Source organism: Chenopodium quinoa, unplaced genomic scaffold, assembly GCF_001683475.1.
Source record: "Chenopodium quinoa cultivar QQ74 unplaced genomic scaffold, ASM168347v1, whole genome shotgun sequence".
Taxonomy (NCBI): Eukaryota; Viridiplantae; Streptophyta; class Magnoliopsida; order Caryophyllales; family Amaranthaceae; genus Chenopodium; species Chenopodium quinoa.
In genome coordinates, this window is record NW_018742810.1 from 888,883 (window position 1) to 1,026,113 (window position 137,231).

A 137,231-nucleotide genomic window follows, 5' to 3' on the forward strand; every position below is an offset into this window, starting at 1 on the left:
TTGGATCACTTACAAAAAAGATGACTCTTCTGTAAGTGGTTGGGTATTCATGTTTGGAGGAGGTGCCATCTCATGGTCTTCCAAAAAACAAACTTGCATCGCTGATTCCACTATGGCAGCAGAGTTTATAGCTCTTGCTTCAGCTAGTAAGGAAGCTGAGTGGTTGAGGAATCTCATGATAGAGTTGTCTTTATTGTCAAAGCCAATGCCACCAGTGGCAATCCATTGTGATTCCAATTCGGTGTTGATAAAGGCTTATAGTCAAGTGTACAATGGTAAGTCTCGCCATATTTCACTAAGGCATAGCCTAGTGAAAGAGCTTATCCATGATGGGGTCATAAGTCTTGACTATGTTCCAACAAAGTTGAATTTGGCGGATTGCTTTACAAAGGCAATGCCAAGACATTCCATCATATTTGCTATGAATGGAATGGGGTTATGTCCAAAAACACAAATCTGTGAAACCCAATCTAACGCTTGAAGAAACATCAAGTCTTAGATTCAATGTGGTTGAATTGCATTTTTTGTTGTTTGTTAGCAATATTTGATGACCCATATTGCTATGGTACTTGTGATGTGTAAGGTAGCGTCATTTAAAGTTCTCAAAGGTTTAGAGTTGAGAAGCTCTAAATGTAAGTGTCTTGTCACAAGGACACATTTACGTATATGAGAACCTACCTATATAAGTTCGAAGTTTAGCCGCTTCAAGAAGTCTAGTTGGACATATAGACTTTGATGAACTTATGAAAGATACGGACACATGGCTGTTTAAAGGTGTCAAGTGATGATTAATTCGATTTGTCTTGTGTGTACTTCAACTTTGAATGGTTGGATATATCCGTGTGATTCAATCCGTATGGAAATCATGGGATATGATCATCGTTAAGTGTGTTGTACTAGGTGTCAATTCAATCCGAAGGGACATTGACATTGATGCATGAGATGTGGTTTAATTGTAAGAACTGGAGAATGTTTTAAGTAACACTCTAAATGGGGGAGGATTGTTGGAAGATTTAGAGTGTTGATGGTTGCGCGCTCGCGAACCATGAGAAGCGCCCGCACTGAGGTCGCGCCTAAACCGCGGACCTCTCTGGAATCTGAAGGTTTGGAAGAAGAAAGTTGGCGCGCCCGCGCGTCCAAGTGGCGCGCCCGCGCTTGGGTCGCGCCTAAACCGCGCCCCCTTCTGCCTTCCTCAGTGAATTTCGGAAGTACAGGAGAGGAGCGCCCGCTCCATTCTGAGGCGCGCCCGCGCCTGCCAGTTTTTCGCGAAATTCTGACGGTTAAGTCTTTAATAAAAGGCTTGTTTTTTTTGGATTCGATATATGAACAGAATTATTCTTCTTCTCTCCCTAAGTATTCTTCATAATTCCTCACAAACTTCTCGCAAACTTTTGTGAGAAATCTCTTCCAATTAATCCTTCTTAGTGTTTTGATCATCTTTCATCGATTCTTAGTGCAAAGAACGTTGGGCTGACTTTTGTATCTCAAAGAGTATTTCCGGATCAAACCCAAGCACCATTGTGGGGGAAATTAAACTCTTTAGGAATGTATTCATACGCCTAAGTCAGTGTATCAAGGATTGAGACTCAAGTGGTCACCGATTTCTCATGTTCATGTTGATTGTTAAAGCTTGGAGTAGAGGCAAGTACATTATCTTTCACAACTAGTGTTTTTCATTGTATTTTCTGTAATTCTTTAGTAATTTGGTGTTTGGTTGTAATACATTGAATTGTATTTGGATTTTTGTATAATTCATTATCAATTATACATAGTTAGGTTTTGTTCCCACAATTGTTAAAGTAGTTCTTGTTCTAGAATTACTTGTAAACCTAACACACCAGTCCAAACCTCCCCCACGCCAACCACCCACCCTGTCTAGCCACCACCAACAACCCAACCCAAATAAAAAAAAAATCAATTCGAAAAATAAAAACTGAAAAAATGAAATCGATTCATACAAATCGGAAAAATACAAATCGATTCGAAAAATACAAATCGAAAAAATACAAATTGAGATCCGAAAAAAATACAAATAAAAAAATGAAATCAAATAAAACAACTATGTATACATTTAAATTATCTTTTGAAATTAGTAAAGATCCAAAAAAAAATTAAAAAAAAACCTAGATCTTGATGTCGGTCGTTGCTGCTGGTTCTCGGTTATGTTGGTCGTTGCTGTGGGTGTTGGTGCCGTTGCTATGGGTGTTGGTGTCGTTGATGTTGTTGCGCCGTTGTTGATGCCGTGGAGAAGGGAAAGAGAAGGAAGGAATGAAGGAGATAAGGAGAGAGAAAGAAAAAGGGGGAAATCCGGAAAGAGAAGGAGATAAGAAGAAGGAGAAGGGGAAGGAGAAGGGAGATAAGGAGTGGGAAAGAGAAAAGGGGAAAGACAGAGAAGGAAGGAAGGAGATAAGGAGAGAAAAAGAAAAAGGGGAAAGAAGAAGGAGTTAAGGGTTTCAAACTTTCAATGTTTAAAGATTTTTTTTCTTTAAATAAGGTTCCGACGGAATATTCCGTCGGAAACTTAATTTTCCGACGGATTTTAATTCTGTCGGAAAATTAATGTTTCGACGCAATATTCCGTCGGAAATTTTATTTCCGTCAGAATATACATTTTCCAACGAATAATTCCGTCGGAATGCCCATATATTCCGACGGATTTGTATTCCGCAGGAATTCCGTCGGAAATTTCCGACGGAATATAAATCCGCCGGAATTTATAGCATTTCCGGCGGAATTTTGTGTCCGTCGGAATCTGGCCTTTTTCTTGTAGTGTCAATTGATGCAGGTAGTACTCCACATAGAAGAAGGATTCAAGATTCAAGGATTTTATTATTTTGTTGTTCATTATTGTTGCTTTTTTATTTTTTATTTTTTATTTTTTATAAATAAATTGTAAAATAACAATTTATTTGATGAATATATATATATATATATATATATATATATATATATATATATATATATATATATATATATATATGTATATGTGTGTGTGTGTGTGTGATTAATGTATATTACGATTTTGGTGATGTTCATTGTCTGCTGATTGTTAAGTGAAAAATTGCAATTTTTTGTTATTTTTTGAAGGCATAATGGGCACTGGTTAACCAGTGCCAATTGTAGTTAAAACCAAAAAATAAAAAGCGCGACACTTAGTTTTAGCACCGGTTTGGCGCTAATTCTTAGTTTTCCTACTGGTTTTGAACCGGTGCGAAAATTTTTTCTTTTTAGCATCCTTCAAATCCGGACCGGTTCAAAACCGGTGCGAAAGAGGGGTTTTGAACCGGTGCGGATTTACATTTTTCGCCTAGTGCACTGAGAAAATTAAGGATTACAATGTTACCAAAGAGAATTTCCCAAAATTAAAGGCAAATAACAATTTAACATTAATAAAGGCAAAAAAAAAAACAATTAATATTAATTAAGATTGAAAATTTTAATTTCAAAAACCGAAGACCGGACTAAGTAAGCTAGAACTGAAGTGAAAAAATCGGCCCAAAATTCGAACCGGACTGCTTTGGACCGATTTTAGACTTTTTTAAAAAACAAAATTCTAAATTTTTAATAATTTCATAGAAAACTCGAAAAAAGTAAAGAAAAAAACTATATTTAAACGTAATAGAAACTGAACTTCCGCCCAGAAATTCCGGAAGTCCAGGGGAACTTCCGGAAATTTCAGGCGGAAACCCCACTTCCGCCTGAAATTTCCGGAAGTTCCTCTTGACTTCCGGAATTTTTGGGCGGATGTACCCTTGTCCAGATTTTTTTTTTTTTCAAAATTCAAAAATTTAAAACCAAAAAAAAAAAACTTAGGCCGCCGCTAACGCCGCCACCACGACCACCAAACGTCAACCTAATTCTCCGTCGATCTGCCATTGTCGGATTCAACGATTTGCTTGTGTTTGAGTAACCTTCAACTATTTTGTTTTTTAAAAAAAAAAAAATCTGATTTTTTTTTTTTAAATTTCTGATTTTTTTGGGAGGTTTTAGAGAGAGAAAGTGTCAAAGAGTGATTTTGTGAGATGGGAAATGTCTCGTAAAGCCCTAACTTAGTTTATCGAGTATTTATATACGGAGGGCAATTTAGGAAATTCATGTAAAAAATGTGAACGTCACCTAGTAAAATGCGAACGACGTTTAACAACACCCAAGGCCCATCTATAATTAAATTAAGCTTATTACTCGTACTTTAAACAATTTCAAATGACAGAGAATGAGATCTACGTACTATGAGTAATGACTAATTGGTAAATGTTACAGTACAACCTAACATCTAGAGATTCTAGACCAAAATTGCAGGAAAATTCCCTCTTAAGTAACAAAAATGATGTGATGACACACAAGAATCTGATTTCTAATCTAGCTGCTTTTGAAACTGGTATTGATGATAGGAGGGAAAACTTGTTATAGAAATGTAATGAACTAGCCATGATGATGACTACCTGATTTAAGAAGCCTGCAGCCATACTGAACATGGAGCAGGTAATGTAGTAATGATCTGCAACTTTGCAATCAAGCAAGATCCCGTTCGTCTTTTATTCCTCAGATATCTTGAAAAACGTATACCATAGGATCATATTGTTGATGCCATCCATTCTAGGATCAGTCTCGAATTCAGGATCAATGTATAAGAAGACCTGTAAATTTTGATTGGCACTACTTATTATATCGACAATTGAATAACAGATTCTTAGAACTCAAATAAATTATGAACTGTTACTACTTACAGGCATGTCAACCTGCTCCCCAGGAAGAAGTCGCTGCTCCTCAAAGCAAAAGCACTGTATTTTGCTGAAGTACACCGCTGCCTATAAGAAGCAAATCCATTTAAATCTTGAAGGCAAATTAAAATAATTGGAAGTAACAAAATGTCTGTTAAAATCAAAAGAACGAGGAAAATTGTAATGCAAAAGTCACTAAAAGCCTATTGGGTACATACAGCATGCTCGAATGATAAAGGTCTTACAGAAATTTAAGGGTTTAGATTCTGTATTCGGAGTATTAAACATGCATTGGTTGCTTATGATTTTTATTAAAGATGTCATGACATTCAAGTTCCAATCAATAAGTTCATTCATTGTGTTTTTCTTTTTCAACTAATTAAAAATTGTGACCTAAAGTATGATGATGCCAAACTCAGCATTAGCTGTTAGCTACAGACAGAGAATTCATGGAGACTTCAGATCTTTCAAATATATGGCAGAGTAGCAGGTGTACTTGTGATCAGTTGGAGGATAATGTCAATAATGCTATATTATTATAACCAAGGTTTAACTTCAAAAACTTAATTAAGTAAAAGAAAAGGTAACATTATTAGAAACTCTTACCTTCATGGGCGTAACATTATATGTGGATACACCAACAATTGGAGTTGAACTTTTATTTTCAGCAGTATAAAATGCCAAAGCACTTTCTGTCTTTCTCCTGGTTTAACCCTCACCTGCAGAGAAAGTAAAAATTAGTGAAAAGTTACATGTTGATAGAGTATATTGCAACCACAATTTAATGTAAAGGCTTTATAGAAATGGATACCTCTCTTTGAGTAGGAGTAAATTTCCACTGCATCCCATCAGCAACATCGGCATTAAATTGAACCATAATTTCTCTGTAACAAAAGAACTTCAAAACTTTCAAGCAACTGACAGAGAAACAAGAAAAGAAAACGTGGACAAGGGAATGGGGAGGGGGTTGAAAATAAAAAATTGGACATGGATCCAACTTGCTAGCTACTTGGTACTAAGTACTCCGTAAGTTATAACTGAATTTTACACATATTCACGGCAAGCAATTATCATTGAACCCACACCACGTTTAATCAACAATAAATAGCAATAAATCCAAGGAGATTAAGAAACAGAAATCTTGAGAGAGAAAACTCTTCAAGTCCAAGGCTCAATATTTTCTCAGCTCATCAAAGTCCAGTTATATCATACTTCACCGTTCATACGGAAGCAACATTAGACTAACTTAATTCCTCATTAAAACTATATATACTGGTCCTGCATAATAAAAATTGAAGGTCAAATTTGCACATAAAAGAGCTACAACAGCTAGCAAGTTGGCTCCATATGAACCACTTTAGGCTATCACCCATTCCTTAATTCCATTAGTGCTCATATTCAGCCACTAGTTACCACTGCTTAGCTAAGAATTGATACGTGTCAGAGAGAAACTGCTAATTAATGCCATTTTAGCTTCAAATCGAATGAAAAAGCCAAAGATATTTCATCATTTAGATATCTCAAAATCTTCACAAGTTTTTTGATCTAATGATTTAGCATGTTAGTAAATATTCTTTGATTTTCTATGTAATGTTCTTACCAAGGATAACAATTAATTAAACTGCATAGATAGTTGAAATCACAAGACTTTTTGATGGAGAAAGTGCAATCACACAATTGTTAACCTTTATATTCCCTTCCTAACCATCCATATGCATGCTTGCCTTCAAGATGGAATTTCAAAGGGAATCACCAGGCCAATAACCCACCCACCCACTCCTCGGGCAGAAAACCCTTCTCTGTAACTCTACAGATGGCATTTCTCAACATACAATTTAGGGATACAAAACCTTCATATTTAGCGCATACAATTGAAAATGCAAAACCTTGAACATTCATATTATAACCTTCACCATTCCTTATAACATTTAAATAAGATGCAGAGAAGAATCAATGTATGTACAGCTATGAGAAACCAGACCTTTTAGTGACAGTACCATCTTCTGAATGCCTCGCAATCTTTTCTTCTACAGTCTGCAGAAAGTGCACAGAATTAGTTATACTCATTATTCCAAAAGTAATGGAGATACTCAGGAGCAAAGGCAACTAATTTCTACATACGATTACCAGGGATGACTTTAGCCAATTTTTCAAATATAATGGCACTACCCTCCCTCTTCACTGTTGCATTACTGCATAAATTTAGCTAGTGATCTCTTCCCAAAAAAAAGAAAAAATAAAAAAAAAGTGGGGGGTCACTCATGCCAGTATAAACTTTTTAAGAGCTGGAATCATCACTATACAACAAAGTGACAAACCCACAATAATTATAATACCAAGTATAAGACTTGATGCAACATAACAGTCACAATGTTCGAACACATTATTACAAATTTTTCGTGCTTGACTAAATCAATCCCAAGTCACCCTCCTTCACATTGCAAGATTTATTGAACAACGAAAGCTTGAAATGAGTTGCTGATCATCACAAAATAACCACTTGACATAGAACAGTAAGCAAAATTTATACCGGTTGTTCTTCAAACAACATACAAGTGTATAGAGGCATATTGATGAAGAACTTATATAAGTTAATATAACAGTTTTTTTTTTTTTTCCTGAACACTCCAAAATAGTATGCGCGACTAGTATTCCCCAAACCATACATCAATAATTCAATACAAAATCAATGAAAAAGTATCACCTCACGACGTTGAACGGTACCACCATAACCAGTAGCTTCGCAAAATCTCCTATACAAGGGGACAACAGCATATGAGCATCCCACCATTCCAAACACCAAAGCAGTCAAATAATACAACATCTTTCGGGATTTCTTCTCTTGAACAACATTATAGGATGCAAAATTACGCCTCGGCTCGAACATAATGGGATAATATCTTTGAACAATATGAACATTTCTAACAGAAAATTGACAATTCCTGGTAATTGGTCATGAATTATATCTAAATCCTCGCCTAATCTCATAACTACTTGGTCCAATTGATTGAAATAATTTCCTACACCAAAATCAAAAAAAAAAAAAAAAAAAAAAATAATAATAATAATAATAATATTGAATTTAGCTTGCAGAAATCAAAAACAAAGTAAAAATTAGCTAACACTTACTGGAATTGAGAAATGGGGGATTGTGAATTGTGGTTGAGTACATGAGGCAAAATTCTTCTAGGTAGCAGGTGAAATGACATGGTTGATTAATTCTGCAAGATTTTCCCTCTTATATTCAATCTCCTGAAAACTTGGATATAATATAATTTCAAATATTAACTTTTTCATAATTTTTACTCTTATACTCCTTCCTTTTCATAATATAGTGCTTGTTTGGAGCTCTTTCCCAAATTAATGTTACGAATAACCGCAATTCCCAAATTGCAGCCAAAGTTTTAAGAATTCCCAAAGTACCGTCCACGTCACCGGTTCAGGGGGAAGAAATTTTAAATCCGGTCTACAGCAAAACCGCTACCTGAAGTAGCGGTTTTTACTAATAAACCGCTACTTCAAGTAGCGGTTTTTTTTAAATAATCCGCTACTTCAGGTAGCGGTTTTTGTTTAATAAACCGCTACTTCAAGTAGCGGTATTCTAGCAGGTATAATTTCGCGGTTTCACTTTCCTCTTTCAATTTCGTCTTTTCACCAAAATCCCATCCACGCCTTCCACCAAAATCATACCTCCTTTAACGGAAGTCGGCGCAGCCAAGGAATCCACCGACGCCGCCGGAGCATTCCTCAGCAACGAAGGCCGCCGCTGTTGACGCCGAGGGTTCGACTTTAGTGGTCGGCTTCGCTAATTTCAGAAGAAACGTGTTGTTGTTCTTGTTTGTGGTAAGTGCCCTAATTATTTTTTGTATTCAATTATTGGATTTGTTGTTGTTATTGAGTTTCAGAATTGTATGTATGTGTTGTTGTTGTTGGTTTTGGTTGTTTGTGATAAACGTAGGGCTCCTTTTACTTTCTTCTTCCCTTAGTGTAAAAAGAGTGAGGTATTATTGTGTTTATAACATATCATGAGCTTTGATTTACTTACCTTACATATAACCCTTGTAGATTTATTAATGGTTTCGATCACATTACTCAGTTTAGGTTGCTATAATTGCTGATTTTGAAAGTGAAAATAGAGCTTCTATACACAAAGTACATGTAGTCATGACTTATGCCCATGTTGAGCTTCAAGAGGTATTAAGACCTTCATAGCTCAGTTAGGTTGCTATAATTGTGTAGTTTGCTTGCTTGATGTTAGGACATTGCCACACTGTTAATGAATTTTTGCAATCTAATATCTTTGATTAATAATGGTCTTTTCTAGAATGAAACATGGAGGTTCCGAACTACCCTCTATATTGCTATTGGGGTGGAGAAATTGTCCACAAAGATAGCGATATAACGTATAGGGGTGGGAATCAAAAATTTGTTTTTGGACATGCTGCGATGACATATTCACAAGTTCTGAACAAGCTATACGAAGAATTGAGTGTTGATCCTAGAGGTGTGGAGTTGAAGGTGGTTATGCGTTATCCTATGGCTGGGGCATATGTTGCAATTCCGTTAAATGACGACAACGCTCTTAGAGCTATGTGGATTGCTGTGACTCAGAGGTCTTCTGTTGCAATGCAATTGTTCATTGAACAAGTTCCAAAGGAGCCAGTTGTGCAAACTAACACTGGTTCCTTTCCGGGGATGGATTTTTTTGGTAGTGTGGATCAACTGTTTTCCACTGGTCATCAAAGTGTGGGCATAGGGTCATTCACAAGAATGCTTGTTGATCCACATTATGTCAATGACCATCTGTTACAGTTTAGGTCTCCGGCCTCATCGCCTAATGTTGGAACCTCAACAAGCACACAACCACAAGGCATTCTTGATTCTCTTGACCCAAACAATGTTGATGTATTTGGCAATGCAGAGATTAATGACACTGATGAAGATGATGATGAAGAGGTAATTGAAGCTCGTGATAAGGCAATTAAAGGAAGCGCCCCCACTTTAGACTTCAATGAAGTGGCGCAAGTTGATCCTCGTTTGAATAACTCATGGATGTCTTGGTTAGGAAATGAGACATATAACAATGGGGGAGAATTTGAGGTTGGACAACAGTTTGACTCATTGCAACAACTGAAAGATGTTGTGAAATCTTACTCCATAGCTAGAAATCAAACAATTCGAGTTGTGGAGGCAGAGCCAGAGAAATATGTTGTTGAGTGCAAGAGGAAAGAACAATGTAGTTGTTCGTGGAGGCTTAGAGGAGTGAAAGATCCAACACTCTCTACGTTTAAAATTGTGAGGTACAACGACCCTCATGCAAGTAACTGTGTTGGTGACATCGACTCGGGAGATCATAAGCTACTCACTTCCGAGTTCGTTTGCAATGCTCTTCTAGCTGTCATTCGCGTTGATCCTTCATTGAAAATCAAGACAATGGTGCAACTTGTGAAAGAGAAATTTGATGGATTCCAAATAACCTACAAGAGAGCATGGCTAGTGAAACAAAAGGCAATAAAACTCATTTATGGGGATTGGGAGGGTTCATATGAACAGTTGCCTAAGTACATGCAAGCTCTCAAGGAATCAAATCCTGGAACTGTTGTTGAGTGGAGGTTGTTAGAGAGTAAGGTTCCTGGAACACATGTTTTTCAACGAGTCTTTTGGGCATTCAAGCCATGTATTGATGGATTCCGTCACTGCAGACCCCTTATCACCATTGATGGCACTCATTTATATGGCAAATACAAAGGCACTCTACTTATTGCTATGGGAACGGATGCCAATTTTCAACTATTCCCCCTCTCTTTTGCGGTTGTCGAAGGAGAGAACAATGATAGCTGGTCTTGGTTCATGGCTTGTATTCGTGCTCGAGTTACAGATAGGAAAGGGCTATGTGTGATATCTGACAGACATGCTGGTATTTTAGCAGCAATGGAAGAAGTTGGAAGTGGTTGGGAGGAGCCCAATGCCTACCACAAGTACTGTACACGACACTTGGCTTCTAATGTGAACTCAAAATTTAAAAGTGTCGTCATAAAGAACCTCTTTGGCAAAGCAGCTACTGCAAGGCAGAAGAAGAAGTTTGATTACTACATCAACAAAATTGGTGACTTGAATGTAGAGGCCCGTAGGTACTTGATGGAAATTCCGTACAGTAAGTGGTCCATTCATCATGATGGTGGTTTCAGGTTTGGTGTGAAGACTACAAACATGTTGGAAGTTTTCAACGGAGTCTTAAAGGGGGCTCGATGTCTCCCGATAACCGCTTTAGTGCAAATGACCTTTTTTCGAGTTAACTCCTATTTTGCAACTAAAAGAAGTTGGAGTAAAAGAAGACTTGAAGAGGGCCATGAGTTATCGGAAAAGGCTATGAAGACAATAGAAGCCAACATGGAGAAAGCCACGCACCATGAGGTTATTGCTTTTGACTATGATGCCATCGGGTTGTATCAGGTTAGGACCGGTCGTGGAAGGAGAAAAGCTGGTAAAGGTGGTAACTCCCACACTGTGAATCTGTTGAGCAAGACATGTACTTGTGAGAAATTGAGAATATACAAGCTCCCATGCTCTCATGTCCTAGCAGTTTGTCGTCATCGAAGCCTATCACATGCAGACTTTGTGGATTCTTTTTTCATGACCGCCGAATATAGGCGTTCATACGCGAAGTGTTTCGCACCAGTTCCTGATCCTTGCCACTGGTCAGCTTACAATGGGCCTACTACTATGGCCAACCCAGATTTGAAAAGAGGCTCAGGCCGACGGTCCACTAGAATTCGAAATGAAATGGATGAGCGTCCCTATCGTGTGAAGAAGGCATGCAGTGTTTGTCGGCGACTTGGGCATAACAAGAAGACATGTCCTACTCTTATTGGTGGTGTTGGATCATCTGGGTAACATGATTATTTATATATTCTTGTTTAATATTTATGTTTTTTCTCGAACGCTTAACATTAATTCAATTTTATGTTATCGTGTAGGTCCCATGGAGCCGGTGATTCGTCCAGGCCCAGTTGATCCATCTGTTCTACGGTTGCAGACTTCCCATAGGAGCCACGATGTTTGGAGTGGCATAGCTGATAGAGTTCTCTTAGTTAGGGAGCATATGGTCAGCGTGGGACGTGAGTGGAGGGTAGAGGGCGGAGTACTAGAGTATGTTAGGCTTTCTCGGTTTTACGGTGTACATAGGATTTTGGGAGGAGGGTTTTTGCTTGATCGATCTCTTCTTACGGCGTTTGTTGAGAGGTGGAGGCAGGAGACACATACTTTTCACGTAGTGGTAGGTGAGGCCACCATAACTTTACAGGATGTCGCCGTCCTGTTAGGTCTGAGAGTGCACGGCCCTCCTGTCATTGGACCTCCATTTGAGGGATGGCATGACCTAGTTGAGGAGTTGCTGGGAGTTCGACCTGGCCATGATGATAACGATAAGCCGTTTCTGGAGGGATCTACTTTGAAGTTGACGTGGCTCAGACGTCACTTCTCACAGATGCCAGAGGGAGCTGATGACTTGACAGTTCAGCACCATAGCCGTGCTTAAATTCTCACTCTCATGGGATCTATTCTATTCGCCGACAAGAGTGGCGATGCTGTGTCACTCTACTACTTGTCGTTCCTTCGAGACTGGGAGACAGCTTCGACCTACAGCTGGGGGAGTGCGACTCTTGGTTTTTTGTACCGGCAGCTATGTCGAGCATGTCAGCGAGATTCGAGACAGATTGGAGGCCCACTCATCCTACTACAGTTGTGGTCGTGGGAGCATATTACTATTGGCCGACCATACATTAGGAGGCCTTGAGATCCGCCACAGGAGGACCCTGAGGATGAGGATGAGGATGACATTTTGGGGACTCAGCATTAGCGAGGTGTTGACCCTTTGGCGTGCAGGTACAGTGTTTGCTTCAAGTTCATGTTCTTACAGTTCTATCTTTCAAGAATTATTATTAACGAGTCTTTACAGGTGGTTACTGACGAGGGTTAAATCGGTCGCTACAATCTAACTCTCAATCAAACAATACTTATACGAACACCCTATAACCAAGTACAATGGCAAATAAAGGTTCGGTCCACGAGGAACGAGAGTAATTGCAAATCAATCTTAAACCTAAGCTAGTTCGAAATCAATGGAAAATGGTGTTCTAAAATACTACTAATAAGATGGAATAAATCAATAAACTAAGACACTAGGGAGAACGGGAATCCGCCTAACCATTGGTAACTAAGCAACAAGGAATCACAGAGACAAACGGGATATGCAAAGACTATAAGTCTGATCAATATCATGTGATAGGAAGACAACGGGCAATACTAAGCTTGGATTTCTCATGCACTTAACATTACTCGATACATAACCAAACCACATTCAATAATGAAATACTCAATTCACAATCTCTTGTTCAAATCAAGAATATCATGCAATCAAATTCAAGATTCTAGGTTAGCTACTCCTATTATAATGAATTAACATGCAATCGCATATAATCAATTTAATCACAATCCGTTTATCAAAATCAATCCTCAATTACATAGATTACCTAGGCCGGGTTTCATCCCGAAACCCTAGCTAGGAGACTACTCACACATATTCATAATCAAAGCAATAATGAATTCCAAAAGCATAGTAGATATAAACATGAATTCTGATTAAGGAATAATAAAGCTTGATTAATAAACAAGAATGAATAATACCAATTGTATTGATGCGAATCAATGGAAAAGTTCAGAACTTTGATATCCGTCGTCAATGAATAATACAAAGAATCTTCACAAATCTTGCTTCAAATCAATCCAAGAAAACTAAAATCGATAGAATAATCTCTAAGAAAACTAATGAATATCTAAAACTAAGAACGTTCTCCAATAACTCTCTACAAAGGCTCTCAAAAACTATCTCTAAAAACTCTCCCTTAACCCTTACAATCGGGCTATATATATATGTTTTAAATCGGAAAGTAAATCGCAGGCTGCCCTTCGTGAATCGGCACGGCCGTGCTGGAAGTGGCACGGCCGTGCAAGCATGGCAGTAGCTGATCCCAATATCTTCAATTATGGCACGGCCGTGCTGAATTTGGCACGGCCGTGCTAATGCCTGGCACGGCCGTGCTGAATCTGGCACTGGCACGGGCATGGAAATTGGCTTGGCATGGCCGTGCTAATGCCTGGCACGGCCATGCTAAAAGTGGCACGGCCGTGCAGCATAGGCAGGAAGGTTGCAGACACTTTGGTCTTCTTAAAACAGTCACAACTTCTTATCCAGAGCTCTGTTTGAGGCGTGAAATATATCTTTGGAAAGCTCTTCAAGTCTACTTTCCAATGCAATTAGAATCACTCCATTATCATTTGTATACCGAAAGTTGTGAGCAAAATAGTGAACAGGTGTCATATTTGTGAACTGTTCTGCCTTGCCTGCTACTTAACTTGCCTTTCAAGGCCTTGAGAACCGCAGCAAAGCCTTAGCTTGGTGGACTAGGATCGATAATAGCCTGATTACGCACCAATGGTTCGGGACTCGACATAACTTGGTCAACTATACCTGTTAACACACCAAAAACAGACCGAAACCCGTGAAGCACGTAATATGAAGGAAACAAGTGTAACAAGGCAATAAACGACCAAAACGGGCCTAAATACATCCAAAATCACCCATTTATATGCCTTAAAGCGCGCCCTAATGTGCGCTTGTCAGTTACGTGTCCATCTATCGTGTGCGCATACTGCTTCTGGACTACCATACTACAGAGATGCGTTTGACCATCAGCGCGAGGACCAGGTACAATCGGTGTTTCTTTTTTTTTAGTGCATTGTTTTTCTTCCATTATGTTAGTCATATACATGTTGACATACTTGTTTTGGGAATTAGATGATTTGACAGCCATATGCTGAGGCGGTGATGGATCGACTTCCGAAGATTTGTCGCTCAGACATGCACATTTGGCGTACACGGGCACCTCTGATATGCTTTGACGTCGTTGAGTTCCACCTCCCAGACCGAGTCCTTCGTCAGTTCGGGTTAGACCAGCCGATCCCACAGGATGTAGACACGGACGTTGCTCTACACAGGAAGGATCGAAGGGGACAGCGTAATTGGGAGATTCGGCATTCGGACCATGTACACGAGTGGAGTCGACGAGAGGCATTAGTCGTCCAGGGATACCCGTTCACTAGGACTTCTTCCCCGGCCATGACAGAGTAAATGGCTTGGTACCGTCGCATCACGAGATTGGTCATTACTCCACCTTCGCAGGAGCACCCCCCAAGTCATTACCAGCCAGCTACCTCTGACCTCCTGCTTGTATGAACTTCACTTTATTTCAATCTAGTTCTTACGTTTTTGATTTCATTTTACTAACATTAAAACTACACTTCAATGTAGGCACATGCATTTGCTGATTTGCACGTCCAGCTATCGGGAGCTACTGAGACCATCTCCCACTTGCCACCAGAGACGGCTATACCATTTGCCATACAGACGATGCAGGGTTTTACATCATTTTGTGGGCAAACCTTGTCTAGGGTGGGGCAGTCACACCTTATTCAGCTGCCTTGACCGTCCACGTCCTCATCTTCTACTGTGCACACTAGGCCGATCAGACCACCACCTCATCGTGGAGGCCATTCAGCACGTGCCTTCCGTCCACCGACTCACATTCGCCCTCTCTTGCATGAACCTCCTCCTTCTCAGCATACTATCATGACATCTCCTCCACTGGTGCATCGCCAGTATCAGAGAAACCAACGGCGTAGCAACACTACGTCTGGGGTTGGAGTTGGCCTGGATGACATTCCAGAGGAGACAGCTGCATCATCTTCATCGTCACCTCATGGGAAGAAGCAACGCCCGAGCTAAGTGTATATTTTGGAACTAAACTAATTTTTTTGTAAATGCTTAGAATTGGATTTTGTTATATTTAATCAATTGAAAAATATTCGACTTTGCAATTTCGACTTCCTTAGATCTTCATAAACTTGTTATTTGTGGTGGTTGTGTTGAAAATATGCTATATATCTCATGTTTTACAGGTACACAACTTGCAGGTTTTTTTTTGAATGATTATGTAAGTTTGAAAAAAAAACCAGTCCAGGGTAAACCGCTACTTGAAGTAGCGGTTTTAAACTAAGAAACCGCTACTTGAAGTGGCGGTTTATTGCAAAGAAACCGCTACTTGAAGTAGCGGTTTACCCTAGACCGGAAAAAAAAAAACCGATTTTTTAACCAGTGCTTACTTGGACGGTAGAATGGGAAAATAAAAAGAAGAGGCTGTAGTTTGGGAATTGCGGTAATTCTTGACATTAATTTGGGAAAGAGCTCGCTTGTTTGTGTTTTTTCACGATATTTAAGAAATAGGAGGAAAAAGTGGATGAACTACATTAATAAAAGGGAAAAGTAAGTTAGAGAGAGAAAGTGGAAAAAAGTACAAGGTATCTGCAAAATTCAAGATTAATTTTGGAAATACAATGAATAAAGTTAAGAAAATGAGAGTATAATGGTCTTTACATACTATCCAAAAATAGAAACAAGAACAACATTTTAGATCTCCAAATAGGAAAACAGGAACTATATTATGGGATAGAGGGATATAATTATGGATATTTAACACATAAAATGTGTTATACAATGCGTAATTTCATCCTTATTGCAATATTTGTAAAATAGAGAAAGTATCAATTGCAACACATAGTAATATACGGAGTAGTATTCTGTTTGGCATGGGTAGGAGAGAAGGTTGTTTGGTCACTTTGGAGTGGTGTAGGTTAGGTTAGGTACATGTCGTGTATGATTAGACTGTGCAATGTGTGTTGGGTTGTTGTTACTTGTACCGTTAAATGTTGTTGTTGACTTGTTGGTATGTAAAGCGGCTTTTATTGTGTTTTTTTGGTAATGGGCTAGCAGTTGCAAGCTTGTGTAACTTAGTACTTATTATTTGAATTGAAATTTAATTAGCTTTGTTGGTTTAGTTTCCAAATTTGATTATTGCTAAACTTCAGTTGTGTCAATTATTGTAGTAAAAAATGTCCCTCTAGGGTTTTCTCTTAGGAGGGTTTTCTTTCTAGCCTTTGCTAGGTTTTGCTCCGATCTCGAAGTTTGTTTAATCATCACTTTCAGTTTAATTACTTTTGCTTAATCAGTAGTATTGATACCCTGCTTCTTCGTGTCAATGGCTCGAACTGGAGAGAAGGAAAGCGCTGCTCTTGATCTCAATATAGAACCGTCAGGCATTGATTGGGTGGATGGAGGGGGCGAAGATGAAGAGGCTCAGATTGAATTAGCAGTAGTAGGAAGAATTCACACGTCTCGAAACGTTAATTCGAATGCCCTAATTACCACTCTAAAAAAATTGTGAAACCCTAAGCATGGCTGTGAAGCCAATGTTATAGGAGAAAAAACTTTCTTTTTCCAATTTCATCACTGGAAAGATAAACATTATGTCATGGAGTCACAACCTTGGCACTTTGATCATCACATCATGATATTAGACGATGCAACAGGTAACATGAAACCTTCTGAAATTCCTCTGCATTTTGTGCCGTTTTGGATACGTGTCTATGATTTGCCTTTTAGAGGTAGAAGTAATGAAGAGAATGCCAGGAGGATAGGGGATAAAATTTTTGGTTTGTATATCACGATGGATAAATCTGATGTGATTGGGATTAACAAATCCTTAAGGATTAGAGTCAAGATTGATGTTAATAAACCCTTAAAGAAATCTGTGGAAATAAGAACAGGGAGGGGAGTGTTGGAGGTTCCGATCAAGTATGAAAGACTCCCCGTATTTTGCTATATTTGTGGTATGCTAGGTCACGGTGAGAAGGATTGTGAAGAGAGTGTGTTGCACTGAAAATTCAGCGAGAAGCTTAGGGTTGCCACTCCATGGAAAGCAACAAAAAATGAAAATTATGACGATGCAGGGGACCTAAGCAAGGCTGTGAGAAAACTCTTTATCACAAAGCCACCAAATCAGAACCTTGACACTGGAAAGGGGTATGCTGTGAAGAGTGTAACCACTGCCCAGAGAGACATATTGCAAGATATTGAGGCCATGAATGATCGGGCAGATGCTCATGACAACCAGCGGTTGATAGCTGTTGATGGGATAGAGGATAATGCAACTGAGGGGACAGAGGAGAGGACCTTGGCTCGGGAGGATACTGGGATAGAGGAGAAGATTACTACTACTGCTCCTGATACCAAAGTATGTATCACAATCGCTGTGCAAGAATGATAAAGCAGAAAAAAGGGGGGGTATGAGACAGTGGAAAAGAGTTAGCAGGGATGATGGTGGTGAGAATAAGAAGGAAGGCACACGAGTAGAAATGGGAAAACGAATAAGGGAAGATGCAGGGGAAATGGAGGAAGACAGTCACGTTGGGAAAAAGATCATTTACACAAAATACTTGAATGGTGTGGGGCCAATGGCGGAGGTTGGAATTGACCAACCCCGCCTCACCCAATGAGTATCCTTGCATGGAACTGTCGGGGAATGGGCAACCCCCGAGCAGTTCGGAGACTCCAAAAATGGAGTCAAAAATTCAGCCCAGATATTCTCTTCATAGCTGAGACTATGGTTGAGAATACCATTGTAGAAAACATCAAGGGGGTATTGGGATTCCACGGTGATTTTGGGGTCTCAAGCAATGGTCGTTCAGGGGGTTATTGGAGGGAAAAGGTGGATTTTAGGCTAACATCCTTCTCTCAACATCACATATGTGGTGATATCTGGAGCGAAGGAATTTTGAAGTGGAGGTTCGCTGGAATTTATGGTTGGGCAAGAACGAAAGAAAAAGCTCATACCTGGAGACTTATTCGCCAGTTATGCGAGGAAGAAATTCCAATCTTGCTGGGAGGGGACTTTAATGAACTGTTAGCTTATGACGAGAGGGAAGGTGGAGCTCTTGGGGAGAGGAAGGAGATGGAGAATTTTAGGGGGTAGTTTCTGATTGTGAACTGCGAGACTTGGGATATAGAGGTGCTTGGTACACTTGGGAACGGGGTAGAAATCCGGAAACAAGGGTTCGTGAAAGATTGGATAGGTTTCTTGGCTCGGTTTCTTGGTGTGAGATGTTTAAAGAAGCTTGTGTAGACCACATTATACGCATCAAATCTGACCATGCCCCTATTCTACTCCACTACAATGATTTCACAACAAAAAAGAAGAAGAAAAAGAAAAAAGGTTTCAAATTTGAGACCTTTTGGCTCACAGACGAGGCTTGTGAAGAAATTGTCAAAGATGCGTGGGAGGGGAATGAAAATTCGGACATAATGGGCAAGGTGACTGTGGTGGGAAGAAGGTTGCAAATGTGGAGTGATGAACATTACAACAAGCTGGGTAAGCAGATAGCAGATACCGAGTATGCTCTTCAAAAGGCACAAGAAAGGCCGAGCAATGAAGAGAGTTGTAAAACTTGCATTGAGCTTGAGCAGAAGTTAGAAGAGTTAGAAGGAAAATATGAGTCATATTGGCACATAAGATCGAGAGTTGCGGAGGTAAGGGAAGGGGACAAAAACACGAGATATTTCCACCACAAAGCCTCTCAACGTCAAAGAAAGAATACTATAAGTGGTCTTTGGGACGGGAATGGTATCTGGAGAGAAGATGAGGAGGAGATAGCCACCATCGTCAGCGACTACTTTGAAGATATTTTTACATCTTCGAAGCCAACAAATGCTGCCTTTGACCACGTGCTCACCAAAGTACGAGCTGTAATTTCACAGGCCATGAATGACAGACTCACGAGACCATATACGAAGGAAGATGTTCAGTTGGCTCTTAAGCAAATGCACCCTAGCAAAGCCCCGGGTCCGGACGGTATGCATGCTATTTTTATCAACGTTTTTGGCATATAGTTGGTGATGACGTTGCAAATTTTGTTGTTGGTATTCTAAATGGGAATTCTTTGCCGGAAAGAGTCAATAAAACCAACATAGCCCTAATCCCGAAAATTAAAGAACCCAAATTTGCAGTGGATTTCCGCCCTATTAGCCTCTGTAATGTACTGTATAAACTTGTCTTAAAATGTCTAGTGATTAGGTTGAAAGATGTGTTAAAAGAGATTATTTCTGAAAATCAGAGTGCCTTTGTTCCGAGTCGTTTGATTACTGATAATGCTCTTATTGCTTTAGAATGTTTCCATTCTATGAAGAAGAGAAGTAAGGGGCGAAAGGGCCATATCGCTATGAAGCTAGACATGAGCAAGGCTTATGATCGGGTTGAATGGGGTTTTTTACGGCAACTATTGTTAAAAATGGGTTTTGATGGGAGATGGGTCAACTTGGTAATGCGGCTCGTAACATCGGTAAAATATTCCTTTGTAATTAATGGGGAGGTGTGTGGAGTGGTGTCCCCTACTAGAGGTTTACGGCAAGGTCACCCTCTTTCTCCTTACTTATTCATTATTGTGGCTGACACTTTTTCTCATATGATTCAGAGTAAGGCAGAAAAAGGGGATATTCATGGTGTGAAGGCTAGCAGAAAGGGTCCGGAAATTTCTCATCTTCTCTTTGCAGATGACAGTTTACTCTTTACTAGAGCTACCCGACAGGAATGCTCAAACATTGTTGATATTCTCAACCAGTACGAAGCAGCATCAGGGCAAAAAATTAACTACGAAAAGTCGGAAGTATCTTTTAGCAGAGGGGTGAAAACTGAGCAAAAAACAGAGATTTTGGGGATTCTGAATATGAAACAGGTAGATTGCCATGATAAATACCTAGGCATTCCGAATATCCTGGGGAGATCGAAAAGAGGAATTTTTAAAGCGGTTCTTGATAGGGTGTGGAAAAAATTGCAGGGTTGGAAGGAAAAGATGCTATCCCAAGCTGGGAAAGAAATTCTTTTGAAGTCCTTAATCCAAGCGATTCCTACCTACCTTATGGGTGTGTACAAATTTCCCATAGAGGTGGTGAGAAAGATTCATTCAGCTATGGCTAACTTTTGGTGGGGCCAAAGTGAGGATCGAAAGCGCATACATTGGAAGAGTTGGGACTCAATGTGTACTCTTAAATGTTTAGGAGGCATGGGGTTCCGAGATTTAGAAGTTTTCAATGTGGCCCTTCTAGGTAGACAAGCATGGAGAGTGTTGACAAACACCACCTCACTTCTTAGCCGAGTGTTGAAGGCTAAATACTATAACAATTCGGACTTCCTTGGCGCTTAAATTATCTGGGACATGGTGGTAGCTTCTCATGGAGAAGTATATGGGGTTCGAAAGCCTTGGTGAAAGAAGGTATGCTTTGGCGAGTTGGGAATGGAAGCAGTATTAATATATGGGTGGACCCATGGCTCTGTGATGATAGTAGCAGGTTTGCTACTAGTGATCCTTCGTTGGAAGTAACCAAGGTCAGCGATCTCATAACTTTTTAGCATATGGTATGGGATTACGACTTGATACAAAAACATTTCAATGAAAGAGATGTTAAAAGCATCTTAGCAATCCCACTAAGTTCAAGAATTCCCACCGATGAATTAACATGGGCATTTTCGAAGAATGGCATGTACACTGTCAAAACAGCCTACATGCTCGGTAAAGGGTGTAATCTAGATGATTTTCACCAGGCTTGGGTTGAGATATGGAAGGCAAACGTATTCCCGAAGGCTCGAAATTTTCTGTTGAGACTATGCACAAACACAATCCCGGTCCGTGGACTCTTGAAGCATCGACATTTGGTTGAGGAAGATTGGTGCCCTTGGTGTGCTCGTGAGGCTGAAACTTGGAAGCATGCTTTCTTTAAATGTGAGCGAATTAGTGAACTGTGGGCTAATTTGGGCTGTGCTTAAATGGTGAAAGATGTGGACTCACTAGAAGTTTGCGAGATTATCGAAAGCTGGAAAAACCTGGAGAAGAATGTCATGCACCGTGGCATATACTTATTGTGGGGTATTTGGCAAGATAGAAACAGGAAGGTTTTTCAAGGGAAGGATACACCTACTGACGTGCTTGCAGCTCGTGTGTTGAGATGGGAAGGGGAAAGCTCGGAGATGATTAATGTTGCTAGCAGAGCTGCCACAGCTAATACCTGTCGAAGCCCGAATAGATGGGTTCCCCCCCGAAGGGACCATTAAAATCAATCGGATGCCTCAATTTCGAATGATGGCTGGGTGGGATCAGGTGTGGTTGCCAGAGATAATGTAGGGATTGTTTTGTTTGCGGCCACGAAGAGGATCAAAGCTTGGTGGACTATTGAAGTTGCTTAGGCGAAAGCTGTTGCTTGGGCTCTGAGTCTAGGCGCGAAGTATGGGTACAACAATGATATCCTCGAAACGGATTGCCAAACTGTGTTCACAAGGCTCTCGAAGGAGGCAAGCTACAGTACTGAAATGGATTTGGTCTTAGGCGATGCCATGGCTTTGAGCTCTTCGTATGGTACACTCCAATGGAGCCACGTGAAGAGGGATGGAAATGTAGTGGCACACACCCTTGCTAATTTTATTCCTTTTGATCTTGAGCAAATTTGGGAAAATCATGTTCCCCCAAATATAGCCCTGTATGTACTCATGGATGCTTTGGCTAATTAATAAATTCCGTTACTCCCCGTCAAAAAAAAAAAAAAATTATTGCAGTTGTCGCCGCTGCTTTGTTATTGTTGTATCACTGCCTAAAAAGGAGTACACTTTTTGTTTTTCAATACTTTTTATGTGTTTATTCTAGCAAGCTGTTTGGGGACCATTACCGATAACATTCAATTCATGCACTAGTGATCATGTGCCTTATAATAAAAATGATCAACAAAATTTCAAGGGTGCTGCTATTGTTTTTGAGTTATGATTCTCATTCACTTACAAAAAGATATGATTATGCTAATTGAGATTTTTTTTTTTATGTTGCTCCATATCATATTTCATTAATTTTACGAAATATTACAAATTACATGAATATATTATCAATCCGTTAAAAGATGAAAAAAATATATAAAATATTACGAAATATTTTTATGAAATTGGATAAAATTAAAATATGAAATGCGATCAAATTGACAGTGGGATTTCAAAAAAATAAATAAATAAATAAATTTGCATGCGATGAAACTTCTTACAAAATTTATAGTTGAGAGAAAATTGGGCGAGTGTTGTAAAGAACAGTTAACAACTGAATTGATGCGTCGTTTGCAGTGTATAAAGGTGAAAAGACTAGAGTGTAGTAAATTGAAATGAAGCGATGTTGTGAAGTATTCAGGGTACTTTATAGGTATCGCGCGTAATACATCCCTTTTTATTTTTCTTTTTTAGAACTCATTTTAAATTTAACTAGTAGTTGCGTATACCTTAAATATGAAATTTTTAGGGGGCCAGAAATAGCCAAATTTTTTTAAGAAAATTGGTTGTATTTGACCATCTCTATTTAATTAGCACATGTTTTTATTTTCGATTAAATTATATTGTTTGAATGCAGTGCGTTCTCTTTTGGTAGGTTTTGTAGGGTATAAATATGAGTTTAATTTTGGTTTGTTGATGAAAAATCATATGGTGTGGCAAGAGCTTTTAGTTCTTCAAATACAAGCAGATGGAAATTATCCCTCAAAGTACAACAAATTGTTAGATTGTCTCTCCGAAAAAGTCTATACATTTTAACAATATACATGATAGAGATTTCACATTGCACTGATAAAGATCTATTCAACCATGGTAGATTCACAAATTTGATGAACGAATCCATCATTTAATTTAAATTGCTACTCTGTATGTATTTGTTTAACTTCATATTCCATTTGTATTCGTATACCGAACTGTTAATGAATTGAATTTACTTGTGAAAAAATATCTTTTTAATTTGCTTAAAAATCAGGGGAAAAGTCTAAATTGTCCCCAAATGTTAAAAAAAGAATCAGCGAACCCACCGGCCACCTCTTCTCTTTCTTTCTCCTCAACTTCGACACCATTCCCAACTTCTCGATCGATCAACCTAGGGTTTTAACTTTGATCAAATCCCAATTTCTAGCTTCAAATTCCAATCAAATGAACTAGGGTTTCTAAAATTGACACAAAAATGGTGGCAAATCAGCAAGAACAAATCAGCAATTACTTCCTTGAGCAAGCGAAACTGAGCGCATCTTCAAGCGAAGAACTCGACAATGAAAACGAATCAATTCCGATGGAATTGAACACCATTAACAGTTCCGGCGGATTCTTGGTGGTTTCGACTGATAAACTATCGGTTGAATATACAGGTGTTAATTTGCACGGCCACGATGTCGGTGTTATTCAAGCGAATCACCCTGCTCCGGTGAAACGACTCATGTATTACTTCGAAATGAAGGTGATTAACGCTGGTGCTAAAGGTCAGATTGCTATTGGTTTCACTACTGATAGCTTCAAGATGCGCCGACAACCTGGGTTTGTTTCTTGGATTCTTTTTCTTTGTTTTCAATTGCAGTGGAGTTTTTATGAATTAGTGTTTGATAATTGAAGAATTAGTCGGAAATGTTATCGGTGTTTAGGATCATTGTTGGCATTTGTTAATCGTATTGTTAGTCGGAAATGTTATCGAAAATGATAATTGCATTGGAGTTCTTAAGAATTGGTATTTGATCGTTGTTGTTTATTGTTTGTTGTTATATTAGCCGTATACATAGAGAATATGTTCAACTCGAATGTGCACTTTTTAGTGTATGATGTATTGTCTCTTGATATCTGATACAGGTGGTGGTAATTATTGTGGTTGTATGATTTGGGGTAGTATCGTAAGTAATTGTTGTGTTTGAAATGTACAAACTTTGGAGGAATCTATCATGATCATTCTTTGCTCGTTATTATTCTATTTTTGATTGCGGTAGACGGGTTTTTGGCATAATAATGGAACTAATTTTAGGATTGGGAACTGAAATTGATTTGCATATGTATTAATGACGTGCAGTTGCGTTAAGCGTGATTGGCTATGGACTCAATGGTCCATTTATCGTGTATGATGTATCATACCTCGATATGTGAGATGGTCATGGTGGTATTTTGGATGAGTGTGGTGTTTTTAAAGTGTGAAGTTTGGGAGAAACATATCATGATATATAGAGTTTTGCTTACTTGCTGGGAATCTATTGTAGCCTTTGTAGGGGTGTGGAAGACCGGTTTTTGGTACATTAGGGAAGTTATTTGTAGGGTTGGGAAGTAAATTGATTAGCCTATGTTTATAGTGATGTGCAATTTATTACTATAAAGTAGAATTTGTTTGTTAAATGTGATGGAGACGAGCCAGTGGTACTGTATTAGGATCTTCTCAACTTGTTAGTGGTACTGTAATTAGGATCTCCTTAACCTGTTAGTGCTACTGTAATCAGGATCTTCTTGTTTTGTTTTGTTTTGTTTTGTTTTGTTGTGGGAAACTGTCAATTATTAACATTATGTTTGGATAAGAAGGTTTGGAGAGAAAGGAACGGAAGGGAAGGGAATGTGATGGATACATTTTCCCTTTTTTCAATAGGACTCATAGGAGAGATTTGGAAGAAAAGTGGAAGGTCACTTTTACCCTCCCCTCCCTCACTTTTCCCTCTTTTTTCCCTTCCTTTCCCGTCTTTTCAATATTGCTATCCAAACTCAGTGCAAGAGACTTCAACAAGCTTTCATTGTTTCTTCTCTAAAGAGAAACTTGTTACTTGTGTAATGTGTGGATTTCTTTTGGATCCTCTGATGTTTTTATAGCATTTCCTGAATTTTTAAATTTTATTTTCATCGTACACTAATCAGATTCGTATGATTTGATAATTTTTTGTCTTGCTATTCCATCAATTTCTCAAAATGAAGAATTTTGTATTCTTTTACCAAAAAATTCTTCATTGTGTACGAAAGTGATCAAATTTGTTTTTGCTGATGAGGATTCTTAGAATATACGAACTATAAGTTTTACATACTTTGAAATATTTTAGCTCTGATAATTGGTCAACATTAAGGATTTACATGCTTCTAGCTAGTAGCATTTTGTAGCTCAACTTTTTTTTGAAGCCACATGTGTAGCTGAACCTTATTTCGAAACTAATTCAAAACAGTGTGAGCTTCCTTAGTGCTCACTTGCACATCTATGTATGCTCATTATCTTTTGAAACATACCTTCACAAGACCACTTACTTCACTTCAAAACCTCACTGAATGAACATGATGTTTGCTTGATGTTTTTTTTTTTTTTTTTTTTTTTGAAAGAGATAGTGAAATAATGGTAAATGTGAAGTTACTTGCATTTGGATTTTGTTTTTGTTTTTGTTTTTGCTTACTGAGTTTGATAGCTTTGACTGCAAGGCTTTACTTTGTATCCCCCAACCCCCCCCCCCCACTCTCTCTCCTTTATCCCCTACTTGGTCATTAAAGAGTTGGTTTAGCAGTATCTTATCTATTGTTTTCCTCACTTTTATTGACAGGTGGGAAGCAAACAGCTATGGTTATCATGGAGATGATGGATTGCTGTATCGTGGTCATGGAAAAGGAGAGACGTTTGGCCCTAGCTTCACTACTGGTGATACAGTTGGTGGAGGGATCAATTATGCTTCTCAAGAAGTCTTTTTTACGTAAGACTGCTACTACTTTGTACAGCATTAGAATGAAAGTAGAAGTTCCATCTCAATGAAGTTTGCAAGTAGTTTTATTAATTGGAGTTGTAAGCAATTGTTTTCTGCCTGTTTGTAAATGTATTTTTTGGTTTTAGTTCCTTGTCATTGGTTTCAGCTTTTTTTAAGTACCTGGTGCTAACGGATATTTACTATGTTGAATTTCCAGCAAAAATGGGATCGTTGTGGGAACAGTGTACAAAGATGTGAAGAGTCAACTGTTTCCTACGGTAGCTGTTCACAGCCAACGTGAAGAGTATGTTTGCATCTCAACCATTCACCTTCATTTATGAGCTTGGAATTAAATGATATAAGAATAGTAGATCTAGTTATAATTCGATTTTTACTTTATTTAAATATTTGTTTTTTATGTGTGGGTGTTGTGGGGGGGGGGGTGTTGGAAATGGGGCTTGGGACCTCTATCCTGGTGATTTAAAAATTTGCTCCTCAATACAGAAACACAAAAAATTGTTACTTTAAGTCCAGAAATGGCCATTGACTTCAGTGTCTGGTGACCTGAAATTTTGCTCTACCATAATATGCTGAAGTTGGAGTTTTGTTTGTCTGTTGTGATTGATCATATGCTGATATAGTGACAGTGGACTTATAGCTCTCTTCTACCATCGCTTTTTTGCTAGTACAAAGCAGATATTCAATGCCTGACCTCTGTTGCCAAAGCATAGATATTCAATGCATGTGATCGTTTTCTATTCCTTTTGTCATGTCCTGTCCTGCCTTTCTATTTTTAATTTTTTTTTTTAAATTCCATGCAACCATGCCTGTTCTGTTCTCTTAGGACCAGCAAGTTAGCAGTTCATGCAAATTCTAAACTAGTGTATGACTGTATATATATATGGATATTATGTTACTTCTATATATTATGATATAACTATTTTTTGTGGGGGGTGGTTTAGGGCGGAGTTAGAAAACTGAACTGTGGAAATTTTGAGTTCTGATAATGGAGTGCATGACAATATTAATTTTTTCAAACTGTGCAGGGTTACTGTGAACTTTGGGAAAGAACCTTTTCTCTTTGATATCAAGGCAAGTCTTCTCTGACGTTATTTTTTATACTCCGTAATGTTTCTCTTACTGGATTCAGTTATTGTGCACATGCTTATTAGTTTCCCTTTAAATTTTAAATCTAAAGAATGTCTAGACTGTGCCAGAGATGGCTACTCAGTAATTTAGCTTTCTCACTTGACCTTTTCCAAAAACCTTTATTTTGTTACTTGAAATAGATTGATTACTTTTTTTTATCCTTATTTTTGTAATATAATATTATAGATTACTATTTTTGTAATATAATATAATATAAAATAGATTGATGCTTTGGACTTCTTGTTAGTGTTTGTACATATGATGCTCCCCATATGAACACATAAAAATCTTCATCTGTATGTCTGTTCTTTGTAGCCTTTCTGTACATTATAATTTTTTACTCATTTGTATTCCATTCATTAGGCTTATGAAGCACAGGAAAGGTTGAAGCAGCAAAGCATGATCGAAAAGATATCTCTGCCGCAGAATGTTAGTTATGGGTAAGTTATTGATTTTATTCAAGGAACTGTCATAAACAGAATCTTTGTTAAGCATGTTGTGTTTGGCTTTGACTAGCTATAGCCTTTTTAAAATAGAAAATACATAAATTCTGTAAGTGCTTGTATGATGTATGGCTTACTGCTTATCTGATGACTGTCTTTTGTGTCATATTGTATGGCTTCTGCAAAGCTTTAGTGAGATAGATCAGTCCCGCCTTCAGACCTGTCTTGTAGATTGTCTTGCTATAGATTTGACAGTTATCAACTTAAATTTTCTGCTTCTATGATTATATTTCCCATGGCATTAAAAGAATATGATGCCTTGTGTATCATGACGTATGTGTTCAATGTTAGATCTTTGTCTAATGTGTGGTTATGGAATACCAGAATTGTTCGCTCGTACTTGCTACACTATGGCTATGAAGACACACTTAATGTGTTTGACATGGCCACTAGTAATTCAGTTCCACCCATCAGTTTATCTCAACAAAATGGATTTATTGAGCAAGACGACATGTATGCACTCAGCCAGAGGAAGACTCTTCGCCAGGTATCATTTCAACAAATCTGTCTATTTTGATCAGCCAATTCTGAGCACATTCTAAATTATTTGTTCAGCTCGACCTTTTGTATCTCTAGACATAATGCCTATCTAGTGTTTGGTTCTAAAATGTGACTCCTGGTTTTACTGTGCTCTATAGATTAGATAGTATACTTGCAACACCTCAAATTTAGAATGTTTTGGCTTTGACAGAATCCACATTTATACAAATCTATTACGGAGTACTATATATATTCAAAAACAAAAATACTGTACATTTCATCTGTTCTTGCTTAATCTGTTGAAAAAGTGGGATTTCTTTACCAGAAGAATCACCTTGTTTGGTTGTTTTATTAGTTGTCATTTTTTTTAGAGTCCAATTTGTTGTCAGAGACTCTTTAAGTCTTGGTATTGATATGTTCATCTCGGTTATGAAGTTGATCAGAACGGGAAAGATTGATGCTGCATTTGGTAAACTTCGTGACTGGTATCCTCAGACTATCCTGGTGAGTTGTCTGAGTTTCATAGTTTAGCATTTGAATCCTGTTATGGTTTAATTCCTTATTGTACTCTTGTAAGTTTACTCTTCTCTACTCTACTCCCCTCCCAGAAAGTAATATATTATGCATCTCCTTGTTTTCTTTCCGCTCTTCAATATCCTTAAGAGGAAAGACGTGTATCTTCCTCCCTCTGTTTTAATTAACAATTGTACTTCACTTTTCGTTATAACCAAGGAAATGTATAGTAAGAGAGGAATGCGTAAAGTTGAATGGAAAACAATCACGAAAACAAAATAAGTTGCGGACCCAAAAGTGTAATGATATGTATAATTAGGGTAAGGAAATGAATAAAATATGTGTGGGTCACATGTCATAAATTGGGAAACAGCCAAATTAGGAAAGTGTAACCATGATTTCGAAACAGATGTAGTACATGTTTGGCTGTTTGCAAATCCTTTGCATGCACAGAACTTCCTGTTGCTCTGTTTGAATACATATCAGATTCTAATTGGTTTCTGGTTAATATTTTCCTATTGCAGGATGACAACTCTCCCATTTGTTTTCTGCTTCATTCTCAAAAGTTCATAGAATTGGTGCGGGTATGTCTTCTCTTCTGTTTATTAATCATTATGCTCGTAGCTGTTTGCATAAAATCATCTTGCAATATTAAACTCCCTCCTCCGGCGGCCTGTTCTGAATAGTTAAAAATACCTTCTGCCAATGCATTCTTATGTGATGTCCAACTTTGCAATGTAGGCTGGGAAGCTGGAAGATGCTGTCAAATACGGAAGGGTGGAGCTGGCCAAATTTTTTGGTCAAGAAGAATATAAGGAACTTGTTCGGGTAACTCTCTGTTTTGAAATTTGATACTTATTTATTCATGTGGTATTAATCTTTGATATGCTTAGCCTTTTAAAATACGGAATATGATGGAGTCATGTAGTAATTGCATGCTTATTACTTTCCTGCACTATTAAATTTCCACTTACCTACCTCCTGAGAGGCTGAGAATTCATGGGTCATTTTGGACAAATCTGTTGTATGTGTACTTCTGTCTTCTTTTAAGTTTTAAGACTCAGAAGAGTCTTTCTTCAGCTATTATGCTTCTGCTGTTTTGATCTCTGAATTGTCTGAGATTCTTAGATTTTCAATTTTCTTTAGGAATGTGTTGCCCTGTTGGCCTATGAAGAACCCTTGAATTCCCCGGTTGGACATCTTCTCAAAGAATCACAACGAGAAGCTGTTGCTGACGCAGTGAATGCCATGATCTTGTCAACTAATCCTGGCCTGAAAGATTCGTTGAGTTGCTTGCATTCGCAGCTTGAAAAGTTGCTAAGGCAGCTATCTGCTTGCTGCTTGGAAAGACGATCTTTAAACGGAGATCAAGGTGAAGCTTTCCATCTGCATCGGGTGTTAACCAGCAGTAAAATGGAGAAGCATTAGATTTAGGAATAAATGATCGTTGTTTATAGTCTCAAAATCCCGATGCTGATTTAAGTGGGAATTTGGAATTTGCATTTGGGAGAGCAGTGGACTTGTGATAGTCTTAGCCTTGGCTAGGGAAACAATCCTACACTTGTTCCACTTCACTGCTACTTTGTAAAGTTGTTACCATAATATTGATCTGATTTTTTTCATTGGTTATCGATATACATCTTGTTGAATTTTACAATCAAATGTAGAAGGCAAATGTGCAATGAAGAAATAATCTTTTTCTTTTGATAATACAACTCCTTGGAGTTTTTATGTATCAGAGTGATTTCTGTAAATTATCTAAATTTCATCTTTAAGAAAAGTACTAACTTAAGGGAAAAGGTATGATAAATGAATATTAATCACATCATTCACATGTGTATCTAACAATTACTACCTCATTGCTTTTATTTATCATTGACATTAATGTGAATAAGATCTAAACCAACTATCTAATAGACATCCACTTTATTCAATAAGATTATAGACTGAAGTGTATTTAAAGATTCACGTATGTATTTTTGCTTGTAAAGAGTTATACGGAGCAATGTTGTAAACAAAGTTTTATTTTTACAACTTTGATATTATCCTCACATTTTTACGGTTTTACCAATAAAGTTAGTTAACAATCGTCATTGAAGATAAAGACAATAGGCAATGGCTATTCTGTAGCTTAATTATACACCTCAAATCTATCTAAAACTTAGAATGCACTCAACAAAATATGAGGGAAATCTATAAAACGAAAATGGTGGATCACATTAACAGCTTTTTGCTTTCATTGCGGGGAAAGCGCCCCTTTCTTGCTTTCTCATTAACCTAAATTCTTCAGATATTTTTTGTTCTTTTTGTTTTTCCTTGGCTTTTCATTTTCCTATAATTCTTCTTATAACAATGGCAATATAGGGAGGTCACGGCGATGTGCAAGAAGAGATCATCTGCCGCCAGAAGCACCGTGACATTCCCGTCATTCTGCTCTCTGGTATAACTATGTCAAACAATGTGATTTCTCCATTCCTTAAAGTTCTTCTCATTTGCATTTTACGAGGTCTTTAATTATGTTTAATTTTTTAGGCATGTACTGTACTTGTATTATTTAATGGTTAGATTTCAATATCTCAAACTTAACTACAAAGAGACATCTTCCTCTTTTGTGATCTGACATCTTGTACAATCTCGAATTCTTTCAAATATATTAAAATTAAACATGCATGATTAATGTAATAGGCAATGTAAAATCATAACAATGTTAGTTGATGCAACAGATGAACAGAAGATGATGTCTAAAGGCCAAGAATGTAAGCGAACCCAAATACAATGGGAAATTTTTCATTAAGAAAGTTATCAGAATTTTGGAAATTATTAGCGAAGATAGAAGTATTAGATTTGCTGCAGATTTCTGAATATGGAAAGATTTCTATTGAATTAGGACTTTAGTTTGCAACAGCCAACTGGCATTCCGGGTAGTTTCCCTTTTAATTAAATTGCCGTATTTGGTTGTGTTCTGATTTTTGTGTTCATGACATCGCCATTCTAGATACATACTGTTGTAGTGATAAAACAATACTCTTTGTCTAAATGCGCCTTGCATGTTATGGACTTGACTTATGAAACAGATTCAACGCGACATTTGAGTGACAAAATATGGAAAGGAAAAGGAGTTTTCATCTGCTAAAACTTTTTTTTGATGCCAGACTTGTTTCTTTATTGCAGTTTCTAACCAAGATATGTCTACAGTGAAGACACGTACGTAGGGTGCTCTCAAGGTAGGCAAGCATCCATAGTTGATAGTTCCTTACACCTATATCAATCTTTTAAGAATCTTCAGAATTCAAATTCCTCTGAGAACCTGTAAAAGGTGATATCATTATTCAAAATTTTCATTTTAGATGTATATGTTTGAATGTACTTTTTAATTTAGTGAAATTTGGATTTGGTTGTTTGGATTTATAAACTACATGATCCCTTCTCAGGAAAAACAAAAAAATGCTTGCTGAATGTATGGCAAACACCCCAGAAGGGTTCTCAGACATCCAAAGCGGCCCGTGCAGGGGTCCAATGTCTCTTCCTCCGAAAGGTCCTTCTCAAGCTCTATACTGTGGTCCAATATCCTCTGAAAAACAGGACAATGTGCCAAAATCTTGTTTCACAGATATTTTGTATGAGGAGCCACCACCTTGGCTTGAGGATCTCCTAAATGAGCCAGAGAGTCCGATTAATAGAACTCATCGACGTTCTGCAAGTGACTCTTCTGCATACTTTGCTGTAGATAATAGCGCGGATGAGTTATGGTTGAGGAACATTATTGGGGCACTTTCTTGTAGTAACCAAATGCCCCACAATTTCAATGGGATTCCTCAAGCTTCATTTAACACCGAGAAGTCAAATTCTGCGATTACAAGTAATAAGCAACAGCAAGATAAGTTGGGGAAATCACCCTCAACTTCTACTCCTCCATCATTACCAAATGGCCTCATAAATGCTAAGGAAGATGCTGATTGTCAAGCCTTAGGTATGTCTTGTTCACCTGAACCAGATATTATAAAATCTGTAGGGAGTAAACCAGAAATGGAAAATTCATCTGGTGGAGGAAGCGACTGCTCTCACTTGAAACCACCTGCCACGTTGAATACTGATGCAAAACGTAGACAGTAAGACTTAGTTCCTTCATCATATCAGTAACAATGATTTCTCTATTGAAGGATTGCCTAAGTATAAACATTCAATCAAGTTCTCAGGTTTGCTAAAATGATGTAGGCATAATGCTCGAAGGTCACGTGTCAGGAAGCTTCAATATATTGCAGAATTGGAGAGAAATGCCCAAGTTTTGCAGGTACTCTTTTCTTTTCCCTGCACATTACCCCTGTCTGACATAACTATTGAAGTACAGTAATGAGTACCAAAGTCTGAGTAACATAGTATTAGAATAGAGCATTGTGCAAGATCTCATAATACACCTCATACATAGTATACATCTCCTAATGCAGGCAGCAGGAGCTGAAGTATCAGCGCAGCTAGAATTCCTCGACCAGCAAAATCTTATACTTGGTATGGAGAATAGAGCATTAAAACAACGGTTAGAGAGTTTGTCGCAGGAGCATTACATAAAATCAAGTGAGTAATATGTCACTAATTTACTTCATCTGCTTGGTTCTAAAGTACGATGATTAATATTTTCTGCATCAATGGAATAACAATAATACAAAATCATGTTTCAGTGGAACAGGAAATCTTAGACAAAGAACTTGCTAGGCTTCAGTACTTGTACCAGCTCCAGCGAAATTTGAGCCATAATCAGCAACGACCACGACAGAAGCAGAATCCTGCAGTTCATCGTCGTGGCAAGAGTTATAATGACGTTGATTCTCAGCTTTCCAAGCTCAGTTTACACCCTCCAAAAACTGTTGCTCCCAGCAACGCGGCCCTTGAGTAAATGCTCTAGACCCTTATCTTTTTCTGTATGTATAGCTCTTGTGGTTCTACAAGCTTCAGTTTGTTAATTAGTTTTAGGTATAGCCCGTGTCCATTTGCCTGTGCAAATCATTGAAGATCTCCTACAAACCTAATTTACAGTAGTTCAGATTCTGAGGGAAGGAGAACATATTCGAGTTAAGTGCTATTATATATTTACTTGTGTAATTATTCTCCTAGTACATTGTATTATTTAAAAGGATGATTTATTATGTTACTATTGTATAAAGTATGTTGTGTGCTTGGCTTCATTTTTAAGCTGAGAATAATTGTCTAGTCACAATAAATTTCATTTCAACAGCTTGTAGCGAAAACTTGCATTCAAATGTGCTATTAGTTGAGGTTATCTAAAAATTCCTCATATGAGCCCCCATCCACAAACTTCTTCCTAATCTCATTAATCGGACGAGGAAATCGATCTCTTGCACATAAATTTTTGGCACCAAATGAGATGTTGCATCCTACAACCCTAGCTCGCAGAATTATATTTACATATTTGGCCTAATTATATGACCTTGGACAAAGTAACACCACAAAATTCTATTAAACAATTTGATTTAAGAGGGTCTAGAATGAATTTGACATACCCCGTATGTAAACTTTAATTTCCTAAGTGGTATAAGCGATCCTCCACATCTTCTACATTCCGTTTCACTAGAATGCTAATGGATATTTGGCCTTAAAATCAAAGGGGGAAAGGAAATTATGTTAATCACCTTACATATCAAGGAATGATTCATCATAGGATATTAAACAATCTACATAGATCACAGAACTTCCAAATGCCGAAAATAAGTAGTAAATAAGGTATAATCGAGTGTTCTAAATTTCTAATAACACTATAATTCGGTCCTTACCAACCATCTTCCTAGTTGCGGCAAAGTTCAGCAGTTACGACGTTACGTTAAACCCATCCCAGTGAGTTGATTCAAGAGTTCACTCGCATGGGTTTTCCTCTCACCATTGTGAGTGGACTCCAATATCCAATCACTTAGAGTCTCAATTGCCTTTGTTAGTGTTAGTAAACTGAAGCAGGAGCAGGCATCTATCAGAAACATTTTCTGTGAACAACAGCAGGTCCATGTTCATCGTAGTCTGCCTTGGTTACATGTTGATTCTGAGGGAAGACAACTTTGGCAAGTATTGCGCCGCCTACCCATGCTGAGTATTGGGCTAAATTCTCTGGCATGTATTCTGGAGGCTGTATTTGGATGAAGAATTCAAAACAATAAAGCAACGTTAAATGAAGGTTCCCAAATGGAGAAATAGTGTTAATAATACAAGACATACAATATAGGTCAGAGTACACAGATTCAAAATGAAAAAGGAATGAATTACCTTCACCACCGAAGGATGAATAGCTGATGTGCTCATATTAGCTTCTTTCTGGAACCTACTCTCAAAACCTGCAGTAACAAGGATAAATCGGATCAGCAGAAGCAATAACAGACCCTGGAAATTTCTATTAGCTTTCGTAGGACATCTAAAGTCCATTACAGGGGCTCCCAGATAGAAAGTTATAAGACGTGAAACACCTAGTGCCTAGTTCTAGCAGTATATGCAGATCCATATTTTTGGAAAGAATTTTAACACTACCATGATAGAGTTCTCATTTCTCAATAATCACATCAACAAACAAAAATTTGTATGAGTGGTTTTTAAAAGACCTACTTCCTGTGTCCCAAAATTGTTGCTATGGATTACTTTCTTGGGCATCCCAAATTTTAATAGACAGGAAAAACAGAAAAATAGAATTAAGGAAGAAGAGGAGAATTTTGGGGGAAATTGATATGTGGTTGTATTATCAATGCAATTAAATCACCATTAAATACAATTACAACACAGATCTCCCACCTTTACTCACAAAGTACAAGATAGAACAAAGGCAAAATAAAGTTCTCAATTCACTGGTTATCTATTCTATCCTTATGCTCCTCTATTTTTAGTTGCTACATACCTTCTGTGGCAAGATTTTATACTTTTAATTGAAGGTGTAGACATCTATAGACATACTCAAATTTAAATCATACACAGCAACAAATACTAATTTCTTAACTAAAACACAATAATGAGGCCTTGCATAAAGTTGCTGCATCAGCATGCTTTTAGCAAAGCAAAAATATATATGAAGAGTTAAGGCAAGTGGTAATTACCTGTCATAGAGGATGCGGCACCACATAGTACAGTGCTCTCCAGCAACTGCCGATGATTCTCTGATGATACAGTAGATATACAACGAACAAGTTGCTCAACAATTCCATGTGCCTCTAAACCCAATAAAGAAGGCTGGAAGAGAGCTTCACCCACAGCATATCTTTCTTGTCCAATTTTGATTACCTATAAGAATATAAGATATTCAATCAATTTACACAATCAATCCCAGAAAAATGTATTTCAAATGCAAGTAGAAATTCATTCCGATCATATTCTATGATATCTAAATTTCAAGTCATATCATATCTTGAGAAAGGACGCCACACTTTTATAAAAGTTGACCAACAAAAAAGAAATGTGAAATTTGAAGAAATAGTATGAAACAATCCATTGGAAATGAGCATACTCCCTATGAAACACCAATGTAAATCTAAACCAAGTAATGCATAGCAGGGTACACCAAACAGCACAATTTTAGATGTAGCATCAAGAATTAAACAGGTTCTAGTAGTCCAAAAGGATCGCAAACAAAATGAACAGATACAAACCTGACCATCAGGCAGAATATGCTGTTCATTGGGGCATGATTGCTGGATTTTTTCATAGGCAAGTTCATCTTCAGCACAGCTTGCATATTGCTCTTTAAGTTTCTCCACATCTTGAATACGGAGATTCACCAGTGGATTAGACTTCCCAAGTTCCTCGGCAAGCAGCTTGGTTAAATCAGCACCCCCAATTTCAAATCTTCTTGAGGCAATATGATGAACCGCTCCTTCAATAACAGGAGCAATATCTGCCAATCATGCAAAACCAAAGCTTCCATCAGCTAAATCTACTGCTTACAACGATATTTACGCATGCTTACAGCCACATATGCATGAACATGTACACACACCCACGAACATATATAGATGCAAACACAAGCCATACATCCATATCAGGATATTATAAACATAAAGACACGCATACATGCATAATATTGTCAGTGAGTATTAGCAAAGAGCCAAAAGTCCAATAAATCATGAGCAACGTACTGAAGTACCCCACAATCGATGAATGATATTAAGAGTACAAAGTAAAGAGCTTTGCTACCAATAACAAAGAGCACTTGAGCGCACCTATCTTGCCATGACCAATATCAACAGTGCAACCAGAAATACGCCCAGCTGCATAGAGTGACAATACAGCTTGCTCAGCAGCATAAAATCCTGACACGTTGAATTTTTCAAACATCAGTTGGACCAGTCGTTCTCTTACAGCCTGTAATCAACAGACATTAGCAGTGGGAAGTAAGAATACATAAAAACACAGGCAATAGTTATATTGAATGAGCCCTTTTTGAGTTAAGCTACAAAAATAAGCAAAAAAATTGATTAAAAAGGTTAAGACAAGAGATTCTTCTATCAATTAGCCATGCACACTAAGGGAACTCACTGACTCAATCCCATTCCAAATCTCAACAGGTAGTCAAATTTCACCTTCTCCTCCAGCAAATTCAGAGAATTAACGCATGAAAAATAGCAGCATAGTCAAAGAATTATATGCAGTAGCAGATACATTGACTAGTACAGTTTGGTCTCAATCTTTCAAACAGTTTGAGAATATTGAGATTTCATAAATGTGGAAAAAGACACGTGGTAAGGAGGAAGAGAGTTCGAATTCCACCTATAAGAAATGTTAAGACATAATATTGTACAATTAGATTTGCAATAACCTTGGGAGTTAACAGCGGGTCAGCAAATAAAATATGGCCTTCGTTGCCAATTTCCCATCCAAGGCTTGAATACACAAGATGGTGCAATAAATCTTCCATGGCATCCCAATCACTGACAAAACCACGAACAATAGGATCAACAGTGACGTCCTCGGCCAAAGCCAAACCATTTAACGATTCCTCTTCTGGCACACATTTCATTTGTGTAGGAATGATCTGAAACACAATATAGAAATTAGAATGAATCTCACTAAGATACACAATGGTGAAACATTTGATGACACCAATGTTTAGTTAATTGAGATTACATGCTCCCGATTTCAGTAGCGTATTGTTTGCTTCTTATTCAATTACTCTAATTCTCATAATGTAAATGCCAACTAGTTTAGTTGATTAAAGTCGTGGGGTGGTACTTAAGACAATCAAATACTGTCTACATCAATGTCATAAGTGAGACCCTAATTCCCTATAATTCCATTAAAATTTATCAATCTGATAATGCAAAGAAGCTCTAAAATTAAAAGAAGTACAAAGTTTACACATTCAAAACCCTTCTTCAGAACCCAGATGGAAACCATCTTCTTCCAAATACTATAGTACCCAGCTCGAATTAACAATTAATGAGGTAAATTCCAAGAGCAAAAATGGGATTTTGGTCCTTCAAATTAAGTAAAGAACACAAATTTCAATTCAATCCCAAATCTTGATTAAAAATAGTGGGCCACTCCCAAAAAATGACATAATTTTAAGCCAATGTAAGAGGGAATTAAGATGGCCCACATTGATTAATCAGAAATTTGTCAGTATCCCATAAAAAGTTTAAATTAGTGTAATTTAGCTTCAACCCCATAAAAATTAGCGTGAATTTATAACATCAAAAGTTATAGTTTTTGGTGGGGAATAGGAAAAATCTGATTAGAAAATGGACAGTGAAAAGAAAAGGGGGAAGATGAAAAACATACGACAGGAGGAGGTTGATCGGGAATGGCGAAGCCAGCTTTGAGGAGCTTGGATCCTGCGTCAACCACCACTGCTTCCATTCTTTATCGCACACTTTCCGCTTCTCTCTCCGGCAGCCCACTGAATTGTATCACCCAGTAATATATTTATAGTCACGGACCATTTACTCAAGGGATTTGTTAAACATCGCCCACAAATTACTACATAAAGCCCACAAAATTCACTTGGTTTGCCAAAATTGCCCTTGACCTTAAAAAAAAAACACTCACACTCTCATCACTCACACTCTCATCACTCACACTCTCATTGCTCATCTTCTTTCAACCTCTCTAAAAAAAAAATTCAAAATAACGGCAATGTCGAGGCGACAAGGCAAGGAAGTGGCGGCGGCGGCGGAGGGAAGGATGTCCCAAGGAGGAAAGGTATATTTTGTTTAAAAAAAAAAAAAAAAAGGGGAAAACCGCCGTGAACGCGGTGGGGCGCCCTGGCTGGACGTCCAGCCAGCGGTGGTGGCGCCAGATGCAGACGCCGCCACCAGTTGGCTGGCGCCTGGGCTGGACGCCACCGCCACGGTTGTGGCGTTTATTCTAGGCGCCGCAGCCGTGGCTTTGGCGTCCAGCCCAGGCGCCAGCCAACTGGTGGCGGCGTCTGCATCTGGCGCCACCACTGCCGGCTGGGCGTCCAGCCAAGGCGCCCCCCCCCCCATTTTTTTTTTTATTTTTTTTTTTAATTTTTTAAAAAAATTGTTTTTAATTTTTTTTTTTTTTTGTAATATAAATTTGAATTGTTTTTATATTTTGTTGTTTATTTTATAAATTTTTTCAATTTCGTTGTATTTTTTCTACGTTTATATTTTGTTTACAATTATTTGTATGTTTTTAGTTTATTTGATTTGCGATGATGATTATTTATCGTATAAATTTTTGTATGTTTATATATTTTAAAATTTTGTGTAGGGTCGTCATGGTGGGGAAGAATATAGAGCTTCTTAGTAGAAGTTATTCAGTGGAGAGGTCGGGGCATAGACATGTCAGATCCCGTGGTATTTCGGCCTCAGTTCGTAGAGAACGGATCCACCGTCGGGATGAGGATGACGATGACGATGATGATGCTGAGGAGGGTGACCAGGAGGAGGAGCAGGAGGAGGGCGCAGATGAGGATGAGGATGTGGACGATGGCAGTGGACCGTATGATGATTACGGTCCATTCAGTCAGAGGGTTGATGACATGTATGAGACGCATATGGTGGAGGTGCGTAAGGGTAGGGGTGGTAGGTTTGTTAGTAGATCTGACACATCATCTGCGTCCACTGTATCTGGGGCAAGCAGGAAACGGTCGAGGGCATTGGCTAACTTCAGGGATTCGTACCAGTGGTTTGTCCAATATTTGACAAACTTTTCCCTGTGAGGGACCCATTGATGCATCACATAGTCCACCAGTGCCGGACACCACTGGTACGAATCCCTGAAGTTAGCCAATGCTCGCTCATACGCTTCCTCTGTGGTAGCCTGTAGGATCTTCCGCCACTTACCATTCACCAATCTCTCTGCCATTTCCAAATTCTTCTTGAAAAGGTTGTAGGCTTTCACTTTCACGCAGTTGTTGATGTGCCATGTGCACAATAAGTGGTTCGATTCGGGAAACAGCTCTGCTATGGGGGCAAAGAGACCTCCCTCACAGTCGCTGACGATGGCTGCTGGATGAACATTAGGCCCGATGTAGTTTCTCAGCTTCTCCAAAACCCAATAATAACTTGGAGCCGTCTCATCCCTGATGATTGCATGACCAATCAGAAAGTTCTGGTTCGTTGGAGCCATCCCAACCATCTCAACCAGAGGGAACTTGTACTTGTTTGTCTTGTACGTTGAGTCGATCAAAATCACAAATGGCCAAGACTTGATCATATCAGCACAATCAGGATGCACAAGGAAAAGATGAGTCACCTCCGCTGTATCTTCATCAGAATCAAACCAGAACAGGTAACCACGTGATTGTGCCTGGTGTAGCAGCTGCTGTATAGGGTTCCTTCCCTCTTACCGTTCAAACCTGAGTTGCTGTCTGACGTTGTAGATGTGTCTTCGGTTTGGATGGTCTTCTGGAAATTTCTCTAACACAGATGCTAATATTTTAGCAGGCTTCACTTGAGCATCACTCATTTCTTTCACAACTAGTTTCGCAGCAGGACTTAAGCCGCTCAGTTGTCGATGACCCTCTTCATATACTATCATCTCATGGTTGTGATACCCCCATTTAGAGTAACCTATCACTTCCCAACCGTCACGACTCCGTAGTTGTCGAACCTTTACTCTGAACTCACACCCACAACCTTTCCGCTTTGTGTCAAACCGAGTGGCTGTACGAAAATCTCTTTCTTCTCTTTTGCGATAACGGTCACATCTCAAAATGCGATCCATTCTACCATCCCGTTGAGATTTATGAGTTGCTACTACCAAGCAAAATCCAGCTGCAATTGCAACCTGTTTTGCCCAATCAATCGCCTGTTGAGCTTCTTCGAATGGACCATCATGTCCAAATATCTCACTGTAATCATTTCCGTCTCCACCATATTCCTGCATCAATTATATATTACAATAAATACATTTAACGGATAATACATTTAATTTCTATATTTCCACATAATTAACACAAAAAAAACATAATTATATATAATCAAACTTAATTTTTATAAAAACCCAATTCGAATTTTCAAACTAAATTTAAAAATATACCATTTCGAATTTTCAAATTTAATTTTAAAAAAACCTATTTCGAATTTTCAAATTTAATTTACAAAAAACCCATTTCGAATTTTTTTAAAAAATCATTTTCGATTTTTTATTTTCACAAAAAAATTTAATAAAAAACAACAACAAAATCAAAAAGGAAAAAATAAAAATTAATTATTAAAGGTGGCGTCTGCCAGGGCTGCCACAGCCACTGGACTGGCGCCTGGCAGGGCCGCCTCACCCAGTGGAGTGGCGTCTGCCCAGGACGCCAGTCTGGTGGTCTGGGCGTCTGGGCTGGACGCCACTCTGGTGGTCTGGGCGTCTAGCCTGGACGCCACTCCGGTGGTTCTGGCGTCCGGCTTGGACGTCCAGGCTACGGTTTGGGCGTCCACCCTAGGCGCCGGACCACTACGACGGTAAACCGTGAATTTTAGCGGTGACTTACCTCGTTTTCCGTCGACGACGACGTACCTCCAGCGTCCCCCGCATCTCCGGCCTGCCATCCGGTCTCCCGCGGCGAGCCAGTACGGCTCCACATTTTTTACACCGAGATTATCTCAATTTTAGCAAAAGGGCATAATGGTCAAATCATAACATATTTGTGGGCTTTATATGGTAAATTGCGGGCGATGTTTAGCGTTTCACTTACTCAAAACGTAATGACCCGTGTGATGCAATGTTTTTTCTTTAATCCCTCTCTATACTTGTGAATTACTACTTCGGTTTTTTTTTTTTTTTTTTATTTACATACTTATGGCTTGCTTGGTTCATCTTATTTTAGTTTAGGATATTTTGGTTTTTAACACCTCACAAATGTTGAAAATGGATATTAACACCCCCCAAAAAAAAACTTTTATTTTAACACCTCCAAAATTTTTAAAATTTTGAAGTTACCACCAGTTAACGGTTTCTGTGACGGTAAAATGCAGTGGGTCCCACAGTTTGGTTTTACCTCTAACTTTTCACCCACCAAAACACGAACAGTATTCCTTCATTGAATTCGCAACCAACTTCTTCATTCATTGATTTCTCTGGACCACCATTGAATTGGCATTGAAACCTAAATTGTGTGGCTGAGGAGTGGAGTGTAGGACAGAGCTGTCAACATTGGCGAAGATTAGGTCAGGAGGGTGTCGTCACAATCTTCGTCAACCACAAAAGGGCGACAGTTGGTGGGAATCTGACAGCAAAGAAGGTATTTTTTTTGGTTTTTTGTCTTTTGGTAGCGATTAGGTCTGTTACTGGTGCTTTTTTAATGTCAAATTTGCAATATTGGGCTAAATTAGGGTCAAATTAGACAACAGAGTAGAAACTGTGCCTGTGTTAGGTTAATTTCTGCAATTGACTATGCGACTTAGGTTAATTGGATTGCTTAATTGCAATTACAGTGGAGATTGAAAACCAGGAAACTTGGGGCTGGTTCTTGGAATCCCTGATGGCAATGTTCACACATGACCAAGGAGCTGGGCTAACCATCATGTCTGATAGGCAGAAGGTATGCTTCTGTTTCTGTTTTTGGTATTTAGGTTCAATGCTTACTTTCCCTTGTGTATGCATGTGTTTGGCATTTGACTTTGCTAACTGTCTACATTTGGTAGGGTTTAATTAATGCAATGGCTGATGTTATTCCCAAAGCAGAACAAAGGTTCTGTGTTAGGCATATTTGGGCAAACTTCAAGCTCAACTACACTGGTTCAACCTTCAAGGAGCTATTTTGGAGAGCTGCAAGGGCTACAACTTATGTAAGTGCTTTTATATGCTTCATTTTACCTGAATATTGGTAGGGCTGGTTACTTATATTGTTTGAATACTGGTTCATGCTCTTGTTTCTGCATCATTTGTTTCAAACATTTGTGAGGTGTTAGATCTGGGTGCATAAAACAACTGATTCTGCATTTGTCTTTATCTGTTATAAATGTCCTTTGAATATTGGTTCATGGTTCTGTTTCTGCATTATTTGTTTGAATATTTGTCCTGCTTTATACATGCTGTTCTGAACTTGTTTCTGCATTTGTAAACTGATTCTGCATTTGTATTTATCTGTTATAAATGTCCTGCTTTATACATGCTGTTCTAAACTAATATTGCATGTTGTCAGTTTGAGCATGAAATTGCCATGGAGTCTATCAAATTTCTTGATGAAGAGACATATGATTATCTAGCCAAAATTCCTGCTAGTCATTGGTGTAGACATGCATTTACACCAAACTGCAAGTCCAACATGTTGTTGAACAACATGTGTGAGACTTTTAATGCAGTGATTAGGCCTGCAAGAGATAAACCTATCCTCACCCAAATGGAATGGATGAGGAGGTATATAATGAACAGGAATAATGAGAAGTGGGAGGATGCAAAAGAAATTAACAGCAACTTGGTGCCTTATGTGAGGCATCTTCTGGGTAGGATAGACTTTGTGGCTAGGTCATGTGTGGTGCAACCATTAAAAGGGAATACATTTGAGGTGCAGCTGAAGGATGACCAAGTGTTGGTTGATTTGGACAAGGAGACATGCACATGTTACCACTGGGAACTCACTGGCATTCCTTGTGTTCATGCTTATGCATGCATGATGGATATGAGGGGTGACATAGAGGCATATGTTGACCCATACTATACCATGGAGTATTACAGGGATGCTTATGAACCTGCTGTCCAACCAATGCCTAGTCCCAAGCACTGGGAGAGAGTCAAAATGAGGGAACCACTACCTCCTGCTGTTAAGGTGCAGCCTGGGAGACCTAAGAGCAAAAAAAGGAAGCTTGAGCCAGGAGAATGTTCTACTGCAGGTGCTTCAACAGGCACAAAGAGGAAGAAGCAATGCAGCAAGTGTGGGGGATTTGGGCATTATGCCAAGACATGCAAATTACCAGCTATACCACCAACAGAGCTGGTGAAGTCAGCTGGTAGGCCCCCATTGAACACTCCTTGGTTGATGGAGGAGAGGAAGAAAAAAGAGGCTAGGGCTGCAAAAAAGGTAACACACTCATAACCCCAAATCCCTTGTGTTTTGGATATATGTCTGATTTGATACTAACTTTTTAATTTAACATCCATGTCATAGAGTGCAATTGGGGCATGACCAAATAGCATAGCAAACAGGAAGTTTCCTCAGGAGCAAGAAGGTTGTCTGCCATTAAGCAAGAAAACTCAATCACAGTCCAGGCAGCCAAGCTCAAGTCAGCCTAACTCAACTCAGCCTGCCTCAAGTCAGCCTTCCTCAAGTCAGCCTTCCTCAAGTCAAGCAAAATCAAAGAAAAAGGTTTCCTCAAGCCAGCCTGCACCAACAGCACAACAACCATCCCAAACAGGTGTTGTAACAAGGGCCAAGCTGCAAACCTTTTCCAAGTTGAACCTCACCCAGTGATGTACTCATGATTGTCTGTTTCTGTTGACTGTAACAACTTAGTTCTTCTAATACATTATGTCTATGATAACACATTATGTCTGTTTCTCTGTTGACTGTAACAACTTAGTTCTTTTATGGCCATGATTGCCATTTAAACAGTTGGACATAAACTTGTAGTTTTTGAATGGCTTTGATTGCCATTAAAACAGTTTCAAGTAAGGTTTTAGTGCAAACATGCACTTGAAGTACTTTGTTACATTTTGAATGTAATGTACATTTGCAAGCTTTTATTTTGTCCACTTGAAGTTATCATAGCCTGCTTATTATGTGCAACTTTAAACATTTTCATTTTTAACAGTAAATGCAAGTGATACATATGTAACACTACAAGAAAACTCATAAGATTTCATAAATATATAACACTAAAACCAAAGTCATTACAACAAATTACCAAATACTACATACATCTTACTATTAAACACCCCTAACCATTAGAAAAACTACAACCATTAATAAACCAATACAAATGGCCATGCCCACCCTATTCATTGATAAACCATTAGAAGACATCTTCCCTGCATTGCCCTCCCTGTTCATTCTCTTCCTGTCAGCGTTCAAGGCCTTGCATCTAATCTTCAAACTATCAACTTCATTAAGTAGGCACCTCCTTTGGCCACTGATTTCATCAACTTCCCTTTTCAATTCATTAAGTTCACCCTTTAGCAGCTTCTTATCCAACAACAGGTTGTTGATAACCCCTGTTTGCCAATCTGTTCCATCAAGTTGATCAACCCATTCGAAAGCTTTGCAGCCCCTTGTTTCTGTGATTGGGTCATAAAACTTACAAGATATGAACTTCCTGCCTGGATTCTCTCTTGTCCAGCTAGTGAGCTTGGCCATGGGCACACCACACTGACATTTTTTTTCCTTAGAAGGGGAAGAGCTAACAAACGACATAATCTGCATTCATTTAAGATCACCAATCACAGTTATGGATTTGTACACTAACGAATTAACATTGTCACCAACAATTTTATTTTTTAATTATCTAACACGAAAAGCCCCAATTTAAATTTGTGAGGAACCCTAATTTTTAAATTGGCCAGTTACATACAAACATAACACAATCCAACCATCAATTCCATTCCAACACAATTCTAAATAGTAAACGTCATCAATTTAAACTTTAATTACCAAACAAACGAACAGTATTCCCAAAATTTGATTACACATTACTCGTTTTCATCGTATCAACGCACATACCTGTTTCAGCAGATTCAATTTCTTCCCCTTCTCAAAAAACAAACAACGATTCTCTGGTTTTCGTTTCTGATATGCAAAGCGATCTGATTGGGTGAGATTTGGTTTTTAATACTCAATTCGAACAAAGATTTGGCTACAAACGGGGAAAATTGGGGGAGAATCGTGTAAAAAACGTGCATATATAGAGAGTTATCAAAAAACTATCCGTTGGAGTGGGACCCACTAACAGTTCCGTTAACGGAGACAAGATTTTGGTGGTAACTTCAAAACTTTAAAAATTTTGGAGGTGTTAAAATAAAAGTTTTTTTTTGGGGGGTGTTAATATCCATTTTTAGACATTTGTGAGGTGTTAAAAACCAAAATATCCTTTAGTTTATTTGATGAGATCTGATTATCTGATTTGACTAAATTTTGACTTCATATGTATAATAATATATAAAAAAAACGTTTTTCACCAAATACCCCTTAATTTTCACTTATTCATCGTATACCCCTGTTTTTTTTTTTAGAATATCCCTGAATTTTTTTAATACACCCTATATCCTTCAGTTTTTTTAAAAATGAATTAAATACCTTAAAACTAATAGTTGTTAGGGTTAATTATGTCCCTAAACCACCCCAAATCCCTTCCTTCGCCCCCCAAAATCACCCTACCTCCCTACCCCCACCCCCAAAACTGCCCCATATCTCCTTTCCCTACATGGCTACATCCAAAAATCTATTCTATTATTAAGCGAGTGGGTGGAGGAAGAGATAGATTTAGGGTAGTTTCCGAGGTAAGAAGAGGGAGTGGGCTTGTGGTTTCCAAGGTGGGAAATTGATTAATGATGATTCTGGTGTGTAATCAACCAAACTTCGCTCATCTTGTAGCCATAAGGGTATTTGATGATTTTTGTGTACACTTATGTGTATTTGGTGTATTTATAAAAGTTCAGAGGTACATGGTGAATTAAGTAAAAAATCGAGGGCATATGGTGAAAAAACTGCTATCAAGTGGGGTATTGTTGGATTCGTAATAGTTAGTATTTTATTAATATCTAATTTTCATTAAAAAAATATTCATTACGAAATTAGGGATATTTAGCGATAAAAAACTATAAAGTGTTGGGTCAAACTCAAATCCTAGTAGTCTCAGATTCAAATCATACCAAGTGAGTGTACGTAGGACTCTTATCTTTCCCTTTACTCCCAAGTGTTCCAAAATATTCGTTAACATTTGCCTTATAATATTGCATAAATATTAGAAATAAAACATATTATAATTTTTTTTTTCCGTGTCAACCAAACGGGACCTCGGTTTTCATAGTTAATACGAGTAATCAAATTATCAAAAACGCTATTTGAAATCCAAAAATATTTGCCCGCCAATTTAATTATTTCCTCCCACTATCACTCAATCAAACACCTCTCCAAAATATTCAGCAAGCTTTTTCGTTTTCCACCCCTTAATTTCTTCCTCCAATTCAAATTTTCCGAATCTTCTGCAAACAACAATGGCTTCTTCTTCTGTTAAAGTAATCATCGACGACGATGAAGAGGTAATTTCTCTATATTTCTTCCCCTTTTTTCAATTTCATTCATTTTATCCCCAATTCAATTTTTTCCAACAATTTTGCAGGATTTCGATTGGGAAGCAGCAGTTCGAGAAATCGATGTTGCATGTCAGAGTAACGCCGCTAAAACCCTAGAAACGCCGCCTCCTCCTCAACCCTCCAATGTTACTTTTGGCGGCAATAATTTATGGAAGAATCACCAATTTAACAAAGTTCAGAATAATTCCCGTCAATTAACGCTTGATAGATTTATTAGTAATGGGTCTTCGAAATCGGGTGTCGAGAATGAAATTGAATGTCGAGTTGAAGATGAGCAAATTAGGGTTCAGGAAAGGGCGTGTTATGTTGATGTTGATCTTGAGGCTGCTAAAACTTGGATTTACCCAGGTAGGTTTTCGGAAAATCTTGATTGTTGAAATGTTAGGGTTAGAAAATTGGGGAAAAGAAATACAATCGGATAATTTGTCTAGCATAGTAGTACATAATTTTGTATATTTTGAATTCACTTTTCAATTGTGTGGTTTGATCACTGCATCTTTATTATACATATTCCTACCATAAATACCCATGTATTATGAATTCAGCTGAATATCAAACTCGGATATTTGAAATATTTATATAAGCCATTCTTCTATTAATTATGAATGTTTTGGTTGAAATTGAAGTATTTAAGTGTTTATCTCTATGCCTGGTTGTTGATTTTTTGACTGTGGTACATGTACAATCGTAGCGTGTATGTACTTTGGCTAATGGTTCCTCTGATTATTCTTACTTCGGGAGAGGGAAAGTTCCTGTTTGTGTTATCTTTATGTGTAATAATTTAGTTAATATTTGTGAGGTGAGACCATAAAATTGTAGATAGTTTGGCTCATGGAATCCCATCTCCTTTATCTGTTTTACAGATAATGTTCCTCGTCGTGAGTATCAACTTGAGATAGCCAGGACAGCTTTATTTTCAAACACATTATCTAATTTATTATGCATAGCTGCTGTTGTTATGCATAACTACTTTAGATGGTTCCCTGAAGGTGATGCTCATTGGGTTCAGCACTTTTGCCGCATGGCCTTATTGAGAGAAAAGAACCCTGAACCTTTTGGAAGTTATATACTCTCTTTTTTTGCGTAAAATCCTCATGTGCTTTTGTGACATTGATACCTTAACTTCCTCTTCAATCGCAGGTAAGATAGTTTATGCTGCTCCTTCGAGACCCTTGGTTATGCAACAAATAGAAGCCTGCCATAATATTGTCGGTATACCACAAGTAAGTTGGTGGCTTTCTTTTGCACTTGCCCTGAGAATTTTGCTGAAAGTTCATGTTGCTTCATATATAGACATGTTTTGAGAAGAATTAAATGTAAGTGATTGCAGGAATGGACAATTGATATGACAGGTCTAATAAGTCCCCCCAAAAGAGCATCCTTGTGGAAAGCTAAACGTGTATTTTTTGTCACACCCCAAGTGCTTGAAAAAGATATCCAGTCAGGTGATGTACCTCCTGTGTATTGCTTGTAAAAATGGAATCTAAAATTTATGATAACAATTGGGTTAAGATTGTGTGTTTTTTTCCCATCTTTGTTTTTAGGTGGTCCTGTGGTGGTGGTGGGTTGGTTGGGTGTGTGTTACAAAAACATCTTTTACTTTTTTTTTCTTTTGGCAAGCTCTAGTTTTTGTGCTCTAGGAACAGGGTGCTGGCTTTTCTAGTATTTCATGAGATTTATTTTCCATTTGCATTTTTTTGCTATCCGTATTTGTCTAGAAAGTGATGCTAAAGCTAGACAATTGTTAATTGGGGATATTTATTTCAGTCTTATCGCTCTCCGATTCAATCTCTCTCTCTCTCTCTCTTAATTTTTTAATTTTCTGTTTTCACAAAAATCTTTCCTCAATGTGCTATTATTTTGGACAATCTTGTCAAAAAGCAGTTTCATTGTATAATTTTGCACCAACTCTTGCTCCCCTTTTTTTTTTTTTTTTTTTTTTTTTTGTACTGTGTTGTATGCTTGTTTAACTTTCTTGAGGTTGTCATTGTTGGTTACAATATTTTGTTATGAATACCAGGGGCTTGTCTTATGAAATCGCTGGTGTGCTTAGTGATCGACGAGGCTCATCGTGCTATGGGGAACTACTCTTACTGTGTGTCTGTTCGCGAGGTTGCTTAAAGTTTCCTGTATATTTATGATTATGTCCAGTACGTTTGCACATTATTATTAACATTGACTTGACACTTAGGTGCATTTGTTCTGTTCACAGTTGATGGCAGTTCCTGCTGAGATAAGAATATTAGCTTTGACTGCTACCCCTGGCTGTAAGTTTGCCATCCATTTTTCTCTTATAAATTCCGTTGGTCTTCCATAATGTTAACATATAGAGTTGGTTTCAGCAAAGAAGGAAACTATTCAGCAGGTAATTGATAACCTGCAAATATCTACGCTTGAATATCGCAATGAAAGTGATGCTGATGTATGCCCTTACGTGCACCATAGGAAGCTTGAACTAATTGAGGTATTAGAAAGCACATGGTAATATGGTATGCTACTGATTTTGTGTGGTTAAAATTCCCGTTCACAGTTGGCCCCTCTCTACGTAGGTTCCAATGGGAAAGGATGCTGATGAGATACATAATCTTCTCGTGGAGGTTATACGGCCACTTGCTGCCAGGCTTTGTGCAATGGGAGTGCTACCAGGCAGGGACTTCCAAACTGTATGTCCCCCCCCCCCCTCGCGCTCTCACCTTCCACCTTCATATATGTGGTAATGAGAAAATTAAGTTAAGTGGTGAGATGATATAGAATACCTATTGTAAGCATGTAACCCACTAAACTATTGGAGATTTTTTTTTAGTGCTAAAACTTTGTGTGGAATTGATGAAGTATATTATCTAGTACTCCTTCTGTTTCCAAAGAGTATCCATTTTATGTTTTTTGAGGTGTATTTATCTGATATACTCATTTCTACATAATTCTTCTCTCATACAGTCATACCCCTTCACCCCAGAATATTTACACCTTTCCAATCTCTCACTTTATTCCCCCTTTTCTTACACTCACCCACCCTTTTAACCAATGATAAGTTGATTTTCACCTATACCAATTAAGCTTTAAGCCTACTAGTGCATAAATTAAGCATTTTGAAACCTTTGTGTGCTGAAGATCAAACATAACAAGAGCACTTATTTTAAGTAGAAACAATAAAAACATTGAAATCCCATGGTTATGTGGTGTTTAGGTATATTTATTATATTTGGATATTCTTCTGTTTAGGTATTTTTATTTTTAATCTGTTTGGATTGACACCCTTGTTTTCTGCCTTTCTCCTTGGGCACTGAGCTACTTATTTAATATTTTCCCTTTAACAGTTGAGCCCTTGTGATTTGCTGAATTCAAGGGATAAATTTCGACAAGCACCCCCGCCAGAACTTCCGCAAGTGAAGTATAGTGAAGTAGAAGGTTACTTTGGTATCCTTATTACACTCTACCACATACGCAAGCTACTCTCTAGCCATGGAATAAGACCAGCACACGAGATGCTTGAAGAAAAGCTGCGACAAGGGTATAACTCTCTCGCAATTTATGTTGTCCACACAGTAGATAGTTGTATGGTAGTTCATGTCTTTATAAATTGGAGACTGGACTTCATATCTGAAACTGTAGCTTTGGGAGAAACCAAGCAATGTTACATGGAAAATATAAGCCACATATTCTTATTAGGCTACAAATTTTACTTCGCCAGTTGTCGTTACTGCCTTTAACCAAGCATTCTTTTTATTGACACACTGGTCTAATGTACTGTTTAGTGATTTGATGCTCGAAATTTTAACTTAATTGAGATCAAAATTGTTACCTCTTTCCAAACACGTAAATTTTAATGGTGGCAGAAGCTTTGTTCTTTGAAGATGCTGTTGTTTGATTGACTTGTGGCAGGTAATTTGCAAGACATATGAGTAGAAATGAAGCCATTCAGAGTGCAAAGCTTTTAATGCAGAAGAGTCTGTCTCATGGTGCCCCCAGCCCAAAATTGTCGAAAATGATAGAAATTTTAGAAATTCATTTCAGTATGTATCTCTGCTTTGTTTCATTATTTGATACACAGAAATTTAGATTCTAGCATCACCATGTGTTGGCATTAGTGTGTAGAATGGACCGAGCTAACTGTAAAAAGATGCTTATGGATCACACCTTGTGGCATCCATCCTCTGGTAAAGTAGGAAAGCTGCGTGCTTCAAATAAAGACGTGTGCTGTAAATTCTTACAGAATAGAGATCATTAGTCAATTGATTGCATAATGTAAGGTGTTTTGGTTAGCAAGAAGCACTTTCCACAATTGCTTTTACACATGTCTTCACTCTGTCTGTTTTGCATATAGCTCTTGTTCTTGAGATGTTCTGCAAATCAATTTGACAGCTGATTCTTCTTAGGTATAAAGCAAAAAAAAAAACTGCTTTCAGTTTTATTTGGGTTAGAGAGGGATTAAGATACAACAACGATGGGTAATAAATGCAAGAATGAGATATTGAGATTTGAGAGAACTTTTCAAGCTCTTCATTCCAGACTTGAAAGCTTAGAAAGCAACTCCAGAGATGCTTATCTCATTCAAATTTGCCTACATGCATGTATCAAATTTCTCTAAAAGGAGAGGGAAGAGAAAAGGGTTAGGTGATAGTTCTAGGAATGAGATCCTGTCCTGTCAAATTTTGGATGAATCACTTTTTTTTTTTGTTTGTTGTTGTGTTGCTTAGCAGCTCTTATCTATTCATGATAATAAATGAAGTAAGAGACATGGGTGCTTTAAACTAAGTGCCTTTTCTCATCTTTTCTTCTGTACTAGAACATACCGGTGCTAATGCACCGGATATATTTTTTGTATACATCATCGAATTTTTAATTATTATTATTTTTTATTAATAAAAGGGAGTCAACAAATTTTGAGTATTAAAGGTTTGGACTTTGGAGGCTTGTGGTGTAAAGTTAGAAAACTAACTCTTAATTATTATAGGAGATTAATTATTAATATATTAGTAACATTTTTTTAGGAGAGGGTTGGTGGGAGGGGGGGAAGGGGTTTGCAAGATTTCCATTTGGCATAAAAAGCTATTTTATTGCTTAAGCGCTCTCCTCGACTGCTCATGGTTGTTTCCTTGTTTCTTTTTCAAATGTATATCAATATGGGGGATATTATATGAAAAAATTTGCTTTTTTTTTTTTTGCAGCAACAAATGATCCAGCAAAATCAAGGGTAATCATTTTTTCAAATTTTAGGGGGAGTGTCAGGTGAACAAAACTATATTTAATAAGAATTTTGAACTTTTCTTTGGATTTTGGTTGCCTATGTTGCTTTCTCTATTGCACTTGAATTTCTTATAGGTTATTGACTTCTCCATTGTCACATTGATTTTTAACAGGGACATATTAGATTCATTAGCCCATGTTGGTTCAGTCAAAGCAACTCAATTTATTGGTCAAAGTTCAGGTTTGTTCAGATAAGTCCGGAAATTCCTTGCTCTATTTTAATGAGATGTAGGATAAGCTTTAAAGCTTTAATTATGATTTCCTTAAAGGCTGAAAGCAATATGTTGATTAATGAATCATAGTATCTGTTAGTATGTTTGAAGCCTTAAAAGTGCATATGTGCTACAATGATATATGCATTTTGAGTCAGTATTTTTGGTGTGAGTAAATTGTAATTGTGTTTGTGATGTCTACTAGGGAGGCCTTGGGCTTCTTTTGTACATAAATAAGGATTTCATGACTTTGCTTTTGACATTATTATCATTGCAATTGGTTTCAAAATTCCGAGAGTTGTTCCTGTTTGAACAATTTTCTCTTGAGGCTATATGTAACCATAAAGTGACTTTAATTGCTGCTTGCCTCACTCTCTCTGGAGTTGTGTGTGGTGGGAAGTTTCAGATGAGTATAATGTCAGATGGAATTGAATCTGTCAGGGTATATGGATATTCTGCGTGTAGTTTTTCAAAGCACTCTAGGTGCTATGATCACTTATATGAAATTCATTGTCTTCTATCTCTGATCCAAGTAGTATAAGGCTCTTAGCCTACCGGGCAGAATTTGAGGTTCACTGAGATTGCTTCTTTGCCATATTTTGCTTCTCTGATTGATTCTGATGAATGGTTTTAAAAGAGCTCTATCTCAATTTACTGGTGCAGAATTTTACAGATTTCTAATTTTTGATAATGCCACTGGTTTTGGTTTCTTTTCTGTATGTCCTCTTGTTTTGTTGTGGAATTAAAATTTATTATTTCTTTCCTGAAGTGGATCTTTAATAATATGCTATTTTCCAGGAAAAACATTGAAAGGCCAGTCGCAAAAGGTTCAACAGGCAGTTCTTGAGGTAACAATCAGCATGCAACATAATCTCTAGATTTTCTGCACTCAATCTTATAATTGCTTTGCCCCTTGGGACAGAAATTCCGCTTGGGTGGATTCAATGTTATTGTTGCCACATCAATTGGTGAAGAGGGGCTTGATATTATGGAAGTTGATCTTGTGATATGTTTTGATGCTAATATATCTCCTTTGAGGATGATTCAGCGGATGGGAAGAACAGGAAGGAAACATGATGGTCGAGTTGATATCCTTGACTACATTGAGTACATCCCTTTCTCTTTATGGTTTCTTTCGTGCTTGATGCCTATGAGTTTTGTTAATGCTTGAGAGTGTTTGTGATCCTTGACCTGCATTACTTGTATTAGCTTGTGAGGGTACTGAACTAAAAGGTTACAAGCGGAAACTAGCAACTGGTAAGACAGTTGGGAAGCACATGCGAAATGGGGGCATGAATAGTTTCACTTTTCATTGCAGCCCAAGGATGGTAAGTTTAACCACAGGCATTCCTGTAGATTGCATGTTTCAGCTGTTGATCTGATGTCTGTACTTTCTTATTTTCTGCGTGATCTGCTGCAGCTTCCTCATCATCTGAAACCAGAACTGCAATTTGTAGAACTATCAATTGAAAAATTTATTCGTCCGGTGAAAAAGGTTAAAGTTGATTCCCCCCAACAACCAAAGTTCAGGGAAAGGCTCACTGAAGCTGAATCTGCATTGTTAGGAAAATACTTTTTGTCTAATGAGGCAATAAAACCATCTCTAGTTGCCTTTCCTTTTTTCCAGACGTGTCCCTCCAGGGTGCACAGAATAATGCATTCATCTCGAACCGGATGGCTCATTGATGCAATGCAGCTTCTTCGAGGGTTGCCATCCGATACTGGCGAAAATTTTGGGCTTGATGTACGTCTACAGACTACATCTACGGTCTTTGTACAGCACATTTTTTTTATTAAATAAAAAAAAAATCATTTTATCAGCTATGGCCTTATGCTTTAGCTTTCATTTTTATATCGCAGTTTTCGAGGAGTACTCGATCCTTGATAACTGGGAGCGTTGAAAAACATACCAAAAACGGAAGAGGTAATACACTTTTGTAAATTTATAAACATATACTCCCTGTCCCTCAATATATGCCCCATTTTCCTTTTTAGCCCGTCCCTTTAATTTTGCCCCCCTACTATTATTGGTTGTGGGGACCACAACTTTACTCTCACAACCACTACATCTAACCCCACCACTAGAACTTGGCTTTTAGAAATTTTGGTTTTTCTTGGGACTTTACGTGTAATTTTAACTGTTTAATGCATGTGCTGCAGGAAAACATTGGCAATTGATGAAAACAAACTCTTGTGCAGATATACTTGATCCTGTAGATAATTCTGCTGCACTGAAAGAAAAATCCAACTCTGAGGTCTCTTCATTTGGCCCTTCAATGGCTGAGGAGAAGCACATGCTCAATTCTCCTGATAGATTACTGGAAATTGCAGTCCCACTTCCAGCTATTTTTCCGTCTAACAAACTTACAATGCTGGATTCTTCCGCTCAAGATGTATGTGAAGCTCATTCAAGAGTTGGGTCTCACTTACCAGCTGGTGACAAGAATTTTGACGCAGCTGAAGTGGATGCAATAACTGTCCATACCCCACCTGATGACCAGATTTGTGCAGATGAAAGTATTGGATGTGAGACTGCTGATGCAACTGAACCCAAATCCCCAGCTACGCCGGCTGCAGAATGTGACTTAGATAACGCATACTCTGATTTCAGTCCTCGTCTAACCAGTTTTATTGAAAGTGGTGTTGTTCCAGAGTCTCCTTTGAGTGATGCTGGTAGGTGAAATTGTGAAAAGCAAAGTTTTCATGTCTTCAGATTTTTTGAAATCATGAACTTCATGTATACCTCTACTATCTGCAGGAGAAGGTATAGTATCTAAGAAAGAGAACGACGTTGTAGACTGGCACAGTGGTGAAGAGAAAGATGAAAGTCATGTCCAAGATCCGGTATTATCTCCTAAAGCTCGTGGAAATTTGTTAACTATTGCTAGTAAAGAGATTACTGTTGCCTCATCACCTCAGACAAGAGAGGTCAGACCTGTTGGAAGTGAAATGTCATTGGGACTACCTGATGGTCTCTTGAAATTGGGAGGCACCTTTCAACCCCCATCTTCTCCAGAATTTCAAACTCCTTTGCGAAATATAACAAATAGCACCTGTGCAGAAATTGGGTGTAGGAGTTCTGGAAAACAGTCAGGATCCAGTGAACGTCCTTTTAGATTAAAAAGATTGCGCAGGATTGGGGATTTTGCCAAAGAGAAAAAACAAAATAGTGTGAAAGAAAAGCCAACTCACTCCTCTGTGGAAGTTGCATTTAAAGTTACTGATGATCATCATAAGACTGTCAGGCATAACAAAGGTATCCTATATATTACTATGTGTTGGCTTTACTACCCTCCTTATCATATTGTGAAATGTAAATAGTTTTTTTTTTTTTTTTTGAAATCATGAACTTCTTGTATACCTCTACTCACTATCTGCAGGTGAAGGTATTGTAGTATCTAAGAAAGAGGATGATGTTGTAGACTGTCACAGTGATGAAGAGAAAGATGAAAATCGTGTCCCAGAGCCGGTATCATATCCCAAAGCTTGTGGAAATTTGTTAACTATTGCTAGTAAAGAGATTACTGTTAGCTCTTCCCCTCAGACAAGAGAGGTCAGACCTCCTGTTGGGAATGAAATGCCATTGGGACTACCTGATGGTCTCTTGAAATTGGGAGGCACCTTTCAGCCCCCATCTTCCCCAGAATTTCGAACTCCTTTGCGAAATATAACAAATAGCAGTTGTGACGAAGATTGGCATATGAGTTCTGGAAAAGAGTCTGGGTCCAGTGAACGTCCTTTTAGATTGAAAAGGTTGCGTAGGATTGGGGATTTTGTCAAAGAGAAGCAACAAATTAGTGTAAAAGAAAAGTCAACTCGCTCCTCTACAGAAGTTGCATTTAAAGTCACTGATGATCTTCATAAGACCAGGCATAACAAAGGTATCCTATCTAACTAATACTAAAAGAACAATCGCTGACATCATTCCTTTTCACAAATTGTACATGTGTCAGCTTCTCCTTTAATTTTTTTCCCGCCTAAACTTTTTTTTCTCTTCCACATTTTTTTATGGAAAAAACTAAATATTGACTGCAAAATACTTTAATATAGAATACAGTATATTAAGCTTTTCACATTTTTTTAAAAAAAAGCCTTTTGACAACCCTTTACCTAATCAAACATTATTGTACGCTTTTTTTACAGAGTATTGTTTTATATAGCTCTTTTTTTTCATTATATCCGTGCATCGCACGGGAGCTAATCTAGTAAATTACTAATTGTTGGCTTTACTACCCTCCTTATCATATTGTGAATGTGAATAGATTGTCTCAGCCTAAGTTTTTGCAGGGATGCATCTCCTCTGATGCTTGCATGTATGCAAGTATGAAATGAAATCTCTCTCTGACATACTAACAAGTCCTCTTTCATTGATTACTATTGCTGCAGTGAAAAAACCATTTGAAGATGCCAGAGACTTCATTGATGAAGAAGCTGAGTACGTGAATAGTTGAAATTTCTATGCCACCCCTTTGTCCTCCCCCCATACATTTTTTTTAAGAAAAAAAGTGAATAATTTTAATTAAAATGTTTTTTAATATTCCAGTTGTCCTAAAATGCAGCTTATATTCCGTTAAAAAATAAATAAATTTGAAGCTTTAATGGATATGTGGACTATTACAGAGTGTAATTTAACCTGTGAGAGGATCTAAAATTTAATGGTAATGCAAGTGTTGTTGGAAACCAATTTGACTTAATTTAATTGTTGATTCTCAGGGTGTCCTCGGAAGATGCGGTACCAGATTCAGAAGATGAGGTTAATAATGAAGATAGCGATGCTTATGAAGAGAGTTTTATAGATGACCAAACTGATCCAGCAGTTGGTAGTGGTCAAACAGAAGATAGTAAAATGGATATGATGGCAATTTACAGGTTCTTCCTATAAACTCAAGACTGTCTGCCTATGCATAACTTTATATATATATATATATATATATATATATATATATATATATATATATATATATATATGTAAGAACAACCTCTTAACACCATGGATGGTCACTAGTTAAGGCCCATATAGTGTGAAGCTAACGGTTATGTTCTTAGTTGTTATATAATCACACATGCAATTATTGGGTGTATTATAAAACTACCATAAACATGATTGCAAGTCTGTGCCTTTTGCTCAATATTCTTGTGCTTTATGCCAAAATTTGCTCAAAGTGGGTTTAAATGCTAGTAATTTAGGAGACGTTTGGTTAGTGTATCTTTTGGATTGAAAACGGATTCGATTAAACCGATACCATTATCGTGTGTTTGGTTTGAAGGCATGATAACAATTACCATTACCTAAGGGTAATGGTTACCCCTCATTTGTTACCTCTAAAAAACTTGGGTAACAAATACCCTTACCCTCCTCTTAACAAATACCCTTTCCATGGTTAAACCAAAGAAATGAAAAGGTAATAGCTAAATGATTTCTTTCCCCCCTCTTATTTGTTTCCTTTCCACTCCATTTCCATTTTCCGAACCAAACGCCCCCTTAGAGTGTAAGTCATACCATTTAACATTTTATGATCCCCATTTGAAACAGGCGTTCCCTACTCACTCAATCACCATTTCAAGAACAGCAGAGACATTCTAGTGTAGTAACTCCAGAGTCTCTGCCTTCTGCTACCACAATGACAGAAGTTGGAGAATCCTTTGGGAAGACTTGCACTCTACAAACTCCTCAAGGCTGTTTGAAATCTCCAAATATATCTACAAAGTACTCAGTAGGTTCTTGTTTGAATTTGATAGCATGTGAAGATATAAAAAACAGCAGTAGCAACACTTTGGTAAATGTGGCTAATACTGAGAGTTTAAAAAGAAAAATGATTTCAAACAGAGCTTTTACTCTTCCTGCAAAGAACCTGGAGAAGGAGTTCTGCTCTGATTCAGCACTTCCAAGCAGAGAAGCACCGTTATCATATCAATGCAATGGTTTTGATGCAGGATGTGCTTCTTTCTTGGATGATCAATTTTATGAAGGCCTTGATCTTGATGAATTGGAGGCCCAGGCAGCAAAACTTCTAAGTCAAAGAACAGGGTCATCTGTGCAAAGAAGAAAAATATCCGAACCCTTGCCACAGGACTCTGCTCTTGTAAATCCTCCATCATTTGATCTTGGAATCTCATGATTCTATACAAAGTTCCATTGTGTTACTGTTTTGTGATTGGTTCAGTGCTGCTAGAAGCTTCCTTCTAAACAGAAAAGTTACAGAAATAAGAAGACGTGTCATATCACCCTCCTAAACTCGGCTCCAACATGATGAGATTCTTTGGCGTCAACAGACCATCTTTAGTTGCTAATGGTATTACATTTGTATGATATAGTTGCATTAACACGAGTTAATTACTGTCTAGATGCCCAATGGCCTTCTATTAAGTTATGAAAATGTAACTCTGTGTCTATGTGAGAAAGTAATTGTGTATATCCTACCTGTACAGTCGGTGAAGTTAATACTATATTTTTTTTGTACTTGTGTTGAAATTTTGAGGTGTATTATTTGAATTGTGTTCTGGAATAAAAATGCTTGTCTTTCTCTATTGTTGAACATCATGAAGACCATTGATCAATGCATACATAATACACCTTGTTTGACTGTTTGTAATCTTAAAAAAACAAATTTATGGCAGAAGAAAAATATTCATTTAAATTTGCGCAGTTTATGCTTTTTTAAATTCTAAAATTATTATTTAGTGAAGTGTGCTCTGGAGTAAAAATGATTAGAATTTTCACAAGAATTTAATCGGTTATTTGTTGAGCAACTCTATTCACTGATCGTCTGAAAGACTGAAATCTTATACACATTTACTTATATTTGCACAGTTTGTGCTTTTCCAATAATTGCCACTTAGAGTGGACATTCCATTATTTGATTGCCAACTTTTATTAATTTACCTCAAAAGACAAATAAAATAAAATAAGGCAGGATTACAACTTTGACAAATAATGCACTCTGTAATATACTTAGAACTTAGACTTTAGATCTTTGCAATTGTTTTAATGAATTTTATCTTCTTTTTTTTCCTGTGATAGTAATTGTTTACTGATTTTAACCGAAATGCATGTTTGTTACTATTATTATTCGTATTGTTTTTAATAGAATCCGCAACCATTTAGGGGGAGTAGGAGGTTCAGAAGTAATTATCATCTTTATACAAAGCAAAGAAATGGCATCAATAATGTAGACATCTTTAAACTATACCAAATGTTATTCTACGCGCAATGAAATAGTCTACCAACAAGCTGCGATTTGAACTACCACCTGCACAGCAGGAAAGTGAAGTTCTACAATGTACAGAACATAACATCTATTAATCAAACCATCTACTATGAACAATGCTTGAACAAAGAGGCAGATAAACATCCAACGAACATCACAGCACCCACGAGGCCACGACCACAACAACCCTATCTACATCTCTCCGACACAAAGGTTAAGGGTTAGAACAAATCATTTAACACGTAGAAAGCAGTGTCATCTTAAGGCTCCATACTACACAAAATTGGTGCCTCTCAACACCTCTAAAAGTTCAGCAAGACTGATTGGAGAGACATTAGCCAGAGAATAGTGACATCGCCTGCCTAAAATCCAAGGATTGAAGAGCTGACTTGGGAAAATGTTTTCCTCCAGGCACCCATAGATCATCCTTATTGGGAAGAAGAACCTGTGGCTTGCCAGCTTCTTCACCAGCTTGGGGAAGAGGTTGAAGCTCTTTGTTTTTCTTCACAAACTCGAAAAACTCGGCAACTTGTCGGGCATAGCTGCAGAAGATTATGAATTGAACATATTTAGCATGTGAAAGGAGCATTCAGTGCCGTAATATTATGAATTTGAATGCATAAAGGATAGTGTTAATCTTTGACAGGCATAGGCACACAGAAATTTTCTGATGTTAACCAGTAACAAAGATATTGTTAAAAGGTGTTCCATCTACGGTAAAGTATAGGGACAACCTGCTCAGTCTACAAAGCATATGAAAACACAATTTAAGTACTCTTCAACAGGCATATACAATCATATATCCAGATTCTACAGAAAAAAGTGATTAGCCAAGTACAATTATTCCATAAATCAGCTGAGAAAACAATCAAGAAACGGAGCATTTAAGGAATGACAATAGACAGAGTCTTACTCTCTCTTTGCATCAATATCTCTGTTAAAATCAATGTCATTCTCACAGTCAAGAATTAAAGCAGGAACCTGCATGGCAACAAACAAGGGGAGATTCTTTAGTTTTTATTTTGCATGTTTGTATCTCGGAATTGCGGTTTATCATGGAAAAGAGGGGGAGGGGCTCTGAGAGACATGTACATGATATTACCTTTTGAATGCTAGAATGCATGTGAGCACCCTCCAGGAAGCATACACGTTCATTTATAGTAGGATATGTAGTACTATCTAATTGAAAGAAAGGCTTAGTGACCGACACAACTCCATGATTTCCAGTTTCTAAGGGAAAAAGCCAACTCTCATGCTTTTCATGCAGACCTCGCAGATAATCCAAGCTAACTCCACCTTCTTCTTCTCTTTTACGTAGCATCATTCTTTTATGGCATGTGTCAGGGCTCGCTCTAAGGTAGATAAAACCATCAGGAATAAGCCCCGGCAAACATGAAACAACTGGATCAAACCAAGAGTCATATATGCTTATCTCCATCTCATTCATCCATTTTGCTTCATGAACTGCTCGTACAAAAACCTACAGCAAGCAACAGTGAGAATAACTAAGTATTTGACACTCATACTTGATGACATAATCAATTTTAAGTTACTTAATAGTTCCAAGTTCCAACTACAATGATCAATGCCTCTCCATAATCCCATTCACTTGCAGCATTATCCTAGATTTAAATCAATTGATACATTACTTCACATACATCCTAATCACGGCATTCATAAAGATTAATTCAAAACAGAGTTAAAATTCTTGAAGTCCTTACCATCCTGTCGCTGAAGATACTTCTCTCCATCAGCCTCAAGGGCTGGATTCCAGCAGATGAATCTCTCTCTTGCATGACCCTTGTAACAAATACATAATTCTGAAAGGTGTAGGCATACCTTTGAGGGTCAGCATAAAAGGCATCCAAAATATTAAAGTGATCAGGTCCAATATCTTGCCATTTATCAATGGGCTCAGGAACAATCTCAACAAGATCACGTAGCTCAACTGTTTCATTAACTATTCTTTTCAGGAAGGTTGTTTTTCCAACACTGATATTCCCCTCCACACAGAGGGTGATTCTGTTATGTGATCTAATGCCCGAATCAGATCCGTCCTCCTTCAATTCCTCATCTACACTCTTTTTGATATAGGTAGTTATACTTTCAGCATGGTTCCTGTGAATAATTCCCACTGAACTCTGTAGATATTCAACCATCGTCTGATTGGACTTGCCAAAGAACTGTTGAAATAAAACAATGATACAATTAAATAAATAAAGGATTGCAAAAACAAAACATTAAACAAGTGACATATGGACGAGCATCCAAGTTGGATGAGGTTCCACATTAGCTTCGCAAGATTTAGTTGTACTTAGCCATACCCGTTACCAATAATACATGCATCAACAAACTAGGTCCTCTCTTATTTCCTTACAAAGAGTATAAGTTCTGATAACTCAACCAAGTTCAGCTTAGAGCAATAAGTTCAATATAGAGCTACAAATAAGTTAAACAACTTTAACAAGGCTTAGAAGTTCATAGCTCTCAAATGAAATCAACACACAATCTTACACCCACAACATCAATCCACATTAAACACAACTAGAACCTCGAATCGATACATACAAATTATACTTTGATACCCATATTTAATTTCACATTATCTATCAAACAAATTGACACAAAAAAAAAAGTCCCATAATTAGCAGAAATTAAACTAATCTCAACACAAACAGAGACAAAAACAAATACAGAAACAAAGCTTAAAGATAAGAGCAGTAACCTTATCTCTATACAGCTGCTTAAGGTCAGCAACACCACCAATACCCTTCTCAACCAGCTTCCTCAAATTCCTCGGTCCAACACCCGGTATTGTCAACAAATCAGGGGTTTCCACGAGCCCGGAAACCGAGCTATTACCACCTAATCCCCTTGTTCTCCGTTGCATCTTCGCCGGCTTCTCGCCTTCCTCCGCCTTATCTTCCCTCTCATCCGCCTCGGCTTCAGCTTCAACTTCATCCGCCACCATACCCTTATCATCTCCATTCCCAGCAGCATTGTGCAGCCAAGCTAAGCGTGACCCGTTTCGCATTCCCTTCAAAACAACCCACGGCCGCTGTAATTCCCGCCCATCCTCAACCGAACACCGGCATACCCGGCAACTCCCACCTCCGCCGGAAAATCTCTGAGAAGAGAATGAAGAAGCTTTAGTGGAAAACGACGAAGTGGGGATGAAATTAATACAAGGGCGAGAGTAAAAAACGGCGGTATTTGAAACAGGCATGAATTCAGAAGCAATAACAGAGGTGGGTTTAGCGTAAAACCCTAGTGGGAAATTGGAGGAGATAGAAAGGGGTTTAAAACAGGTTTTTTTGAGGGTTTTTGAAGGATAAGGAGAGATAAAAAGGGGATTAACAGACGAAGAAGATGAAGACGAAGAACAGAGAAGGAGGGGAGAGCCAGGTGGGCTGCGACGCAGTAGCTTCTGCATTGGAAGACAAAATTAGCATTTCCTGCAACTTTTTGCAGAATTTTAATGACAACCCAACAAAATCATGAAGAAGAAGAACCCAAAAATGGCAGAAAAAGGTCCAATTGTAAAGGGAAAGGGCGGGAAGATGAAGAAGAAAAGGGGATGAGGAGGAGAGAGAAAATATATACTAGAAGGGGTTTTACGCAACGGCGGACTTTAGGGTTTTAGGCGGAATTAAAAATTAAAGAAGATGGCCCCAGAGTTTTCAGCAGTACAAGTTTAAATAAGTAATAAAATAAATTGGGTTTTTTAAATTTAAAAAGCTTCCATTGATTTGCAGAAAACTTGGGAAGAATGGTGGGTTTGTAGAGGGAGAAAGAGAAGGGAGATGAAGAGAGAGAAAGTGAGGTTTTAGATGAAAGCGGTGTGGTAGAGAGTTTAGGAGACAGCATGAAGCTCGGTTTATGTATTTACCCAAATAAAATAATAATAAAAAAAACTCACATTATACATTTAACCTATTTTTTGATTTTTTTTTTTACGAAATCTATTTACTATTACTCGTGTATATGGTTGGTCATATTGTGTGGGCCGTGTGGCTAGCTATTAAAAGTGTTCCAAAGTGTTATTTCGGTAGGTGTTTTAAAACTTCATTAATATTTGGAGGTTATTCTTAGAGTCTCAATGTTACCCTTCATGGATAGCAAATTTTCTTATTTTTTATTTCTAAATAGATTAGGTTTCGGTATTGCGAGAAGACGAACCTAATCTCCCATTGTATCTTACCTTTAAATAAAAAATAAAAAAAAAAAAAAAAAAAAACATACCAGATGATTAATCAATGTTTTAGCCTAACGTTGCAAACTAAATGATTATAATTAACACATTTCCTTAATAATTAGTATGGAGTTTTTAACAACCAGTTAAAATAAAATACATAACATCTAAAATAAGTTCAATAACACAATACAATAAATAAAACCCATTTGTAAAACCAACGTAGGATAAAACCAAGTGGGTACCTAAATAAAACATAAGATACTAATTAAAATCAAATCTCACACATACACTAACTACTCTGCCTACGGGCAAAACACAAATACACTAATTTTTTTGTTTTAAAACTACTGTTTTCAACTTCAATACAAATCTTGCCATTGAAGGGAACATTGTCTAAAATCATCTCCTCGTAATCATCGCCGTCTGAAGGCATAAAGTTGAACTCGCGTAGAAGAAGGGGGTAAATGGTAGGTCGGACGGATGGGTCTGTCGGCACAAGCCTTGCACCGAAAGAAACCTCCCACCCAATCACTCGCGCTCGGACGGTCACTATAGACCCCTATAAAAAATAATTATTAAAGTAATTAACAAATTCTAAAAAAATAATAATAATAAAAAAAAACTATAGAAAAAAATTAATCAAATAAGATACTCTTCCTCAAAAAAAAAAAAAAAAAAAACAAATAAGATACTCCCTGTAATTTTGTATTAACTCATCTAAAGCATACATGTGTTAGGTGTGTAGTACATTAAATTGTAGGTATACCCTGATATGAGGAGGGTGCTTAGGTGAGTGAGCAATTACTTGTAGAAATGTTTTAAAATCTCTTTTTTGCTGGGTAAATTCTTGTGATTTTGAATGAGTGAAGTACTCCATAGACCATATTTATATCATCTAGGATATACGCCAACAACATAATCTTATAAAATACTCTTGCTATGATCATATATCTTCATTAATCTCAATATTAGTCACACTTTATCATTAATCAATCACATATTTGTATGATTTCACAATTTTTGTTTTCCAATCAAACTCTTCTAATCATACAAGATTCCTAAATTATTATATCTCCTAATCATATTTATCTACCTTAATCCTGTTACAGTATTACCTAATATTACACTCATAGAATGAATCTCAATAACCACCACAACTACATCATGGAGTCAAGCATTCAGTGCTTTGATCTTTAATAGGTCCACAATATTGTAGATTTTTAAATCTAACACTTAATCAAGCATCAGAATCGATGATATTATTAGGTATTCAAACCCGACCCAAAATCATGCACAATCCTAGAATCATTAGACAAGACAGCTCATCAAAACATCCATATTTGTCCATCTCATTATAGCACAAGCTAAATTGGTTATATATATATATATATACACGGTAAAAACAACAAAATAATAAACAGTGACATGGCCACATCCTACTAGTCCAAGTGTCAAACCCAACCTATATATGTAATATATCTCAGCCTAAAAGTAACATAAAAAATAAAATACAAATTAAACAAAAGAAGAAAATATCACAGGCCCATAAATTAAAATAGGTAAATAAGTTTTCTCTCATTGGCACATTTTTGAATGAGTGAATTACACCATAGTTATACTGCATCATCTAGTCTATACGCCAAGAACATAACTTTATAAATACTCTTGTTATGATCATATATTTTCATTAATTTTGGTCAAAGGAAATGTAACCAATTGAGTATTATGAGTGCGCTTTTTAACATCTTTCGTGTACGATCTATCATCTATATATTTAAGCTTGTCACCTACAAATGACTATGAATTATAATTATGAAATATATTCTCTGTCTTACCTAGTTCACATACAATTTCAGGTTTTTGTTATCCATCACATTGTTTAAAATTACAGTTTAATAAACACGAAAAAATTAATTTTGATCCATTTTTCAAACTGTGGATAAACCATTCAGATTATAAATATTCAGATTATTGATTCAACTGGTTCAATTCTATACTTATATTAATCTTGCTTTTTGTTATTTACATTGCACAAATATACATGGTGTGTTAATCATTTATTTTGCCTATTTAGTGGTGATGTTAGGCACACTTAGTCTTGAGCATAATTGTGATTTTCTTCTTTGTGTTATGCAGTGACTATTATTGATAGAGTCTACCACGGACTAAAGAAAAGAAATTATGGACTAAAACTCTTGCTTTGATTAGTAGTTTAATACGACTACCTACATAGGTGATGGTTTGAACTTGCAATTATTTCTAAGTGCGATAGTGAATAAATTAAATGAACAATGTCGACATGCCCCGAGTCTACCTTTTCTTGTCCTTCAACGGGGACGATGGAAGGAATACCTCCATATTCAACGGGGACGTGATGAGCCGGAATAATTCTAATAAAAAAAAAAATTAAAAAAAAAAAAACGTAAGGATAAAGTTGAAAAACACAAATGTAAAAGCTTTTATATATATATATATAAATAAATAAATAAAAAAAACCTAAAACTTACTGTACCTGAAAAGTTGATATGGAGCCTGGTCTAAAGATACAATATACTTGCCCTTGGCCATGTTCAAAGGAATACTATAATAAAACTCACCGATGTAGAGCTTCACCAATAGAACATGAGAAAAGAAAAATATATATATTATTAACACATGTTTAAAAAGAAAAACACAACATATAATACTTGTTAATTAAATAACATACCTCATCCATAATAAATCTTGGATAATATTTTTGAATTATGTTAAGAGCTTCATGAACATGCACCCTTTGCATATGAGTATTTCCGCCAGTGAAATCGACGACCAAAAAGAAATCTTTGCACTGTTCCATTAATCTTCCTAATTCAGTGCAGAAAACCTTTAAAAGGATGTTAGTGTCACGTTTTTTGTCAACCAACATCACCTTCAAGTAGAAAACTTGTCGATTATGATTATCAAACCCTTCCGTCCTTAGTGGCGAAGGTTGTGCACGTTCACTATCTGTAAGCACCATCTTTGAGAGTGATTCTGCTCTCCATGCCTCAACTTCATCTAGCTTTTCTAGTGCACCAACTATCTTGAAGTCTACCGACTCTAAAATTTTGCGTAAAATCTGATTTGATGCATCACTTTCTTGTTTTAAATCAACATTGAACAAGAACCTATCTTCACGTCCAGCACTGGGAGGAATCGATGTTCTGAATTGTTGGATAGAACTGTTTCTCCTTACCGCATCTTCCATGATAATTGAATAAGTCTGTATACGCAGTCAAGATATAAAAAACGTGTCATCATCCCCAAAACCAAACCACCTAACACCAACAAATCAAAGCACAAAATCACATTGCACAAAATCATGACAAGTTAGGTTCCCGTGGCACAAGAATTCATTTTGGAAGTGGCCTGGCATTTCATGCATTACATCAACAATCATGGCCATTACGACATTCATTACATACAATAGTGCAACTTCATCCAAAAAATTAGAACTAGCTAGTACAAAATATAAACAACAGATCTGTGATCATAGCATTTCAAATAAGAACAGTCAAATTTCCAACATTCCTAAAATGAGCCAAACCAGAGCACAATGCAATCCAGCAGCATTTGGGGAGCACAGAACACTGTAACCAAATATCAACATTGTAATAGGCTATTAGTGTAAACAAACAGAAGATACAACTAATCTTAATCAACCACTCTCGGAATTACTCCCAATGTAATACGAGTACTACTTTTCATGTCATACTTAGACAAAACACCCACCAAATCCTCAGGAACAAAAACAATGTCATCATCCCAAAAAAAAACCACCTGACACCAACAAATCAGAAAGCACAAAATCACATTGCTCAAATGACAACATATAATCAGGGGCAAAAACACAATTTTTATCATAGAATAATTACAATATAAGTTATTAACAGGCAGAATAATTACAATTCAGAGAGCAGAGATACTAGTTTGTAAACAATTTCTCACTTCAGCATTTCATCGAACACCTAGAGTGCGCTTAAATACTAGCGTTTTACCCCAGAAATCAATTAAATCTATAGTAAAATGAACAAAAAAAGGGCAAAAAAATCAGCAGCAATTATCGATAAACCCTAGATTATGAATTTGATATTCGATTATTTAAGAAAAACTACCTAAGAAGCCGATTCAATGGAGGAGAAAAAGCTCACACGCGACGCTGCTACACTTCGACGGAGGAGAAAGAGCTTTAATGGAGGAGAGAGCTCACTAGTCTACTTCAATGGCGGAGAGAGCTTGCTAAGCTGCTTTAATGGAGGAATCTGCTACAATGGAGGAGAGAGAGACTTGGGCTTTTACTATGAATATTGGAATTTGAAATGACGGGTATAAGATTGGAATTTCAGTATCTTAAAATACTTTAAAAACGAACAACCGCTTTTCCTAAATAATGTTGGGAATTTTTCTAATTCTCAAAATACAACTACTTTTTTTTTTTTTTTTTTTTTTCACTGTATTGTCTACGTCACCTCGATTCAATGGAAAATTTTGTTAAACCGGTTTTTTTTACAATCCGCTACTTGAAGTAGCGGTGTACTGAATAAAATCGCTACTTCAAGTAGCGGTTTTCTTATTAAAAACCGCTACTTCAAGTAGCGGTTTGTATTTACTAAGTTTTTTTTTTTACAAATTCACTTTCCCCTTCTCCTCTCCTCTCCTCTTCTCTCTCCGCCTCTCTTCTCTTTCTCTCTCTTCTCCTCTCCTCTTTCCTCTTAACTCCTCTCCTCTTTCCTTCTCTTTCCTCCCTCCTTCTCTTTCCTCCGCCATTCTCGTCATTTCTCTTCTCCTCTCTTCTCCTCTCTTCTCCTTCTCACTTCTCCTATCTTCTCCTTCTCCTTCTTACACCAACAACAAAACCCACGCCGCTGCGCAACCAACACCACCACCACTACGCAACCTACGCTCCTTGGAGGTGTTGTCTGTCTTCCTTCTCGCCGGCGTCGTCGCATGGTTAATACGGCCAAATTCGACCATGAAACCTCTACATCTAGAGGTATGTAGAGGTTTCATGGTCGAATTTGGCCGTATTAAACCAAATTCGATGGGAAATTAATATCCAATTTTGGTGTTAATGTGTGTTTTCTTGATTTTAATTTTCTTTCTCTTTTTTTTTGTTTTTTGTTTGTTAATTTTTGAGTTGTTAGGTTTTCGGCAGTAGTAGTGGTTTTGATTTTTTTTTTCTTTTTTTGTTAATTTTTGGGTGGTTGTTTGGTTAGGGTTGTGGATCAGGGTTTGGTTTAGGTGTGTTTGGGTGGTAGATCTGGATTTGGGTGGGTTAAGGTGGGGGTACTGGGTTCGGTTAGGGTGGGGGTACTGGGTTGTGGTGGTGGTGGTCAAGGTAGACGGTTTTCTTTTTTTAATTATTATTTTATTTTATATTGTGGGTGGTGGTGGAGGGTGGTGGTCAAGGTATACAGGGTGGGTGGGTACGGTGTTAGGTGGGGTGGTGGTGGGTGGAGGTGGGGTAAGTTGTGGTGGTCAATTTTTTAACAACATCCCTTTCCCCTTCTCCTTATATTTTACTGATGTTTTTTTTAAAAAATTTACAACAACAAAACCGCTACTTGAAGTAGCGGTTTCTATATTATAAACCGCTACTTGAAGTAGCGGTGTTCTGGGTGTAAACCGCTACTTGCTACTTCAAGTAGCGGTGTATGAAATTGAAACCGCTACTTGAAGTAGCGGTTTATACCCAAAACACCGTTACATCAAGTAGCGGTTTGTTACCGGACCGATAAAAAAAAACGGTTTTTTTCCCTGCGCTGACGTAGACGGTAGATTGAGAATTAAAAAATAAAAAGTGGTTATACTTTGGGAATTAGAGAATTTCCCAACATTATTTAGGGAAAGCACTCCTTTTTTCTTCTATTTACCTTTCTCTTCTTCTTCTTCCTTACCTCCATTAATTTTTTCTCTCTGTTTTCCTCTCCATTAATTTTTTTTTCTTTCCTTATAAGTAAATTTTCTTTCTTACCTCACTTTCCTTCAATCTTTAAATTTTTTAATTCTGCTACTTTGGATATTCTCCAATTCATTATTACTGTAGCATTCTCCATTATCTTCGTCGCGATCGTCACCATTTTCTTTTTCCTTTGTTTTCTACATTATTATAGATTTGGTTGTTATTCAAAAGAAATCATCAATTCAAGTTAGTTTTTGTGTTGTTGATTTTTAATTAGGTTAGATTTGGGGTGATTTCGTAATTGATTTTTCTGATTTTATAATTGGTGAATTTCAATTTGAGGAATTTGATGAATTTCAATTGATTTTTTGACGAGTCTAGTAAATTAGACTATTTCAACTCAATTTTTGAATTTTTTATGAATATTAATTTAATTAATGAGCTTTTGTGATGAATTACTGAGTTGCTGCATCTTTAATTTGTTTGTTATTATGAATTTGATTTTTTTAATTGAGTTGCTAATATTTGTGTATAATTTTTGGAAAAAAATACAAAGCTGCCATGACTACGACCGTATCAACTAATGTCATTTTGTAGGATCATTTTCAATATATAAACAACTTGACAAAGGTAGCACAAAAGAAATGCTTGAGAACAAGAATATGACACCTAATTTAAGAATTCGTTATGAATATGGTCCAAATGCATTTAGACCTATACTAGAATTACAGGGCCTTTAGAATGATAGGGAATGAAGTATCCACATATTGGTATGTAATAGAAATAAAGTGAAAATAAAAGGCCTTGATTGAAGGAAGGAAAGTTAAGAAGCAGTAAATAGTTGAAAAGAGTAACAAATACAAAGGTGCCATGACTATGACCATATCACCTCATAATCTCATATCATTTTGTAGGATCATTCGTTTTTGCCAATATAGAAATATATTGTGTTGTAATTAACATGCAATATTCGTTTTTCAAAAAACATTAAAAAAAAATCCTTCTTTTTAAAATACTTGTAAATAAAACAACCAAGAATTAGTAAATAATTAATCTAATAATCGAAGTGAGAAAATACTCTCAATAATTGTAACGATGTCAAACAAATATTTTATTTTTTTAAAAATGATACTCCGTACCAAGTAGTACATATGTAACTTGAAGCAACCTTCAATTTGACCAAGCCGGTGGTCACATTAAACACGAAATTCTTCTTGTATGGATTAAAAGTTCATCAAACTACTTGCTTATTAAAATAATAGCTTTATGAAAATAAATAAAATATTAATCCATACTTTATTCATTAATCTTCAAATTTATCGAAATAATAATTCAATAATACATAGTAAATATTAATCGCTGAGATTAACTAGGACTCCCTCTCATAGATAGTAAATTCAAGTTTATTGAAATAATAATTTATTCATTAATCATCCATCTTAATTCAGCAGCAATAATACTTAAAACACCTTCTAACTACTTCAAAAGCTAACAATCAGTTGCAATCATCAACAAACATCATCGCTTCCATAGAAAGGCAAGCACTCTTAAGGACTTAGCCAAACACCCAACCTCAGCAAACCTGAGAGTTATTAAATTATTGTATAGTCTTCCCCAAATTTTGACAACGAACTAATCGAAAACAACTGATATGATACGATAGAAAATAACAGACATAATACGGATAATATTATATATAATGGTAAATTACGATTCATCCATATAATGCATCCATTTGTAAGTCCGATTATGCGATAACCAACCTCGAGAAAGAGTCTCACCTTATAACTCACAGCATATACATGTAAAATAATACCATCATCATAAAGGTTTCACAATCTTAAGTCTCTAAAATAGCTTTGAATAATCTTCCTCACAATTGACAGGTTCTTTTTCAACAAGTTTTTGCTGTTGGTCAATCCTCATCCAATTCTCATTCAGCAAAAACAACTGCTCAACCATTCGAGGGGAGGCCCACCCTCTCTCCCTTAAGAGTTAAAACTTATATCGACAGCAAAATCATATAAATCAAACTACGAGTAAGCAAATTAGTAATCTAATATGCAAAGGTCTAACAAAATATGTTTAATCCACTCCTGCCCTCAAGAAATTCGGTATATCTATCTACAATACCGGAGGGGGATATCCAGAGGGCCTTCTTCAAGTGCACAAAATGGCAGCTGGAAGAAACACTAGATCCGATCAACTGTCCGAACCACTACTATTGCAACAGCAACTATTCAGGAGATTACCCATCTTGGGTTGATAGTTTGGCGATTGTCTTCATCACCATTACGTTCTTAGCAACCACAGTTTTGATGGTGGTGGGGATGATAGGAAGGAGAAAGGCAACTCCCCTTACTCGACTCAATCAGTTAAGGAGATACTTTCTTCCATCAGGTCCTATTTTCCTACCCATCATTCTTGTCATCATGGCAAAAGGACACAGGGTAAACTCTGTGTTCCCTATGTCGTACAATGGCCCTGCAATCCTCCACGTGGTTCGGATTTCTGCTCTTGCCTTCAATACTGAAACTAACAGCGACTTCAAGTATGTGTTCCTCGAGGCATCAACCATATCAGGAATCCTACATACAGCACTGTATTTGGACTCCATCATCTTGCCTTACTACACGGGTCTTGATGCCCTAATGTCGTCTAAATTCTCAGGTGAGTGCTTGTCCTGTGTCTGTAGGCAGCAGCCTCTAATTGTGGGAGGTATGCTAGTCTACAGGGGGTGGTCAGTAACCACCGCTTTGGTAGTGGCTACTCTGGTATTCAGAATATTCGGCAGGTTGACAACCGAAGAAAGCAAAGGGAAAACCATGTTGATGAAGTTTACTATGGAAAGTTTAAGTTGGATCTTAATGACTGTAGAATGTTTCTATCTACTAATCATTCCTCCACCAATGAGATCTTGGACAAAAGCAGCTAGTTTCAGTGGTGTTTTTGTTTTGATGTGTCTCCAACTTCTTAAAAAAATTACTACTTCTATTGTTGCCCAATACAATGGCAACTCGCAAATCCCGGATGGTAGTAGATAATTTTGCAACAAGAATGCAAAAAAACAGCGACATGTTTAAACAAACAAAATTCATTGTCATTTCATCAATAGCATATTTTTCATTGACAGGATATCATTCATGAAGGTATAATTAGAAAATTGAAATACATTGGCAAACTTAGCAAAATTTGAGGCTTTACAATTACCCTATGAGCCAAACTTTGGACACACAAATCAATGGGCAAATCACAAGAAAAATCTCCTCCGACTGGTGTCCATCTCCGGCTGTTTCAGATAAATAGCCAAAAAAAAAAGTTAATACACAAATTAACCACAAAAAAGAATGAACCTTTTTACAGCATTTTTTTCCCTGCTCAAACAGTAAAAGCAGTAACAAAATTACCTTATGAGTCCATTCAAATTCCCCGCCTTGAGTATCAAATGTGCCATGCTGCAGGCTTCTCAATTTCAATACAAACCGAGGGCCACATTCCTGCATAGAATATAAACTAACGGTTCAAGAATAATAACATTTGGTAAATTAACCTCATCTAGATCACCACATAAAATAACTGAACTATGTTCCATAAAAGAAATTTAAGATGAAACTTGGCATGCTGCAGCATGAAATTTCAAAATAGTAGAATTGGGGGGAGATGGGGTCAAAAAGAGAGGAGGAAAATAATTATAATGAAACCAAAAAATTACACACCTGCAGACGGGGCTTGACATAATCTGAAGCCTTCTTCTCGGCAGTAGGATCCTTTTTGGAGTCTACTTTCTTTGGATCTTTGGATTCAAATACATACCTAGCATGATACCAAGAACAAGAAATTGATAAAGCAGAATCTTCATGGAGTATAAATACCGTCTAGGTAGACAAGGCAACAAGCAATGTGTACCTATGGTGGCGAAAGAATATATAATCCCGCTGACAGTGAAAGGTAACAACCCGACGACCGCGAAATTCTGGTTTTTGGGGGAAGAGAGATTGTAACATTCTGAATGATACAAGAAAGGAAAACTGTCAGAAACCAGTCATAATACCTAAATGGAAGGGTCACTAGAAGCACAGATTAGCATGTTAGTACTATAGAGGAAATAAAGGAGACCTTCCAACACGACACCCAAGCCTTGTTGTGAAGTTATTTAGCATTAGCTCAGGCCAATGACTGGTCGGATTACCATGATTCTGCAAAAAAATAGTTTTATAAGCATAAAAAAGAGAGCACTAAACAATACAAAACTACTCAACCAATAAAACTTGAGGGGAAATACAGTCACATTACAGGTCTATTCAAGCTATCAATCCATTGATATAAAAAAATGTTTTATCGCAGAATATAATCTAGGCAAGTTGAAACTCTTTCAAGGCTCTTAAAGTGAATTATAATTCTTTACCCATCAGTATTAGAAATTTCAGACACAAAGATATTCACAGGATGGCCGACAAGATGATTGGACACTCTTACAAGGAACAAGTTACAGACCAGAATAACACATAGAGCTACGAACAGTGAAACAGCACAATACAAAGTAATATACTTTCCTTTTAGCTCAGGTGAGCAAGTCAGTAGTTCAGTACTATAAATGTCAATCTCAAATTAGGTGTATGTGTGTCGACTGTGTTGTATGACTTGTAACTTGACGTGCAGCCAAGGGCATAAAAGAAATGGAGATCCAAATGAGTTACAAATTCAGTTAAATTTTGCAAATATAGCTAATATGTGAGCCCTATAGAATGAAGAAAGGCCTTTGGTTCGCATAGTTTCCTAACCAGTAGACTTACGTACCTATTGGTAAATCTGGCCTACACGACCCTATAGGTGGGAAAGAAACATGTTTTTCTTAACTTGAAGTTGGCCACCGGGCCTTTCCTTTTTTTAGCTATGAGTGACTACGTTCCTTAAACCAAAGGACTACTAAAAAGGAACCCCTCATCACTGTTACCAGCAATGAGGTCAAGTGTTGTGTGCGTACCTGCACCATTCATATAGGGAATCGTTAACAAGATGACCAGAAAACGAAATTTAACGCTATTCTTTCTATCGAAAGACCGAAAAAAAGAAAAAATAGAAGTCAGGGTTGTAATAGCATCTTGTTAACAATAATAGCGTAAGCTTTTAGCCGGGAATTAGGCGGTTAGCTTTATTTGTATTACAATTCAAGAATTACAATATTTAAAACTGGTGACTAACCTTAATCTCTTTTCGTAATTTAAGTTTCGAAAGCTTGAAATGTGCAGTTGGTCCATCAGGTAAGCCGATGATTAAGAGAGCATCTATGACACCAAATCAGAGAAAAACATTATAAGATACTGAAAAAAAAAATAAAAAAATTGATAGCGTACGTTGAGCTATATGACTTTCCAGTCAAAGCGTTACATACAGCCACATAAGCAAAAGACGACAAGATAAGGGCAAGGGCCAGATTAAACCTTCTATATTAAAATTTAGTTCTGTCGATTGGAGAAAAACGACACTGACCTGGTTCTCTTCTATTTGTATGGACAACAATCAAAGTAGTGAAATCCTTTTTAGTTGCATAAGTCACAATCTACAAAAGTTGTTAAAGAAGACAGGAAAATAAGATATTCGGCAATGAGAAAGATAATTTGTTATCTATATTATATGGTAAAAGAGGAGACAAATTCCAACCTTCTTCAAGTCGTAGGTTCCTCTCTTATGGTAAGAGGAATTTGGGATCACTTGAACTAATTCTTTGATAAACTCAGGTCCTCTCTGAAGACAGCATAAAAGATAAAAATCAGGCTATATGCATTCAAATTGCAGAATATATTAGGAACCACTCCGTATCAATATATGCAGTTGTATACAAGCATGAATACATTTTTGTATCACATCGACATCAAAATGAAGCCGTTATCGTTTCAGCACTAGCTACTTTACACCACAGAAACATCCCAACATGCAGCAAGCCAGGAGCCTAACAAGCAATTGCCTCCATGTATTTCAACAAACAGGTACCAAGAACAAAAATTGTAATGCTTATTCCATACTCAACCCTCACCCATCAAGTATGCAAAGTACATGAAGTACTTCTCAAGGCAGCTGCTATGCCCAGCTGAAATGAGGGAATACAATCATCACAGTCAATGAATGTTTAGAGCTACACGTACATCGTTATCAATCATCAATTGTATCTCAACATAAAAGGGGGAAAAAAGACTATTTCCTATGTCAAAACATAGTTGCTCATTATCTTAACCCCTTGTTATAAAGGAAAAGGCATGAAAATTAGCTTACTAAACAGCCCTTTGTGATGGCTAGACCATTCCCACGCTCTTCCCATCACTGGACTTGTGCAGGAGCATGTTAATAAGTCTATAAACCATTAGCACCTTACAAATAAGATGACAAATTCTTCTGAACTCCAGTAATAGTTTTTAAAACTATCATTTCCAAAAACTTGTGGAGCATTTTAAAAGGGTAGAAAGAAATCACAACATAAGTAATCAGTTATTTTGAATTGGCCTAGACCTAGATAGAATTAATTACCTTCAAACGTAAAGTTTAATAGGAATTATTAATCATTTTGGTACCCGAATTGAAAGTATAAATAGCACCGAATCAATTGCACAAACAACAATTCCTTTTGAAGTATACACATTAAAAATTACTTAGCAACAAGGATCATGTAAAAAACAATAATAGGGTAACACCACCCAAAAATACAAATAGCCTTACTCCGTATTTCCAAGCGCTATCTACACTAATTCATTGCTTTCATGTAATCATTCATTTCACATTTCACTATACATGTCATTGATAAGCTAACATCATTCTCATGCACATTCAAAAACAACAGCCTAGAGCGAAAGAAATATGCAAACATGATAAACAATCGCAAATGTAATAACAACGGCAAGTGAAAGGAGAAGATCATACAGTGGAGTTGAAACGGCATGTAGTGATCATAACATTCTGAGCACGCTGCCCTTTCAAAACCGCACTAAATTCATCAGTATCCAATTCCGCAAACAACTGCAACAAAAAATGCACACATTATTTCAACAATTCAACCACATTTCTAGCTTTATAAACAAAATCAAGACATTACATAAAAAATTAAACTATGACAAACAATTTATCAACAATTTAACCACATTTCAAGCAATATAAACGAGATTAAGACAATAAATTAAAAAAAAAAACCTCTTCATCATCAGGCTTGCAAACAGTCTCATCAGCTTCCCTAGTATTCTCAATCGTACGAGGAATAGGCCTTGGAGGAAGCTACAAACCACAAAATCAAAATCAATCTCAGCCGTTAAATCAAGCACCAAATCGAAATCAAACGATTGAGATGAAGAGAGAGAAAAAGAGAACCTCTTCACCGAGTTCAAGAGCGCGTTTATCAGCAGCATCACGAGCTTTGGTCTTCTTACGCTTATCAAGCTTCTTCTCGTGTTTAATCTTAGCGTGAATTTCAGATCTTTTGGCTTTGTTCTTAATCATGGAAGGTAGAAGTTGTTCCTTCTTGAAGGTAGAAGTTGAAGGTTTAGCAACTTCTCCGTTGGTTTCGCCGCCATTGTTGGAAGCTTCTTTCTCTCTCTTGTTCCCTGCCATTTTCTCTCTCTAGAATTCTGGAGGGTTTAAGGTATGGCAGTCGGAAAACGGAGGTCGGAAGGAGAGGTGTTAGCTAGGGTTTAGTTTGACTCGGGGAAGAGTGGAAGCTGATAGTTGGAGATTTTTTGGTTTTAATGTAATGGGCCGCTGTCTTATTTCTTCGGTTGGGCCTTTCCTTTTTTTTTTTTGAAAAGGTAAGAAAAAAAGAAGGAATTAGAAAGATAGAATTAGGACCCCTCTTTACGAGGGGCGACCCTAAAACATTTGAGGAGAGAATAGGGTACAAAGCCGAAGAAGAGCAAAAAGAAATGTCCAATTTGTCGGTGACAAGATGCCCAACATTAATGTAAGGAAAATTTAAGGACGGAGTTGAACAACTTTAATTTTTTTCCTTTTAAAGAGTAGAGGGAGCGACAAGGGCAAGTGATGTAGACAAGATATCTTAGGTTTTGAGAACACCCCTTAAGATTTGGTCTTATTAGATACTCATAATGCAATGAAAGCTACGCTCTAGTCTAAGAATATGATTCCGAGTTTCAAGAAAATTTGGTGGATAGATTTTTTATTATTATTATTATTTTTTATGAAAAATTTAGTGAGTAGATTACAAATGTAGACGATAAACCAATAAATATATTATAGCCTCATTCAACCAATTACACAAAATCTATATATATAAAATGATACTAGTATAAAAGCCCGTAAAAAAAAAAAAAGAAAAAAAAAAAAAAGGAAAAAAAACAATATAAATGCACTTCAAAATGAGACTGTACTCTGTAGCACAAGTAGATTTTGTATTGCTCGACTGGGAAAGCTTTTTTTTTTTTTTTTTAATTGAGCAATTTTCTCAAAAAGAGCATTATTGCTATACTTTTGTATAATTGTAACTAATACGAAGTACAATACAAAATGGTTCCAACAGGTTTTACTAATTTCCAAAGAACTTGATAATCTTATTGTTTAGAGAACAAATACATCAAATTGAGCTACAAGGGGCATTCTGAATTGGAGGAGACTCAAATAATGTTGATCCCAGTTGCAGAATTTCCATGGCATTCCACTGCTTCAGCTGGCCTATTGATGTTATGTTGCGCTTCATTACTTTTACCCCACAATAGCATATATAGACCACATATAACCGTGATGGATCCTATAACACTGTTAACAACACAAATCAAAATGAGAAATATGAATTTGATCAAAAGGAAGTGAAACAACTAATTATGTAACAAAGCGAAGAAAACAGACCTTCCAAGATAAATTTGTTCATGAAAGAAGGCGAAATCCATTATGGTAACAAAAATTGGTATGAAAGGGCTGAATGCTGCAGTAAACACTGGGCCCTTCTGTTCAACGCACCATGACATACCAACATAGCATAGTCCTGACCCCGAAATTCCCTGCATTTATAAAAAACATCAACAGATTTCTTCATGTTCTTAAAGCATAATCTTATTTACAAAATTGTATGCAATCAACTTAAACCTTAGCTTACAGGAAAGAATATCTTGGAAATTGATGAGTTTCTCTGGTGCATAAAGGAAGATTTTGAGAATCCTTAAAAGTAATCCCAAAAGAAATAATTGGTGGGGACCTTTGATAGTGAATTATTGATTAACTAATTTATGCTAAAGATTGATATTGGCTTATTAACTACAATATCGAGACTAAAAACTATGATTGCAGCAAATAATAATTCGTACTTACAGCAAATAGCACAGTAAAGATTTGCAGCTTTCCCCTCAGAATCCATATTGCAATGTCTCTGTTGATGGCAAAGCATAGAATTGCTGATTGAACAGCACCAAAAGATGACATCAAGGCTGTGCTCGAGTATTTACGTGGGTATTTCTTGCCAATCTTTGACTGTATAAGAAACCATCCAGACCAACACACGGCGCTTGACAGAAGGAAAATTGAACCAAGAATCCATTTTTCCTTGCTGCCAGACTTAGAAGGCGTACTCAAATGCTTAGCATGATATGTGGACAGTGGAATTCCTCTGTACAGGATGAGTAGTATAGCTCCACCGATGCAAGTAAGTGAACCTAACACTTTAGCTATCCCATGTTTGCTTCTCAAGTACACTTTCTCTTGCCTGCAAAAGTTCAATGCAGTTAAGACTTATTATATTTTTACAACAGATGTGCTAAATGTGCTATTAGGAATGTGAAACTTCATCTCACCCTAGAGGTGAAGCCAAAAGGAAAGTGAATACAGGGCTCATATTGGCGAATGCACTAGAAAATACAGCAGATGTGTATTGTGTCCCAAGAAGATACAGGTACTGAGTGAGCGTTGCCCTGAAAACAACCATCAATTCACCAATTCTCCACAGTTTAAGTAAGCTATCTCAAAGAACAAAAACTTCATTCTTTCAAAAGGGGAAGGGGAAACCAACATCAGGTATGTAAGCAACAACTGTTTCTCTCACCCAATGAGAGCACTAAAGAAGGTATAGCATAAGATTGAAGTTGTGAGCTTTACTCCACTTTGCCTGCAAACATAGTACATACCTTAGCACCCACATTGATTTTTTAACCAATGTTTTCTATAGACTTATTTATATCAGGGATTGTTGCACATAATAAGTCAATTCAAACAGTGTTTGCAGATGATTTACCTTTCACAGAAGTAGGCAATGGGTGCCAAAAATATTGAAGCAGAAGTCAGTCTGTATGTGATTATAACCAACTGATTTGAACCCTCGTCAAGAATCTTCTTAAATAAGATGTTTAATACTGCAATCACAAAGTAAACAGCCAATATTACAGCAACAGGCTTCCATTGCTGATATCCCGCCATAGGCTAGGTTACACTTTATCTTTCCTTCTTTGTTGCCTTTAGTAGCAAATGTTAGCCAGACTGATCAAACCCCAGCAATGTTAACACTCAAACATCTTATATTTAAGAAAGAAATAGTAAATACGAAACAGTAACACTAAAACTAGACATATCCCATCATCTGCTTTTTCAAGAAAGAAGTTCGCATCAACACAATTTATATTCTATTTTTTGTTAACTTTTGGTTGATCCTTCCCAACATTTCAAATAACAGTGGACTTTGCCAAGGTCACACGCCTTCGTCATCATCCCAATAACCTCATAGAGTGATCATGAATCACTTTACACTTACCAGATTAGGAGATGTTCTTCATTTCCATTTAGAGTGTGATGTACAACAAGGCATAACCTTCTTTTTGACGGAATCTTATTCTAACAAGACAGCAGAATGACCAAAAACGGAATAGCCTCAAGTGCAATTAACCAACAAGAATAATATGTCATATCATATAACTATTAGTGTATATCAATTAACCAACACATTCAGAAGCCATTAAATAAGATTATACAGCATATGTACATATTTACACTTGCTATTAGTGTATCTTAGAATAATATGTGTTAGGATACTGTTTCCAGATACAGAGATGTGCACATGCTCAAGAAAGTAGAACATCTTGCAAAAGTAGGATTTGGTAAATATATATCATAAACACAAATTTTCTTTTAAGACTTCCAATATCACCACTCTGTGGCGCCTTACAAAAGTTACAAACATACCTTTCAGATACTTGTTGCTTATACAAGACAAACATACCTTTCAGATACTTGTTGCTTATACAAGAATTATTGTCTTTGAATGACCAAAGAACCTCAGAAACTTTATGTAGTACATTGGATGCTAGTTAGTGTAGCCAAATGCTGTCTATGACTCTATGCTTACATTTCTAATTAGAGAACTAGCAGAATATATAGGATAAAAAAGACAGCTTCAATATGCCATATGGCTGTTGGCCTCACAGAACTGATATGAGATTAATTACCTTATTTAGGCTAGACTGAGTAGTGTTTGGTAAAGAGAGCTAGTGTAGATAGTGTTAAACATCACTGCCATTAATGGCATGTATCCACACTTCTGCTAAATGAGGGAAAATTGCCTTTCTGGTCCTGACCAACGATCCTATGCCACATTAAACCAGTTTCAATTGAGCATCTTATATCGGTGTCCAAATTTATTGTCAAAATAATCTGTCAGTGTGTCAGAGAAAGCATTATACCATGTATCAGTAAATTATATGACTTGCTAAATAGAAGTAAATAACTAAGTTCTAAATCAATACTATAACAGAAATCATTATCTTTTAAATAGGATTACTGGAATATACAATAGGCTCAGTACTGATCCAGAATTTGTTGAGTATGGTATAACACTTCAAAGTATAAAGCTGTAGGGAAATAGTTATCTTAGATGCCATGATACTGGCTGGAACCATAGATGGTGAGGTGGTTCTGGATTATCTATTTTTCGCTCTCCTATTAGGAGGAAAGTAGGCTTCCATCCATGGCTTAACATTGGCAAAAATTAACTATTAGCTAATACAATAATGGTGACCAAGGCATCACATGGAGGAAAGTAAAAGCTAGGGAGGGGAAGGTGGGAAGAGTACAAACACGGATGACAATTATTCTCACAACTAGAGGGAGGTTGAATAATATCTGAAATTTGTTATTGTTTTTCACTAAAGTGTTTAACATTTTAATACAATATATGTTGCTCATAATATTATAAAGATACAAAATTGATATCTATGATGGATAGCATTTCTGGAAGAACATCTTGAGAGTTCATATTAATTTAAATAATTGAAAATTTGAAAGCAGTGACTAAGGTCCATAATATGCCAAAGTTGGATATTTCAAAGTGAGTATTCTTTAATTTGACTTAAAATCTCACGTAGGTTTTGATGACGTGAGGTTTTATATAAATTCCGGAGCATAGATGAATGAAACCAAACTAAGAGGGGCATCCAGAACTGGTGACATGAATAATGCCAATTGCAGTTGCAGAACTTTCATTGCATTGCACTGCCTCAGCTAGCTTGATTATGTTTTCTTGTGATGCCTCTCTGCTTTTACCCCACAGAAGAATATAGAGACCACAAATTATCAGGATTGATCCTATAACACTGTAACAACCCAGAAAGCAGAAGGGGAATGAGTACTAATGATTAAATTTAATTAAAAAAAAAAGTAAAACAAAAGGAAATTTAGATTTTATACAACTAATATTCCCCTTGTCTGAAATTCTCAATTAGAAAACTACTAGTAAAAGAAAAATATTTTTGTACATGATGTACAAACTTTGAATAGTCAAATAAAGAAGTCATTTTCTACCTTTGTCCCCCTTTTTAAACATGACATTAACTTCTATTAGTGGCTATTAGGGATAAAGAAGTATTAGTATTAATGAATTCAGAAACAAAGTGAAAGAAACAAACCTTCCAAGGTAAATTTGTTCATGAAAGAAGGACAAATCCATTATTGCTATATAAATCTGTATGGAAGGGCTGAATGCTGATGTGAAGACTGGGCCCCTCTGTTCAACACACCAGGATATCCCAACATAGCATAGCCCTGATCCTAAAACTCCCTGCAATTAGCACAATAATGATTTTATCTTGCTCAAAAAGCTCCAGTCTCGTAAAAGTAAAAAATTCCTAGGCTATTCGATGTCTTTGGTTCTACAAAATGCATAAAGGCAGTTTCTGAAAATACATTAAGTCATCCCTGTTATAACAATTAGTCTGGCCTTCGATAATTCTTTACTAATCATTTATAAATATTTAAATGTAAAAAGGAACAATATTTTGATTCAAAAACTAATAGATTACAATTCACTAGTTTACCACATTAAGAAAAGGAGGTCCAAACCATACTTACCGCAGCAAGGACAGTAAAGATCTGCAGCTTTCCAGTAAAAATCCATACGGAGATATTCCTGTTGATGGCAAAGCATAAGATTGCTGACTGAACAGCCCCAAAAGCAGACATCAAAGCAGTGCTCATATACTTGCATGGATATCTTTTGCCAATCCTTGATTGTAAAAGGAACCAGCCAGACCAGCATAAGATGCTGAGCACAAGGAAAATTGATCCAAGGATCCATCTATGCTTGCTGTCAATCTTACCAAACATACTCAAGTTATTAGCATTGTATAGAGAAGTCCTTGAGTAAGTTGCTTTGTTAAGTGGAATTCCTCTGTACAAGATCAATAAAAGAACTCCCCCGATGCAGATAAGTGAACCCAACACTTTAGCTATCTTGCCAGTGCTTTTAAAGTTCACACTTTCTTGCCTGAGAAAAGCTGAAAGCAGTTACATAACTTTCCTTTCAGCAAACTCCTACTAGACAAAGTAAAAAAAAAAAAAAAAAAAAGAATTCCTACCCTAGTAGTATAGCCAAAAGGAAAGTGAAGACAGGAGTCATGTTGACAAAGGCAGTGGCAAAGGCAGCAGATGTGCATTGGATTCCAAGAAGAAACAGATACTGGGTGAGTGTTGCCCTGAAAAAATCTTATCTTTTCACTTATTTTTCCACATTTGAGTTGCAAGTTTATAGAAAAAACAAAATGGTACAATGAAGAAAAAACAGAAGCAAAAATTAGTATTTGAACATAATTTTCTTGCTCACCCAATTAAAGCACTGACAAAGAGATAACATAAGATTGGAGGTGTGAGCTTAACATTCAAACCTTTTCTCCTGCAACAACAATCAAGACATTAATTCCCTGCACCTTGTTATTTGTTCTTTCCATTTTCTTTTATGAATCAAGAATTTTGCTCACACAAATACCTTTCATAGAAGTAGGCAATAGGCATCAAAAAAATTGCAGCAGTGGTTAGCCGATATGTTACTATAACTAAATGACTCTTTCCCTCATCAAGGATCTTCTTAAATAAAAGGTTTAAAACAGCCATCACAAAGTAAATAATCAGTATGACAACAACAGGCTTCCATTTCTGACATCCTACCATCTGGAAGTTTATGCTTTCTTTTTTGTCCATTGTTTTTTACTACAACAAAAAGCTTGAGCAGACTGATCTACATGCAGTGGTATATAAGCACATACAAATGAAAGGATAAACATGGTTAAACTGATAGTGTCACATCATTTGCTTTTCTAATAAAAAATTCTTTATATACACTTTTATTATCATTCGCTTGCCTTTGTGTTGATTCTCCAGACAGACCACACAGTTCAAAATCAGGACGAAGATTGCCAATGTCACACATGTTCGTCAATCCAGTGACTGCACAGGTGATCATGCTTTTTGGCTGGCACTCTACAATTACCAGAAGTTAAGTAATTTTCTTCATTGCATTTTGAGTGCGATGCAAAACAAGGCATATCCTTCTTTTGAACAGAATCTAATTCTTATTACAAGACAACAGAATGACTTGCAGCCTCATGCTGAATGAGTCACTGAACAATATGTCATATCATGTAACACATTGGTCAGCCAGTACACAGCAGTAATACAGCATTAACATTAACTAAGAATTTATGTGTAAAATAAATCTAGTTACTATGGTAAGAAGATTTATTACTTGTACTTTTTTCTGCCTTTTAAGAATTTATTGCCCATTTATAGTCATGAACATGGCAAATAGACACAACCTTTTGCAAAAGTCAAATATGACATATCTGCGAAGGAGATTTTTTTAGTGTATAGACTGTAGAGGTTGTTGAAAGAAACAGAGAAGGTTCGACAGATGAGAGAATTTACCCCATGATAAATAGAAATGAGCAACTAAAAAAAGACATATTTTAATCTTAGTTCTTTGTAGAACAGTAATAAAGCTAACTCAAAGTTACCAGCACTTTGAATGGCTACCCCAGGAATAGATCTTTCTAATACTGTAGTTGATTTCGTTGTCTGATTCAAGTTATAGTCATTGAACAACTAGATGGCCTCTAAAAGTGTAATACAGTAAAACAAAAGCAGATCAGTCTAATCAAATGCTGAGCGTTTGCTGAAAATGCATATTTGAGAACAAAGATGACAAGCGTGCTATAAGAGAGAGCTTCAATAATGTCATAGGGATGCTGGCCGCATGATGTTCAGATAAAATCATGCTCAGTTATGCTGTATGACACAAATGATTTCCTATGTTGAAGGTTTGATTAGATATGAAATCACTTATATTTTATTCAGTAGGAAACTGCATGCACAAAATTTTCAAAGGGGTGGTTTAAGGATTTTGATATCCATGGTTAAATGACCTTTTTTAATTTGTTGGTCTAAAGGTGACCATCTATATATTTTCCAAATAAATCCATAAATCCCTCCCAAGTCCTTGCTGATGAGGTTTAATCCACTGCACACTAGGTTCCCCAGATCATCTTATACTATAATCTAACACTTACTTTCTCCTGATGCTTCTTCATCGGCTGACTCAAAAAGCCAATCAGGCTCACATCAGTAATGGTTATAGACACAAGTCGCACAAGTACAGATCTATACAGTAGAAATATACCATAATTTTGCAGCATTGACCTACATTATTTTCTTGTACAAAGCTATATAGGATCCCATAATAAATGACATATGGTCAGTGGAATCAATAAGGAAATTAAGACTGATCAATCATGCAGTATTGTGGAATGAAATCAAAAGTGAATCCTAGAACTAGTGGCTGTTAGCCTTACCCCTAACTAATCAGACTATCTTGTATAGATTTAGCACACTTTAAGTATTAGTGTGAAAGTGTACAGCTTGAACTAGAAAGATAGGATTTTGCATTTTTGTTCAACACTTAATGGACAAGTCGAGATAAGAAGAAAACTCAATTGATCTATACAATTGCATACATTAGACTGATAAGACAGGAGCAAAAATCTAAGGAAAAAACCTTAAAAAACACACAAGCTAAGGAACCCTTTTTTATCAAATAAGCAACATTCATGAATCATTATATAACTCAGAAAGAGCCAAAGAGGGATAGGAACACACAATTACAAAGTGAAACTTCGAGGGACTCCAACAAGGATACTAATTGGTCTTATCTTTTGTCTCTTCAAGGGATGATGACTTGAACCATGGGATCCAAACTGAGGTAGTCTTTTGGTATTGTCGGTATGCTTCAGCTCTGAAGGGTTGCTTAAGCATTCTCTCCTCAACCAGAACAGTCACATAAGCTAAGCACAAGGTATTAACAAAGGCTCCTACGAATATCCACCCTTGTCCAAGGCTCCATGCAAAGATACCAAGTCCCCACCACCACAGCTGCTCCCCAAAGTAGTTTGGATGCCGCGAGTACTTCCACAAGCCATCCTCCAAAGTGGGTAAGAACGGCTTCCCAGAAGCCTTCAACTCCGCATTCTTGGTGGAAAACTCGTGGAGCTGAGTGTCAGCATAGTAAGCAACAACTATACCAGCAAAGCACACAGCAATGGCTACAATATCCCAAATGCTCCATGGTGCTTCAACAGTGTGTATGGTGTAGTAGGGCAAGGTTAATCCCATCAAAAAAATCTGTAATACATTTAGAAATTTCTCGGTCTTAGTCTTTTACAGGTCCTTATAAAGAGAGCTTAACCTTAACTCTTCTAAAGAAACTTACATTGCTTACAAATCTACTGCATTTAAACAACAAAATCATACTTGCACATTTCCTTAAGATCACACAACTGAAATAGAAACACGTGAAATTCGGCCTCAAATCACAGGACCAACTTGAACATACTTAATCTTCATATAAAAATCTAAAAAGTAAAACAAAAAATACATGGAAAAGTAAGAATCATACCTGCTGAGCAAAATAGATGGCAAAAAAGGAGACCCACCACCAATTTTTGCCATACTGTTGGCGCATATCAGTGAAACGCCAGTCCTCCCTAGCACCCCATTGCCAATTTTCGCGGCGAAAATAGTTATGAGAAAGCCTTAAACTCCAAAGAAATGTCAACATTATAACAATTCTAGACCTCCACATATTATAAGTTGCTATTGGGTGAGTTGCATAGTAGTAAGCTAACAGCAATGGAATCACTGTCCAATATGGATCAATCATCTGCACCCAAAATAAAACCCGACAAAAAAATTAGTACATTTCCCTAAATTTTCAAAAATCTGATCAAATTTCACACCCTAAAACATCTCAAACTTACAAATTACATAATATAAACAAACCCCAGAATGTAAATTTAACAATTCTTCAAAAATAACTACTCAAATTCAAAATAAAAAAGTGCCCATTTAAGTTCAAGAAGTAGTGATCATACCCAGTGGCTGGATTGGAGATGACCAATAGCCCAGAACATGACATTGATGTTGAAGAAGAAGAAAAGATTGGCAAGAAGGAAAGGGTTGTGGTAGCACCATGACCAAAGGGAGGAGAGAGAATGCTCAGAATCAGAGTAATGGTTAAGGAAATATATGTAGAAGAAGATGGAAGGAAGAGGGGCTAAGAATGCTATGATTGCATTTTTAAGATTGCTATGGTTGCTTTTGGTTTTGCCCATGTTTGATAAATTATGGTTTTGAATTTGGGGAATTGTTGTGAAATTGGTGGGTTTTTCTGGGTTTTTGAGAAGAAGGGGATGATGAGAATCTGGCAATTTGGGGGTTTTGGAGTGACAAATAGAGGTTTGTTAAGAGGGGTTTATATAACTCCATGAAAATGATCACTTGTGAGAAGCGAGATGTTGAAAAATCAAATTCAATTGATTGTTTTGTTTGCCACTCTTTTCTACATTGCTTGCATAAAGTGAACATCCTTAATAAGAAATTAAGTGTGGGGTTTCCTTCAAAAATAAATAAATAATTAAGTGTGGGGTTCCTCTAGGACTTGTATGCTCTATTACGGATAAACCTGTCAATTCGGATCAAATATCGGGTTGTTTGGATCATTTGTTTGAGTGGTTTGGATTGCTTGGATCATTACAAGTTATGATAAATGGGTCAAATCGTGTCTATTTTGGGTCATTTGGGTTGGGTTCGGGTTCTTGCTCAGTAAAACGGGTTGGGAATCGGGTCGGGCTAGAAATTGACAGGTCTAAAATCTAATTACGGAGTACTAGTTAGTTTGGGATACTTCCCTTGTCACTTATTAATTGTCCTACTGGTATATTTTACTTAAATTTAATTTTGAGTGTGTATTGTTTATCTGAATTTATTTTATTATACCTGATTGAGTTTTACATCATAAACTATTGATTCATATTCAACTTGACAGCACAAACCAGATATTATGGAGTAACATACAAAAAGTTGGAATGTAACTATCTCAAGAAAGTCAACATGCATTTATATTTCTAACAACATTTTTAATATGTAACATCATCATACTATGTACATACAATTTCTAGTATATATACACGGTCCATAGATTTAGAAATTCGATTTTGGCTCTTATGACAATATGATTAGCTACTCTACATCTTCTAATAGCTAAATGATTGTTCCTATTAGGACTTATAATAGATTAATTATGGTGGAGCAATTAACTGATACTAGCTAGCTAGATAATTTATTCTATTTTCAAGCAAAGATAAGCTAATTAATGAATTAAAACAGTACCAAGGTTAGAATCATGTATACTGCTCTTTCATTTGCTTTGTTTAGTTGTTTAAAATTTCAGCTTTATAGGCCTTGATTAACTAACTTAACAAGACGGCGCAAAGCATCTCAATTGATTTTGTTGCACATAACTTTATTCTAATCTCCAAATTTATAAATGTTTTCTCCACTCCATAACACAGTTAAAAAACTTTGAGCCGAAATGAATCCAAATCAATCATTGCTAATATCATGCAAATCCATTGTTTAGAGGTGTCACAGAATTCTAAAACATATTTACATACATTAAATTATTTTTATATATCTTTTGTAAAATTAATACAAGAGTAATTTTTTTTTTTAAATAAATATTTTTAGTTAAAAGGGTCCACTCAACTAAAAACTGAAGCTGATGGTTGACCCCTAAATCGATTTATATACTTTATCAAAAAGTTATTAAAGTGCAAATCATTGTAACTAAACCCCCAGTTGATATTTCCTAAAAAAAAACCATTTGATATTGACTTCAAGACATATGGTAAAGAAAAAAGTGTAACAAAAAATTAATTGATCCTCTAAAAATTTAGACGAGGTAAATAACATGTATAAAATACTTTATAGACGCACATTAAGACGTTTACTTTGGAGGAGGATTATTTTTAGTAAAGAGAAAAGGAAAGTGATACTATTGGTTTCATTAAAGTGATATGGATAATGATGATTAGCATCATGTTTAAGGAAGAAAGTAGTGTGGCTAATCATAAATCTTTAAGTCTCTCCTATGTACTAACCACCATGCGCCGAATTTGGTTAATTGTGTATGAAATTCCCGCCTTTTTCTAGTGAGTGTTTTTTTCTTTTTTTTTTTTCATCAAGTCGCCAACCCAATTTCATTCATGTGGGCTGTTGGGCCCCGCAATCCACGCTCCAATCTTCTTCTATTTTTACAGCGTTACACCCTTGCTTACATTAGGGGACCAGTTGCACCAATGCACCATACCTTAGCAATATACATAGTACGTAGATTTAAAAAGATTGAGAAGGTTAATATATATTTTCTCTGTTCCACAAATATTGTAATAAGGATGAAATTAAGCATCCCAAAACACATTTTATATACTTAATATCTATAATTATATAAGACTATAAAAGTAAAAATTATAAAAAATTGATATTGTTAAAGTATTTTACGAGACGAATCTAATAAGACCCCACATGACTATATTTTACTTGACGTATAAATCATAATATGTGGTCAAACAAGCATGATGAATAGTGTAAAATTTCAATTGTTGCAATATTATTAGAACAAAGAAAGTATACATTTGGATGCACGGTACACTCAAGGATATTTTTTGCTTATTTTGATGATTAAAGAAGATTATTGTTCATTTAATCATCAAATGAGCAATAAATAACCTTAGGTGCTTGCTTCTTACAGCCAAATGTATGGAAAATTTTATTACAGCTGCTTATACACAAAATAGTCAAGATAACAAATCATGATCTACAAACTACAATCATACACTTTTACTTTTGATCATGTCGTCCTTAAAAGTAATCTAAAAAAATAGTTTAACACTTTTACAGATTAAGAGATTATATCAGGGCCCAAATGGTCTTAAATGGCCTAATATGCAAAAATTCTGAAAGCAATTATAAGAAAAACATGGAGACAGCAAAACCCGGAGCTTTGACATAGCTTTCTTTCAACAAACACATGTAAACAACCCAGAATCACACATGCAATTAGCAAAGAACATCAGATGGTCTGCTACAACTAATTACAAGATTAGCTATCTGCTTTGTAATCATCACACCCATTTGCATTCTTTATAATGGGCAACGACTTCCACACGTGCTACAAAAATTTCCTACTATGGTCCCAACATCAACATGGCTCTTCCCTCCTTAGCTTGATGGTTAACTTAAGATTACTTGTGAGTTCTGACGACTATTTTTTTTCCGAATATTCAAAAATACTACTCGTACTTATTTCTTACTCTGTATTAATATGGTAGTCTCTCCGTTTATTATAATAAATTTTATTCGTGACTTGATATTGTAAATTTGAACTAGTTTTGTGATAATTGTTGTTCTATGAATTTAACTGCGGTATTTTTGAAGATTAAGGCCGCTAATCAATTATGAAAATGATTAAATGGAGACAAGTCCACAATTGTAGGTAGTAACAAAAGAAATTGAAATAGTAAAAAGAATGCATCGCCAACATCTTCATGGGTTGTCAAGCAAGCATGCGCTAAATTGCTACAATAATCTCTAATTTACTATGATTACTTGCGTCCATTCAACTTTGCATTTTTTACTTTTGCATATGATTTTGATTCCTGTACAAGAAGCATCACGATGACTCCATTTGATTATTGCATGCTTTCATGTTATAAAAGTTTCACACTGTTCTCAAAAGGACAAAGGAAGGTTCTTGTTTACAATCTAGTCAACTTTGCGTAAAGACTTGAAAAATAAAAAGTCATGATCTTTTTTTTTTTTTCCAACGAGAAGGACACCGAGCATGAGAAGCTAGCTTTGATCAATCTTTGATCTCGGTTAGATATAAGAATAAATAAGAATCAAGCCGTGTTATCTCAAAGTCTCAAGTTCAAACTCAACTTGTCAAGATTATGTTTGAAAAATAAAAAGTGTATAGTTTATGTCAATTAGTTAAAATACTAGATATTATGTGATATTTAAAGTCTAATAAAGTAAATCAAATCTCGGCTACATCATCAATGATTTGTAACCGTCTTAAAAAGTGGCGCGGAATTTAATTAAAGTCCATAGTTGTAGCATATATATACATTTGCACCGTTTATATTTGCCACCTTGACCATCATTGTCGATTATGTAAGAAAATTTATAATCACACAATACGGAGTATCTTGGAAGTGGCAAGTTTTTGCATTAATAAGCGTGAAAGTCAACCGTATAGATTAAGAAAAGTATGGAGAATGTGTTAATTAATGTACATCATAATAAGCCAAGTAGGTTTGGATGGAATTTAACATTGGAAACAAGAGTATACATGTAATTCCAATTTCGGTAATACTTTGCTCCAAGTAAGTTTGGGTAAAGGAGGTCACATTGTTCAAAAAACATGATTTTGAGCATCTCCAATAGATACAGACCATTATCTTCTTTACCCAAATCCATCCTCCTTCAATCGACAAGGCCTCCCTACAAAATTCAAGCCAAGGGCCTTTAATTTAAGTACGAGTAGTAAAGATTACTAGACCCTTTAAATTGATTTAAGTATTGTGTAGAAGGCTGTACATGATCTGATGTACTTACAGGGAGAAGAACAATTACGAACACTAGCAGCATCTTTTGATCATGAGGATTCGACGTTTTCTCCCAATCCAAGTAACCCAAATAGGGTCTATGGACACCAGTCTATATCCAGCATTGGTGTACAATGAACGAGCACCGTAATCATCCTCATATGCTCTTAGCACAAGATATTCATGTCCCCATAACACTGCTGTTACCTCACAGGCTTTCAACAGAGCAGTTGCTACTTTCTGCCTCCTGAACATATATGCTATAAATCTGTTAGTAACTCTGTACTCATATAAGTTTCTGATACTTAACAGGTTAAACAGTCGCTTAAATCAAATAGTTAGGAGTATATATCTAAAATTGGCCCTTGGGCAGTCGTCAACAAGATTTAATTAGCTTTTTTACACAGGGAGTTCAGTGGTTGTGAAATTAAGAAATTATTACTTTCATGTCCTGTATTATTCATAATTAGGAGTGTCACTGAGAAATGAAGCTCAACTCGAGGTGTTTTGAAACAAACATATAGAAGTATAAGACAAAAACCTGAAGTGTTTGGAAACGGCAATTCCAGAAACGTAGAGATACTCTGGAGCTCCTTGGAGGTGTTGCATCACGTCGTTGTCTCTTAATACAGTGACATCAACTACACCTACAAGTTGCTGTTGATCTTGTTCTGCCTGAGAATTCATTGAAGTATCCCTATCATACTCCTTTGCGGGCTCTGCCACCAGACATGCATACCTGTTTTTATTTTTCTTATCATTAAAATAAGAACTGTATTCATATACAACTAGCAGGTATATATCCAAGTATCCAACAAGAACTTTCAGGATAAACAACACTGTGGTTAGGGCATTGTTGTGGGTGGGTGTTTAGGGAAAGGCCTTTAGCCTGTGTATCAGGCAGCCTGGTTTACAAGCGAAACTAGGACTCTATGGGACATGGAGTGACCGTGAATTACTGATTAAGAATCCATACTCTGTACCAGTTTTGATCCTATGGCATCAACTTCAAGCACTAAACCAAAAGTTCGATAATTAGCAATCTCAGTTGATGGATGTAAGGAAACAAAGGTTTGGTTTTGGCTTGACTGTTACAGAACCTTGTGAAAAGTCCAAATTCCTTTTTTGTTTTTAACATTGCTTGTGAACTGTGAAGCCAAAACTTGGCCAAATAACATAAATATAAAAAATTATTAGGTGCACCTGAGACCATGCGCTTTTAGAGTTTTAGGTAACGCAGCACTTGAGACCACGTGCTTTTAGAGTTGAAGGGAAGTATAAATGGTTTATCATTACAATTTTTTTTCCTGGATTGTTTTCAAGAAACATATACTCGTAGCCTCTACAATTTTATGCATGACGATTGTGTTTAGCTGTTAGATTGCATAACTGCAAAGAAACTTGTATAAATTCAACTCTACAATGGCAAATAGTTTGATTTTAAGCGAAGTTACCAAAATTGCATGCATCCACAATTAATTTCCAATTGTATCTAGACTAAGCAATGATTCTTTTTAGTTGTTTGTATTAGGATGAAGAAATTACCTGTCTGGAGGAGAGTTGCGTAATCTATAAACAAGTCCAGCAAGAACTTCAGCCTGACAAGATGATTTACTATATATATTAAGGTCATTTCATCAAAATTATACGACAAATTACCCTGTAATTAAGCATTAATTCAAAAGTTTGACTGGAAAAAACTTCAATTATGGTGATCATAGAACTCATCATAAACAAATAAACAATGCAATGTTGTAACAAGACGTCACATTTCCCATTAAGAGCTATGCATAATAATTTAAAACAGAATTCCCCAAATGATTAGTAACATTGAACAACGTATAAATCTTTATTGATCTATACACATGTCATGACATGCGCACGGCACATTGGAGGAGAGTCTCACCAGCCACCACTTACAAATCTATTAACATTAAATCCTAAAACCAATTCCGATTATTCTTATTAGTAGTAAAACGTCCCAACTCACATCTAAGTTATTATTGCAATAAAGATAATAAAGGAGAATAATTAAATTAAAAAGAAAGGGTACCTGAAAAAAACTAAAGAACCAATCATCAAAGAAAAGAGAAGGAACATGAAAAGCTTCGGCTTGAACTTGAGCAACCTTCTTCATTTCATTCTTATCCTCTCTCATCCTCCTCACTTTCCAACCATATTCTTTCACCAAATACTCAATCTCTCTATTTTCATCAAACCCTTCATTTTTTCTGATTCCAATTTCAGCCATCTGATCAATCATAATCCCCAGTTCTTCATCTGTACTAGGTGGATGCTGCTGTACCAGAGCACTGCAGTTACTGCTACTGTTTATATTATCACTACTAATACATGCTGCTTTAAATGACCCACCTCTAATAATACACTTATTATTATGTATTAGTACTAATGATTTTGTAATAACAACTGGTTTAAATGACTTGGATTCACCAGAAATGGAGAGTGTTCTGGAAATGTTGAGTATTTGATGGTTAGCTTGTAAATTAGCCATCATAATCTTTATATAAATACGATATTATGTCACTTTTTATGTGACATACAGTTTCTGTATCTAGAATTAGAGCATGATTATAATTTTTTTTTGAGAATTTTTGTGACTCAAATGTTGGATTGTTGGGTTTGTTAATGGAATGTGGAAGAGTAAAAGAAATGAGGAGAAAAATGAGATTAGGCGCAAGTGGTAGTGAAGAGGGCGTAGAATACGGAAACGCCAGATGGGAGAAGGGTAGCCTAACACTTGGCATACCTTAGAGTTGAGGTTTAGATTTTGTACTAGTGGAATTGCAAGGAGACATGGGTACAAACTCCACATACCAAATTAGCATGCAATGCCTAATGTCACAAAATGGGTTACGATGACTACTAAATTTTATCTCATCTTATGTGGCCATATGGGTCTTACATACATTCAATATAATATATTTGTATCTTGATTTTTTTTACTATCTCACTCATATGTCTAACTTATTTCTTATACAATCTGACAATCGATATTTCATAAATATTACAATTACAACATATATAATTTAAGGAAATTTTATTACAAAGATCACAATATTTTCTTTATCATCTCCTAATTTCATTAGATAAAAGCATATAACAAATAACAAGTTTATCAAAGAATGAAGATCTTTTTTTTTTTTTTTTTAAAAAAATGTGTTATGTTTTGTCCCATTAGTCTATGATCAATGGTAATTGGTAAAGACTTAATTTTCTTTTGATCTAAGATTTTTTTTTTTTAGAAAAAAATTGAGTTATGTTTTGTCCCATTAGTCTATGATCAATGGTAATTGGTAAAGACTTAATTTTCTTTTGATCTAAGACTTTTTCAAATGATTTGGATTTTTTTTTTTTTTTTTTACGGGTATCTCTATATTATGTGGAAGATGGTTGTGTAGCGTAAGATGTGAATTGAACCTTATATGTACCGTATTGAAGACTTAAAGTTGTGTCATACAGGGTACCAAGTAATTGTACGTACGTGAAAGTATCTTTCAATTACATATTGCTTTTTTTTTGGTACAGCATAAACTTAATACAGTAAATTAAAAAGGAAAAGGGGTGTGAATGAATTTCATTTTTATCCAAGCCACCTGAAAGCTTTCAATTATCCACCTCTACCTATAAAGATTTCTAGTAGGAAAACACGTTATTAGCAAACTAAAAACAAAAAAGGGTGTGAATCAATGTAATCTCAATTTCATCTCCATGTTTGTTACGGAGTATTATTAGCAAATGGGTTGTTAAAAAAAGTTTTGGTCAATTTTCTTGGGCCATAATTGGAATGATGATCCTTTTAATTCAATTTTGGACAAAAAAAGTTGGATTTTATCTTGGTTCAATCAATATTGACATCAATTTACATGTCAAAAAATAAATAAATTCTATAATCATATTAATTTTGGATAGTGAATACGAGTTTGTTTTGTCAATTGAACACATAATCATAAAATCGACACGATCATTAGATTCTATATTAATACCAGATTTCCTTCACGAGAAGAAGGCCCAAAAGGGCCACAACCCATGAAACAATACCAAAAACAACCAAAACCCAATTCTAGGTGCTTCCCCCTCCAATTCCCTTTATCCAAAATGGCAAAATCCAACTTCTAATCACTCACAAACACTCTTGACTCATCATCAACAGTCAACATCACAAACTCATCATACATTCATTTACAAACCACATTTCCAACTCAAAGAAAGTCCTGGACTTTACCAGAAAATTAAACCCTCAAACAAAAAAAAAAAAAAACAAAAATGTAAAAATCCAAATCCAACGGTCACCAAACTCTTGCATCGCAATCCCACCAAATCCAACGGTGGAGAACCAAAGAGCCTTCTAGAACACTCTCCCTCCAAAACTTCCTTTTTATAACTTGATCATCTTTATCACTTTCACCTAACCCATAAAAAAAAATTGAAACAAAAACTTCATAAACAATCATCATGGCAACAACCTCAGCAGCAGCCCAAATCAACATCCTAGGAAAAATCACCAACAAAAACAACACTACTTTCCTGGGACAAAAACTCAGGAACAACAGAGTTTCAGTACTTGTTAGCTCTAAGAGAAGAAATGGCAATATTCCAGGACACTCTAGAAGGTTCAGTGGTTTACGAGTGGTGTGTGAGAAGGTGGTGGGGATTGACTTAGGGACGACAAACTCCGCAGTGGCGGCAATGGAAGGTGGACAACCTACCATCATTACCAACGTTGAAGGGCAGCGCACCACGCCTTCTGTGGTGGCTTACACCAAGGGTGGGGATCGCCTCGTGGGTCAGATTGCGAAACGACAGGCGGTGGTGAACCCCGAGAACACGTTCTTTTCGGTTAAGAGGTTCGTAGGGAGGAAGATGGGAGAGGTTGATGAGGAGTCTAAGCAAGTTTCTTATAAAGTTGTGAAGGATGAAAATGGGAATGTTAAGCTTGAGTGTCCTGCTATTGGCAAGCTATTTTCTCCTGAGGAAATTTCTGCTCAGGTAGTACTGATTTATTTCTTGGGTTTTTCGTATGCTTACTTGCATTGTTGAAATTAAATTACTGAATGAGAGCTGTTGTGCTTGTGAAAAAAAATGCAGGTGTTGAGGAAGCTTGTGGAGGATGCATCAAGGTTCTTGAATGATAGTGTTAATAAGGCGGTGATTACTGTACCGGCTTATTTCAATGATTCTCAGAGGACTGCTACTAAGGATGCTGGTAGAATTGCTGGTTTGGATGTTCTTAGGATTATAAATGAACCTACTGCTGCTTCATTAGCATATGGGTTCGAGAAGAAGAACAACGAGACGATTTTGGTTTTTGATCTTGGAGGTGGTACTTTCGATGTTTCGGGTAAGTTCTTCAAAACAGAAGACTCCGATTGTGAGAAATTCTATGTAATCTGCAGTAGTTTACTTTTTGATGCAGTACATCAGATTATCTTACATTGCAACTTTTTCTGCCATTTGCAGTTCTTGAGGTTGGAGATGGAGTTTTTGAGGTGTTATCTACATCAGGTGACACTCATTTGGGAGGCGATGACTTTGACAAGGTAGGAAACAAGGAATCAGTATGCCTAATGATGTGTTAGCTTTAATCGGTTCTTTACTCTTGTACAGTGAATGATACAGTTTTTGTAATTGCTGCTGCAGAGAATGGTAGATTGGCTAGCAGAAACTTTCAAGAAGAATGAGGGTATTGATCTTCGGAATGACAGACAAGCTCTTCAGCGTCTAACTGAAGCTGCTGAGAAGGCAAAGATTGAACTTTCGACCTTAACTCAGACTAGCATTAGGCAAGTATATGTGTATCATACTTTAACACAGAATTGTACCTTTAGAAATCATTTCAGATTATACTAAGATCATCAATGGTATGTTTTGACAGCTTACCTTTCATTACTGCAACACAAGACGGCCCAAAACATATTGACACAACCCTCACAAGAGCAAAGTTCGAAGAGTTATGTTCAGACTTGCTTGACAGGTATAATGTTCAGAAAACTAAAGTAGTTATTTGCTCAAATTGTGTCACTTTGCTTTGATTATTGACAGGCTGCTTTAAATTCTGCAGATTGAAGACACCCGTCGAAACTGCTTTAAAGGACGCACAACTATCGATTAAAGACATAGACGAAGTTATCCTTGTTGGAGGATCAACAAGGATACCAGCTGTACAGGATGTTGTGAAAAAGATGACAAGTAAAGACCCGAATTGCACTGTCAACCCTGATGAAGTAGTAGCCCTTGGTGCAGCTGTTCAGGTAAGTTGTTTTTCATTCAGTTTTGAATTTACGAGTCTTTGGTGTAGGTCGTGGTTTAACTCTTCCTTCCCAAATGGCGGTCTATTTCAGGCTGGTGTGTTGGCTGGAGATGTTAGTGACATAGTTTTATTGGATGTAACACCACTGTCTCTGGGGTTAGAGACACTTGGTGGTGTTATGACAAAGATCATCCCAAGAAACACAACGCTGCCTACTTCCAAATCAGAAGTTTTCTCAACTGCTGCAGATGGGCAGACAAGTGTAGAGATCAATGTTCTTCAAGGAGAAAGAGAGTTTGTGAGGGATAACAAATCACTAGGAAGCTTCCGACTAGATGGGATACCTCCAGCTCCGCGTGGGGTACCCCAAATCGAAGTTAAGTTCGATATTGATGCCAATGGAATTCTTTCTGTCACAGCAATTGACAAAGGAACTGGAAAGAAACAGGACATTACCATAACTGGTGCTAGTACTTTGCCTAAAGATGAGGTATGTTTTTGAGTGACTCCCTCTGATTCTTGCATCACTTTAATTTTTACAGACAAGGCAAAAGTCATTATTTGTGTTGAAATATGTTTGATTTACACTTGAAAACAGAGTTGCTGGAAAATGACCTGACCTAAAAATTATTGGTTATAAACATGATTTGAAGCAGCAAAGCTGTTTGGATTGATATTAATGTGAATGAATGATTAATGCAGGTGGAAAAGATGGTTCAAGAGGCGGAGAAGTTCGCACAAGAGGATAAGGAGAAGAGAGATGCAATTGACACCAAGAACCAAGCTGATTCTGTGGTGTATCAAACTGAGAAGCAGCTGAAGGAGTTGGGAGAAAAAATCCCTGCAGCAGTAAAGGAGAAAGTTGAGACCAAACTAAAAGACCTTAAGGATGCTATGGAAGGTGGCATTACTCAGAAGATTAAGGATGCCATAGCTGCAGTAAACCAGGAAGTAATGCAGATGGGGCAATCTTTGTACAGTCAACCAGGAGCGGCTGGGGCAGGTCCTACAGCTGGAACTCCTGCTGATTCGACTGAATCTACTGGAACCGGTTCTGATGGTAATGGAGAGGTGATAGATGCTGATTTTAGCGAAAGCTAATGAGGAGGTTATCTAGCAAAGAATTTTCCATTCAGCTCACAATATATACTGCGGGCTTACAAGTGTTCATTTGTCTGCTAACTTATGAGCCATCTTGGTATACCAATGACATGCATAATATTATAGGAGATCTTAGAAGTTATCTCAAATCAAAAATATTTCTGAAAGAAATCCTTTCTTGAGGTGTGTTGTACTATATGAGTAGAGTTAGGAGGACTTGTAAATTTTGGATGATTTAAAATAATGTTGTTCCGAAAGACAAAATGAAAAGGTTCATTTGAAAAGCTAGCAGAATTATTATTATTAATTTTATTTTCCTTTAATTGACGCCAATTGTTTCTGCAGAAATCTTGCTAAACATAATACCATATTTAAGTTATTGCACTATGCAGGAACAAGTATCCATTAATAAGATTACACCAATGGAGGTGCATAATGTGTTTAACATCATAGGTTGGTCACAATACAAAGTAATGGGAGAATCCAATAATACTAACAAGACAAAAATATGAAGCAAACTCCTCAACACCCCCCCCCCCCTACCTCAATCTCAACCCCAAAAAAAAACCACCACCCCAACCAATACACAAAAAATCACTACAGGGCAAGCAATTCTACAACTGGAATCGAGTGAAACACTAAACGAGGAATATTAGCATTTTCCTTGCTCTTCCTCCTCACCTTACAATTGATCAAGTGAGGGGGTGCCGGGAGGTTATACCTGTTACTCGATGATGAGCCTTATCAGTTCACATATTGTATTCCTGTAGCTGTTGTGCTCCCAGTGTGAAGTTGAAGAGCAGTATCGCCAACCACCTGCATGTTTGTCCATCGTTCAATCAGTAGATTCAGTGCCAGAATATCCAGGACTATTTTGAAGTTATGCCTAGAAAATGAAGATTTGCCTTTTTCTAAAAGCATAAGAACAAGAAATCTGAATATTTCACAATGTGCATGGCCATGAAATGATAGAAAACACAAAATTTATGCATACGAGGCCTACACTCACTTTCAACCAAGTTGAGATAGTGAGAGTCATTGAAATCTCTACGTATTTTCCTATCCACAACATATCACAAACAAATGTAAGGATCCTCATTGGATCATTCTTTTCAATTCATGAAATGAATGCATCCCAAACCAACATATGAACATCAGACCCTTGGATACCAGTGCCTGAGGCCCTTATTCTAGAATTAGCAGTTGATTTTAGCATGTGACGGAACTTGATCCCAGATCACCAGCTGTAGCTCATTCAATGCCTTGCAGTGTTTAACATAAATGAAAATGTGCCAATCATACCATCCACTTAGAATTCAATGTTGTACACTCTATTGACAGTTTACAACCATTAATATCTAACTCAATCATTAGAAAATTTGCAGTTCGGACACAATTTTTAGGTGATCCCCACAGCCTTATCACTAGCCATCTAATTTAGGTTACTTATAAACTGAACAGCTAGAATAATATATTTCACACGCATTCCGAAGACATTGCATGATATGAATCATAGGTCAATGCTAGTGCTACAAAACCTTTATGGTTCAAGAGGCATCATAAACAGCCACAAATTGGAGCAGGTATATCGTAAAAAGGTGGACTAGGTAATATCGAATGAGAAGTTAGAGATTTCCCAAGGATATTCATAACAACGGATTTGATTTACTTAAAAGTAATATCTTAAAATCTTAAGCCCGAGACTTTCATACCTTTGCCATGGATCTATAGGAATATTCTGTAACCCCAGCAACATGAGGTGTGATTAGAACATTTGGAAGCTGCAAAATTGGATCGCTGGGATCGAATGGCTCAGTCCAAGCAACATCGATACCCAAGCCTCCTAAATGGCCAGACTTGAGACTTTGTGCAACAGCATCATAATCTAGGAGACCTCCACGTGCAACATTTACCAGATAGGCCCCCTGCATACATAGTGAAAGAGCCAAAACAATTGGATTTCATCAAAATGAACACTAGGTAAAAGATCTAAACAGCACTAAGACATTTTCAAAAATTAGTTGAGCTCAAAGTTTCTCATTGTAGATCTTTTGCTTCTCTATAGAAAATTGTGACATGCTAAGCAAAACACACCTTTTTCATGGACTGCATGAATGAATGGTTTATGATACCAGCCTAAACATTAGCAAAGACACACCTTGGTCAGCACCTCCTGAGACAACATGGAATTTGACAGTACAAGCAAGTCAATATATTAAAGTAGCATTACCGTCTCACGGTTCATATTTAGGCAACAAACAACTATGTCTGCCATTCCTGCATACTTGTATATATCATCATGGCTACCCTTCTCATCAACTAAATCAGTAACACAATCATTATGGGCTGAAGAACCTGAAGATATAAAATTTATACATGACACCAAATCGTAAAAAATAAGAGCATAATTGGAAACATAAGTAGTTAGTTTCACAAATGCAGTAACAGTCAAACCATTTAATTGAAGAGAGGACCAACTACGTTTTGTCGCAAGGATCTTAACATCAAATGGTCTCAACCGCTTTGCCAATTCTTGCCCTATATTCCCAAGACCCAAAATTAACACCTGTTTATGCATATATGAACTTCATGTTAGCTTGCAAATTTAAGTGAAAAGTGAAAATCAATTAATTAGATAGAAAGCAAGGAAGTAAACACCAAACAATCAACTTCACAACTTTTGCTGACATAAAGACCTTTATCTAAATCCAGTGCTATAAACAAGCTTTTCACCGATTCTGTTTACTACACCCATCCAAGTCAACATCTACAAATGAATCTACTACACTATAAACAAGCTGCACCTGGCCACGCTAGGGTTTGGGACAACTTTTCACTAACTTCTAAGCTCATTGTTGGGATGACACATGAAGAACACTTGATCATTCTTCATGATTGAATTTTAAACTGCCATTTGTATTGACACATGAAGAACAATTGATCATTCTTCAAGATTGAATTTTGATATTAGCTAATGATAACTGATCGGTTGCCTTCTCTCAGTCAAACAACACAGATAATGTTCAGACACTATCAAACCCTTCAAAAAGAAACTGTGGCTTGAAGTTCTGACTCATAAATGAAGTAAGCAGAGAAAATGTAAACTATAAAATCCAAAAATCTTGGTGCAGTAAGTAACACAGCCAGGGGAAGGGGAGGGGGGGAAAGGGGATCTCACAGTTTTCCCAAATAATGTTCCACCAGCAGGCTCGCCAAGTTTTTTCAGCTTTATTGAAATCTCCATCTCCTTCTGCAAAATGTTAGCAAGAGAAGCTTAAATACAAGACTGGCAGATGAAAAGTCCACAAAGAAACAAGACTATAAAAATCCTTCAATAAGCAATGGAAAATGAAGTTTGTAGACCACTAAACAAAAAATAGCCTACTTGTTTTCGTAAAAGGCCCAACATCAGATATATTGCCATCTCTGCACAAGAAGCAGCATTTCCAGTGCCATCTGCGGGAATTCTAGCAACTTTAATTCCATGTTTTGTGGCTGCATCTGCATCAACACCTGCTCCAAACAGAAGCCAGACACAATGTCAATGAATGCACTAAATTCTGTATCTTCCCTTCAATCACTGAAGAAGAAAAAAGAGTATACAAGAAATTATCAGAATCACATAAACAATAGCAAACCCAGAGATATACCCTCTAAGCCAACACCAAACTGTAATATGAGCTTCATTTGTTTTGCACGAGAAATAATATCTGAATCTATACGCATCATCCTCGGTATGCACATGTGGTAGTTGCCAATAACATTGGGCACATCACTTAGAGGGATATCATCAACCTACAATAAAAATTTCAACATGGATAGACTTTGTTACGTAGATACATTATCAATGTATAACTACCAATCTACCATATTTGAAACTTCTTAGACAGTTGGACATCTCTAAGAGGCTTGAAATTTTATTAGCACAAAGAAAGATTAAAATGGCAAGAAGCAATATGTACTCCCTCCGTTTGGAACTCACTTCATGAACACGCAATTTAAGAGAGAGATTAGTGAGTGTAAACAGAAAAATTTATTAACCTAACCCTTTCCTCTAGAAGTTAATCACCCTTGTAGACAATAAGTTTCCATACCACAAATTGTCCATGATCAATCAAAGATCAACCCTAACTCGACCCGGGGTTCGGTTTCTATAAAATTGAGGCAATATTCACTTTCAATTGGATATCTAGTACTAAAATAAGTGATATCAAATCAATGTATTCCTAATGTTCAATATCAGTGAATCAAGACTACAGCTTTTAGTATTTTAACAGCATTGCTGGGTAAATTTTACCTGAATATGAGGATAATTACTCAAATACTCTTTGGTATAATTATAAGAATCAACAAATTGTTGCCCACAAAATAGAACTCGAGTAATATGCTCATCACTTCCACCCATTTTCTCTACATTCACCATTGAGCTTGCTGTTGACATTTGTTACAAACATAAACAAAATTAGAAAAACAAATATTGTAGATTTCACAATCAACCCAATTTGAAGAACTTTTAGTTGAATATACTCCATCCCAAATTTAAATTAAAATAAAATAAATAAATAAATAAATAAAATGGGGTTGCAAGTTAATGACTTTTTAATCAGAAAATTAAGAAGCAATTAATTAAACATTTTCCCAGAATCTCGAAACTAAAAAATTAAATTTTTTAAAAAAGGTAAGAGAGTTGATTAGTTTACCAGAGTGAAGATTGAGAGAGGGAGAAGCAGCAAATTTGGAAGCGCACTCAATAATTCGCCCAAAGCTAAGGGAAGGAGACACTCTTTTGGTGAGCAACATTATTTCTTAGTTTTCGTGTTTTATTCGAAAAAGTCTTTTTACATCAAATGGTTTTGTTCGTAATCATGTATCACGTGGGAATAATTGTTTTTATTTGTCTTTACTTTGACCTTAAATTTCAGTTCTTCGTCAATTTTAAATTTCAATTCTTCGGCAAAATTAGCGTCTTGTATTAAAAACTACTCCATAGTCCGTACTTAAAATGTAATTGATTTAGAAAATGTTACAATACAAAATATGGAGTATTGACTGAAATTTTTATTGAAAAGATTAAAACATAAACAAAAGTATGACTACTAATTTGGATGGAGGGAGTAAAAGATAAGCTCCTAAGACCGTAATTATCAAATTTTGTATTTAGTATTACTAATTCTTTTTCTAAATCATTTTTTTCAAATCAATTTTAAACCTAACTATATACAATCAATTTCAAAATTCCAGGTATTCTCATGAATAAAAATGTAATTTTTAAGACAAAATATACATGTTCTTTTCCTAATATTATGTACTAGGTACATTATGCACAAGTTTGGTGTACTATATAGGCTGGGGAGCCAATTTGGTCAACAAATGACCACTCGGCCTAGAAAAACTTCAAAAATTGAGGAGAGAAGAAGAAGAGTTTGGATTCACTACTTCTTATACCATATAAACAGTTATAATTGCGTAGTGTCTTTCAACCATGCTTATCTTTTCTGATAGCAAAGTGTTTATAAAAAGGTAAAGACTAATGAAAGAGGGGTCACAAAAGTAGATGCCATTTCTTTATGAAGAAAAAAATTGCTAAGGTTAAGACTAAAGGAAGGGAAAAGAAAAAAAGATTGCTAAAGTTCTTTAAGGTGGAGCCGTGGAGGTTCGTCAACTTTCTTTAATTTAATTTTGTTTGTATTATATCATCCAACTTATTTACCAATAAAATAATAATAATGATTATATAGTGGAGCATGATTTCGAGGTTAGTCATATTATTATTTACAATAGGATTGATTCATATAATACCTTTCATTGAGCCGCTCATTGAGGTTGAGCAAATAGGAGTGGTCTATCATCTCTCATTACGTCTATTGTGAAGTTAATTGCGCGACAGATTATGTTGTAGTTTTTGACCACTAAATTTCAATGTTAAATCCTAAAAATCATTTCATTCATGCCCTTCCTTTCAAAACAAAGCAAACATTTGATCACAAGTCTAACTATCTTAGTAATTATTCTATAAAATAATACTTGTAATATAGATGAAAGTGGATTTGAATGTTTGGTGAAACTGATTCGACCCAAAATTCTTCTTATCCGAATATGCCCCATCTCGAATGAGTCCACCATACCCTCGTACTAAATACCATTTCTAACACTTCGAATATGACCCGACTTGAATAAATCCAAGTCGAATAACGTAATTACCATTTCTACCACTACGTGTACTACACTTGTCACTGGACATTTGGCCATAAACAAACAAAACAAATAGTAAAAGTATTCTTCTTTAATTAAAAGAAAGAAACAACCCTTAAACGTCGTACGAGTATGACTTGTATGAGTGAATGATTCCGAATAACAGATATAAATTAAGATCAGGGTCGTATACAATTCACAAAAATATTGGTATAAGTTTTCTGTAAAAAAAAAAAAAAAAAAAAGTGCAGGCCTCTGTTCTTTGTCGTCAATTTCCTTCACTGGTACTCAATCTCACTCTATTTCAGTTTTGTTTGATTCAAAGTTCCTTGCTTTCTGTGTACTTGTTATTGTGATTTTATTTTAACTGATCAAATTATTTTATTTTGAGGGAAATTTTGATAAATGAATTGCTTAATCATTGATGTGCTTACTTTTTTTGTAACAAAAAACAATATAATCTGTGATTTATTATTTATATCATGTATATTCAGGGCATTGATTAATTTTTCAAAATAGTATGGATTAATAATTGTACTATGATTTCCTTCTGTTCAATTCTGAGTTAAAATTTTATCTGGGTTTTATTTTATCATGCCAAATATGAAAACCCTTTTGAGTATTGGATTAATTGAGTTTATTTTGTGTTAGAAATTGGAATTGCATGTATATTTTTTTTGGGCTGAAAATAGTGAATTAGATTAAGGTTATACTATAATGTAGGTTTTAATAGAAGGGGTTTTTCTAATTTGTGAAATTAATTGTTTTTCTCTCACTTAAATCAGGAAAAATGAGAATGAAAAGAAAATCCCTAATTGAGGAAAGGTATTACGGGATCAAAAAGAGGCAGATGAGTTTTATAAAGATGGTACAAGAAAGAGCTGTTAAAATGAAAACTTCTTGGGTGCCTTTTTTACCTAATGATTTGATGTTTAAGGTCTTTCTTTTATTACCAATCAAATCTCTTTTGAGGTTTACTTGTGTTTGCAAGGCATGGTATAAGTTGATCCATTGTGCTGAGTTTGTTGAGGCTTACAATAATCATGCTGAGACCACCCCTATCATACTCCGGGGAGTTGATAACAAAAGACCGTTCACATTCCATGTCGAAACCCAACTCAGCCAAGCTGAAAGCTTTTGTTTGTTTCCTTGTAGCTCGGGGACTAAACAAAGCAAGTCCATCCATTTCTTGGAAATTGACAATGAGAAGGGCAAGTTAATTGACCTCAATATTAGCTGTTCCGGATCACTTGTATCCACTTGCAATGGGTTGATTTTGATCACCTCTATGCAAGGACTTATGAAGGAAAGAAATTCCTTTTTGGATCAGCCTTTGGTTGGCAGTCAAGAAAAACCAGGGCGGTTAATTGTGATGAATCCTATGACGAGAAAATTGATAGGGTTTCCTCCAGGAACTCTTCCGAGTAAACTTCATGAGGAATCGTATGGGCTAGTTTATAGCCATTTAGAAGGTGTTTTTAAAGTGGTGCATTTGTTCAAGGATAAATCAGGGTGTATTGCTTGTGAGATTTTAAGCTTGCAGACAAGATCATGGAAAGCGGTTAATGGGCCAGTTGGAACGCTTTTTAATAAATTAGGCCAGGCACCTATTTCAGCTCTTGGAGCTTTGCACTGGCTTCCTGGTCCATCTAATTCCAATTATATAATCTCTATGGGGGCTGATGATGAAAAATTCTCCGTGACAGACCTTCCAATGACCATGGGAATGTATGATAGGCTAGTCGAAATGGGTGGTTTTCTGAGCTTTGTGAACAGTTTGGATATGGACCATATAGATGTGTGGGTCTTGAAGGGGTTAGAAGGAACGAAGTGGGTAAAGCAGCACACCATTTGCATCGATGCTCTTTTGGGTTATGTGGATAATGAGGAGTACTCTTTACCTTCTTTTGGTTTGAATGCCAAAGAAATGGTATTTAGGAGAAAAAAGAGATTGTATTCTTACGACTTTGAGCTTGAAGAAATCAGAGAGATTGAAATGGACCATGAAAGTATCACAGCATATGAGAATATTATACCCCACTCGAATAACCTTGCTACATGGGAATCTCTTGAACCAATGAGGTAAATGCTTTTCAGGCTAATTACTCACTTATATGTTGATGTTCTAGTAATAGAATTGTGCTTTCTGTGAAGTATCACAGCATATGAGAATATTATACCCCACTCGAATAACCTTGCTACATGAAGTTCTGTTTTATCAATTAATCTTATAGATTTCTGTTCCTCCATGATGTTTTCATCTTACTCAATTGCACGCCTCATAAAGCATTTCAACAGAACTTGAGTGCATTTAAAGATCTTATTTTTCTTTAGAATTGACAAACTTTAAAACTTGTTTTTAGTCCAATGAATGATCAATCTACCACGTAGATATAAAGCATTGGTGGCTGTAGGATTGATTTTAGTTTCGCTTAGCTAACTGAGAGCAGGTGCAAGTGCAAGTGCAAGTGCAAGTGCAAGGCTCTACAAGTCCAACATAAAACTTTGGTGATGACTTAATCTTCCGGAGGATATGGGGGAGAGTCTTACAATAGTACAGTATCTTAATTTCTACTTCTGTATGAAAGTTACGTCTTATAATTAGCTGTTACTCATTTATAAAGGTTTACACTTTCGAAGATTAGATGTATGTATTCATGTCCATACTGTTTAATCTGTAAAGCTCATCATCTAAGATCTGTTTTAGGCAATACCAAATTATCAATGCTTGGAAGTCACAAGGACTTAAATCATAAGTAGTTTAGATTGTGAGGAAAAAGCATGGCTTCGTTAGTATTCTGATGTACAATTTTAGCACAGCCTTCGCTCTTGATATTATCAGTCTTACCCTGGGGGAAAAACTTTTGTCTAAGTAGGTTGGGCCTGTATTAACTGCTTACATGTTTGCGCTGCGTGTATATATTATTATCCCCTTTTTAATTGCAGAATCAGAAACAACAAACCCTGACCGGTTCATTTCTTTTCTTCTATAGTTAATCCTGAAGATTTTTTGCACCATGCCTTGAAGTTCTTGAAGGCCTGAAGCTGCTCGAGAACATCTGAACATGCGTTAAGCAAACCGTGTTCATTATGTTCCTTTCCACTCACATATATATTCATAATCTATTTGAAACTTTGGATCAGCTCGATGACTTGATTTTATGGTCGTGGTTTGATTATAGGTATGCTGCCATATGCAGTCCACATATATACACTCTTGTATATTTGGAAGTTGTTGCACTAAGAGATTGAAGTATTTATGCAGATATAGAGCTTGTTCCAGTGATCTAAAATTGTGTTTAAGGCGCATCTTTTACCTTCTATTTTGCGGGTTTGTGCTAACACGATCTTTGCTGTTTGTACTTCCTCCGTTTTTTTAGTTGATACCATTTGACTTTTACACTATTCACAAACTACACTTTGACTAGCTTTTGTGATTTATAGTTACGATAAAACATAATCAAGTGGGATCTTGTTTGAATCGTCTCAATGTATATTTATTAATATTAACTTTTTATAATTTTACAATGTCGAGAATTAGAAATATTAATCACTAAAATAGCGTGTTGCGTGAAAAGAGAATGATGTCAACTAAATAAAACGGGAGGTAGTATGATATACGGTGTAGAATAACCTGTTTACTTGGTGCTGTTTTATGTCCTAACTCGCTCTTCAACTTGAAATCCCATAACACTAGTTGCTACGTTTTGGATTAGTTTGGTAAAAGTTTGGTAAACTGAGACTAAATTAACATGAAAGTTTGTGATTGTGAAGTTGGACTTCTTATCTTACTCCATATAACAACTTAACAAGAGGAACGGGTGTGTTGATTTTTACTTATATGAACTTATCTTATTTGAACTTATTAGACCTTATGAAAATTTATTTTAGTTGTAATTTGTATTTGGATAACCCTTATTAGAACTAATTCCATTGACGATGTATGAAAAAATGGGCTAAATTATGTCGCTAGGTTACCTCCCCTACAATTTATATTCAACATATTACAGTATTAGCTGATGTGGACACAACCCCTTTGATGTTAGGAAATGTTGAGGATCTTCAAAGGGAAGAGGATGCTCAACAATCCTCATTTGGTGAAGGATTCAGCACTTCATCCTTTGTGCCAAAAGGATGAAGCAAAACAGCCAAAATCCACCGTTTGAAGCTATTTTGTACAAGAAACGATAACGTTTTGCTAAAAAAAAAAAGAGATGCAGTATCCGACAAACATCAAATGCCAAAGAATTGTTCAACGACAACATTATTGAATTGATAAACCATTGCTTGACAAGTGTCATCTTATTATTTGTTATATTTGTTACATAATTTTATTAGAACAAAAAACTTGTAACGGTCATTAATAAAAAACGGTAACTTATTTTTTAAAATCCTATTTCACCGATGGCTTTATTTTTTATTTTTTTTATTTTTTTTCCCTCTATAAAATGAATTTAATTTTGGCCATTTTTTATGCACTTCAAATTTTCATATTTTTTTTTTCTCTATTTTCTCTCTTGTTAAAATTTTCTTCTTAATTATGGAAGGAATATGAATTTTTCAAACAATTCAAATTCTCAATACAATTCAAATACTCCCCCTTTTGATCCAAATATTTTCAATAATCCACAATTCTAGAAAATCTCCACAATAAACAAGATTTGGTGGCACATTTGTGGGCAAGATTTGGGCATATTTGTAATCGTTAAGGAAAAAAGAGGATAATTAGTTGTTTGTCTTTAATTTCTTGTATTTGTTCTACTTTAGTGTATCAATTAGTGTTTTTATTCCTAATTTCATGTGTTATTGTATCAAAATATTGGTAAAGTATGGTAATTTTTATTTATGTATGCTAATAATCGGATCCTAATTATTATTAGACCTATCATTAAAAGAATCAATAAAAAATAATCTCTTACAAAGATAAAATTTATAGGTGGGGCCATATTGATAGTATAAAATATATTAAGAGGATATCCTTTGATGTGGGTAAAATAAAATAAAGAGGATGGAAGAGAGGAAAAAGATAGTGAAAAATGAGGTGGATGAAAGAGAGTATGAGATGTCAGAATGGGGTAAGGAGAGAGAACGTATGAGTGGACTAAGCCATCCTTCTTGATATTTATGCTCCCGTTTTTTTTTTCTTTTTTTTTTTGTTTAGATATTAGGCTTATTTCTATGAGGAGGATTCTAAGAAAATTTTCTTATAGTAAGCCCCTGTTCACTTCACCTTTAAAATATAATATTCAGTAAAAATAATTTCAGTTCAACAAAAATAAGTTCAGTTCAGTAAAAATAATTTCAATTTAGTAAACATAATTTCAGTTTAGTAAAAATCAGTAACTTTAAAGAAGAAATAGTAAAAATAATTTCACTTTAGCAAAAATAATTTTAGTTCAGTAAAATTAATTTCAGTTTAGTAAAAATAATTTAAATTCAGCAAAAATAATTTCACTTCAATAAAAATAATTTCAGTTCAGCAAAAATACGGTTGTTTAGGGTAAAAATACCCTAAGACACGTGGCCCAATTAAGGCCTGCCACGTGTCAAGCTTGCAACGGTCAGCAAAGGCCCGATCCCATTTGCGACACGTGTCATTGTACCCTAATTGAGGTACAGTTCTCCCTACTATAAATAGTAAGGGCAGACCTCATTAATGGGGATCGAATCAATTTCCCACAAACGAACAAAACACAAATCCCCTTGCAAACGCTCTCAAATCGAGAAGCATTTATTGTCTTATTTCCACATTTAGAAGGGGACTAACTTAATCTTCGGAGGCGGAACACCCCAGCCCCGGCCAGAGTATTCCGTTATTTGTGCAGGTACAGGCGAAGGAAGGAGCATTCTAGGAAATTGTAACTCTCCCGTAGGACACATAAAAAACCCTCAAACATTTGGCACCGTCTGTGGGGAGAGTACTTTCTAGATGACTTCAGAACCGGTACAGCCGGGTAAAAGTGGTCAACCTGCTAGTGAGGTTGAGGTCCACTCGGACCAAGACACAGCCGACAATCATGAGATTGAAACTTACACAGCAGCCGATGGTTCCTTCAGAACCAAGCATACTCGTTCCAAAAACAAGAGGGAATGGGCAGAGCAGCAAGCATACCCAAATCATCCTACCAGGGGACCGCTTGGGTTGACTCCTGCTTCAGAGGGAGCCACCCCAGTCTCCAGAGATGAACTCATGAATATGATGATGAGCTTCAAAGGAGAGATCAAAGGCCTTCTGGACAATACAGCCGGCCCCCGTAAGGGTCAGGCGGAAGAAAGGCGTCTCGGTAAAAAGACTGCCAAAACAGCCAAGGGTAGAGCGTCTACCCCGCATCCGAAGTCAAATATGCCGGCTAGGCCCTTTGATTTCTCAAAGATACACACTCCCATAGATGGAGTCAGAAAGCCCGTCTGGCACATTCAGCCGGATGGAACAAAGAAAGTCTATTCTGATGCCCGGACGCTCATCCAAGATAAAAAGACTCAGCGATCTGAGTCGGCATCAACATCGACCTTTCGAGACAGCTTCAATGCCACATCAGGGAGGCACTCGAGAACAAACAATGACAGCTGGACGAGTGAGGTTTCCGCTCGATCCGGCCCTCATATGATCCAACCGGCATTGCATGGAACACCATACACGCCCTTTGGATCCCTCTATGCACAGGCGGGTCTTTTCGGGGGGCAACATCAGCCGCCCGTCCAGCCTATGGACTGGCAGCTCCGGCTGCTCAACCTTGGGGAACAGCCAACGGCGTTTTCCAGGGAAATCACCGAGATGACCCAACCGGCTAAAATCAAAAACGTGTTGGTAGGCGCCTATGACGGTACCACCAACCCGGAAGATCACCTCATGGCATACACCAACCTGATGTATTTGCAGGGTTTGGATGACGCCTCATGGTGCCGGTGCTTCCCGACAACGTTGAAAGGGATTGCTCAACGTTGGTTTGGTAACCTCCCAGCCGGATGCATCAATAATTTCAGGACCTTGGCCTACTGGTTTACGTCCAACTTTTCTATGAACATCCCTGCCAAGAAAACAAGCCTTGATCTAGGGGCAATCCAGCAGGGAGACAAAGAGGGGCTCCGGTCATATGTCAGGCGGTTTAACCTAATGAGAATCCAAATCCATGGATTGTCTGATGACGTTGCCTATACTGATTTCTTCAAAGGCTTAAAAGACGATCAACTTTTAAGTTTGACTTGGTTAGGAAGAGGGTCTCTACTCTTCACGAGGCGCTCATGAAGGCGGAGGCCTACATTCAGGCAATGGAATTGTGTGCTGTGAAACTCCCAACGGATTACAAAAGATCCGATAAAAAAGAGAATCGGCCTACCCAGTCGGCCAAAAAGGAAGACAAGAGAAAGGGGGTATGGGCGGCAGACTCATCCGGACAACCTTTCCAGAAAAGAAAGTGGCCGGATCCGTATGTGCCCAAGTACGAATTCAACAAGGATTGTGCCTCCATTCTCAACGAAGTAAAGGACCGGTTGAATCTTGAAAAACCGGCTCCTATGAAGAGTCCCCTAAGCGCCCGGGATAAGAGTAAATATTGCCTTTTCCATGAGGAAATTGGCCATGACACTGAGGGGTGCTTTAGCCTCAGGCGGCTCTTTGACCGGCTGGCTGACAAAGGAGCTCTCAAATCATACCTATCCAAATCGAAGGGTGCTCCCAAGCAAGTAAAAGGACCACCCCCAAAGACGCCGGCTACTCAATCGGATACGGATGAGGATACCATCCTGACCATAGCCGGTGGATTTGCAGGAGGTGGGCCTACCATTCGGGGCACAAAAGATAACATTCGGAAACTGGTCAACTCAGTGGATGAGGAAAAGTCATTTGAATATTCATTTCCGGAAGTTAACATCTCCGAGAAAGATAGAGGAGAGGTCAGGCGGCCTCATGATGACCCAATAGTCATCGAGTGCAAAATCGCCAATCAAAGAGTTGGCCGGATCTTGATTGATACCGGGAGCTCATCCGACCTCATCAGCTACCGGTGCTTGGAAAAACTCAAGTATAAGACCAGTAGCATGCATCCGGCCTCATATCCTCTTGTAGGTTTTGGGGGAGGAGTAGTACATCCGGTGGGCATGATAGATCTACCCATCCGGTTCGGAGAAATGGGGAAGGGCCGGCACATGGTTGTCAAGTTTCTTGTTGTAGGAGAGCTAACTGCCTACAATTTGATTATTGGCCGCCCAACCCTTAACATCTCAAAGGCAGTCATCATCCCATCTCTAATGTTGATTAAGTTTGAAAGGGATGATGGCACAGTCGGTTCCTTGAGTGGGGACCAAAAGATGGCGAGAGAGTGTTACCTCTCGGACATCAAACCAACGCTTGACACAGACGGTCAAGAGAAAGAAATAGTTGAACTTGACGACTGTGATCAAAGCTTACCGGCTACTAAGCCAGTCGGTAAAAAGAGGAAGGCGGACCAACTGGCGCCTGTAAAAGAAAAACAATAGCAATCACTGTCCGGGGAGAGGCCAGACGTCCTTCGCCCCCAGCCGGCTAGAGAAATAATTGACATTGTCCTTGAAGACAGCCGACCAGACAGAACGGTCAAGATTGGAACGGTTGCGTTTGAAAGTTTGGGATCAGATTTACTCCTCTTGCTGAAGGAGTTCAAAGATGTGTTTGCCTTTGAAGTAGAAGAGATGCCGGGTGTAAGTCCGGATCTTGCTGTTCATAAACTCGCTGTGGATCCTAAGAAGAAGTCGGCCAGGCAAAAGAAAAGGAACCATGGCGAGGAAAGGTCCCAGGCGGCAGCAACCGAGGTCAAGAAACTCTTAGATGCTGGGTTCATCCGGCAATGTTACTACCCGGATTGGGTAGCCAATGTCGTCCTTGTGAAAAAGCCGAATGGAACCTGGCGGATGTGTGTAGATTACACAGACCTGAACAGGGCTTGTCCAAAAGATAGCTACCCGCTTCCAAAGATAGATCATTTGGTAGACTCTACAGCCGGCCATGCCCTGATGAGTTTCATGGATGCCTACTCCGGCTTCCATCAGATACCCTTGTGGAAGAAAGACCAAGAGAAGACGACTTTCGTCACAGATCAAGGCTATACTGCTACACGGTGATGCCGTTTGGGTTGAAGAATGCGCCTGCTACTTTCCAACGAATGATGAACTCGGTCTTTTATGATCAGATTGGAAGGAACGTGGAGGCGTACATTGATGACATGATAGTCAAGTCAAAGCTGCAGGCGGATCATCTAGCTGACCTCCGAGAAACCTTCAAGCACTCTCAGACGGCAATCCCAGTCCTAGACTCAGCCGTTCCTGGTGACCGGCTGACCGCAGTTGTAAGTTGTGCCGTGTGTGTATTGGTGGAGTCCATGTCCTAATGCTATGCAACCGGAAATAAAAGAAAGTGACAAGTATAGGATGCAGGCGGTACCTTTGAAAATTGAGATTTGGTTAAGGTAATGGCTTGAAACCTCCACAGGCGTAAGTCTCCGAATGTGTTTGAAGCTGAAATGAAGGAAAATGGATCAGATATATTAAATGGACTCATTCAAAAGACCCCCATACGGTTAGATGCCGGATGGGGTCTATTTGTATGTTTGAGAAAAAGCTAGAGGCTGCTCAAACCACCCCCATACGGTTAGATACCGGATGGGGGTTATCTGAATGTTGTTTGAGAAAAAGCTAGAAGCTGCTCAAACCACCCCCATACGGTTAGATACCGGATGGGGGTTATCTGAATGTTGTTTGAGAAAAAGCTAGAAGCTGCTCAAACCACCCCCATGCGGTTATGTACCGGATGGGGGCTATTTGAATGATGTTTGAGAAAAAGCTAGAAGCTGCTCAAACCACCCCCATGCGATTATTTATCGGATGGGGGTTATTTGAATGTTTGAGAAAAAGCTAGAGGCTGCTCAAACCACCCCCATACGGTTAGATACCGGATGGGGGTTATCTGAATGTTGTTTGAGAAAAAGCTAGAAGCTGCTCAAACCACCCCCATGCGGTTATGTACCGGATGGGGGCTATTTGAATGATGTTTGAGAAAAAGCTAGAAGCTGCTCAAACCACCCCCATGCGGTTATGTACCGGATGGGGGCTATTTGAATGATGTTTGAGAAAAAGCTAGAAGCTGCTCAAACCACCCCCATGCGATTATTTACCGGATGGGGGTTATTTGAATGTTTGAGAAAAAGCTAGAGGCTGCTCAAACCACCCCCATGCGGTTATGTACCGGATGGGGGCTATTTGAGTGAGGTTTGAGAAAGCTAGAAGCTGCTCAAACCACCCCCATGCGGTTGTATATCGGATGGGGGTTATTTGAATGTTTGGGAAAAAGCTAGAGGCTGCTCAAACCACCCCCATGCGGTTATATACCGGATGGGGGTTATTTGAATGTTGATTAAGCAAATGCTGCTCAAATGACCCCTATGTGGTAAAATGCCGAATGGGGGTGCATTGAACGCATCTTAAAAACTTCTTTGAAAAATCCAAAGAGACAAGGATGATGACCCAACCGGCTTAAAAATCGGTTGGGGTTTTTGAAATCGGTTCTTGATAAAAACTCAGAAGTACCCTAGATGGTGTTAAGCCGGATGGGGTGTTTAGAATGCATAATGCTTTAAAGTTGAAAACCCCTCAGACGGGGCTATGCCGGCTGAGGGAGAAGATACAACAAACGGGATATGGGCTAAGGGCCTCCCAGGCGGCATGCAACCTGGATGGGGTGAAATGTTTGAAATCGTCTAAAGCATAAGTAAAAAGAAAAGGGGCAGCCGGTACCTTAGAGATTGAAGAAAGGGCACCCAACCGGTCGCCGGATGTGCGTAATTTGAAAGTGCCGGATGCAGTAAAACTAAGGAAATAATGCAGCCGGTAGCAGAGCGCTCTTGGAAATTTTTTGAAAAAAATATGCAAAGTGAGGAGGAGAGAGAGCATGTCTTGTATTTATAGAAGGAGCAGAAGGCGAAACGATGCCTTCTGCCCTAAAAACTTGAAATTTGAAAAAAGGAGGGAAGGAGACGAACCGTCTCCTCCCATGCGTCTGACACTTGTCACAGGTGACACGTGGACATTCCACGTCACACCTGTGAGGGGCAGATGTTTAGGGTAAAAATACCCTAAGACACGTGGCCCAATTAAGGCCTGCCACGTGTCAAGCTTGCAACGGTCAGCAAAGGCCCAATCCCTTTGCGACACGTGTCATTGTACCCTAATTGAGGTACAGTTCTCCCTACTATAAATAGTAAGGGTAGACCTCATTAATGGGGATCGAATCAATTTCCCACAAACGAACAAAACACAAATCCCCTTGCAAACGCTCTCAAATCGAGAAGCATTTATTGTCTTATTTCCACATTTAGAAAGGGACTAACTTAATCTTCGGAGGCGGAACACCCCAGCCCCGGCCGGAGTATTCCGTTATTTGTGCAGGTACAGGCGAAGGAACGAGCATTCTAGGAAATTGTAACTCTCCCGTAGGACACATAAAAAACCCCCAAACAACGGTGAAGGGAACGGGCCTAAATTTAATGATATTTTACCCATCATCCTTAAAGAGGCCTGAAAGTCAAGTATTTTTTCCTCAATCTTTCACATTGATAAATGAAGTATATACTATTCAAAATTCCCAACAAAAAAAAAAGTCCATACTACACGGCTTTTACTCATTGGCAATATACCCCTCGAGAGAAGGACAACCTATTTGAATATTTGTTTTTTTAACAAAAAATTACAGAATATTACATACAGAATACAACAAGTATAAGAACTTTTTTAATTTTGACAAAGAGCGTAAGAATTTAGAGGTCATTTGGTTAGAGTTTTTGGAATGGATTTAAAGTTCACTCCATCCATTTTTTTGTTTGGTAAAAGCCGTAAAACAAATTTAGGTATGGAATTTCATACCAAGGAGTTCTAACTTTACCTCATCCCCCTAGAATCCCACACCCACCTTACCCCCTAAGAATCACAATGAATTTTAAAAATAAGGAAAAATTGACAGGATTATTATGTCCTTTGCTCCATCCGCCCAAAATAAAATGACCTCTTGAAAATCCCCCCAATAAAAACGAACTTTTACCCTTATCTTCTTAAAATAGGACATTTTACAGGTAACCGGCTAAAACTTGATCTGCTAGTCAATGTTAAGGGTTGACCCTAGTTTTCCCTCCTAAAGTAGCCTACGTGGCATTTATTACCCAACTACCCAAAGCCCCCCCCTCTGTACATTCAATTTCTCTCTTTCTTTATTTCTTCCTCTCTGCAAACTCCATTAAAGACGCTCAACTGCATGTGCGAGGTCATTCAATTTCGTCTCTCATCTGAGTGAAAGTGAAAAGGACGAAAGTGGGTGCTTTGGAAAACTTTGCAAGGTTCATTTTTGCGTTAATTTCTGGAATAGGGATTGTGAAGGTATGTAATTGAGCTTAAATTTTGCGTTAATTTCTCTGATTTGTGTATGTGTAATTGCGATAATTGTAGTGATTTTCGTGCAAGATTGTTATGTTATGGTGAGATTTGGCTAATTTTATGCTAAATTAAGTAGCTTTAGTTGAATTGAATTACTTGTTAATTGTGCAATTATGCGAAGTGAAGTTAGGGTATATTGTTTGCGATTTTTTTAGGGGTTGATTGTTTGCGATTATGTGAATTGTTTTGGTTGATTAGGTTGATAGATGTGATAATTGCGGTTGATTTTTAGGTGTTGATTGTTTGCAATTATGTGTTTCATATGTGGGTATAACATGTCTACCTTTTTTGATAATCTAACCATACGGTTCTGGCATAGGGGTAATTTCAAAATTGTTGGTAATGATGAGTTAGTTTACTATGGTGGTATGGGTAGGAATTTTGTTGTGGACCCTGATATAATGTGTTATTGGGAGTTACTTGAATTTGTAGAGAAGTGTGGGTATGCCTCTGTGGGTGGGATGTTGTATCTAGGGGATGTTTGACAATTGACTTTTTGCCTATATTTTGGCTTTTTAGTTTGGTCAAACAGCCAAAAAATATGTTTAGTAGTTGGCTTTTAAAAGCTAGCTTTTCTGCCAAAAGCCAAAAGCTAATAGGAGTAGCTTTTTCTATTGGATTTTGGCTTGTTGGCCCACTTTATCACTAATAAACAGCTAACAACCATTAATAATTTTACCAAACACTATTGTAAACAGCCGGCTTAAACAACTAACTTAAAAAGCCAATCCATACAGCTAATACTTCCAGCTTGTCAAACAAGCCAAGTAAACAAGCCAACAGCCGATTGCCAAACAACCCCCTAATCCCAGGATTGACTCTGCAAGATGGTCTCAGAAGAATAGAGGGTGATAAAGAAGTGTTGGAGTTGGTAGAGTTAACTAAAAAATTCAGGGTTCTTGAAATTTACTTATTGCATCATGAGGTGGGGCCTTTTTCGACGTGTAGAGATGTTGTTTCTGAGAGTGAAGGGAGGGAAGAAGTAGTGCTTGATACAGGTGTTGAAAATCCACCACAGATTGACCTCCCACCTATTGAGAACCCTTTACAGATTGAAGACCTCACACAATCAGAAACTCAACCAATCATTAAACCAAAAAATAATGTTAGAAAAAATTGACCCCAAGAAAGGGACCGGCCACAAAAATCATGCAAGCCATTAGGACAAGTCCTAGAATAAACAAAAACATGCCTCCACATCAAGTGCAAAAGATGCTTCCACATCAGCACAAGTTGCTTTAAGTGACCCAACTACCACATCTACCAAGAAAAAAACAAGCACTTATAGGATTCCCTCATCCTCTTTGATTGATGCAACTACCACACTTAAACCCTTAAAACCAAATTTGCTTGTCAAACCAAGTGAGCTCCCCATTCCAAAGCAAACCTCCCTGCCTGAAAAATCCACTTCTTTGCCTAACACGAAAACTGTGATAAGGAAGAGTATGACTGGGAGGATAACAGGGATGACAGTCCTTTAAGATGGAGTGAGGTAATAGGTTTTAACAGTGATCACAGTGATGACAGTGATCCTGAATATGAGCCAGAGTATGAAGAGGATGAGGATATAGATGTAGGGGGAGAACAAGAGGGGGAGAATGATGGCAGATTAAGCGATGTGGATCTTGAAACTGAACCAACTGAGGTGACTAAACAAGTTGAAGGGACTGATTTCATTGTTGATGAGTCTGATGAAAGTGATGAGGAGCTCAGAGAAGCAAGAGAGAGGGTGAAGACAGTGAACCACAAGTGTATGAAGATAGCTCAGCAACTTCAGAACGAAGCTAGTGAAGGGAGGTTAGGGTTGCAAACAAAACAGATCCAACCGCCCACAGCTGCAGAAGGAGGTCATGCAAGTGACTATTGGGACAGTAATGAGGAGGCTCACTTACCAATTCAAAGAGGAGGTGAAGCAGAAGGAAGTGCTACACTGAAGAAGGGTGTGTCAGTCAGAGGTGATACTTATTTAGGGTAAAAATTACCCTAGACACGTGGCCCAATGAGGGCCTGACGCGTGTCACCTCCTATAGCACCATGGGCATCCAACCAATGGATGCCACGTGGCATTGTACCCCCAATGGGGGAGCAGATCCTCTTCTGCTATAAATAGAGAAATTATCCTCATTTATTGACATTCATAAATACACACACCAAACCCGAGCAATATTAATTGCGGAATCTCCCAGAACCCGAGAGAAAGACCCGTTTACTTTCCGCACGTAATCTCATCCGGAATCATACTAACTTGACCTTCGGAGGCGGAACTCCACCCAACCGGAGTTTCGTGGTTTTTCAGGTACAGAAGTCAGGCGTGCATTCCCGGTGCTGTAACTCTCCCGCAGGACACCTCAGAAAACCACGAAACATTTGACGCCGTCTGTGGGGAGAGTACTACTGAGATGGCTTCACAGCAGTCTGTACCACCTACTGACAGGAGGCAGCCTACGGTCGAGGTCAAAGACCAGGTGCCTCCTCCCCATCTTAAATGTTTGAGTCGACTTCAACGTTGACCTACCCAGACGACCTCTAGAATACCTCAAGGAGGCATTCACAATCAAACCGGGGGGGTTAGTCAGGCGGCTTGTCCGTCCATTCTGGCCCTCAGATAATCCATTCGGCATAGTATGCGCCTCAACAGCCAAACGTGCCGTGTGGACAGTCATGTATGCAGCAAAAATGTCCATTAGGACTAGCAGCTCGCCTGCAAAAGCCTCAAGGAGCAACCTTTTGCGTTCTCAAATGCGAAAGCGCTAGAACACCAAGTAATACAGGCGTCGTGAGGCCAACTGTTAAGCGTAGGAGGCGTCATGAGGCCGAATGCCAAATAATATAGGCATCATGAGGTCATGCTTGCCCCATGCTTATACAGGCGGCATCATGCCGCCAAGCAGCCTCTCAGTCAGCCAGCATGCTCAGGCATGTTGACATACAAGCGGTAGTTAAGCCGACTAAAGGAAGTTCAAATTCGTCCAGCTATATACAGGCGACCTAAAAGCCGAGTCAAATGCTCTCAGCCACGTGTGAGAAAGGGCAAGCTGGTACCTATAGTCGTCCAAGCGCTCCCTTGTAAGCCTACCATAAAGACGACACTCTACCTACCAAGAGCACGTTATTGTACTCAATAGGGGCAGCCGGAATAGTCCTTCATGAAGCCGGTTGTGGGTGCTGTGGGTGCAAGGAGGAGGGAGCCTCCCCTCGAGTTTAAAGCCTCAGCCGGCACTTATAATGAAGTCGGTTGTGATGTGATGCATCTAACAAGGACAACCCCTAGCATCCGGTTGACTTACAACCATCCGGCGGTGCATGTATGCATTACACATTTACACCGTAGAAGACCGGCTGTGGGTGCATACTCCAACGTCATGGTCAGCTGAATCCGAGCATCCGGCCAACTTATAACCAGGCGGCCAAATGCTAAGCAATCATTATTATGATTTTGATATTGTATAAAAAAAAAATATAAAAAAAAAATTATTATTGCAAGTGGAGTACATAAGTTAGCTGGCCAAATTCGCCACTTACTGCAATTATTTATTAATGTATATACATTAATATATACACAAAGGAGCAAAAAGCTAAGGCATAAATGGACTACTTTCGTGAAGCTGCTTTATTTTACAAAGCACTATCTACATTAATGAAAAGGTAATTTGTATTATCTTTAGCTACCTTCCGCATTCGACGTACTCACATTGTATTTAGTTACCTAGCTATGCTAGTTCTACCTTACATAAGTGCAAGCTTTCAACTCCATATATGCAAGCGGCATTATGCCGGATAGGGAAGGCGTGCTTGCAAAAATAAGCTCTAAGGTGCAGGTGGCCTCTGTTTCGGGGTTTTCTGATGTCCTGCGGGAGAGTTACAATTCCGAGACTGGAACCGGACACCTGTACCTGCAAAACAAACGGATGCTCCGGATGATTGGAGATCCGCCTCCAACGGTCAAGTTAGTACTTGCTTAAGGAGTAATTAATGCGGAAATTAAAGTAATTGGGTCTCTCTAGGTGAGAGTGTTTAATGTGCATAATCCCCCTTAATGAGGATTAAGGGAGGTATTTATAACCTCGGGAAACGTGCCAATCCTAGGTTTAGGTTGACCTTGGGCTGATTGGGCTTCCCTCGGAAGTTGGGCCCAGGTGGCCGGTTTCTCCATTAGGCATGGAGTATGCCACGTGTCATGACATAATAGGTCCAGGGTGGACGAATAAGCGTGTGCCATGTGGCAAGCCCTGACAGTTCCAACTGGGGGACACTTGGCAGGACCTGATTGGCCCACGTGGCACATTCCGATTGGTGGGAGCAAAATCCCCTAATCAGCCTCCATTTCCACAACACCCAAACGGTGGCTTTTGGGGTCAAGGGTTTGAGTATATTAGCCGGCTTTGTATATGCAAACCAAGCAATCAACAAGCTCTAACAACACAACCGACATTCTCACCGGCTGCAAGTATGCGAGGCTGTGTGTAACAATGCCAGCCAGCTCTAGCGAGTCAAGCGACCCCCATCCGTCTCCATAAGCCGAGAATATACGCAAACATCCATAGAAGCTGAAAGGTTGATGAGCATCCGACAATGGTGTTGAGTATCATTGTTATGTTTACTACTGTATATCATTATTATGATTGAAATAATGATTCATAAAAAAAAAAGGGGGAAAGAGCATGCAGCTCTTAAGCATATATTGTACATGTGTAGCATGCTATTAGATTACTAGCCACACGGCACTTTGGCAAGCTCCATTTTAGAGCATGAGGTGGCAATCCACTAATGTAACCTTTGCATGTATTATTCTCATGCACTTTGGAAAGCTTGCTATGAATACAAGCAGCAAGTTCCACGTGAGACGAAGAAAACCAAGCCACAAGTATGAGTGGCATGGCTTTTTTAAGCTATTACTATCAAAGGGGTCAGCCGGCATTTGATCGTGAGTACGTGAGCTACTACGGTTCTTTATGCTTGTCAAAAGGGCGGCTCAGCACCTCCTAAACACTTGGTTGCAGCAGCCAACATAAGCATTCGGGAATTCAAATGCCGAACCTCAAAAGCAAGAGCTAAATGGGTTGTTGCTCCGAGTATATACAAGCGGCAATATTTCACTCATCATGACAGCTCTAATCTTACGCTGTGTATGTCGGCCATTACTGTGGGTTTTTGAAGCTCTTAATAGCAAAGGGGTCAGCCTTCACTATTATGCATGGGGAGGTAGCACTTGATCACTACACTGCTGCCATGCGATTTCGATGGTGTCAGCCGGCACTTTATATGCAAGCGTAATTCCCAGGCGGTGTGTTTCCTAGCTGCATGACAAGTATACAAGCATGAGCAGCCGGCTATGTACGAGAGCTATAAGTGTCAAGCAAGGCATCCGGCTATTTAGGTGCCTAACCTTCAAAGCAATTGTTGAGTAACTACGGTTTAAAGCACCTACAGCCGACATCCTTTGTGATTGAGATGTAACATTAACATATACACGGCAACAAAGAGGTGGTGTCCAAGCTCTAATCTTACAACCGGTATTCACCGGCTGTGTGTATACGAATAAAGGCAAGAGCTGGAGTTTATGTTACCTTGAACGTATACGCGAGAAGCTGGCTGTTGTGATGCACACAGCAAGGCCATGACCATCCAACAGCTAGCCAGGCGGCAGCCACCTCCAGCTTTGTTCAATACCGCCTGCGGGTTTATGCCTAAGCAAGCCGGCCAATTCTAAAACACACAGCCAATTCTCCGGCCGTGTATGCTTTGTATAAGCAGCTTGCAATCGGCATTGTCATTGGCTGCATGAATGCGAGGTGGTGTGTAACAATGCCATAGAAACCTCTAGCAGTTAGCCAGGCGGCAGCTACTCCCATCCGTCTCCATAAGCCGGCTGTGGTTGCACGTTTGCAATGCCACGCAGCTACTAACCAATGAGACCGGCTGTGGGTGCTTGTGTTGTGTGTACATCTCACTGTCCCAGCCAACCATCCATCAACCGCTTGTGTGTGCATGGTTGCTCTCCTACAGCCACGCAACTCACGCACAGAGCCAGGCAGCCAACGCATGAACTAAGCTTCAAGGTGGTTGTCGCAAGGTTTAGCCGGCATGAGAAACACCAAGAATTCAGCAGGCACTAAGCACCACACCCCGCCTGTACACACTTGCATAGAAGTCCGGATGAGGCTCATATGAATGGGCATCCCGCACATAATGCTTGTATATTATCCGATTCCTTTACTCACCATTGCACAGTTCAGGCGGCAATCATAAAAATAGCTATGAGCGTCATTCCCGCATATGCTGTATGGGGCTTGATTTTTCAGCCATAGTGAGCAGCCAGCAAAGCACCTCCTCGCATATACAAGCGGCACTTAGTGCGCCTGAGAGGTTCAGCACAACAGCAAGCCTATGATACATCCGGCTGCATTGTTTGCCTCGTTGATCGTTTGCGTTGAGCAACCGCGCTATAAAGAAGCCAACCCCTGACCTGGCAGCAGCCGGCTTTGAGATGCGATGCTCCTAGCAAGCCCAGCAGCTGGCCAGGCGGTAATTTGAGCAATACTAGCCAGGCGGCTAAGCCTTCTCCTCCGGCTGTATATATGGCTGGTTGTGGGTGTAGCAATACCATGGTAAGCTATAGTAAGTCAGGCGTCCCATTAATCCCAGCCTCATATCCGACTGTGGGTATAAGTCTCAAAGGCCATGCCAGCTTGCAACACGGCATCCGCATAGGCTGCTCTATTTGAAACCGGTTGTGAATGCATGCAAGTATGTTTGAAGCTTGGCCATTGTTTGGGGGGTTTTTTATGTGTCCTACGGGAGAGATACAATTTCCTAGTATGCTCCTTCCTTAGCCTGTACCTGCACAAATAACAGAATGCTCCGGCTGGGGCTGGGGTGTTCCGCCTCCGAAGATTAAGTTAGTCTCTTTCTTAATGAGGAAATAAGACAATAAATGCTTCTCGATTTGAGAGCGTTTGCAAGGGGAATTGTGTTTTGTTGGTTTGTGGAAAATGATTCGATCCCCATAAATGAGGTCTGCCCTTACTATTTATAGTAGGGGAGAGCTGTACCTCAATTAGGGTACAATGACACGTGTCGCAAAAGGATTGAGCCTTTGCTGACCGTTGCAAGCTTGACACGTGGCAAGCCTTCATAGGGCCACGTGTCTTAGGGTATTTTTACCCTAAACATCTGCCCCTCACAGGTGTGACGTGGCATGTCCACGTGTCACCTGTGACAAGTGTCAGACGCATGGGAGGAGACGGTTCGTCTTCTTCCCTCCTTTTTTCAAATTTCAAGTGTTTAGGGCAGAAGGCATCGTTTTGCCTTCTGCTCCTTCTCTATAAATGAGAGACACTCTCTCTCTCCTCCACACTTTGCATAATTTTTCAAAAATATTTCTGAGAGAGCTCTGATACCAGCTGCATAACTTCCTAAGTTTCCTTGCATCCGGCATTTTCAAATCAAGCACATCCGGCGACCGGTTGGGTGTTCTTTCTCCAATCTCTTAGGTACCGGCTGCACTTTTCTTTCTATTTTTTAGCTTTCGTTGGAGGACTTTGAACGTTTCACCCCATCCGGGTTGCCTGCCGCCTGGGGGGCCTTTAACCCATATCCCAGTTGAATCTTCTCCCTCAGCTGGCATAGCCCCGTCTGAGGGGTCTTCAACTTTTAAGAATTATGCATTCTAAACACCCCCATCCGGTTTAATACCGTCTGGGGGGTCTTTGATCCTTTCCCAAATAAACTTATTCTTTAACACCGCCTGGGGTATTTTTGAGCTTTTATCAAGAAATGATTTCAAAAACCCCAACCGGTTTTAAGGCCGGATGGGTCATCATCCTTGCCTCTTTCAGGACTTAACAAATTTTAAGATGCGTTCAATGCATCCCCATCCGGTGACTCACCGTCTGGGTATTTGCTCTGCCAAGTGATGATTTTAAAAACCCCAACCGGTTTCAAAGCCGGCTGGGTCATCATTCTTTGTCTTTCCGAGACCTTTTCAATTTGTAAGATGCATTCAATGCACCCCCATCCGGTGACTCACCGTCTGAATATTGTTTAAACATGCCTTTTTGAAACAGATCTCTCTATATCCTCATCCGGTATTTTACCGTTTGAGGTATTTGTTGATCCTAGATGCTGATGCAGCACCTACATCCGGCATCTTTACCGGATGGGGTATCTCAGACCCAACTTTCCTGATGCCGTCTGGGGTATCATGGAGTGAGCTTCACAATTCTTTTTACTACGCCAATTTTGATCACAACCCCCCCATCCGGTGTTATACCGTTTGGGGGCACTTCTAATCTAGCTCACTGAATACCGTCTGGGGTTTTATTCAGTGAACTGTACAATTAATCTAGCTAAGTTTTACAATAATGCAAGTCATAACCCCCCATCTGGTCTTAAACTGTCTGGGGTACTTTTAACCCAGCTCACTGAATACCGTCTGGGGTATCATTCAGTGAACTGTACAATTAATCTAGCTACGTTTTACAATTATGCAAGTCATAACCCCCCATCCGGTCTTAAACCGTCTGGGGTACTTTTGACCCAGCTCACTGAATACCGTATGGGGTATCATAGAGAGCTTTACAATTTTCTAGCTAGTCATTACAAACGTTTGTAAAGAACCCCCATCCGGCCTTATGCCGTTTGGGATACTTCTGACCCACCTCATTAAACACCGTCTGGGGGGTTTTTGGGCGAGTTAATGAATAACCGGCTAAGTATCTACTTTGTCTTTTTCAGATTTAAACATTTTCGCGGAGTTCCCCGTCTGAGGTGACTTCAAGCCAACTCACTTTCTCATTTCAAAGGTACTGCCTGCATCCCATACTTGTCACTTTCTTTTATTTCCGGTTGCATAGTATTAGGATATGGACTCCACCAATGCACACACGGCAGAGCCTACGACTGTGGTCAACCGGTCACCAGGAACGGCTGAGTCTAGGACTGGGATTGCCGTCTGGGGGTGCTTGGAACAACCTTCACCTACATCGAATCCGACCGTCTCTGTTCATGTGCAGGACAGAATGGCTCGGATCAGAGTGACGGCAACCGATGAACCGGTAGGGAAGGACTAGGAAGTGGTTGTCCCGCCTGTTGAGGCAAGCGTCGTTTGGACCGACGACGTGGACAATGCCGACAACTATTTCGGCTGGTATGAGGCGGCGTTCACAGCCGGTCTCTGTTTCCCCCTTCACCACTGCATTAAAGCCATACTAAGGGGGTATGATTTGGGCGTATGGCAGTTGACCCCTAACTCATGGGTTAACATACTTGGATACATTTCCGCCTGCGAGATGCAGGAGGTCAAACCAAGCTGGGAAGCCTTTGCGTACATGCATTATCTCAGCAGGGCGCCGGGTGGGTGGAATGCATGGTATACTCTGACCACGCACCCGGAATATATGATGACATTGGACAAACCGTCCAAATGGAGTAGCTGGAAGAGCAAATTTTATGTCGTCTCTTCTCCATCTCCTCAACTTAATCGCCGGCTGCGTAGATACAATAAACACCCAGCTTTGCTTGGTAGGAAGTGTGCTCTGCCTAGAGTGCCAAGCGAGGCATGGGATAAAATCATGCAGAAGGGCCTCTTCAAAAAGACAACCTCCCGACTGGGTGATGGGAGTGAGATAATAGTTCCTCAGTTCTGGGTGCCCCACCCGGACTGGTTCAAGGATGAGGCATTTCTCTCTGCCTGCAACCTTAGCACCATGTTTCCTAAGAGTAGGTTTTTACTTATCACCGGCCTTAGCCGCCTGATATTGGTATGCTGTACTGCATATTAACCATTCTTTTGTTTTTGCAGAAGTTGCGATGGAGAAGATTCCAAAAGAAAAGACACCGGCTACGTCAGCCGCTCTGCTCCGGAAGGAGCAAATTGAGAAAAAGAAGTCGTAGCTGGCGGCTAAAGATGGCGGGGTAACATTTATTTCCTCTTTTTCACCGGCTGTAGCATCTGTATACTGTGTTGACATTAACCGGTTGGTTTTGTATATTTGCAGGCTGGAAACAAGGTTGTTCCTCTCTCTCTGTCTAAGATGGTCAAAAGACCGGCGGGGGACATTCCTCTGCCTGCTGCTAAGGTATTGAAGATGTCGGTTCCCCCACCGGCTAAGACTATTCCAAAACAGCCTGCAGGAGGCAGGCCCACCACTGGAGGCAAAAGCCTTAGTGGAATTGTTCCCACCATTGAAGTGGTGGATGAGGGTGTGAAGGAGCCGGTGGCTCCGGCTGGCCAGACTCAAACGGGTACTGGCTCAAACGCGGCTGGGGGTGATTCTACCCCACAGTCCGACGAAGGTATGACTTTTGCCTTTGATCCCCCCTGGCCGCTTGGGCCTATGCGAGCAAAGACCCAAGCTTGCCAATCCGGGGATTCTTCTGGCAGCCATCAGAATATTGGCGAGGCGTATGCTCAACACTTGACAGATAAATCTCTAATTGCAGATGCTACCTCCAGCCGGCCCAACTATCAACAGTATGCTAAGAGGATGATCCGGACCCTTATCCGGACCGAGAAAGAGGCTGTGCCGGCTGTGCATACAGTCAACATTGACCGGATCACTTCTCTCCTGGCTGAAGTAATTTTTACCGGATGCATCACCTTCTTGTAATTTCTTTTTTTACCGTTTCAGTTGTTTTGAAAATGATTCTAACAGTCCTCTACCGGCTGATATCACAGGTGATGCTGAGAATTGACGGGCTTCAGGTCCCCTTGCGCAAGAAGCAAGAGGAGGTAACGGATGCCCAGAGACGGGCATCTGAGCTCATTGATGTTTCCCAATACAATGCCATTAGATATGACCTGGAAACTAAACGGCGAGAGTTAGAACAGGAGGAATTGCTGAAGCAAATTATTGCGGCTGCTGAGGCGGAAAAAGCGAGGGCGGATGGGCTAGCTCTAAAGGTCAATGATCTTCAAGCCGATCTCAAGGCTTTAGAAGGAGCTGACAAGGAAAACGCCGACCTTCGCGCTGACGTCAACCGGCTCAAAAATGAACTTGCTTCTAGTCAGGCGGCTCATAAAGAAGAGCTTAAAAAAGAACAAAGCCGCCTAATTGCTGAGAACGAGACTGACAATGAGGAGCGCATGAAGCTCGCCTGGGGGCTCATACACCCGGATTATGACTACGAGTTCTTCGACCTTAGGTACAAGTATGCCTCAGAGGTATATGATGCCAAGGTCCTTGGACTGGACCCCTGCTACCTTCAAGGAATGGGCAGGTTTGGTCGAAGAAGAGCAACAAGAGGATGAGCAGATGGCGCAGACTCAACAGCCGGCTCAGGAGCAGGTGCAGGAGCAGCAACAGCCGGAGCAGCAGCTAGAGCAACAACAGCAGCAGGAGCAGCAATGAATTTTTCTCTTTTTATTATAACTTCTTTTACCGGCCTGCGTGCCGTGTGTATTAATGTACTTTTCCCGGACAAGGGTCCGGTTAACATTTAAAATCCTAATCTACTGGCCGACGCAGTCGGTTTTGCTATTTTATATCCTCTCTATTGCATTTTTTTTTATATATGCATTTTTTTAATTTTTTTTATTTTTATACATGCATTTTTACAAGTTTTTACAATTTCTTTACTACTCATCCGGTTAACATGATCAGCCGTTCTATTTTCGCCGGATGAAGTAATGATACCATGATATGCCCCTGAAATGGCTAACTGTTTACTCCAACGGTAAACAGGCAGCCGTTTCATTGGCAGTCGGATGGGTGATCAATGGTTGATCTACTCCTGCCCCGGCTGGTACAATAAAATGCCCCTGAAATGGCCAACTGTTTACTCCAACGGGTAACAGGCAGCCGTTTTATTGTACCAGCCGGATGGGTGATCAATGGTTGATCTACTCCTGCCCCGGCTGTAGGGTTTCGTAGTGACCCGACACTACGCGGAAGGAAACCCACCAAGACCCGCCCCTTAATTAAAGCAATTAAACAAGCATAATTAACTTAATCAAACAAGATTAAGGACAAGAATTATACCTTTGACGCGTGCTTCGCTCCTAAAGAGCTCTTACTTTAAAATCCCGAAAAGACGAGATCTCCGACGGATCGTACCCTCGACCCGACCCAAGCGTCCTAAGTCTTGAAGGTTAGTCAAGACCCGGACAAAATAACTATGAGTTTTACGAATCAAAGGTTTACTCTTTTCTTAGAGTTGCCTTTTTAATTCCACTCAAGGTTGTATCAAATCCCAATACCAAGCTTGGTATTTATAGGGAAATGGTCCCTTGATTCTCATTCCCCAACCAATGTGGGAGAATGTTTTATTTGTCAATTAATTTATTTCGAAAATAAATCATCAAACAAATGCAATCACAATTCGACAAGTGTCAAGGAGGGAGAGAGTGTTAGGTGAGGACCATGGAGAGGTGGGGGGGACCAATGCCTTGCTCCCCAAGGCTTTCCCAAAGCCTTGGTCCCCACTCTCCTCACAAACCGCCTCACCCTTGCATGCTGCCCAGCTGCCAGCTAGCGTGCCAGCTGGCTGTGCCAGCTAGCCTAGCATGCTAGCACAAGCCAAGCAGCATCGCTGATGCTCGCTGGTGCGTGCTGGCGCTAGTGCTGGCTGGTGCGTGCTGGCGCTGCTGCCAGCATCCCTCGCATCCTTGCTACTCGCATGGCCCAGAATGCGTGCTGCTAGCGAGCCACGCATGCTGGCCTCTTGCCACGCACCGCACTCCTACATCATGCGCACCACGCATCTCTCTCGCACACAATGCCTAGCATGCGTGCTGCTAGTGAGCCACGCATGCTTGGCTTGATGTTGCTCGCTAGCTTGCCAGCCCTTCGCACACACTCTCGCACACCCTCACGCATCAGCCTCGGCACTGTGCACTATGCACGCACATGCCTCGCCTAGGCACCACGCACCACGCATGCGCCAGTGCCTAGCACTAGCTGAGATTGGTGCGTGTGGTCCTGCCATGCGCCGAGCACCATGCTAGGGCTGCTATGGCATCAGGCCATCCTAGGGCACGCATGGTGCGCCTAGTGATGCTGCCTGGGTTGCGATGGCGCCCAGCCATCCTAGGCCACACATGGTGCGCCTAGTGATGCGTATAGGCCCTGCGATGGGCTGCTTGCTTGCGATGGTGCCTAGCATCATGCTAGGGCTGCGATAGCGCCTAGGCATGATGCTAGGGCTGTGTTGGCGCGCCTAGTGCTAGCGACAGCCAGCCATGGTGCCTAGCCATCATGCTAGGGCTGCCATGGCGCGCCTAGTGACTACGATGAGCTAGCCTAGCCTAGCTATGGCTACGCTCATACTTGTCGATTGTGATTTTGCGACGCTCGGTCTCGACGCCCTAGGCTCGATTTCCGACGTCTGTATTCGTAAAACTCTGTCGACTCATTAAATCCTTTCGGATTAATTTGACGTCTCGGATCGGAGATTCGATTGGGTTCGACCCGAAGGGTTCAGTTAAGATTAAGCTGTAATATCAATTGTACCCTGATATTACTGATCGGAAGCGGCCTCCACCTAGGCATTCCGATCACTTGACCTTACTGAAGAATTACCTCTGAACCCTCTATCGGAATAATACACTTGTTGGAAGGACACCATTCCTTTCACCGGCTGGTACAATAAAATGCCCCTGAAATGGCCAACTGTTTACTCCAACGGTAAACGAGCAGGCGTTTCATTGGCAGCCGGATGGGTTGTAAAACCGTTTGGGTGGCTTTTAGATAATACCCGGTTGTAGTAACCCACTAGGAACTTCATTTTGCCGGATGGACCACTTTTGGGTCCTTACCGGGTGAATCCTAGATGCGAAGGATCATTTCTAACGGCTACAAGTTTCTTTTAAGAAAATTTCGTTTGAGTTATTGGATCGCTAGAACAATGTACCATCCGGAAGGAAGCTGTTCTCTTCAACGATTTCACCCGGATGGGTGTCGCCGGATGACTGCTCTTTTTGGAGCAGTGGTTTTTAACAAATGTTCTTCCGTCTGTGTTCTTGCACTAGACAGGTGCTAATACAGTTGCATGAATGGAAATTATATGTTTTCACATTTCAATACTATTTACAAAAAATTACAAAATCCTTTAGAAGTAGTACTTTTTCAAGTTATCTACATTCCAGGTACGAGGCAGCCGCATTCCATCTGGGGTTTCCAGGCGGTATGTGCCGTTTCTAACTTCTTCAAAAATCCGGTAGGGTCCTTCCCAGTTTGGGGTCAGTTTCCCTTGTTCGTTCGCCCTTCCGGTTGCCTCAAGCTTTCGTAACACAAAATCTCCAACTTTGAGGGGGCGTTTACGCACCCTTTTGTTGTAGGCCCTCGTCATTCGCAGACGGCAGATTTCATGACGCAAGGTGGCGTTGCCCCTTCTTTCAGGAAGAGTATCCAAAGCCAGGCACATGGCTTCCCAATTTGCCTCTTCATCATAACATGATTCGAAGTGTTGCCTCATATAATTCAATAGGAAGCACCGCCTCTGTGCCATATACCATAAGAAATGGAGTTTCACCGGTTGACCCCTTCTTAGTAGTTCTGATAGACCAAATAACATGAGTCAATTCCTCTGCCCAAAGACCGCCTGCCTTTTCAATCTTTTTCTTTATGTCGCCTGAGATGAGCTTGTTTAAAGCTTCAACTTGACCGTTTGCTTGAATACGGCCAACGGATGCGAAGTAATGGGAAATCCCTTGATCTTGCAACCAAGTCTTTAGGACAGGCGTTTCGAACTGGGGGCCATTGTCAAAGACCATTGACATTGGTACACCGAACCGGGTGATGACATTTCTCTAGATGAAGGAGATGACATCCTTAGTTTTGATGCCCTTTACCGCCTCGGCCTCAACCCACTTGGTGAAGTAATCAACAGCCACCAAAATGTATCTTTTGCCGCCTGGGGCAGGAGTGTATGGCCCCAGAATATCCATGCCCCATTTGGCAAAGGGAATTGGGCTGTGAATAGCTTTTAAATCAGTGGCCGGCTGTCTGATCAACCGGCCAAACTTCTGGCACTTGTCACATCTTTTTACCAAATCTAATGCATCTGCCTCGAGGGTGGGCCAAAAGTATCCTTGCCGCCTGGCTCTTTTGGCAAGTGTCTTTCCGCCAATGTGCGATCCACAGAAGCCGGCATGCAGATCTTCCAGTATTTCCTTTCCCCTTTCTGGGGTAACACATTTGAATAGCGGCTGCAGGTAACCCTTTCGGAAGATTTCACCTTTGTGCATTACGAAGCTTAATGCTGGTCTTTTAAGAGCATCCGCCTCTGATGGGGTCTACCAGGTAATCCCGGATGGGGTCCATCCAAGTGGAGCTTCGATCTAGAACTCCAATGGGGTCAGGTTCAATGCTTTTCTTTTCCATGACTTCCCTGAAGACTGACCTAGGCGTATCACATGTGGCGGATGATGCGAGTTTTGATAGTGCATCCGCCTGATTATTCTCGGACCTGGGTACTTGACTTAGATTGAATTCATTAAACGCCCCAGCCTCCTCTTTGACCGCCTGAAGATACTTAATCATCACCAGATGGGTGGCCTCATAGTCACCGTTGTACTGGCTAACGATGAGTTGAGAATCAGAACAGGCGTCAACTTTCCTTGCCCCGACTGCCTTACACATGCGGATACCGGCTAGCAGGGCCTCGTATTTAGCTTCATTATTTGAAGCTTGAAATTTGAATTGTAGAGCATATTCGTATTTGTCCCCCTCTGGAGAATGACAAATTACGCCTGCCCCACAACCATTCACAGTAGAGCTCCCGTCTACATAAACTTTCCAAACTTGATCAGTTTTATCCGGCAGTATCGGCCTTGTCATTTCAACAATGAAGTCGGGAAACGCCTGACCCTTCACTGCCCGCCTAGGTTCGAAAGTGATTTCTAGACTTTGAATTTCCACAGCCCATTTAATCATTCTTCCGGATGACTCTAAAGTGGTTATAGGCCTTTTGAGCGGTTGGTCAGTATAGACGGTCACCGGATGAGCCAGGAAATAAGGTTTCAACCGCTTGACTTCCTTGAACAATGCCAGACCGAATTTTTCAATCATGGGATAGCGAAGCTCAGCATTCCGGAGGACGTGGCTTATAAAGTAGACCGGGAGCTGGTTGCCGTCTCTCTCAGCAAGGAGAACGACACTTAAGGAATGATCAGAGACGGCCAAGTACATGTAGAGAGCCTCCTGGGGTAGGGGACTCACTAATCTTGGCAAAGAATGCAAGTGTTGCTTCAGCCTTTGAAATGCCGCCTCAGCCTCTTCACCCCATTCAAACCTCGACCTCTTTTTGATTGCTTGAAAGAAATACAGGCACTTGTCACCTGACCGGCTAAGGAATCTCCCTAATGCCGCCAGGCAACCAGTAATCTTTTGAGCCTCCCTGACGATACGAGGCGACTGCATGTCAATCACCGCCTGTACTTTGTCCAGATTGGCCTCTATGCCTCTCTGATCAATAAAAAATCCGAGAAACTTCCCAGACTCAACTCCAAAGACGCATTTTTTCGGGTTTAACATTACTTTATGCCGCCTGAGGGTGGTGAAGGTTTCTCGGAGGTCGTCTAGATGATCTGCCTGTAGCTTTGACTTGACTATCATGTCATTGATGTACGCCTCCACATTCCTTCCAATCCGATCATAAAAGACCGAGTTCATCATTCGTTGGAAAGTGGCAGGCGCATTATTCAACCCAAACGGCATCACCGTGTAGCAGTATAGCCCTTGATCTGTAACGAAAGCCGTCTTCTCTTGGTCTTTCTTCCACAAGGGTATCTGATGGAAGCCGGAGTAGGCATCCATGAAACTCATCAGGGCATGGCTGGCTGTAGAGTCTACCAAATGATCTATCTTTGGAAGCGGGTAGCTATCTTTTGGACAAGCTCTGTTCAAGTCCGTGTAATCTACACACATCTGCTAGGTTCCATTCGGCTTTTTCACAAGAACAACATTGGCTACCCAATCCGGGTAGTAACATTGCCGGATGAACCCAGCATCTAAGAGTTTCTTGACCTCGGTTGCTGCCGCCTGGGACCTTTCCTCGCCATGGTTCCTTTTCTTTTGCCTAAACGGCTTCTTCTTAGGATCCACAGCGAGTTTATGGACAACAAGATCCGGATTTACACCCGGCATCTCTTCTACTTCAAAGGCAAACACATCTTTGAACTCCTTCAGCAAAAGGAGCCAGTCAGGTCCCAAGCTTTCAAAAGCAACCGTTCCAATCTTGACGGTTCTGTCTGGACGGCTGTCTTCAAGGACAATGTTAATTATTTCTCCAGCCGGTTGGGGGCGGAGGACGTCTGGCCTCTCCCCTGATAGTGATTGCTATTGTTTCTCCTTTACAGGCGCTAGTTGGTCCGCCTTCCTCTTTTTACCGGATGGCTTAGTAGCTGGTAAGCTTTAATCACAGTCGTCAAGTTCAACTATTTCTTTCTCTTGACCGTCTGTGTCAAGCGTTGGTTTGATGTCCGAGAGGTAACACTCTCTCGCCATCTTTTGGTCCCCACTCAAGGAACCGACTGTGCCATCATCCCTCTCAAACTTGATCAACATTAGGGATGGGATGATGACTGCTTTTGAGATGTTAAGGGTTGGGCGGCCAATTATCAAGTTGTAGGCAATCAGCTCTCCTACAACAAGAAACTTGACAACCATGTGCCGGCCCTTTCCCTTTTCTCCGAACCGGATGGGTAGATCAATCATGCCCACCGGATGTACTACTCCTCCCCCAAAGCCAACAAGAGGGTATGAGGCCGGATGCATGCTACTGGGCTTGTACTTGAGTTTTTCCAAGCACCGGTAGCTTATGAGGTCAGATGAGCTCCCGGTATCAATCAAGATCCGGCCAACTCTTTGACTGGCGATTTTGCACTCGATGACTATGGGGTCATCATGAGGCCGCCTGACCTCTCCTCTATCTTTCTCGGAGATGTTAACTTCCGGAAATGAATATTCAGACGACTGGACCTTATCCACTGAGTTGACCAGTTTCCGAATGTTATCCTTTGTGCCCCAGATGGTAGGCCCACCTCCCGCAAATCCACCGGCTATGGTCAGGGTGGTTTCCTCATCTGTATCCGATTGAGTAGCCGACTTCTTCGGGGGTGGTCCTTTTATTTGTTTGGGAGCACCCTTTGACTTGGATAGGTATGACTTGAGAGCCCCCTCGTCCGCAAGCCGGTCAAAGAGTCGCCTGAGGCTAAAGCAACCCTCAGTGTCATGGCCAATTTCTTCATGAAAAAGGCAATATTTGCTTTTATCCCAGGCGCTTGCAAGACTCTTCATGGGAGCCGGTTTTTCAAGATTCAACCGGTCCTTTACTTCGTTGAGAATGGAGGCACAATCCTTATTGAATTCGTACTTTAGCACATACGGATCCGACCTCTTTCTTTTCTGGAAAGGTTGTCCGGATGAGTCTGCTGCCCATACCCCCTTTCTCTTATCTTCCTTTTTGTCCGACTAGGTAGGCCGATTCTCTTTTTTGTCGGATCTTTTGTAATCCGTTGGAAGTTTCACGGCACATAATTCCATTGCCTGAATGTAAGCCTCCGCCTTCATAAGCGCCTCGTGAAGAGTAGAGACCCTCTTCCTAACCAAGTCAAACTTAAAAGTTGATCAGTCTTTTAAGCCTTTAAAGAAATCAGTGTAGGCAACGTCATCAGACAATCCATTTGGATCCTCATCACGTTAAACCGCCTGACATATGACCGGAGCCCTTCTTTGT

At 38.4% G+C, this 137,231-nt stretch overlaps 21 protein-coding genes and 1 long non-coding RNA gene across 25 annotated transcripts; 12 read left to right on the forward strand and 10 right to left on the reverse strand.

The window, feature by feature from the left end:
- Positions 1–5,497: 5,497 nt before the first annotated feature.
- LOC110725204 (cytochrome c oxidase assembly protein COX11, mitochondrial-like) lies at positions 5,498–7,769 on the reverse strand. Its single transcript, XM_021904687.1, has 3 exons — positions 7,426–7,769; positions 6,703–6,755; positions 5,498–5,605 (listed from the first exon to the last, which is right to left on the reverse strand). Exons 1-3 carry the CDS (start codon positions 7,606–7,608, stop codon positions 5,503–5,505), a joined length of 339 nt encoding a protein of 112 aa, XP_021760379.1. The 5' UTR covers positions 7,609–7,769; the 3' UTR covers positions 5,498–5,502.
- Positions 7,770–9,053: 1,284 nt separating this feature from the next.
- LOC110725070 lies at positions 9,054–11,615 on the forward strand. The gene has a single exon (XM_021904542.1). It carries the CDS (start codon positions 9,054–9,056, stop codon positions 11,613–11,615), a length of 2,562 nt encoding a protein of 853 aa, XP_021760234.1.
- Positions 11,616–11,703: 88 nt separating this feature from the next.
- On the forward strand, positions 11,704–12,258 carry LOC110725071 (serine/threonine-protein phosphatase 7 long form homolog). Its single transcript, XM_021904543.1, has one exon. The coding sequence runs from the start codon at positions 11,704–11,706 to the stop codon at positions 12,256–12,258; it is 555 nt and encodes a 184-aa protein (XP_021760235.1).
- A 2,131-nt stretch (positions 12,259–14,389) lies between these two features.
- On the forward strand, positions 14,390–15,229 carry LOC110725040. Its single transcript, XR_002512127.1, has 3 exons — positions 14,390–14,487; positions 14,578–15,009; positions 15,091–15,229. It is a non-coding gene; the product is annotated as an uncharacterized LOC110725040 (long non-coding RNA).
- Positions 15,230–18,774: 3,545 nt separating this feature from the next.
- Positions 18,775–20,870, forward strand: LOC110725072. The gene is made up of 4 exons (XM_021904544.1): positions 18,775–19,522; positions 19,738–19,988; positions 20,142–20,402; positions 20,505–20,870. Exons 1-4 carry the CDS (start codon positions 18,775–18,777, stop codon positions 20,868–20,870), a joined length of 1,626 nt encoding a protein of 541 aa, XP_021760236.1.
- A 2,638-nt stretch (positions 20,871–23,508) lies between these two features.
- Positions 23,509–30,570, forward strand: LOC110725205 (ran-binding protein 10-like). 2 transcript variants are annotated; one of them, XM_021904689.1, is made up of 10 exons: positions 23,509–24,043; positions 26,053–26,199; positions 26,408–26,494; positions 27,237–27,282; positions 27,703–27,779; positions 28,167–28,329; positions 28,758–28,826; positions 29,360–29,413; positions 29,577–29,663; positions 29,982–30,570. In XM_021904689.1, exons 1-10 carry the CDS (start codon positions 23,697–23,699, stop codon positions 30,261–30,263), a joined length of 1,359 nt encoding a protein of 452 aa, XP_021760381.1. In that variant the 5' UTR covers positions 23,509–23,696; the 3' UTR covers positions 30,264–30,570. The 2 variants fall into 2 exon arrangements, with proteins under 2 accessions (XP_021760381.1, XP_021760380.1); XM_021904688.1 differs by having other exon boundaries at positions 23,510–24,043; positions 29,360–29,419.
- Positions 30,571–32,131: 1,561 nt separating this feature from the next.
- On the forward strand, positions 32,132–34,373 carry LOC110725208 (basic leucine zipper 34-like). Its single transcript, XM_021904691.1, has 4 exons — positions 32,132–32,944; positions 33,051–33,126; positions 33,281–33,407; positions 33,512–34,373. The coding sequence occupies exons 1-4, from the start codon at positions 32,280–32,282 to the stop codon at positions 33,724–33,726; spliced, it is 1,083 nt and encodes a 360-aa protein (XP_021760383.1). The 5' UTR covers positions 32,132–32,279; the 3' UTR covers positions 33,727–34,373.
- Positions 34,374–34,458: 85 nt separating this feature from the next.
- Positions 34,459–38,775, reverse strand: LOC110725207 (actin-related protein 7-like). The gene is made up of 7 exons (XM_021904690.1): positions 38,595–38,775; positions 37,633–37,848; positions 37,037–37,178; positions 36,467–36,711; positions 35,918–36,101; positions 35,103–35,170; positions 34,459–34,965 (listed from the first exon to the last, which is right to left on the reverse strand). The coding sequence occupies exons 1-7, from the start codon at positions 38,670–38,672 to the stop codon at positions 34,813–34,815; spliced, it is 1,086 nt and encodes a 361-aa protein (XP_021760382.1). The 5' UTR covers positions 38,673–38,775; the 3' UTR covers positions 34,459–34,812.
- Positions 38,776–42,753: 3,978 nt separating this feature from the next.
- LOC110725073 lies at positions 42,754–44,397 on the forward strand. Its single transcript, XM_021904545.1, has 4 exons — positions 42,754–42,813; positions 42,917–43,060; positions 43,417–44,292; positions 44,380–44,397. Exons 1-4 carry the CDS (start codon positions 42,754–42,756, stop codon positions 44,395–44,397), a joined length of 1,098 nt encoding a protein of 365 aa, XP_021760237.1.
- A 2,815-nt stretch (positions 44,398–47,212) lies between these two features.
- LOC110725209 (DEAD-box ATP-dependent RNA helicase FANCM-like) lies at positions 47,213–59,506 on the forward strand. The gene is given in 24 exon segments (XM_021904692.1): positions 47,213–47,465; positions 47,546–47,867; positions 48,383–48,508; positions 48,660–48,742; positions 48,850–48,964; positions 49,540–49,631; positions 49,732–49,786; positions 49,862–49,983; positions 50,069–50,182; positions 50,837–51,030; positions 51,402–51,532; positions 52,688–52,748; positions 52,880–52,947; positions 53,777–53,826; positions 53,901–54,066; positions 54,179–54,306; positions 54,399–54,722; positions 54,839–54,902; positions 55,139–55,651; positions 55,737–56,234; positions 56,359–56,859; positions 57,365–57,413; positions 57,692–57,847; positions 58,512–59,506. Coding segments are annotated over 24 exon segments (4,563 nt in total). The 5' UTR covers positions 47,213–47,420; the 3' UTR covers positions 59,098–59,506.
- Positions 59,507–60,134: 628 nt separating this feature from the next.
- On the reverse strand, positions 60,135–64,114 carry LOC110725210. Its single transcript, XM_021904694.1, has 5 exons — positions 62,912–64,114; positions 61,908–62,369; positions 61,289–61,666; positions 61,100–61,167; positions 60,135–60,728 (listed from the first exon to the last, which is right to left on the reverse strand). The coding sequence occupies exons 1-5, from the start codon at positions 63,617–63,619 to the stop codon at positions 60,521–60,523; spliced, it is 1,824 nt and encodes a 607-aa protein (XP_021760386.1). The 5' UTR covers positions 63,620–64,114; the 3' UTR covers positions 60,135–60,520.
- Positions 64,115–64,510: 396 nt separating this feature from the next.
- LOC110725211 (patellin-5-like) lies at positions 64,511–68,840 on the reverse strand. Its single transcript, XM_021904695.1, has 5 exons — positions 68,515–68,840; positions 67,089–67,622; positions 66,894–66,988; positions 66,696–66,771; positions 64,511–64,940 (listed from the first exon to the last, which is right to left on the reverse strand). The coding sequence occupies exons 2-5, from the start codon at positions 67,605–67,607 to the stop codon at positions 64,671–64,673; spliced, it is 960 nt and encodes a 319-aa protein (XP_021760387.1). The 5' UTR covers positions 67,608–67,622; positions 68,515–68,840; the 3' UTR covers positions 64,511–64,670.
- Positions 68,841–72,207: 3,367 nt separating this feature from the next.
- On the forward strand, positions 72,208–73,427 carry LOC110725216. The gene has a single exon (XM_021904700.1). It carries the CDS (start codon positions 72,383–72,385, stop codon positions 73,343–73,345), a length of 963 nt encoding a protein of 320 aa, XP_021760392.1. The 5' UTR covers positions 72,208–72,382; the 3' UTR covers positions 73,346–73,427.
- Positions 73,380–78,076, reverse strand: LOC110725213 (ribosome production factor 1-like). The gene is made up of 11 exons (XM_021904697.1): positions 77,655–78,076; positions 77,481–77,561; positions 77,214–77,309; positions 75,963–76,046; positions 75,792–75,861; positions 75,504–75,586; positions 74,418–74,497; positions 74,208–74,306; positions 74,018–74,114; positions 73,709–73,798; positions 73,380–73,590 (listed from the first exon to the last, which is right to left on the reverse strand). The coding sequence occupies exons 1-11, from the start codon at positions 77,892–77,894 to the stop codon at positions 73,552–73,554; spliced, it is 1,059 nt and encodes a 352-aa protein (XP_021760389.1). The 5' UTR covers positions 77,895–78,076; the 3' UTR covers positions 73,380–73,551.
- Positions 78,077–78,206: 130 nt separating this feature from the next.
- LOC110725214 (WAT1-related protein At3g30340) lies at positions 78,207–81,365 on the reverse strand. The gene is made up of 6 exons (XM_021904698.1): positions 80,518–81,365; positions 80,329–80,391; positions 80,081–80,197; positions 79,602–79,992; positions 79,143–79,294; positions 78,207–79,052 (listed from the first exon to the last, which is right to left on the reverse strand). Exons 1-6 carry the CDS (start codon positions 80,697–80,699, stop codon positions 78,911–78,913), a joined length of 1,047 nt encoding a protein of 348 aa, XP_021760390.1. The 5' UTR covers positions 80,700–81,365; the 3' UTR covers positions 78,207–78,910.
- Positions 81,366–81,428: 63 nt separating this feature from the next.
- On the reverse strand, positions 81,429–86,394 carry LOC110725212 (WAT1-related protein At3g30340-like). Its single transcript, XM_021904696.1, has 6 exons — positions 84,532–86,394; positions 84,370–84,438; positions 84,125–84,241; positions 83,619–84,033; positions 83,177–83,328; positions 81,429–82,864 (listed from the first exon to the last, which is right to left on the reverse strand). The coding sequence occupies exons 1-6, from the start codon at positions 84,741–84,743 to the stop codon at positions 82,693–82,695; spliced, it is 1,137 nt and encodes a 378-aa protein (XP_021760388.1). The 5' UTR covers positions 84,744–86,394; the 3' UTR covers positions 81,429–82,692.
- Positions 86,395–86,514: 120 nt separating this feature from the next.
- On the reverse strand, positions 86,515–88,399 carry LOC110725215 (uncharacterized protein C594.04c-like). The gene is made up of 3 exons (XM_021904699.1): positions 87,965–88,399; positions 87,490–87,753; positions 86,515–87,215 (listed from the first exon to the last, which is right to left on the reverse strand). Exons 1-3 carry the CDS (start codon positions 88,202–88,204, stop codon positions 86,733–86,735), a joined length of 987 nt encoding a protein of 328 aa, XP_021760391.1. The 5' UTR covers positions 88,205–88,399; the 3' UTR covers positions 86,515–86,732.
- A 3,835-nt stretch (positions 88,400–92,234) lies between these two features.
- LOC110725217 lies at positions 92,235–95,436 on the reverse strand. Of its 3 annotated transcripts, XM_021904702.1 has the most exons (5): positions 94,593–95,418; positions 94,085–94,137; positions 93,081–93,278; positions 92,550–92,786; positions 92,235–92,435 (listed from the first exon to the last, which is right to left on the reverse strand). In XM_021904702.1, exons 1-4 carry the CDS (start codon positions 95,052–95,054, stop codon positions 92,573–92,575), a joined length of 927 nt encoding a protein of 308 aa, XP_021760394.1. In that variant the 5' UTR covers positions 95,055–95,418; the 3' UTR covers positions 92,235–92,435; positions 92,550–92,572. The 3 variants fall into 3 exon arrangements, with proteins under 3 accessions (XP_021760394.1, XP_021760395.1, XP_021760396.1); XM_021904703.1 differs by having other exon boundaries at positions 92,235–92,786; positions 94,593–95,428; XM_021904704.1 differs by lacking the exon at positions 92,235–92,435 and having other exon boundaries at positions 92,706–92,799; positions 94,593–95,436.
- Positions 95,437–96,952: 1,516 nt separating this feature from the next.
- LOC110725218 (stromal 70 kDa heat shock-related protein, chloroplastic-like) lies at positions 96,953–100,192 on the forward strand. The gene is made up of 8 exons (XM_021904705.1): positions 96,953–97,546; positions 97,646–97,898; positions 98,018–98,097; positions 98,198–98,340; positions 98,433–98,531; positions 98,619–98,808; positions 98,899–99,297; positions 99,510–100,192. Exons 1-8 carry the CDS (start codon positions 97,013–97,015, stop codon positions 99,906–99,908), a joined length of 2,097 nt encoding a protein of 698 aa, XP_021760397.1. The 5' UTR covers positions 96,953–97,012; the 3' UTR covers positions 99,909–100,192.
- A 92-nt stretch (positions 100,193–100,284) lies between these two features.
- On the reverse strand, positions 100,285–104,753 carry LOC110725219 (hydroxypyruvate reductase-like). Its single transcript, XM_021904706.1, has 10 exons — positions 104,609–104,753; positions 104,206–104,339; positions 103,559–103,703; positions 103,294–103,421; positions 103,087–103,158; positions 102,363–102,474; positions 102,139–102,263; positions 102,003–102,044; positions 101,621–101,833; positions 100,285–100,724 (listed from the first exon to the last, which is right to left on the reverse strand). The coding sequence occupies exons 1-10, from the start codon at positions 104,706–104,708 to the stop codon at positions 100,653–100,655; spliced, it is 1,143 nt and encodes a 380-aa protein (XP_021760398.1). The 5' UTR covers positions 104,709–104,753; the 3' UTR covers positions 100,285–100,652.
- Positions 104,754–106,168: 1,415 nt separating this feature from the next.
- Positions 106,169–109,509, forward strand: LOC110725220 (F-box/kelch-repeat protein At3g23880-like). The gene is made up of 3 exons (XM_021904707.1): positions 106,169–106,384; positions 106,886–108,182; positions 109,094–109,509. Exons 2-3 carry the CDS (start codon positions 106,891–106,893, stop codon positions 109,095–109,097), a joined length of 1,296 nt encoding a protein of 431 aa, XP_021760399.1. The 5' UTR covers positions 106,169–106,384; positions 106,886–106,890; the 3' UTR covers positions 109,098–109,509.
- Positions 109,510–128,587: 19,078 nt separating this feature from the next.
- On the forward strand, positions 128,588–129,904 carry LOC110725074 (apolipoprotein A-IV-like). Its single transcript, XM_021904546.1, has 3 exons — positions 128,588–129,130; positions 129,232–129,717; positions 129,764–129,904. Exons 1-3 carry the CDS (start codon positions 128,588–128,590, stop codon positions 129,902–129,904), a joined length of 1,170 nt encoding a protein of 389 aa, XP_021760238.1.
- The last annotated feature ends 7,327 nt before the right edge of the window (positions 129,905–137,231 follow it).

Bases quoted from the DNA above. Each gene is read 5' to 3' on its own strand.
- LOC110725205 (XM_021904688.1), top strand. From the start codon at position 23,697: ATGGTGGCAAATCAGCAAGAACAAATCAGCAATTACTTCCTTGAGCAA. The intron at 28,330-28,757 runs GTATCATTTCAA...TCGGTTATGAAG, and splicing joins AGAGGAAGACTCTTCGCCAG to TTGATCAGAACGGGAAAGAT. The intron at 29,664-29,981 runs GTAACTCTCTGT...AATTTTCTTTAG, and splicing joins AATATAAGGAACTTGTTCGG to GAATGTGTTGCCCTGTTGGC.
- LOC110725211 (XM_021904695.1), bottom strand. From the start codon at position 67,607: ATGGAAGATGCGGTAAGGAGAAACAGTTCTATCCAACAATTCAGAACA. The intron at 66,772-66,893 runs GTACAGTAAGTT...TTTTTTTATTAG, and splicing joins GCTCCATATCAACTTTTCAG to AATTATTCCGGCTCATCACG. The intron at 64,941-66,695 runs GTAGACTCGGGG...TATTTTTTATAG, and splicing joins CCGTTGAAGGACAAGAAAAG to GGGTCTATAGTGACCGTCCG.
- LOC110725071 (XM_021904543.1), top strand. From the start codon at position 11,704: ATGGAGCCGGTGATTCGTCCAGGCCCAGTTGATCCATCTGTTCTACGG.
- LOC110725070 (XM_021904542.1), top strand. From the start codon at position 9,054: ATGGAGGTTCCGAACTACCCTCTATATTGCTATTGGGGTGGAGAAATT.
- LOC110725074 (XM_021904546.1), top strand. From the start codon at position 128,588: ATGGTCAAAAGACCGGCGGGGGACATTCCTCTGCCTGCTGCTAAGGTA. The intron at 129,131-129,231 runs GTAATTTTTACC...CTGATATCACAG, and splicing joins TCACTTCTCTCCTGGCTGAA to GTGATGCTGAGAATTGACGG. The intron at 129,718-129,763 runs GTATATGATGCC...GCTACCTTCAAG, and splicing joins GGTACAAGTATGCCTCAGAG to GAATGGGCAGGTTTGGTCGA.
- LOC110725219 (XM_021904706.1), bottom strand. From the start codon at position 104,708: ATGTTGCTCACCAAAAGAGTGTCTCCTTCCCTTAGCTTTGGGCGAATT. The intron at 102,475-103,086 runs GTGAGATCCCCT...ATGCATAAACAG, and splicing joins GAACATTATTTGGGAAAACT to GTGTTAATTTTGGGTCTTGG. The intron at 100,725-101,620 runs GTATGAAAGTCT...ACAAACATGCAG, and splicing joins CCTATAGATCCATGGCAAAG to GTGGTTGGCGATACTGCTCT.
- LOC110725207 (XM_021904690.1), bottom strand. From the start codon at position 38,672: ATGGAAGCAGTGGTGGTTGACGCAGGATCCAAGCTCCTCAAAGCTGGC. The intron at 36,712-37,036 runs GTGCGCTCAAGT...CATGATTGGCAG, and splicing joins TATTGGTCATGGCAAGATAG to ATATTGCTCCTGTTATTGAA. The intron at 35,171-35,917 runs GTAATTACCACT...TTGTTACTGCAG, and splicing joins TGCCGCATCCTCTATGACAG to GTTTTGAGAGTAGGTTCCAG.
- LOC110725212 (XM_021904696.1), bottom strand. From the start codon at position 84,743: ATGGACAAAAAAGAAAGCATAAACTTCCAGATGGTAGGATGTCAGAAA. The intron at 84,439-84,531 runs GTATTTGTGTGA...TTGTTGTTGCAG, and splicing joins ATTGCCTACTTCTATGAAAG to GAGAAAAGGTTTGAATGTTA. The intron at 83,329-83,618 runs GTAAGTATGGTT...TGCTAATTGCAG, and splicing joins TCTTTACTGTCCTTGCTGCG to GGAGTTTTAGGATCAGGGCT.
- LOC110725215 (XM_021904699.1), bottom strand. From the start codon at position 88,204: ATGGGCAAAACCAAAAGCAACCATAGCAATCTTAAAAATGCAATCATA. The intron at 87,754-87,964 runs GTATGATCACTA...TTTTGGGTGCAG, and splicing joins ATCTCCAATCCAGCCACTGG to ATGATTGATCCATATTGGAC. The intron at 87,216-87,489 runs GTATGATTCTTA...AATGTATTACAG, and splicing joins CCATCTATTTTGCTCAGCAG to ATTTTTTTGATGGGATTAAC.
- LOC110725208 (XM_021904691.1), top strand. From the start codon at position 32,280: ATGCTTGCTGAATGTATGGCAAACACCCCAGAAGGGTTCTCAGACATC. The intron at 32,945-33,050 runs GTAAGACTTAGT...AAAATGATGTAG, and splicing joins ACTGATGCAAAACGTAGACA to GCATAATGCTCGAAGGTCAC. The intron at 33,408-33,511 runs GTGAGTAATATG...ATCATGTTTCAG, and splicing joins GGAGCATTACATAAAATCAA to TGGAACAGGAAATCTTAGAC.
- LOC110725213 (XM_021904697.1), bottom strand. From the start codon at position 77,894: ATGGCAGGGAACAAGAGAGAGAAAGAAGCTTCCAACAATGGCGGCGAA. The intron at 75,587-75,791 runs GTCAGTGTCGTT...TTGGTGTCATAG, and splicing joins TACAAATAGAAGAGAACCAG to ATGCTCTCTTAATCATCGGC. The intron at 73,799-74,017 runs GTGTGTAATTTT...TATTCTATGCAG, and splicing joins ATGTCAAGCCCCGTCTGCAG to GAATGTGGCCCTCGGTTTGT.
- LOC110725204 (XM_021904687.1), bottom strand. From the start codon at position 7,608: ATGTTCGAGCCGAGGCGTAATTTTGCATCCTATAATGTTGTTCAAGAG. The intron at 6,756-7,425 runs GTGATACTTTTT...CACTTTCTGCAG, and splicing joins GTACCGTTCAACGTCGTGAG to ACTGTAGAAGAAAAGATTGC. The intron at 5,606-6,702 runs GTCTGGTTTCTC...CTTTTGTTACAG, and splicing joins GATGGTACTGTCACTAAAAG to AGAAATTATGGTTCAATTTA.
- LOC110725214 (XM_021904698.1), bottom strand. From the start codon at position 80,699: ATGGCGGGATATCAGCAATGGAAGCCTGTTGCTGTAATATTGGCTGTT. The intron at 80,392-80,517 runs GTAAATCATCTG...CTATGTTTGCAG, and splicing joins ATTGCCTACTTCTGTGAAAG to GCAAAGTGGAGTAAAGCTCA. The intron at 80,198-80,328 runs GTGAGAGAAACA...GGTTGTTTTCAG, and splicing joins TTCTTTAGTGCTCTCATTGG to GGCAACGCTCACTCAGTACC.
- LOC110725220 (XM_021904707.1), top strand. From the start codon at position 106,891: ATGAGAATGAAAAGAAAATCCCTAATTGAGGAAAGGTATTACGGGATC.
- LOC110725217 (XM_021904703.1), bottom strand. From the start codon at position 95,054: ATGATGGCTAATTTACAAGCTAACCATCAAATACTCAACATTTCCAGA. The intron at 94,138-94,592 runs GTACCCTTTCTT...TCATCTTGTCAG, and splicing joins GGTTCTTTAGTTTTTTTCAG to GCTGAAGTTCTTGCTGGACT. The intron at 93,279-94,084 runs GTAATTTCTTCA...AAATAAAAACAG, and splicing joins CGCAACTCTCCTCCAGACAG to GTATGCATGTCTGGTGGCAG.
- LOC110725073 (XM_021904545.1), top strand. From the start codon at position 42,754: ATGGCAATGTTCACACATGACCAAGGAGCTGGGCTAACCATCATGTCT. The intron at 42,814-42,916 runs GTATGCTTCTGT...TACATTTGGTAG, and splicing joins TCATGTCTGATAGGCAGAAG to GGTTTAATTAATGCAATGGC. The intron at 43,061-43,416 runs GTAAGTGCTTTT...GCATGTTGTCAG, and splicing joins CTGCAAGGGCTACAACTTAT to TTTGAGCATGAAATTGCCAT.
- LOC110725218 (XM_021904705.1), top strand. From the start codon at position 97,013: ATGGCAACAACCTCAGCAGCAGCCCAAATCAACATCCTAGGAAAAATC. The intron at 98,532-98,618 runs GTATAATGTTCA...TAAATTCTGCAG, and splicing joins TGTTCAGACTTGCTTGACAG to ATTGAAGACACCCGTCGAAA. The intron at 99,298-99,509 runs GTATGTTTTTGA...TGATTAATGCAG, and splicing joins GTACTTTGCCTAAAGATGAG to GTGGAAAAGATGGTTCAAGA.
- LOC110725072 (XM_021904544.1), top strand. From the start codon at position 18,775: ATGTTTAAAGAAGCTTGTGTAGACCACATTATACGCATCAAATCTGAC. The intron at 19,523-19,737 runs GTATGCATGCTA...TAAAATGTCTAG, and splicing joins CAAAGCCCCGGGTCCGGACG to TGATTAGGTTGAAAGATGTG. The intron at 20,403-20,504 runs GTAGATTGCCAT...AAAAAATTGCAG, and splicing joins GGATTCTGAATATGAAACAG to GGTTGGAAGGAAAAGATGCT.
- LOC110725210 (XM_021904694.1), bottom strand. From the start codon at position 63,619: ATGCAGAAGCTACTGCGTCGCAGCCCACCTGGCTCTCCCCTCCTTCTC. The intron at 61,168-61,288 runs GTAATATCATGT...GTTGCCATGCAG, and splicing joins TGCATTCTAGCATTCAAAAG to GTTCCTGCTTTAATTCTTGA. The intron at 60,729-61,099 runs GTAAGACTCTGT...AATCTTCTGCAG, and splicing joins GATATTGATGCAAAGAGAGA to CTATGCCCGACAAGTTGCCG.
- LOC110725216 (XM_021904700.1), top strand. From the start codon at position 72,383: ATGTTTAATCCACTCCTGCCCTCAAGAAATTCGGTATATCTATCTACA.